Genomic DNA, 144,179 nt, shown 5'->3' on the forward strand with positions numbered 1-144,179 from the left:
AAAAAACATTGCACAGCTTTGCGACAGCTATAAAACTAAACTGTAATCGTGAGAGCAACATCAAAGCATTAAGACATTGACGGCTTTTGAAAAATACATTTTAAAGGAAGAAAAATAAATAAACAAAAAGGAGGTTGAGTCGTTTTTATCATCCCTCCTCTACTTCTGTGTAGCTGCTGAGTTTGGTTCTACTGGACCAAAGTCAGTACTTCATCACTCTTGCTCAAGAGCGTGGGACTCAAACTCGCAGCCCATCAGATCAACACAGCTATATTTTCAACCAAAACCAAGACACATTATAGATGGTGTTTCATGTACGTCATTTGAACTTTTCGTAATTCCATCCACAATTTCAATATGTATTATTTGGCTGAGCTCGGCAATGAAGTGGGTTACACTTCAGACGGTGGAACACTTGATTCTTTACTGTTAATAATGTGTAATTACAGTGTTGTTTGGAGGGAACTTTTGCTGACCAACCCAAGCGGAACAAGACACAAATCGGACCTGTACTATGAGTAGTTACCGGCTTATATTCTGCTAATATCCATTTGAGGAAGTTGTTTATTCATGGTAATATGCAGCGTGTTCCCTAATCTAAAGGGTAACCATCCTCTGCAGTATGTTTTCAGTATTGGCTTCCATTGGGATTGAATTTCAAGTAAAGGTTTGTCAGGTTTTCGTGTTGCCTGCAAAACAGCCTCAGTGTGAGTTTATTGACAAAATGCCTTGTTTGCCAAAGGGATAATGTGTTCATGAAATATTAATGAGTGAAATTAAACGATAAATATACAGATATCAAGCAGGATCAATGACGATTACGGTCAATCCCCGAAAATACGTCTTTCCACTTATCTGCTTCATCTCCATTTATCTGTCTGATTCCTCTGCTGAAGAGAAATTGATTGGTTTCTGTTTTGTTCATTTCGCACTGGATGCTTTTTGCCATCAGTGGAGCAGTTGCTCAGCTCTTAATAGACCAACAACGGTCCCTGCTGTCTTTCGCTGCACTCCTGGCAACATGAGGATCCAACTCCAGACGTTGCTCTTTTCATGAGACATCTACCTTGTTTTACCTCTTCTTCACTGAAGTGTACTTGTAGATACGATTAATTTCAGCAGTACGTTCAGCTAGCACCTCCACATAATCAGAACTCGCGTCTTCAACCGTAAACTCCTTTTCTTCCCACTTATTTTAAATACGAAAAAAGCAATACACTACGGCAGAGGTGGGCAATTCAATTTCCAAAAGGTCCACAGTAGAAACTGTTACAGTTGTGAGGCGCCATCGTGCCAAAAGAAAGACAGTGTTGAGTACAAAACATGATGGAAAAAATATTCTAAATACATACTTAAGTGACAAGGACAAGAAGATGAAATATAATTCAGGTTATTAAGTTGAAATATACCATGAAACTGACCTATTTCATTTTATATGCACTTATAGAATATAGATAAACTACAGACTAGATGTTCAAGATTAAAAAAGGAGTTTATTTCAAAATATATTTCCACTCTTCTTTGGTTGCATTTTGAGATAAGATAAGAGACTTCATTGATCTCACCAAGGAGAAATTCACCTTTACAAGACAGAAATAAGTAAAAATGATTAGCGCAAACAGGTAGTCATCATACAGATAGTCATCTCAACATATTTACAAATATACAAATGTGCAACATCGTGGTGCAACATGGGGTGGGTGCTAGGTACATTGTACAATATCAGACGGGGAGTATATGTGATGATGGTTGACCGGTAACTACTCAATATTAGCTGCACAGTCGAGTTGTGAAATCTGAAGAAAAACAAAAATGTCCAATGAAAAGAAGAAAACTTTTGTCTTAAAACAAGAACTTGCTATATTTACTGCTCGAAGTGGTGGTGGTGACAAAAAGAGAAAGAAAAAAAAAAGGCAGAAAAATTAGGACGTATTAGTTTTAGTCTGATATGAAACGGGCCGGAAACATGCAGGGATCGGACCGCATGTGGCCCACAAGCCGCACTTTGCCCAGGAATGCACTATGGGGTAGTTGCAAAAGGCAGCTATGTAACTGAAGTTTGCATTACTGCAGACGATATTCTGAGGACAGAATACTCGCTGCTAAGCCATTAGCACCACCAAAAACAGGCATGTATTCTCCCTCAAAGATACCGTTAATGTAAAAAAATAAACTACATTACAGCTTTTCTGCTCAGCTATTCTATCCGCAAGAAGCGGGGGACACGCATTGTATTTGTCAACAGGCACATCAGCACAGGAAGTCATCGATCACAAAGTTGTCATAATTCACACTGGGCTAAGTAAGACTTTCGCACCATAACCACGGCTTCACTTTCACTGCCTCCTTCATGCCTCTGTTCTCATTACATCTCCTCACAGGCTTGTTTCAGACTGACACTGGTTGTTGGCCATCTTTTATTCAGCAAGGTCTTTGTGGTCGACCGGGGACCAAAATAATTCTGGCTGCGATTGATATTATCTCTCGAGCGCTCATCTAAGACGCCAACCGCGTGCGAAAAAAAAAAAAAAAAAAACTCAGTCAAGAGCTGTCAAACACCATATGTTCCCCTGCCATGCCATCAGCCTCGCCTGATAAAATGACAGGTAATCGTTAAAAATTCCATTTGAACAAAGCCAGACAACATTCCACAATCTGCTACATGTCACAGCAGCAATTATGATCCAGCCGCACTGTGACAATATTTGCTTTAATTAGCTTTTTAAACCACCAACCGAGGACGACTTCATCTGCCTGAGTGGAAATCTAAAAAGTGACCAATTTATCATCTGAAGATGATTTCAATGGAGAACCAACCTGTCAAGTGTATGATGGAGGACGGCGGAGTTTGTCACGGTGAATAAGCGCCTGTCTTCTGAGACTCCGAATGGTTAAGTCAGGTTTGTCATGGTGGTTCCAGTAGTTAGCTGTGCATGCTAAACAATATTGAAATACAGCTTAATATTTTCCACAATGGGAACTTGAGTAGTCCTCAGCGGCCTGGGGGCCACAAGACTGGGGGCCCTCATGCGGTCGCAGAGGTCAGTAGAAATGTTTCGAACTTCATGACATCTGCCAAGATTTGCTCCTGTCTGTCTGCTCGCAAAATCACTCCAAAAGTTTGGAACAGATTTTAGAATGTTCAGCACAGCTAACAGGCCACACGCACCAAGACCACTGAAGACCGTCTCATCCAGATCCTGCACCAGTCGGCGACCTGCCCCACACACACCTGATGAAGCTGTGGGATTTGTGAGCAAATTCGGTTCGACCTCTGGTCCAATCGGACGCTATTTTACAGGTGTATTGTTTGAATATTTTTCTTAGTTTTGCCTCAGAAAATGGTCACTTGTTGTTGCTGTAAATGTTCATTCCTATGCCACAACAAGACCGATTTTTTTTCTTCATACCTCCTGTCCATGAGGTCTGATAGCCCCCCCCACAACAGCCGCAATACATTGTGGGACCCCTGAGGAAATCCACTGCTTACAGGCAGGTTTTCATATGTTCGTGGATTCGCGGACTGGATGTTCTGGCTCAACACCCCGGGGCTCCAAAACATCATGTCTACACGGCAACTATCTCCTCATATAGACAGCGTTCTCTTGAGTGAAGTCAATACATGTTGGAAAAAAAAATAAAGCAGATCCAGCTAAAACGAAGATCTTATATCGTTGGTTGCAGTATGGCAACTTGTTGTAGATTTAAAAAACAGAAATAAATAAGATTTTGATTCATTTAAAGGAGAAAACAGTGCTATATTTTATAAATGTAATATCATTGTAAACAGACCTCCACATCCATATGCAAACACTAGGGTGCTTCAGAGGATCCAGTTATTGAAGCCATGCTCTCTTCAGTGTTCCACTTTGCTATTCTGACACCACTTCATATGAATGCCACTCCTTCACTGTCCCTGGACATTTTAATGCCATGGATACAGGACAAACAATTCAAACCATGGCGAATAATTTAGACTCAATAAAATTAAAGCAGAAATAGAGGTACAATATGAATGGTATTGAGCAGAGAAGACCATTTCGAAAGGAACTTGTGCGACCAACTCCATACTGCATATTTTGAATCTTTACCGAATGTTACTACTGAATGTTACACTCACAAGGTCATTGCTGCTTCGTTTCTGACCTTCAGAGACGAGAAGGAGCACACACAAGTTTTATATTACTATACTATCAAGTTGAGAGACAGGTGACTGTCGTGTTAATAACAACAACAGACAACTCCTCCATCAGTACACAAGCAAAACATAGTAGGGCAGAAACTAACAATTATTTTAGTTGTTGATTTTTTTCGATTAGTCGACTAATCGCGATGACCTTTGTTTGGACCTACTTTGAATTTTTGTTTAATCTAAAGTAGCTTAAATCATCTCACCGTGATACTCTGACACCATACATTATTAAACAAGTTTATTAAAATAATGACACATAATCCAGGAACATGTGTTAACGCTGTGAAGCTTGAAGCATAAACCCGTTGATAGAGAGCTCCAGTTCTTTAAAACGGAGGTCTTTATTGGTCCTGGAGAAGAATTTAAAATCATCACTATTCACATATGTATCGCATATAAAATATCTGATCACCATCCACATCAAAGGGTCTTATTTGAATAATAATCTAAAACAATGTGTTCAGTGTAGCTCCCTAGTTCAGTTCTGGTTACTATTATGAGGAGACACCGAGGCCACTTCACTACATCACTGTAAAAAAAAAACTAATAGTGCAGATGTGACATGTGTGACATCATTAAAAAGCGACATGCTAGCTGTTAGCTCGCGGGTGTGTGGAGTCACAGACCAAACACGGAACACTCTTTCATCATTCTACTGTGGTGTCGAAGGGGTTTGCTCATACTTAAGACGCGTTATCTTCGCAGACAAAACAAAGCCACACTTTTGAACACGACGACCCTCCGTGACTGTGACTGAAGCGGTCAGTCGGAGGCGGTGACGCGGAGGCCAGTTGGAGTCGGACCTCAGTGATATTTTCTCACTGGTTTTCAATAACAACCACTTCTTGATGCCCATCCTGCGGCCCGCAACGAGACGCATCGATGCACAGATTTTGACATCGACACATTTTTGTTGTCGACGTTATTGATGACGTCAACTAATCATTGCAGCCCTAAAAAAAATAGTATGCTCCTTAGTTACTTGGTAATATTCTTGGGGATAAATGACTTATGAGTAACCAACAACTTTCACTGCTAAAAGGGTTTATGGTCCTAAATAAGGCTCTGGTCTTGTTTCAGCTCGTAAATGAGAGACAATGAGATGCTTCAAGTGCAACTTTAGGAGCGTCTAATGAAGCACAACTCTGAACAACTGGCTTTTTTTATTTGGTATGGTTCCCACCACGACACAACATATACCCTCAGAGAAAGTGTGTCTAAAACAGAGCCACTTTCTCTGATGGAGAGACACGGCAGGACGCAGAAGAGAACAACGACAAAGAGGCAGTTACTCTGACAGATGTTTCCACAGATGTACCTCTAAAGATGTCACTTTAGGTGCTAAAAAAAGGTGGCCATCAATAAACTGAACACACAACCTCACATCTTGGAAGTGAAAAAGTAAAGGTTTGTGAGGTTTTTAAAGGTAACGTTACAGCCTCAGATGAAGAGTTCATCTGTCCCAGAGGACAATTCCGTGTTTGCAGCCTACACAGTCCATATGTACATTCACAAGCAGACTAGAAACCGCTCAAGGCAAAAACAGTCAGTACTGAAGAACAAACGGGCAAAGACTTTCACCGGCTCGTGAATCATTCAGCTCCGAAGAGATTTCTCGATCGCCCTTGATTTATGTTGATATATGCAATAAAACAAACATTAGATGATTACTGTAGTTTTTGTACAGAGAGTTTGCACTTCCTTTACTCACATCAACAACACATATCTCTTATTCAGCTGGAAGAAGTCCATGAACCTTCAGCTTTCTTCTGCCGAAGGGTTCAAGAGTCATGTCTGCTGCGCGTCTCCAGGTAAATGTGTTCAACCGCAACATTTGCTTGTGACCTCCTTAATGAGAATCCTCCAAGCGTTTTGGGTTACCTAGAGGGCGACAGCGCCCTCATGCATTCCAATGTCTGTCCCATTTTATTAATGTCTCACTCCACTCTGAGCTGAGATTTCCCCTTCATCACGGCACAGATAAGCCCGGGGAGACGGTAATGGATTGTATAGACCTTTAATAAGACTACTTTCCCACTCTGAGTCTCTCCCGGTTGACTGAGCTCCTTACCCAATATACTTTTAATTCGCTACCATCACCATGACCATCAATACCAGTACGAACTGACCAAGCTCCAGTCCTCCCTAAACACCGCCCCCCTACGGAAGAGCCACTCTTACAAACCTCTCAGGACATTCTGAGCTTTCCAACTGACTTTCACCAAACTAGATACATAAGAAATATGCATCTAGAAGAAATGAACCTCTTTAGACTAGGGACGCTCCGATCAATAGGTCACCGATCATGATTTCAGCATCATCGGTGAATGCCGATCACTACCTGTCAATGCTGATCACATGTGACAGCCAGCCTCTGATGAAGCGCCGCTGGTTGTGACGCGTCCATTCGTCTCTACTCGCTGCTCACTCAGTAGTGGCATGTCTGCTGTGGAGGTTCTTTCAATCTGTCATGTAAAGTTTGCATTCTGTAGCACATGCACGGGAAAATGCTGTGCAGGGAAGCACCTTCAAATGAAACACGCCGTTTAAAACGCTAGCACTTGAAGGAGAACAGAGAGTTTTCTGGCCTCATGAAAGTGAGACCGCTGGTTCCTCAGCAGCAGGGTGTTAGCGCAGCTCACGCTTAGCAACACTCGCCGGTCCGAGAATAATATTCGGAATGCTAAAAAAATAATTATTAATTTCACAGAGCAAGATAAGCAGCCTTTCTCTGGTGTTGTCTGTCATTGCAAAGACATTTGTCATCGAAAAGCCCAATGAGCAGCAGAACCAGGTGCAAGTCATGTTCATCAAATTTACTAAAGAAAAAAATAGAAAAAAAAGACACTTAAGTGTTAAGTGTTGAGAAAAAAAAACTGAGTAAAATTCTGAATAAATTAAATATAATAAAACCCAGGTCTGAATATCATAAAATAAAAATAATATATTTTATTTAAACTAAAAAAAGAAGATGTAAGTGAAGTGTAAATGAAAGTATCATCATAAAATGTTCTAATTAATTTGCCAAACTGCTTCAACAGGTGCTTTTATGAACAGTTTTTACTGTTGGGGGGCGCCATCACTTTCTTTATCATTTTTTTCTTTTAAAGAACTTCTCCATAGTTGTTAACTATTACAGATTTGCAGCTGTCAAGTCCATTTAGTGACACACTGCCGCCACCATACGGGGCTAATGGATTGAAACTGTCTCGCGGCCCAGAGGTGTAAAACAAAAAAACCTCTAGCGTCCCTCTAGGGGGCGGGGCCCCGGGCCTATGGTTAAGAATCACTGTACTGCACTACTATTCACTATTGAATCCAACAGTGATGCTGCTTGCCGACGATTCACAGTGATGAAACCTCATCTTCCGCGCGAGAACAATCAGAACAGAACACTGAAAAGCAACCGAAGGATTCTGCTAAGCGTCGGCTGCCAAAAGCTTTGTTTACCGTCTTCGGTGAATTTCACGCTCCAGAGATGAAAGCTGCGTCTGAGAGCTGGAAGTCCAGGCTCAGCCCAGTGGATGTGGCTTAGCAGCAGCAGACTGAAGGAGGCGCCGCCGGACAGATCAGCTCGTCTCATTAGGACACAATAAAACTGCATGGCTCTGAATGAAACTGAAGTCTTCTTTTGCTCTCACGATTTCACACCTAAATCCCGTGTTTTAACTTTCTAACCTAAACAAATTTGACGTCTTTTTTTCTGCGCATCTTACGCATCCTGCGCTCAATTCAGCATACGCTCTCCTGACCTTGATCGATCGCATATATTTGAAAGCAGAGCCGTTCTAGTGAAGCCTTGACTCCTGCAGCGCCGAGGTTTGTGGAGACCAGAGTCGATGAACAGATGCAGCTGCAATCTCATTAAGGGAGGATATTGACGGACAAAAAAAAAAAAAAAACCCATCAGAATAGAAATCACATCTGATATTTACAGCCACCTGCGGCAGAAGTTAATAAGAAGTGAAATATTCACATTGATTTGTCAGAAACTCGATACAAAAATGACCCCAAGCACGATTTTGTGATCATATCTTATTATTCTCCATTGATTTCAACTCCCCAAAGATGCACAACTCTTTCTTTCTCTCAGCTTTCTGCTGAGCTGGTAAATAACAAACATACTTATTTCTGTTCGTTTTATTAAAGAGAAACAAGACGATAGTGACTTGAAGTGGGAAAAAAAGAGCACGAACACACGCTGACATGCTTCACTACAACTGAAACGTCTTGGTAAACCTTGAGGAAACCATCCCTGATAAATTTTTGCAGACTGAGCTTTGACTGCATCAAGAAATTCGTCACGACCTCTGGTTTTGCAACTCGAGATCTGCGTTTCAGTTTTCTACCAGAAGAGAATTCACTGAGGGCTGAGGAGGCAACGTATTTCAAACACTACTGCCATCTAGTGGCCAACTGAGGTAATACAAACGAGAAAATGTAACGTTAAACTTGTGACTCCATGTATCAATTAACCATGAAAAAAACTGCATACGTAAAGCAAGAAAGGTCATAGACTTAAATGTATACATTTATTCAATTGTATATCAACAGCAAGTGAACGTCTCATGACTAAGCATTTGTTTTTCGTTCGTTTGTACCTTCATATTACAAATGTTCTTGAACGAAAGGGGAAAAACCCGAGAGAACTTTGTTGTTTTAAGATACAGGGATTAACAACGATTATATGAAATATATTTGAGGTTTGGTTTTTAGTAACAAACCTTTGAAGAATGCTAATGACTCGACAAAAATAAGTCATATTGCGCTCACCTGTGCCGTCGAAGGTCTCAGAAGCGCTTGCTAGCTGCAGTTTCTTTTTTAGAATTATTGAGTCGTAATTCTCATGACAACCTCTCTACAATTTCGTATAAAACTCGTATATCAGAACACACAACGCTGATAATTGCATATGAAGTTTGCTGCTTCAATTTGGAAAAACGGAAGTGACGTCATATTGTGCGACGCAATCTCGCGAGCAAAACGCGTTGGGCAACTTTTTTTCCTCTTTTAAATAAGATTACACTTAAATGACAGTTTTTCCAATATTTTTTTGTTTTAGTTTGTGCCAAAAACGTCGAACAGATAATTTGGAGATTAATTATATATATAAACTTATGCCCTGTTCATTTGTGAACACAAAAATTAAGGTAAAATTTATATGAAATGAATTGTCATGAGGAATGACAGTTAAAAAGACCGCTATCTTAAGAACAGCATCGAAATCAATTTCATCCTTGTGTTAAATTTTCATCTCAAATCAATTAATATACCAAGATCTGAAAGACAACACAAGCTGAAGAGGTTGAATTTTATTTAGTCCACTTTTAAAATTTACATGTTTTGCCAGGATTAAAAAAAAAAAAAAAAACGATCACAAATCATTCACTTTGCAGTCCAAGTCACAAAGAGGAGGAAAAAGGACAAACTCGGCACATTTTTATTAAATGATACGCCTCAACCGAATAGACGCCACAATATGTACAGCAACTATTTTTGCAACATGCTTGGGTCGTACATGTGAGAGTTCACAGGTTAGTGAAGTAAAACACTTGACACCAGGGGGCAGTTATAGCTCAAAACTGTGTCCAAATAAATTAAAGTTGTGACGAAGGAGCTCTATGATGTGAAATGAACCGACCAATGCTTGTCAACCAGTGTCAGCTAACTAGCTTTAGCAAACGTTCATCGATAAAAAACACACCGTGGAACGCGGCGTCCACAGGAGAAATAAATTAGAAACGGATAGCTTTAGTATGAATTTAAAAAGAGTACCTCAATTCCTCTCTCACCATCTCTCACTACAACATTGATACCTTTGCATAACTTATAGAAAACCTGCCACGTTCTTTGAAAAACTCACAGTAATGCGTTCACTGAGCACAAGTCATGATACCAACTGAGACAGGTACAAGATTCCACCCTGCAGAATCCTCATACCAATGCTCTGGAAATCTATACAAATAGAAGGACACTTTACTAGTTTATGTACATAACACTTTTGTACAGTCTTCGCACTTCCATGACAACGGAGTGAAGCATCTCAACACGAGCAAACAGAAAGCTGAATCAGTATATTCAACTGAGTGACCCCAAAGCTGCGGGCACAAGGGTCTTTGCATGGAGGAGAGCGTTCCTCAACGATGATGTCTTTTTTTGCATTGTTGTCAGATGCGATCGGCTCAGTGATCAAACTGACCTGCGCGTCCACAGAAATGCATTCACTGGTAAAACCTCTTATTCAAGTGATTCGACTCAAATTTATCTCAGCGAAATGATCGTTGAAAGAAGAGAAACACGTCCGACGAGGGGGTCAGCGAGTGTGCACGTTTGATCGTACTGCCCAAGTTGGAACACAAGCCCAGTCCTTCCACTCCAGAGGTGGCGGAAGCTAAAGGCGGCTGATGGCTTCAGTGCTCCACTGTCCTCCTGGCCAAGTGGATCTGGACAGCAGGACCCTCTCAAGGCACAAGCCCCTCATTTACGCCAGTGTGGAAAAGGCCTAGTGGTTTTCAGTTTGGAGGGGTGAGAGGCATGAAGTATCACTTTGGTCCTTTTAACACAGTCTCTGTCTCGGTGGATTGTCGGCCGTCGCTCCAGGCCTCCCGGGTGCTCTTCAGGGCTTGTGTGCGCTGCTGGTCCACAACCACATAATCCACGCGCTCATCCGACGCAGCCAGGCCAGCTCCATTGGTCTGGAATTGAAAACAAAAATCCTGCTATACATATATATATATATACTCACGGTAAATGAGCTCTGCAAAGTGCACCTACCTTTCTAGGTGGGGTGGTCTTGCCAGAGTCAAGATCCAAATCCAGGTACTCCACCTGTTTGTCTCCTTTGGGTTTCACGACTGGGCTGCTTCCCCCATCCACAGTCATCGGCGCAGTGAGTTTAGAGCTCTACAGAAGTCAGGAGAAGGTGTGAACTCGTCGAAGGGCAGCACGGAGACAGACGTGCAAACAGGTTTGTCACAACAATACAATTTATAAAAAGTTGAATCGCCCTCAGTACAAAAACATTTAGCCAGTTTCGCCAGACTGCGCTTCACCAATCAGTTTTTATTGGCCTTAGAATTAAACTAAGACCACTGTAAAAACAATCGTAGAACTAAGCAGTGACAGTTGCAGGGGAGGAAGGAGATGAACTCCAGCACCTCGACACCCATGGCTTCATAAGACAAACATAAGTCACAGGGAGGGCCAAAGAGGAAACCCCGAGCCCGGCTAACCTCAATAGTGCGAAGGGGACAGCCAAGTGGAAATACTTTATCCTTAACTTTCCTCTTTCAATATTGTCAAAAGAGCTGGAAACAAACTTCATGTCAAGGCACTGAGTTCAGGGATGGGAAAACTTGCGATGAGATGAGACGGCCATTAGGTCCAAGTTATCTACTTTCAGAGGAAGAAAAGCAAGCGCTGTTTTTTGTTTGTCAGTTTTTTATGGCCAAAGATGATGTCATATAATGTAAATTAATAATTAATAATAATAAAATATTTTAATAATAATATAAACATAAAAATAATAACTGACATTATTTTTACTATCATCTTTAGCATGTTCGTATGTTATTAGACATACTTCTAAAACATTTAAATCAGCTTCATATGTGCACATGTTGACAGATATACACATATATTTCTTCCTACATCTCTAACACGTGTTTTCAAAATTAGAAAACATTCTGTTGGCCAACCAGACGTCGACACTTCTTTCAGGTTCATTCTTTTCCCGCGCCAGGGCTCGACTGAAGTCCTCTGGCGCCACCTAGTGGCGCGCCTCACACTGCTCATGAGGATGCAGCCCTTCTCTCAAAACGACAACTAAACCCAAAATTGTATTATTGTGACAACACTCAAAACACGGGCGACATCTTGGATGAATTAATCCTCTACTTCATGTATGGTGGTGTTATTGCTAATCGGAAAGGACTAAAGTGGAACAGTGTCGGTGCATTCAAACTGAGGTGACATGGAAAGAGGCAGCAGAGTTTTCACAAAAACACAATGACTGTTTAACCCTTAGACACTCTGACACGGCAGGTTACAGAGGCGACCCTGCTCACCTCCTCTACGGTGTCAAGTTCCTCCACCTCCCTCTTTACGGGGGTGATGGGGACAGTGCAGTAGAAGGACTCCTCTCTACACAAAAGTGTTGACAACAGAAGATAAAGGAGAACAGCAGATGGTTAGAGAACAAAACAGAAGGGAGGAGGTGAAGCTGGGGTCTCAGAGAAACCAGCTGGAAGGGAGGAAGAGATGGATGAAAACAAAGGTGGTGAGATGACAAAACTAAAGGAAGTCAATCCAGAACAGAATACCTGAAAACCGAAAGAAGGAAAGCAAGAAATAAAACAGCAGGAAGAGGAAGCCTGTGATGATGGTTGGAGAGAGGAGGAGTCCATCTGCAGCAGCGTGTCGCTTTTAAATATGCTGCCCCATCTTTACCTCCACAGGTGTAAACCGCACGCAAAGCACATCTCAAAAACCCCTTTACTGAAGTCAGAAGGAAGCATTGTGTTACATACTGGTTCGTCTGACTGGTTCTTCATATTAGTGACCATGGATACATAATTCTCATCACTGTCCTCGGAGTCAGTGCTGGAGGCTGTACTGTGCATTGACAGGGGCCTCGGCGGCATCGGGAACCTAGAGAAACTGAGCAGCATTCACAGTGTTTACCCACAAGATTCCACACACACAGAACAGCAAAACAGTTGAGCAGCGATCAGACTAACAGCATGGAGGGTTAGAGAGAGACTGTCTGGGTGGATGTCCTCTACTGGTGAGGGCATGTTCACATCGAAAGGCTCCAATCCCAAAGTCCCAAAAAGACATCACATTTGAAAACATATCTCTTTCCTTTCTACTTTGTGCTCTGTTTCAGAGGGTGACCTCACAACATCTGTACCAGTGGCAAACAAGTCGTACTACCCTTGGATGGGAAACGTGAATAATCTTCAGACTTTGAAATAAGGAATTAATATTGCTAAAAATGTATAGAAAGAATTTCACTCATTTTCAGGGTTTGGAATTGTCAATTATTAATGATTAAAAGCAAGTCAAAACAAGCTTGGCACCAAATGATGCAATTTCCCTGCAAATTGATGACTCATTTAATGTCATTAAAATGTCATATTAATAATCCATGACCTTTTGTTAAACATAATTTACATTAAAAACACTGAATACCTTGTGCATACATTTCATATTTTAAGCCTCTGCTATTTGTTGACTTTGATTCAGACAATGTTGAGAATTGAAAGATTGAAACTGTCAATAATTTAGTCAAGATTTTCCATGATCATATTTTAGATTGTTTCAAATATTAAGGGAATCCAAAAACAAAAAAAAGAGTCCAAGAGTTGAGCCCTGGTGCACCCCATGTCTAAGCATAAAGTCTGGTTTCTAAAGTCTGTTTACTTTAATTTTCCTGCATGTATGTATGATTGAACACTCTTGTTTCTGTCAGTCATCAGTTATTGATAATATCCACAGGCCCAAAACAGAAGTGTCAACCTAAAGAGGCGTCTTTAACGTAGAGAGCTGCCGTGGGTGGAGACTATCGGTTTTGAAACAGATCACAAAGTAGTCTGGACGTCGCCGTCGACAGCCGTCCGCAAACAGCTGCTTTCAACGATGTGAACACGCCCTGAATTGTTAGCAAACACAGCGGGACAGTTGTGGACTTACTCCCGAGCGAAGGACCGGGTGACAGGTGAGCGGACTGGCGTGCAAGGCTCCTCCCATTCTGGCACAGGTTTGATCTCCAGCGGAGCAGGTTTTCCTGAAGCCAAGTAAACACACACACAAACCACTGAGCAGACTGGACGGCCAGACAGGAAACACGTCAAAGCAAATGGGTTTGTCTGTGAATTTATGTTTGTTTTCAAACACCATTCGTATTAAAGCAAGAAAAACGTCTTGAATATAGTAAGGGGGCCATCTATCCTGTCTAGACATACAAACATTGGGCCACCAAAATTAATGACAGACTCGAGCAGATGCTCTTTATAAATCCTGTTTCTACTCTGGGCAGATGCCATATCATCAATTATTGCTACAAGTTTGTCCAATTTAAGGACAGAAAAAAATCTTTCTCCGAGAAAAAAACAAGAAAAAAAAGTTTGGGAAAAAAGGAATGTCAGTGGATTGAAAGAAAAAAAAAATGAATAGATTTGTGATCAGCTTCCTTTGACAGAGAATTCACTACCCACACACTAAAAACAACAAAACCCACAAATCACAACAGGCAAAGATGGAGGAAAGCGTTCAGAACAAAAGGTTGCACTCGAGAGTCGGATACATACCCTTACGCCGTCCTCTCTGGAATTCACCTACGGTTTGAGAATCGGTTCGCTCTAAACCGACACCTTTTGCTCTTATAATTTTAGGACTTTGACCTGATTAATGAAAGAAGACTTTACTTATTATATTAAAAAAACATATCACAAGGATTAAGGCCCAATTTAAAAGGAAGATCCAGCCATGCAAAGCCAAAAAGAAAATACGAAAAGACCCGGTTGATCACAGCATGCAGACCAAAGAAAAGTGATCGTCATGACAACCCTAGTGACGGCGGCGTGTCCGAAAGCTCAACCACACACCTGACACACAATTTATAAATCTTGTAGGCAAAAATAATATTTAAAATGCAGATGGTGCATTAATATAAAAAGAAGATTCTTAATCAGCGGACTTGTGTCTGATCAGGCTGATACCATGTGTCAGCTGACAGCTTGAGTGGTGGGAGCCGTCTGGCGTGCAACAGCGTCTAACAGCGCCACACGGAAGACTGCGGAGACGGCGATGATTTTTCTGCTCATTGAAGCAAGGCCATTTACTCAGCGCTAGATCGCAACTGTGCTGCCTATTAGGTCTCTTATCAAAGGGCTCTTTCAGCTGCGGGGAACAAAGGAGACGGAGGTGACCACTTGAGTTCGGTCACCCAATGGCACAGGGAACGGCAAACCTCCGAAACAGTCTGCGGGGCCTCTTGAGCGCGGGACAAAAGTGCTTTTGACAAGGAGCAAACTGAGGAATGTACATGAACGAAGGTGGTTCAGACACCAGTAACTAGTGCCAGGCCTGTAAAAAGACATCTAGCTAATTGGCCATTATTCATGCCCCATTTAGGATCATTTAGATAATTCATAACGTCTGTGGTTAATGTTCTGGAGCTAAAACAATAATAAAAAATGCTTCAATAATAAATGTACGCGCAAAGACAACGGGTCCAACTTATCTCATTCATCTCAACCTCCTCTATAGCTCATTCATCTGAACCTAGAATTCTGACAGATGAGGGATTAGTAAAGACATTGGTGTGTTAGACAATAGCCACAGGAAGCAGTGGATTAGTACAAGGCAAGCAACAGAACCGACATGTTAATAAAGTAATCCAGACTGCCAGAGGTTAGGAGCGAACCCTCACATCAGGACGAACGCCCTCACCTTTTCGATCCGGTTTAAGATTTCGGTCCACGGGTGGGGGCTGACAGTCGATGACCATTGGCCTGCGTGGGGGGGTCTTAGGGCTGGAGCGGAAGCCCATGTGTGCAGGTGGGGGGACTTGTTTTCCCAGCGAGGAGAACTCCATAGTGCTTGGAGTCATAGGCACGTAGTTGGCTTCGTGTATGGGCTCTGACAAGCTGCCTGAGTGATGGTGTGATGGGGAGTTTGCACTCATGGGTACGTAGTTCTGGTCGATCTCCTCTGTTGAGTGGCTGCCCAGTGGCATTATTCCCTTGTTTTTCTGGGATAATGGAACAGAAACATTTCATTCCAGTTGCAACTTTACTCTTTCAGAAAAAGATTCAACTGGAGGATCGTTCTCATCTTCCATCAAAAACAACTGAAATCAGAAGCGGAGCAAAAACTTACAAAGTAGCTGTTGAAACTTTCGTTGAAGTCGAAGGAGCAGCTTTTGTCTGAAGGAAAAGATCTAGGAACATCGTAACAGTCTTGCGATCCAAAATCTGCAAAAGAAGAAGGCTTTATTTTGCATGCATTGGAATGCTTTTTCAGTAAGTCAGTCATAATACCAGACTTCCTCATTCCATTTTATCATGAGCATCCGGCAAAGTCACATGAAAAATCTAAAATTTCGCACCCGAGACCCACTTCCCCCATCTCCAACACCGTCTCTCCTTTGTCCCAGTCACCTCCCTTACTTTGACTCCAAACTTCTCCACCTGCATGCTTAACTTTGTCTATACAGTATATGATTCTATAGTTTAAACCGTTAGGTTTTTTTTAAAGTGAGGCAAAGCTTATAAGAAATCATTAGACAATGTTTATGCAGTTCCATTTGGCACCACAAGAGGAAGCAGTGGCTAAAACAGACGCTGTAACTTGAAATGAACAGCTCTAACATCTACTTCTTTAAGGTGCTGCAACACAAGATCTGTCTGATGACGGTTGAACATTTTCTTTAAACACGCACCTATTCTATTAACCAACAGAAACATGCGTAATTAATATACAATAAACTTTTAGTTTAATCCCAAAACCAAGTAAAGTAAATTTTAAATGAATAATGTCATTAAACATGTTTTTCATTAGGATTATTGTACCTCAAAATATACATAAATTCTATGGTTAAATTATAATTTGTGTTGCATCTAAGTTTAATTCTTCTCTGAAATGTAAATAAGTAAAATTGTAAATTAAAAAAAATAAGAACAATATAGAGCATGGTGTGCAAATACCATTAGCGTGGAAGAATAAGTACAAAAAGTGAAACTCACTTGTTTTTTTTCTATGCTTTAATATTCAATATGATATAAGTTGAATATCTGCAATCTAAACTGTATTATGTAGGTATATGCAATTATTATATTCTGTAAATTAATTTGACTCTTGCTTCCAGACATCAAAACACAAAAACTTAGAGTACTCATCCTCAGAGTTAAATACAGCTAGCCCCTTCATGAGCAATAAACATTCAACATTTGCTTCGATAAAATTGAATGATTTGTGTGTATCATTTACCGTAATTGTTTTATTCCCAACTAGTCCTGTTGTCGTATAACAAAAACAAAGAAAACAGAAGGATACAAACCTCGGCAGATCCGTGAACAGTCCACAGTGCCGATAGTGTTGCTGCGCAAGGCTTTATTTCCGGCTCCTGTGGGCACACAGTAGTTCGTATCCGTCTCCGACACCGAACGAGGTACACAGTAATTGTCCGTAGGTGATCTCTCTGCGGGAGGAGGTGGGGGTCCTGAGGTGGAACTGAGCGACGGCTTGGGTGGTCTCGGAGGGGGGACGACATCTCCGCCGTCCTCCGTGCAACCAGTGGACGAGGAGAACGTGCGGGGGACCTGGTACGTGGAGTTTGCTCCTGGTGTCGGCGGGATGTCATAGCTGATGGACATGTTACGCATCTGCGTCTCCATGGAGGCCTTCCGCGAAGGTGTGTTGAAGACGTATAGGTCGGAAGAGTCTGCGCTTTCTTGATGGGCTGGCGGGGATGACGCCGATTTGGGCACCAGTACAGTGTCCTGAGAGTAGCTGCGAGGCAGGTGGTAGAGGCCATTGTCGGTAAACATGGAAGCGCCACGTGGTGGAGGCGAGTCGTAGATGGACGAAGCCGAGGCTGGTCCCTGGTGCTGAGGGAAGAAGCCGTTGTGCGATGTGTGTTTGGCTGATGACGTGGAGGAAGTGGGCGTGCGGTGAGAGGGGACGTTGTCGTTCAGGTCAGTCTCAGAGGAGGTAGATTTCGAACACTCACGACCTCTGTGGCAGAAAAAGCAAAATGCATGCATCAAATGAAGAGCGCATTACTAGGACGTCCACAAAAACATGCAGCATTGGTTTAACGTAACAGCAAATTCAGAAACCAACTTTTAAAACACAGACCACGTTCCAGATTGAATAGAATTCGTCTATATTACCCCAACTCCGAATGTTAGACACAAGACACGCTCAATTATGAGTAGTTGTTGCAGATACCAGATATCAATGTGGCCACTGACTGACGGTGCATTTTGGAACACAATGGCCACACAAATCAAGTCATCAACTGGACATCAGAAAGCACATTTTAAAGCCATGTGTTTTCATTGGGTTCAATATTTAAGTTAAAAAATTTTCAAGCCACTTCAAATGCTTAAGAAAAAAAAATGATGTAAACAACGAGCACAAACTCAAGTTAGCATAACGGATCATTAATAATAAACCGGCTTGTGTCACTGATAAGCTAATGTTGGTCAAACGTTTCAGTCATTAAAATATCGCCTCGGCAAAGCGAGGGGTGCGACCGGTGTCCAATCCCCACTGGTCGGTTTCCACCCAAACACTTCACACCAGCAGGCAGAGCCAGCTCCTCAGCTGGCCACTCACAGACAAGCTTGTGGGGAAACAATCTTGCTCTCACACTCCTCCAGGAGCAAGTACTCCTGGTCAGCTTCCAATGAAGAGTGAGGCTGCAATGAGCTGAACATCCCACAAGAAAAGAAGTTGAAAGGAGAAAAAAGGCGACACATCAAGAGTCACATCGAGGGGCCACTCACTACAAGTTGTGGCTTATTTATCAAATTATATTGCTTAATTACTACTGATATCTCAGTTAAGAAGAATCCAGTAAATGTAGAAATGGTAAATAAAAAAGAGAATAATGCAGAGTTAAGAATGAAAAAGAAAGAGGAGGAGAAGAACAAATATAGAAACAGAAATGAAAGATGAAGCTGACCTGTTTGGTTCAGGCTTTTTACTCTCACAGTTGACCAGCAACAAATAATCCTGTGGCTCTTCTGAACTGGACTGAGAGTCCAGATGACGCACGCTGACCGGCTGGTACGGAGGGGGCAGGCCGGACAAGACTCCTGCTGCGGGACCAACAATATTCCCAAGGGCAGGGTGAGGGGTCGTGTCCACCACCAAGCCTCCTATGGCTGACTGATGGGCCGCCTTTGCTGCTTCTGAAAGCATAAACACAGATCAAGATAACTTCAAATCATGCTTGATTTCTCGGTCCACTGCAGTCACATTTCTCACAGACAGACGTTAAAACAGTATACGAAAAAAGCACTTCAAATATTTAATTATAGAAAATGAGTTGGCTGCTCAGATCTGAATTAGGAGATAGAATCTCGGTAGATAACTGAGCTACTTTCAGAGGAGCTGAGAGTGTAGGAGGCTCTGATGAGTCCAAGGAAAAGAACTTTCCACTTCTCAAAGTGAATCAGCGACAATGCTTTAGTCGACTGTAAATAAGAGACGCATCAGCAGAGATGTAGCCTTGCACTAGTCATGGGAGTGGGTGTCGAGCTGTGGCGGTTAAGAGTGTCGTCAGATTCTCTCTGCAGCGCAACAATCAACAGTAAGGCTTGAATAGATACTTGAATTACACAAGGAGGGAGGAAGCAACCCTTGAGGGAACTTTGCCGAAGCTGGGGTGTGTGTGTGTGTGGGAACCAGCAACAACACTTCGATATTTTCTATAAAAAAAAAAAGAAAAAGAAAACCTTTCATGGATGACAGTCTACGTCAGGCCTTGAGTATATCAAAAACCTTAAAAGAAAGCTTAATAGAAGATAATAGTTGGAGGCTGGTGAAATAATTTGAGATGAAAATGACACTTCATTGTATTGTGCGAACACGCCGACACATCTGATTGTGGTACTTGAAATATTATTTATATTATAATAAATAGAAAAATGCTCAGAGGAGAGATGACATCACGACACAAAAAGCCGTCGCCCACCAACTTCACAGTCATTTATCAACTATTTGACCAGCAAGCAGTGTTTCATATTAGGCACATATTATGCTCAAGCCATCCAACGGTGAACCATAATCTTATCAAAAAAATCAGGTTAAAAGAAAGTGACTAAAGGAGCTTCGTAGGACCATTGACAGGTTGAGAGACACAGTGCAAGTTGATTGCTCTTTTGTGATGTTCAAAACTGTCATACTAAACCAGGAGCATCGTGTTATCAGCCGTCTCTTTTCCCTGAGCGAACATGAAAATTCAAACAGCAAAAGCGCTCATTTGAAGTTCTGATCCTCCCCGATAGTAAAAATGAAGCCTTTTCAAAACAACTAAATGCCGAAGTGCAGACAACCAGAGCCCATTGTTTTAACACATCAATATAACACAGATATCAGTGAAACAATTGGTGTCGGATGTGGGAGAGTTAGGATTCAGGAAAGGGTTACAGAACTCAGTTGCTTCCCAGATGATCATGGAAGCAGAAGAGGTAGAAACATGCTCTTCATCAGAGAAGCGAAATCCTACCTTCATCTGTGGGGTTGAAACCGCAGATATCGCAGATGCAGCGGACCCACTTATTCATCTCCTCTTCAGTGTCGGCCACCAGGTAAAAGACGCGGTCGATGGTCTTGATGTCGAATATGAAGCTGTGCTCCAAGTCCTTCTTGTTGAATGACAGCGCGGCATCCACCTGAGGGAACACCGGTTGTTCAGTAAATGTGCATAATACTAGCGAACAAATTTAAATAGAGAACTAGATGAGCCACTTTAAGAAAGCAGAAATGGAAAAAGCCGACAGAATCAAAAAGGATTTAGTAAAAACAACAAATACAAAATTTAAAGAGTAAAATAGGAAGTTATGGAATGGCAGGGTTGGATCACAGCTGTGCCACAGTAGCATCCCAGACGAAACAACGGTGACTGGACTGCAGACAAAATTTGTATTGTTGTGTGTGCGTAAGCAGCCTCTATGGCATTCATTTCATAATTCTTGTTAGTCTGGTCACTGACCGACACTCACACCACCTGCTTTTCATAACTGCTATTGCATATTACTTATATAATTGATGTATTTCTTATTATTATTTTCAGAATTCACTCACTATTTGAAGTACAGATTTCTTGCCGATATTCCTACTTAACTTATTGCTCAACAACTTGCACAACTGGTTCTATCCAATGTATTTTGCTTTCTTTGCCTCTGAATCAAGGTGCACTCCATGTCTTTCACTGTTGTTTGGGATTCAGACTTGTCATGGCGCGGACAGGACTGCGGTGGTCTCCACACCTACCTGCTCGCATAAGTTGAGGTCAATCACTCGGATGGGCTTCTTGGTGTGGTCATTCTTGTAATACTCCAGCACGTCTGGGTCGCCTGTGAGACGGCCGCTGCGAAGAACAAACCACCGCTTCTTCCATGCCTGCAGGGTGACAGAGAATTCAGACCAAAGGTCAGATGCGTGTTCTCACAGTGAATGCTCCATTCCTGACTGACCACAGACTGACGGATTGTTTTATTTTTGTAGTTTGGCCATCACTTCCAAATTCTCATGCGGCTACAGTGTTGAGAAAATTCATAGCGTTGCATGAAAAGGTACAAAATCCAGAGTAGAGATGACATGAACATAATCACCTAATCACACTCTAAATATCAGAGCATTACTTTTAGGAATGCTGTTTCTGTGCTGTGTTCGCTGGATTTAAGGCGGGTCACAAACAAAAAAAACATCCCATTTTGACATGACATTTTCTCATTGTGTCATTCCAAAACATCCCGAATGCTTTACAGCTGCTTTACAGTGAAACATGTCATAATCTAACTAACAAAAGAATAAAATACTTTTCAATAACATCATCGCTGATTATAAGAGATCAAATCCATCCGTAAATTAACTATGACAAATGACAATTATAAAAACGCCCCACCCAGAGATTATAGCTTGAATCCATCGTACATATATTGATACATAATAACCAGACACACATAAGTAGAAACACAACAGAAAGTGAGCCAGGCTGAAGAGCGTATCTTGAAGGCATCATGCATGAGTACAGAAACATGCTCAACAGAGCAGCCAAACAAAAACACAAGTTTAATATTTGAGGCAAACAACAACTATAGTGCAAAGGACTGTGGATACAAGCAGATGCTAACACGGGTAACGCATACTGCTAACAGGTGCTCTCCATCTCTCCTCTGTGGTCATGGACAACTTCCAATAAAACCACAAGCTTTTAGAGAAGGTGGGCTTGCAATTATTTATACAGCAAACACTTTTCAAATACCCTCACTGTCACCAACTTAACTCGCAGGAAACATGCAATTTGGAAAAGTGTACAACTGAACTTTTGCTTTAATCAACACTCATGGCAGCAGAATCGGGACCAAATTGAATTGGGACAAGAGCACATGGTCCCATCCCCAAAACACATGCATTTACAAACTGAACACTGATGTCTAACTGACAGGGAAAGATATTAAACAAAGTGTCTTTGTTGGCAAAAACACAGCCAGACTCCAGGTTCCAAATATTTCCTCAGCAAACAGACCACGGACGCCGAGTCGTAAAGGACAAACATGGGTTGAAATAACAGGAAAAGCTACATGCAACAGTCCCTCTCCACCTTTGCCAGACTACACAGCACAGGACCCTGGCTGTTACGTAACCACTCTCCAAGTTCCAAAGCAGATCCTGCAAGATGTTAACAGGAGGTCAGGACATTCTGAGGATTAATATAATGGCTTAAGTGAATGTGCAAAAATGCTATTGACGTGTCGGTGTTGTGTTGGTCAGACAAAGGCGGTGGGTGTGTGTGGAGGGAACATCTTTCTGCCACATGACAAAGCACTGAGGGGTCAAGTTACCCCGCAGGGAACAGAAGGGCCCGCAGCTTTGGTTACAGAGCGCCTGACCTGCTCATGGTGAGTGTTCACAACTGTGGTGTTGGAGCGACCGACCGCCATGAGATTAGACGAAGACATGAGGAGGAAAAACTTTTAGTCAGCTACTCAAACTTTTGATTACTGTGACGACTATATGAGCTGTCGTTACATTATTGAATCAAGTTGGTAATGAAGTTTAGGAGTGGAGATTGACTTCTTTGTCAGTCACGGCTTGCCTGGGTGAAACAGCAGTGACATTTGTAACCAGCGTTTAATATTTCATTTCAGAAAGAAAACAGCATCAAAGCAGCTGAAGTTGTGTGTGTGCACGTGTATGTGTGTGCGCGTGCATGAGAAGAGCATGGCTGACAAACAACGCACACTCAACGCAGCGTTTCTAAGAAATCACTGAAAACTTTTTCTCTTTTGAAGCCAAGGCCAACCATGAGTCACCTCAACTCCACGCTGCGCACCCCCACCTTCCATTACATACCTCCGTTGATGAATATCTGAAGATCATCAACACTCCAGCTCTGATTAGTGTGCGCTCTACTCCTCTTTGCCACAAAGCAACTTGAACATCGGCCTTGTGATCCTGAGTGGTCCAAGTCACACATGAGTTGCCGTTCGTTTCTATACCACCTTCAAAGTTGTGTTCACCGTGATGGACCGAGATGGCAAATGGTCCCTGGCATGGCAGCTGTCCACAGCACAAACTTTCAAACCCCCTCCCCGCTTTCACATCGTCATGGTGCTTGCTGATAGGGCGATACACAGGAAGAGACCCCCCTGTTGCCAACTCATATCGGTTATGGGGGCGCCAGACAGAGGGGGCATTGATGGCTTGATTGAGTCAAAAGTTGACGGTCAGGGTTGCCGACTGAGTCACACTACAAGAGGTCTCGCAGCTGGACCAAAAAAGAACGTGGCATTTACAAGAATTTCAAGGCAAATATCAAATGATCCCAAACTGGAGAGCGAAAACAAGACGACGTTTCAGTCTGAAACGGGGTCAAAAACAACACAGCGACTAATTCAACAGGAACCGACACACTTACATTTGAGAGCACAGTTGACATGAAATCTCACATGATCAAATGCATTTAAAGGAAGTGGATACCTCAAAACAAACACATAACGCATCATGGAGGTGGAACTTGAACACGTTTTTCCACTGTTATTTGTGGAAAAATCCGCTCGGACATATGAAGAGATGGACCACGTGAGGACGGCTTGGATTGGAGGCAGATTTGTTTCTCATGATTTAAAAACTTGTGTTTTTACAATCCTTCAAGCGTGAAAATCTTTGGATTCAAAAATGCTACCTCATGTCTAACTGAAAGCTCATGAAAGCAGACTTCAAAAGGCGTTCGCATGGTCACAAACAGCACGTATGGCAGGCCCGTCCATCTGCCTCCTGTGAGTGTGACCCACACACTATCTTGCTGACTCATCCAGACAAGGACAGCTCATCTGTTTTTGCTTTGCCACAGAAAAACAAAGCAAGGAGAGGAGCGGCACAAGGTGAGCGGAGGTTGACACCGACGACGGGATGATTTTTATTAAAGATGAGCCAGAACACATTTATGTACCTTAAGCAAACAAACAACATTAAAAGGACCAACAGAAACAGACAAAGGCCAGAAGATCTGAGATTAAAGTCCCATATTTACTTCACATAACATTTCACCCGGGCAGGAAATTAAATATAACATGAGCCTGTCACTTCTAACGTGTAGGGAAATAAATGGTTAGTCTCCAGAAACTACTGTCATTTAATTTATCGTCAATCCAACTTGTCAAAATGGTCATAAAAACGTACATAAAATATCCATAACCAAACTTCAATCTGGATTCTTTACAAATGATTAAAAAGCCCACGAAAAAAATACAGCAGCGATGCCGAAGCCAATATCTCTCTGACTGTGAAAAAGACAGTAAAAAAATCGGCAATATTTCCCCACTGTGCTTCCCTGAACATCTGTATTTGGAGACTCTGGGTGCACAGAACAAAAGCCATTTTAATAAGAGTGCTAAGAGCGTCAGAGTTTTTGGCAGTCACAGTCCTGATGACGAGGTCTGTAGAACAAGAGGGAGGGGAACGACAAAAGCTTCTCTATGCTTGGTTCCACGGCTTCTATAAATCATTCTTTGTTTGCAAGGCATGACTGGGAATCTTGCTAAACAGCTATTTTTACATCCTTGAGCACCAGAATGGGCAGTTAGCGTACAAGCACGAGCATGTGGCCATTAGCTAAGCAGTTTGAAGATATGTCAGCGATACGCCACCTTCTGGAGAGAAGTTCAGTTAGCTGCTCATTTGAAAAGATACTAACAATACGCTTGATTTGTGTCAAACTCCAGACTTGTAGCATTAGGTTCCCACATGGCATGACGCCAATTCCGACTTGATCCGAGATTATTCTTACATCTCTAAATACTTTATTTCATTTGCCTTGTGTTAAAGAGGGCACTGTTATTTTTTTCTACCATTGAGTGTAGACTATAATTTTCAAATTTATAGGATTTTAGCTAGAGGCCCAAAACTAGTTCAAATGTAGATTGAACAGGTTCAACCAAATTATTGCAAGCATAATATACTATTTTACTGCAATGTAGTGCAACACCACATTTTAATGGGTATAATTTCTCCTGGATTTCAGAGTATTCTTAGGTCCAGGGTTCAAATATACAATGTTATTCTCATTCATTTCCAACTGATATTGAAACACCATTTCACTTCAACTAAACAATTTATTTGCATCACAGTGTCAGGCCAAAGGCACCTAAACACACTGCTTTATGTTCATTATCAAAATACATGCAGTAAAGAAGATACACAGGTAAATATCTCTGATCATAAAAGACATACTCCAAGGTTAATCCACTGAGCTAATGCCAGAATACTTCTACCCTCTTCATTCAATGCAGTTCTAAAATTAAACATTACAGATCCCCCAAAATCATGAAAACAAAATCAGAAGTACAAGGCTGGTCTAAAAACGAAGGAATAAGTTTAAGTTTAAATGCAAAATTAGTCGGGAAACCCCACTAAAAATGAAGGCTCCACAGGAAATATACATCCACCTCCATCCTTCCTCTGAGGCGTAGTAAACATTGACGTACCTTGTTGTGTCTTTCCTCAATGAGGGTGCGTAAACATGAGAGATGTTGTTTACGCCTTCTGACTTTATCATGCTCTGCCGCATGTGCAGGGGGTCTGCCGTTTGTGACCTCTCCCTGCCCAACTTCCTCTTCCAGCTAATCAGGTTTCTGCTGGACCCACTATACATGCACGACTGACCAATCTGAGGTGATGATGGCAAACCAACTGCAACACTCTCCCTTTCAAATCTTATTGGAATTCCACCTCTTTGTGCATGGAGCTCAGCATCCATCTTTTTGCTCACGAGACTCTCTGACTGCGTTTCCCAGCTGCACTTAAATGAGGTCAAAGATTGCACAGTGCAAACGGCTTCCTCCGCCTTCTGCCACAGTAACATTTCCCCTGGCAGAGCAATGACCTTAAAATATTTTGGTTCCAGTCCCCGAGCCCTCCACTTGACTGAACCATTTATGATGACCACTTCAGACAATAATAGAAAAACGAGTCTTTCTTCCAGGTGGCTGCACTCAGTTCGGCCAGTGCAGGCCGAGTTTGAATATCACGGTTTATTACTAAACACGAGTCACAAAGGTTAGTTCTTTAATTAAAAAATGAAATAGTTGCAGATCTATCGAAAATCTTACTTGGGTTGTAGTTATTTTACACCCAAGTCCATTATTCTCCGGCTCAAGCCAATAGTCACACCTTCTAAGTCATCATAAGGAAGTCCAAAAAGAACAAAGTGCAACAGAAAAGTACAGAAAAACAACAAACTATCCAAATGAAATGTGAAAATATAAGACAAATGTATTTCATGGGGACCGAAATCCTCAGCAGTTAATTAGGCACAAGGCTGTGAGGCAACTTTAAACAGATGTTATTCACTGCAACTGGCTTGTGTACCGCACAACACAGTCTTTGCAATGACGTTCAGTAACTATTTTACATGACACAAACCACTCAGAGCAAATATTAATATATACAACCAAGGTAAAGTACAATACAAACCCCAAACTCTGGCTCGATGATCAGTGGATGCGGGAACACCACAATACAGCTGCGGTACAGACAACAGAATACAATTATTTTGGGCAACAAATTACTCACTGCCAAGAGTTGAGTTGTGACTTCATTACCACCCAAAATGTAGCAAGTATAAGGCCATTACACAAAGGCCAGATGAAAGGACATGAACTTCTCGCAACGTTTCACACAATACAACTTACTAACTTATTTTTTTATTTTTTTAATAATAACTATTTGCTAAATTAGACAGACACGTTGCCATGTTTGTCAACACACACACACACCGACTAGGTGACTAATCATCAAGGTAGCCTGTGACTCGAAGACGATCAAAGTAGTTAACTCGAAAACAAAAACAAAGGCCACAGAGCACAACCAATCAGAAGTGCTCATTTTAGTAGTTCAGCCCCAAACCATGGTGAATTTCATCAAAGTCATTAAAGGCGGATCCCAAATAATTTGATTAGTCGGAGCAAATAACAGAGCTTCAACTCTGCTGAATCTCAAAACAAAGATGGTTAAGACTGGAGGCTACTGAATTGACGAGCAGAGAAAAATGAATGAGCTGCAGAATACATAATGTGTCATTAGCTGGTCAACACATTTGCAAGCCTACCTTGAATAAATGGAGTTTGGATGATGGATCATTTATTTTAGAATTACGCTTCACAATAACAACCTATGATTTATGATTCGGCTGAGAAAACCAGAAGTTTTAGAAGGAGTGGTTCTGAAACGACATCATACCAGATACAAGTTCATTAGTTACAATGGCGAATAGACATTTGTGTTAACAGCCACCCAGTTGGATCATTAGAGTAGGAGTGTGTCCACAACAAAAAAAACCTCACAGCTGCTTCTTGTCAATTCCTCTACTATCACACAAGTGCACCCAAGCGAGAGAAAACAATTCTGTCCAGCAGAATACAAGAAGAAATCTTTGTTAAAGCAGCACATCCCTGCTCTGTGTGTCAGAGACCCGTCTTCCCACACAGGTCAGAACTATTCTCGATTTTGGAGCCAGCTATAAATACGCTGAGGCAGCATTTCAACTTTCATAAAACATATGCCGCCACGTGGAGGGTTTGCAACATCAACTCAGAAATGTTGAATTAATGGCAAAAGAATGATCATAAGATAAAGAGAAGTCAGCTGAGTGAAGACAGAAAAAAATGTACGCTGTGACTGGACGATATATTGGTTAAACTGTGTCTAGATTCCAGCTACTTGGGGCAAGACACGGGAGACATTCTGGACAGACTGGAAACACATATAGACTGACACTGACCACTCTAGAGCCATCATGTAACCCCTGTACGGTTCTGGGAAGTAACCAGAGTGTTGAATGAGAACCCAAAACCTTGAGAGGCTGCGGCACCATCCACTCACATGACTTGCTTATTTACCATAAATAATCAGTAGTTATGGTGTCTTAGCAAGAACCTTTGGAGACAGTCCAGGGTAAAATCAAACCAGACTTAACTGATGTGCTAATACGCTACTAATAAACATAGGAACGAGTAGTTAGCTTATGATATGTTATATTCCCTCCTCTTAAGTGTAATCATTGGACAAAATGGTACAGAGGAACAGCAACTTCTGTATGTTTTTTGGTAAATAACTACAATGCACCATCCACTCTTACACCGAGCAGCTGTTTTGAACGTCATGCTACTTTAAAAAGCTGTCCTAACAAAGGAGAGAGGGACCATGTTTAGTGACGAACACAAAAGTAAACCTTGGCTCTTCAGTTGCCTCTAATATTTACCAGCTTCACTTGTTGCAGTGCATTATGACACTTGTGTTTCATACTAAATAAGAAAGAAATAATCAAATCGTATGCCCACGTTTATGGTTCCTATTCAGAAATGGGTTTCAGTATGTAAAGAACGAAGAGTTTGACATAAATAGTTTGAAAACATTTGATTTGGACTTGTTCACCAACTGGCAAAAAAGCATTACCAGACAGGGAGATATTCCTAGTTAAAATGTTGTCAAATGTACCGCCATGTCAGGCTTTAGTAACGGAACGCATAACTTTTACAATAGAACTGTGCAGCATGACTCTTGCACAAGGCGGGTCGACGATAGTTTCTAATGAATCGAGTAAAGGATGCAGAATAAGTGGGGGCGGGTTAACTGTAGCGTGGATCACAGCCAGCCGCCATTTACAAAACGGTCAAGCCTAACACCCTGGCTGCTTACCAAAAACAGGACGAGCAGTTGTGCTAGCCAAATGGGCTTATAGTCAAGAATTTCAGCCAGAAATTTGAATTGTGATCGCACAAGTAAAGGGAAATTTCTGGCTGTTGCTAACCACCATCTCTCAACAGCATTGATCCAGCACCGTAGTGAACAAAACAAGACAGTTCCTTCGCCTCATCTTTGACCTGCTCGCCCCTCCAGGAGTTTACAATCTCACAGTCGCTTCGCTTTCATGTGCAGCTGCGAAATTCTCACCCAGTCAGGCGCTGCCTAACCCTCGACCCAAACCTCACCAGTGACTTTTTAAAGAACACAAGCACGCACCGTTACAATGCAAGGCCATGGATATAAAAACATGCAAGTGTTTTTCAAAGAGAAGGAATATTTGGGAATAGTTATTTTGATTATAACAATCCTTACCAATGGAGGTCAAAGAATGTTCTCTGGTAATCTCCAAGTTGGAAAGTCAAGCTTTTTTACCTCCCACTGTCCTCTCTACCTGCTCTGTACAACAATCCTTTGGACTTATTGGACTCGGCTACATCAGTATAACTTGCGGGGCGGGGACAGGAAGTCCCACTCAAGTAATGGTCCATATAGAAGCGTGGAGTAGAGTAGGGGTTGTAATTGGAGCGGGAAAGGTGGGGAGTGCAGCATAATATCAGGGGGTGAATAGCTGTTCGCAGACGTCTGATTATTTTATGGTCATTGCAGTGTTTTACAACCTATTAAACTAACACACGGTTCACTTCTTGGGTTCTGATCCAGAACAGCAAATGGATTGAAGTCAAAACAACTGATAATGATGAATTAATTCAGCTGTAGACATAAGTTTCAGTTATCACTCTGCAAATCCCGAGTTTGAACTACAAGAGGAAGGTTTCTGTAAATATTCTGTTGGTTAGAAATGTGACATCATGACAAGATCGTTTTAGCATAACTTCCAAAGCACAGAACATATTTTTTAACAAATTAATTTGTTTGCTGGCAATGATCAATATGTATATTTTATTAAAAGGACTAAGATGTGAACATTGTGGGCAGGACTTAATATGTCACATTTATGGAAAATAATTTCTTTTTTGTTTTCATTTATTTGGCAAAAACAGTATTATGTAATTGAATGACAGAAATTTTGACGTCCCAGCATGGATGCAAACCTATTCCAGAAATGTAGTTGTAGAGCAATGTCTACTTCTTTTTTGCATTAAAATGAAATTATTCTTTTTTAAATTTCTCTGTCAGCCAATCAGATTCTCTCTTATTTCTCACCTTTGTATTGAATGGCTGAATGAAATTATTTTCAATTTCAATATTATTAAGCCTACCACTCACACACTATCATCTAAGAGGTTACAAACTCCAAATAAAGTCCAAGCATAACAAACTACTTTCAGTTACAGTAGGCTGTGAAGCAATAGTGATATGTACCACACATCATTTCCATTTGTTTTCATTTCAGTCCGTCTGAACTCCAGCATCATCACACCTCGTTTTCTTTCCAGCCCAACTTCACTCAAGCTCAAAAAGTCAAGCATTAACCTCAAACCAGAGCAGGTTTAAACATTAACCCAGATTCACACCATGAATAACCGACTGGGAGCAGGATAGTAGCACTTATGTAGGAAACTACCAGTGCATCTGGCGCTAAACCTTTCAAGGAAGCAAGCAGCATAACACACACAAGGCAAAATAACATCCCTTTCTGGAGGTTTCCACTCCGTTAGCGGTTTTTATCTTCCTGGTCGTCTGTTCCCTGCAGACTCGGGGTTAGAAAATTTCCTGTTTTGCCTCCTGTTGTCACTGCGATTGTGTTTGGAGAGTCCGCGGAGCTTCAACTTTAACAGCAGACTGATTTCATCCAAACAGAGGGGGTATTAATTAAAGCAAAATGGACTCTCCAGTGAGGGTGAGCTTCAAAGGAGTTGAACCCGCCTCAATGTATGGGTGCATACATTTCTACTTAAAATGTATTTAGACTAACATCCTCCCACACTACAGTAACAAATACTGCACTGCACAAGCAACAGGTTGTGAGAGACAAAACTTCACCAACTCCAGTTGTACAAGTTTAGATAACGTGCTTTTAGAGTGCAACTATAGCAAATCTGCCCATCAACTAAAAGCTGAACAAGTCAAAAATGCAAAAATACAAAAAATATAAAAAGTAAAAATGGGGATTGAACCTCCCATATACACAGATGTTATCTATGAAAAATAATAATAATAAAAATAATAATTTTCCAGGACTTATTTTCATATTTAGCCTCATTTATTTCATTGTGGGTAGCTTTAAATTATTAAAAAAAAATATGAAACTATAAATATGCTGTCCATATTGCATAACAACTTCTGTGTAATGTATTTCTGGAGCACATTTCAAAGTGTTTCAAGTTGCAAATACTTTCCAGTATTCAGAACAAACAAACCAAATGCAACGTGGCAACTGCATATCCGACGGGTCAACGTAAAAGATTCGGCAGGTCCTTACCTGGATCGGAAGAGCCGGCGCTGAGCATTGACAAAACAGTTTGTCCAAAAGGAAGGTGAAGGAGCTGCTGACTAGTTTGTTTGTTGAGTGAGTGTGGTCACTTTCCTGCCTTACCCAGCTGACTTCCCTCCCTCCTCTGTCCTCGCTGAAGTCTGCAACACCCCGCTCGAATAACCCCTGACCCACAGGAAGTAGACACAATGGACTGAAAATAACATACCATCTCCCCCTGGTAACAAATGCCAAGTGAAGCCCTCCCAAACACTCCCTCTTTGCAACGCGTGGTTCTCCACCACGACTAAAGCAGCTGCCTGAGATTGAGATGATAGGTGCTGCCGACCAAAAATATCAACCACTACAACAGAAGCTACGGCCAGATGCTTTGCATCGGCACTCCCACTTTGAAATCCCTGTTTAGCAGCGCACATGAAAAGGTGGGGGCTTCATGTAACACAGCTCTGACACACTGGAACGGATTTAAACTGTTAAACTGAGTGATTATTGACCATGGACTCTTGTTTGGTGCCACACATTGATTTGATGGGTGATGGCATAATGAGAAGAGGAAGAATGAGAGGGAAACATGAAGGTTCATAAAAATATAGTCAACTGGGAGAGGCGCCACCGTCAGGTAACAGTAGTTATCCTGCATGGAAATGGTTTGACCCAAGTATCTCGATAACCATTTCATGGCACCTGTTATTATACACACACACATGTATTTCCGTATTGTTCCATCAACATGTCTTTTTGCCCCTGTTAATTTGGCTCTTTGAAGCACACAAATATTGTGTCTGCTCACTCTTCTATGTCAGATCATTATTTGAAGATTATTTTAACTTTATTGGGTGAATGCAACAGTGAATATTCACACAAAATGCAGGACATAAAGTGTGCAAGCCTCAACCAATTACAAGGCAATCAGTAGCTAGCAGCTGTGTAATTCAATGAGAACAATGAAAATGATTCCAAATCACATTTAGTGGCCAGTGAGAGGCTTCCTTATATAACTGGATTAGCTGCCTTCTTCCTACAGTCCATCCACAATGATAACAGGGGCAGATAAGGGGATATGGACACCAACATGTGTTGCAGCCAAGTCACTAGGCCAGACGTTAAAAGGAACACCACTAAAACAACAAAACAAGCACGCAAACATTCATAGTTTTCTACAAAAAATACTTAATATATAATTATAAAGTTTGTTCTTCAAACCCTTGTCTTGGCTCAAAGCTCAGTGTCGACATGAGCTCCTGGCTCATGTAAAAAAGACACATGACTATATTGTTTCACAATTTCATATATATATATATATATATATATATATATGAAATTGAATAATATATAATTATAAAGTTTGTTCTTCAAACCCTTGTCTTGGCTCATAGCTCAGTGTCAACATGAGCCCCTGGCTCATGCAAAAAAAAAATAAAAAAAAATAAAAAAAATGATGCCTATCATAAACAAAGAGCACGACAAGCAAGACAACAAAAAAGTATTATGTCTTAACTGTATTTACTGTCCTGTTCCTCCTAGCACAGGCTCAGACTTGTTGCTTGGCTTATAAGGACACACCTCCGATTTCAGCCAGTCCCCTGAAACTGGTCCACGCCTCCACATTCAGGTGATACTGCTTCACTTTCGATGGAGAGGGAATGTGCGCAGCAAGAACGCATACCGAGGAGCGCAAAGGATTCACAGAGAGAAAGGAATTCGTGGAATCCCGCGTCACCTTCGCCACCAATGAGGCAAAGCTTACGTCAGCATTTGAAAACGATTTTCCCCCTTTCATCTGTGTATGTTGACTTCAATGGGTGTGTCTCTGCATGCCTGTCTATTTTGTCCAACACCTTGCACTTAACATACTTTTATACTGCACAGAGCATGCGTCGCTTTTCCTGGATCAAGTATGTCTAGCAATTTTTTTAAACAATGATTCGACCTGAGAGTAATTATGAATGTTGAAACATCCAACAAAGAGTCCACAACCAACGATAAGTGCATGAAACCCACACATAGTGGTTCAAGCACGTGCTATTTTTAACAACTGGGAACACAAACCCAACGGGGAACCCCCTGCCCCTCAAAATGTCCCTGACTCAGCTGCATGATGCGTGGGAAGAAAACACTTGGAGTACATACACGAACAACCAAATATAATGAGAGAAAAAGCATCATGTGAGTCCTGTCCAAACATCCTGAAAGAAACCTACAGGTATAATTTTGGGGGGGCAGGTGTTGAAGTAGCTAATAGTTTAAGAACTAAGAAAAATTGGGGTTCCGGAAGAAGTTTTCTCTTGAAGGGAAACGACTTGGCCACGAATAGGGGTACAACAGATATGAAGAAATAAATTTGGGGATAATTTCTGACTGAAATATTGGTAATATGCTATTGAACAGCAGCACACCTGTGTTACCCAAGAATGAGTTTTTGTTGGGACAAGAAAGAAGCACCAGTGGAATCTCAGTTGGGCAACATCACTCCAGTACAGGACGTTTTGTAAGTCCAAGCTGGTCTCTGGTTAAACTCCCACAGCGCATACTTCCAGTTTTGTCTCGTCATTTCTGTTATCCAGATAAGCAGATGTGAGAACGTTAAATATGAAGTCCCTGTCTGACCTTCCTTTCTGTGACCCCCCCCCCACAGCGGTTTCTACTCCGTCCAGTGTTGCTCACCAGCGTCTGCTGTCGCATTGAGTCACATGCGCTTGGCGAAGCTACATTGGTAGAATTCAACACATTCCTTTGGAATGGCTGCGTTGGTTCACATTATCAAGCTGCTTCTCGACCACGAACACATTTCCATCCCTCAGACGGAGTTGGGCCAAGTTAACACGCTGTCGCAAGGGCTGTGCAGTGTTGACCAATGATGCAACAACAGCCGAGAGTCACAAGTTATGCTGTTGTTCATCCAAGAATAGGGTATGCAAAGCAAGAGCCCAGTCAATGTGCCCCCTAATGGCCAAAAGGGAGACAGCAAACACAAATCTATTTTTTTACAGCTCGACAAACCCGAAAAAAAAAAAAAACAACCTACCATTCAGACAAACTCTAATGCAACTGAAAGGGTTAGAGTCTCACATGCAAATATGGTCAGAAAACAATGGTACAATAGTGAAGAAAAAAATGTAGCTTGACAAGCACATAGTGTCAAAAGGTTCTCCACAGCGCAGTTGAGCGTAGGGGGCACGTACACTGGGATTTGGAACCCAACACTGGGATTTTACCAGTGATAGTCACCCTTTACCCCTAAGCAGAAAGGAAGCCCTGGTGAGAACGCTGTACAAGCCAAAAAAGCAGTTGCTTCTCAAGCCCTGGATGCTTTGATACTCCTTTTCTAAACCTCACCAGTAGCTCACCAGTGGGACACAATATTAGAGAAATAACATCCCTATATTGCAATAGAAAAAGAAAAGAAAATATTGATATTTCATGTATCATGACCAGATAAAAAGCCATTAGCCAATATTTAACAATCACTTCCTCAGAAGTGCTATGAAGTCCACCCAGAGAAAAATCAGGAACTGGCAAAGTGGATCCTTAACCCTGATTGGAATATCTCTTCCTTAAAAGAGAAGTTTTCTTAAATTGAAAGTTAAGCCATAGAACCAAACCAACCTGGTGCTGTTTAAAGACTCGGTCGTCGCAGAACAAGTGTCCCAGTTGTTGCGTCAGAAAACGAATAATCCACAGCTTCTTCTGAGACACCTAAAAGTTGCTCACCAAAAGAAAAAACACGTCCATGTGGCATGTCTGCTTACAATCTGGAGGCAGGTGAACACCGCTCAAACGTCGGCTGCGTCTGTGTCTCACTCGGTCTGTGTCTCACTCGGTCTGTGTTTCTATGAGCCACGTCCTCTGGCTGAAGGCCAGGCCAAAGATATCAGCCAGCGCCATAGCAACTCTAATGCAATCAGGGGCAGTGTCCACACTCGGCCCACTGGTGGATTGTAAGTGGTGGTTCCATTTTTCTCCGTCCACCACAGCCACAGTCTAAACAGCAATCCGCACTGAGAGACTGGGTCAATCACCATCAGCGTGTTTGAGGGTCAAACAGGAAAATATTGAAGGAGACCATAATCATTTCAGGTCTGACTTGCAGCAAGTTGTGAAATGTTGGGACTGACCTGTGTAATTTCCCATCTAGTTGTCAGGCTGACACCCGGACAACCCCCTCGCCGACATGAGTCTGGGTCGACAAACAGGCACACATGTTGCTGCACATAAAGAAGGGCAGCAGAAAATACCATGAAAGCAGCAGGCTATATTAAGGAGCAGCAGACACGCCGGCTGGGGTCCAATCACACGGCAGCTCTTGACTGGCGTGCCAGATGCATTTTTGTTCGCGCATTTGCGGCATGACAGGTGAACCTTCTGAGTTAAATGTAAACCCACGCAGTTGCACATATTTGTACCATCGAGAGCACAAAAAAGGCTGTCACTTTTGGACACTCTGAGCAAAGCTGTCTCAACTGATCAACTGTCAACGTCCCCACTGCGAGTAGAGATAAATGACCGGCAGTGGGTATCATGGGAGTTGTCGATGTTGGGCATGGTATGCATTGATATTAATGTGGGTGCAATGTCACACGCGCTCACTACTTCCTGTTTGTGTTTGAATATTGGTTACTTTGGTTGGAGAGACTCTGAAACCCCGCAACCTATCTCTCCCACTTGTGATTTGATGGTAATACTGTGCACAATTCTAACTCAGATCAGTGTTCTCGAGAGCCAAACTGCAGCATCTCCAAGCTCTTTTTGGGGTCCCGTAGCACCTTCCCTCGGAATACAGAGGTCTGCTTTTAGTGGTCGTTTTTGGCCCCATCTGCCAACAGATACCACTTGCACTTTCAATTCAATCGTATTTGTTGCAGCTCTTGTTGGCTCCATTCTGCAACAACGTGTTGGCCACCAATTTGAGAAACTGAAAAGATGACTGGTGAGGAGGCAGGGTGGCATTGGTAACATTAGGAGATGAAAATTAAAAACAAAAACCAATGAGCTGTAGAATCAAACTAGTGACCAAGTCTGTACGTGACATTTAAGAGTGTATCAGTGCAATGGTGTCATAAAATAGGAAAAATAATGTTGGTTTGGGCATAAACTTCCAAATAGATGACTCATCACAATATGACTGTATAGGGATATATATACATATATATTGTTTTTTGCACACTGGAGTTATGTTATTGATAAGCGACTGATTCCTGAATGTGAAATGTAACTGAAAGTCTGTTTTCATGCACATAATATTGTACTGCATTATCTGATACCCCTCTTAAAATGATGACTCTTATTACAATATATTGCTAAACTTACAGTACCACTTCAGTATCACGGTGCGTATCAAATCCCAAGGTACCTGCCAATACACAGCCCTACTCAATCGGTGCGGACATATTCGCCATGCACCAGGTGAATAAAAATAACATTGGGCCAAGAATGTTCCAGATGTTTTTGGGAATTTACAGCTGTGAGCATCCACACTTCTCTCAGCCTCATTCTATTTATAGTAATAATGTTTTGGCAAAAAACTCAAAGAGAAAATCAGTGGGAGAGTATTGGACCCCTCCTCTCCAGTCACCATCTGGTAGCCATCAGTGCCTCACACAGGAAGGGGCGGCTGCGCCTTTTTGGGGCGCCAGGGAGCAGCTCCTCTTTCCTCCCAGGGCTAAGGAAACAACAGTCATCTACTGCACTCCTGTGTGGTGCAATACAGTACAGCATGGCCCATCCCAACATAAGCTGAACTCCCAGCAGCTCTGGTTCGGTCTCACACCCCAGCAGAGCACAGAGCGAGCTTACATTCCTTTCGACTGCGGCTGCCAAGAGGAGCTGGGAAAGAGTGAAAGCGGGAGAAGAACAGAGAGCTGCTCTCACTGCAAGCAGACTAATGGTGCTGCTTAAAAAGGCACTCCATTCACTTCCATCCCATCAGCTTTCCCTCCACTCCGCTCGACGATAGAGCAATCGATTGTGGCACATTACAAAACGCACAATATATTTATAACCACTGAAGCACGCCGTTTGCCTTCAATAACAAAAACCGGGAACAGGAACTGATATTTCAATTTTATCGCAGACCAACTGAGAACCTTCCAACACGTGGCATCTTCAGGCCTCAAAATGCGGCCCAATGTCTTCAAAATAGTTGTGTTGCCGATATACCTCTTGTTTTCTTTCATTAATAATAACATATTTCCATCCAATCAAATTAATAGGCACGTTCTTTGGCATTAGTAAGAACTAGATGCACACTCAAGACTATGACTTGGTAACTTATATTAGTTTTGCACCAAGCAGAAAAACACTCCTCTGGATAAGGCTTGTGTACGAACATCCATTTCTGAACCACCAAGAAAAGCAATTGTAGTCGAACCGACGTTAATAATTGATGCTTATTTGTTTGTAATGGAGGATAAATAATTAATGGCACATGCAATTCATTTTCTAGCTGTGGCAGATGACACAAAGCGATGAGCAGCCAGTGGAGTGTCGTGGCGTCCGTGCAGTTGAGTCACGGTCCAATGGTTTCCCTTTGTTGGCCTAAGAGGCTAATGCTACACAAGTGCCCCTCTGTTGCATCAAGTTCAGCTTGTGGCTTGTTTGTTTCTTATGACAAGGTTAAGAATGTGTTTCACTTGCTAAGCCGATTTACCCAACTTCCTGCTTAATTGGGTGCCGCTCTGATCGGAGGAGACCTTAATTGATCGATGGCATTCAACGAGCCAAGGTGTCCCCTGGATGACACGAACAGTTGAGAGTGGTCCTAGAGAGGTCAACAGTTTCATTCTTCCTTCCTGCCCTGGAGTCCAGTGCTCATGGAAGCCTGGACCAACTGTACAAGAAATGCTTCCAGTTTCCAGTCAGTACATGCCGATGTACTACAGGGATTACACTGGTCACACTGGCTATAAATAGAAAAACAAAGGAAAAAAGGGAACTTTTGTAACATTGTTTACCCACCTAAGCATTTCTATAATACTAAGAAGGCATTTGGCATATTTTTTTTCCCCCTGAATTAGGTAAGATGGGAAATTACCATGTTCCAAGTTAAAATCCAATTTACCAGAACACGCTGGATGACCACAAATTCAACTGAAAACAGTGAATCATATCATTTTAGTGCATCGTATTACATTCGCGACACTGCCTGAATGATGTCATGAAAAACAACATGCCTTTTGCTTTAATGGGTGAGCCACAAATATTCAATATCGAAATGAGAAGTCACTTAAAAACAACAGTTCAATGACAGTGACCCAAATACAAGTCCTGGTTTCATCACTTCAAGCAAAACTGGGCTGATTTATGACATTGATGAACTAGTTCTGACATGGAGTAAGAGGTGCTGGGAACAATGACAAGAATCAGTTTTCAACAAGCAACATGTAGGTCCCTTATTTGCTATGCAAGCCGACGCTGTTATGGAGTTTTCAGGTCAATAACTGTCTTGTGAACGAGGCTCCATGATGCTTATATGGGTGGTCCAACTGGAAATAATAAGCTCCATTTGAAATTGACCACTGCATTGTTAGAGAATGGTGCCGTTTATGATCAATAGAGAAAGCTATAAGAATAAGCTGTCATAATTCTTCCCAAAAATATTTCTACAAAAAGGTCTGGTACTGTACTGTACCATTTTGTTTTCTTGATCCAGCCGTCTATTTTGAAATACTCAGCAACCACAGCGTAATGAAAGACATATTTCACAATACTGATGACATAATCGACATCAAATAAATCATTTCATTAATCAAAACCGCAAGACGCAAGTTCCCAGACTTGTGAAAAAGCGGCAAGTAGGAGTGCAGTTTCTTTTCTACCTTTGAGCTCTACCAATCAGTGCAAGCGTGTCAAGGTCAAAGTTCACCCACAGCTATTATTTTGCTGCGTTTCGAACAGAGGCGTGCACCATGTTATCTTTTTAATTCTTTATAACTGAATAATAGATTTAAGACTGAACAACATCATAATATTATGAGGCTTGTCACATATAAATAGCGTCTGAATCATAACATGGATTGACAGACAGCATCCTCGCTTCACTGCGATGGATGATTGATGGCATCTTAGAAATATTATTCCTCTCCACTGAGTGTTGCTCACCTACAGATGAGCTGGATGAACTCAACACCTACAGCTGCCTACATGAATTCTGCTTCATCTGGAAGATGCCACTGCTTTTATCAGCAGAAAGAGAAAACTAGACCATTTCATGCTATCATGCAAACTTTATTACACACCACTGAGATGCTAAAACAGTACGGTAATTGCTTATGTATGGAACATAGCACAAAAGATGTCCCACTCCTGCAGCATAACAGACGTGGCGTCAACTGTAACAACATGACAACTCCCGCTGTGCACCCCTTTTTAAAGATGAGGGTTTCACGTCATCATGCTGGCAGCTGTGTATATATCGCCTGCAAAGAAAAAAGAAACTACACACCAAACTAGAGGGAGCCCTTAAAATTAGGGCTGTGTATTGGGTAGAATATGGTGATACGAGACACATCCGAATACAGGAACCGCAATGCAATATAGCAATTGTAACTATAACAGTGTAATAGTTACTCACAAAAAAATCCGACACAGAAAACTTACAGGAATAAATCTGTACTAAAACGGGTTTAGTGTTACCAACCCAGTCCAGTTATACCTTCAGATTGAACGATCCTGCTGTCTATTACAGGGATCTGATAGAGGGAAGTCGAATGACAGACGCTTTGATACAACTGAATTGATCTATTAAATGTCAATAACAGAACAAAAATATCGAAAACGTAAACCCCCAAGGAATGCCATGTTTGATCACATCGATAGAGTACATCACAAAAGATTCTCTTCTTTGTGTCAGTTTAACATTTTCAGTTGCATTTCTACCAGTGACCTAGTAAGCAGTAGGAATCCAGAGCGCCTGTTGGAGAGGTTCCACCCTGCCTGCACTCTCATCTTTACCCCAAATACACATGATATACCATACCCCACACTTGAACTGTTTTCACTACATCTTCCTCCTGCCTTCTGTCATATTTTTCATCTCTCCATCTGAACAATCTAAACGGGGGCACATGCTAGGCTGTTTTACTGAAACTGAACTGTTGGACCGAAGGAGAAAATTTAAACAAAGATATAAATAGGTTAATTAGTGAAGCATCAGGAATCTTTAGTCATGCTCCACTGCAAATATAATGCTGTGTTGCTGTCAGTGTTCAAGCAGCCATGTGAGAGCGGAGACAAGGACACACCAGGCAGTACAGCACTGAAGAGTTATGCAGCAGTTACGCACAGAATGCACGCTATGGTAAAAACAACAACTCGACTAAATGAAGAAAGAAATGGATTCATTGTGAGACTGGTTGGACTAAAAATAAGATGCATGTGGTTCGACTAAAAATGAAAACAGGATGGTTTCTTCTAGCAGTAGACGCAGTGAAAACATTCTTTGGGGTGCATCCACAGCCAGTTTCTAGGCCAAAACTATTTTTTGAGACACCAACTGAAATAAATACTATCAGCACTGTGCACTCCTGAATCACCTGGTTATGATGCTGCCGAGACGCGATTCAATGTGACGCCCAAAATCAATGCTTTACTCGTCATTAATATTCATCAATCTTGTGTGACTTGTGGGACCAAGGTTATTAGTAGGTTATTAGCATTAGCCTAGGGTATTAGCAATCACGGCTCAGGTCATTTTCAGCTTTTTTTCCCTTCACAGTCTTGTCAGACTTGCAGTGACTAGAAAGGGCAAGATTTGGAATGATGTGTATCAGCAGGACATGTGGAGAGGATGGAGGTTTAGGGAGGAACGTTTGGGGAGGCCAGATGGTTTGGACACATGGAGAATAGAGAAATGTTGGAATCATTGAGGTTCATGGATGCAGTAAAGGAGGACATGAAGAGGACTGCTGTGACTCGGTAGGATGACCAATATAGGTCAAAGTGGAGGAGGATGACTCTTAGGGGCTACCCCGGACGAGAAATGCCAAAATAGAAAAAAAAACAGTGGGCAAGAAGAGAAGTATCCATCTGAAATGTGGTGACTTGTTACCGATAAAAGTTTACGGATACACTTCTTAAGAACCACAGGGACAGCCTTCAAATGAAACCACCCATTTTTCTGATGTTTTGTAAGACTCATCCAGCATAAATAAACAATTGTGTTAATGGATATTTATACGGTGCGTCACAATGCATCATTGAAAAGAAAATACATTTAATAACAATGTAGGTCAAGGCAGCTAAGCTTGAGCAGAACTGTCCCCGCCTCGATTTATTTCTCAAGGAGAACAGAAAATGTTTGGGTCCGCTTTTGTAAGTTCATATAAAGTGACAGATAATTCTGAGCACTCGGGCACCTTCTCTCAGTTTCATTCATCATCTCAACTACCAACAATTCAACCCCAAAATAAGACTGACAGAGCACAGTCTGCGACGCCACATACGAACAGGACAAGGTTCTTCACCATACACTACACATATGTTATCTGAAAATATTCAAATGGCTGACAAGGTCAGTATTTGGTGTTAGCAAGGTGTCGTCTTAAATTAGGTTGATCTGGTGAGGACGGTGTTTGTAACTACTAGTGTGATCTAGATGACATAGAGAGCAACATTTGGGGAAGTGATTCCTCCTGTGATGAAAATTGAATGTGATGAGGTGGAAGTTTGATGAGTCAGGCAAAATTCGCAAAAAGAAACTGTGCCAATCGCGCAGCGGTTCCACTGGTGAACAGTATCCGCAACGAATAATTGAGAAGTCTAAATGCTGCCGTCCTCGAGCGGCCATGTCTGTTCAATAACTTTGTTCGGCCAACTGCTTGATTGAGTTTGACACCGCCGTCCAGGGGTGTCAAACCAGATCATGCAAGGGGCCAATATTTTTGCCTTACAAAGAATGTCGGCATCCCGTTGCTAGGTAAAAAGCAGTTCGAAGCATTTCAATTATTGAAGGCTCAACACATTAATTGTCCACCTCTACCACTGACTCATGACATCTGGACTTCTTTTTTTAAGCGCGTTCATCTTATACCAAATTTCCCTTTACCTACAACAATTTTTATGAATTTCTATAATGTCCAGTTGCTAGAACAGTATTCTCCGTTGGTCACGACGTCAACATGTTTTATTGGTGATCTAGTTTATAGCGCAATTTAAACAAATTCCTTTTGAATTTAAAGTGTAATCTTGTAATCTGTGGAGGAATACAGATACTGTGTAGATTATTTCAGTACCAAGTGCAGTAAACAGTATGTTCTTCAAATTGCGAGTCATAGTTCTGATTTGAGTCATGTAACCCTAGTCGGAATGAAATGTGATTTATGACATGAATGGAAGAAGAAAAATACTAAGATCACACCAGAAGTAATTCAATTAACTCCGCCTAATCTCTCTCCCAGACAATGTCATTTGCTCGGGTCAATAGATTATTCTGAAACGTCACTGTGCAGTGGAAGCACAAACAACTCAGATGAACAGGAACTATAGCATCCAGGTAACCACATTCCTGGTGATAAGGGTTTGTGACGCTTGTGTGTGACCCGTGAGGTGACCGCTGGGATCACGCAGCCAGTGACCAGCCATACATTAATGGACCCGATAATCGATGTACCGCGTTATTGACCCAGTTTCAAGAGGCGATGCATCACGCTCCTCCATCAAACCGCACGCTTCAAGTCAAAAACAAAACACTTTTATCGCGGCTTCCGACGAAAACACTTGACTGATTCCGGATCAGTTTGGGATGTGAGGCCCACACATGTATCCTCAGCTACCTCCGTGTGCCGTCTCCACCGGGTGTTTTTCTCCATGTGTGTCACAGTGCAGTCGATAAGAGTGTCATAATAATGTTATAAAGTCCACTTACGTAACGTCTCAACTTTTTTTCTGGAGGAGACTTTCTCAGCCACCCCGAACACACCACATCCCCGCCGCTCATATCGGCTCCTGTTTTCCACTCCTTCGCCCGAATACGAGTGGCTTCCTTCACTCCAGCTGTCGGCTTTCTGCACCTGAAACACAAAGAAGCTACTTTTAATGGGGACCTCGAAGGCCGGGCGTGTGTTTTTCGAGACGGAATTACCTCCTCCTTCGAGTGTAGTCGCCTCGGAGCGAGGCGAGGCGGCTCCACGAAAATTCCCCAACCAGACTTCCAAGAGTTGTTGACAAATAAACAAGGATATCCTGAGGTTGAGGAACACAAAGCCGCCCCCCAAAAAAGTGCAAAGACTTGAGCTTTTCTTTGCACGAAACCGGCGGAGAGGCGCCACAACAACAGTCCGAAGCTTGGCAAAGTCGAGTTTTTTTTGTCGTTGCGCGTGACGGTTAACGCCGAAATCCAGTGGAAGTGATCCCGGCTGCACTCGGACGGCAGAAACAACCCGCGATAAGAAGCCACATGTTCTTCTTCCCCTCAACCTCTGAAACAAGTCGTCTCTAATCTACCAGTTTAACCCCATGTTTCCTTTATTGTGATTGACAGCGGCTCCGTCTTTGCCCGAACTCACCCTTCTCGGGAACATGGCAGGAGCAAGTTGGACGCACTTAAAGCGACAAGGACCGGAAATACATTCCATACAAATTTCATATCGTGACCGTTTCACGTAATCCGTTTTTTTCATATTAAAATTACTCAACACCACAACGACTTCCAAAACCAAATGTATTATTTCGTGGTTTCGGGTGGCGGCACCAAAAGAAATGCATTATAATTATCTTATTAATGAAATAATTCCCGATGTTTCTGACTGTAGTAAACTATTCCCATGTATTTCTAATCGGTTCTGGATCATTAATGGAGTTCAGTGAGGGAACAATTCGTTTATGTTTGAGTCAAGGTTGCTTTATTTTGAAAAATTAAAAGGAAGTGCTGAATCAGCGTCCACGAGCTCTTGACGAGTACTACAAAGGACGAGCAGGGAGGAGGTGGAGTGAACAGGAAAAACATGGGACTTGTAGTTCCAAAGTCCTCCACGACCGGTCTCCAACAAGATAGGAAGTCGAATACAGACGTGAATATTTCATTTAATAAAGGTTGCGGTGTTATTTAACATTTAATGGAAACGATTTCCAACTTTTAGAGTGATGTTGCATCAACTTAATCTTTAAATATTATTTAAATTTGTGTCGGTTTGATCATGAAAGTTATATTTGATAAATCACAGCGGCAGTAGCTTTCATTTTAAAACACACGGTTCTTGTCTGATCTGGTGACTCTGTGTCCAGTGGTTTAATAGCTGTGTCAGTGGAATTCAGCAGGAATGCTATTGTGATGGGACTCAACCCCCACCGCCCCAAGAATGCGTCCTTTGGGGGTGTTTCCAGTCCTTGCTTGATGAACATTGGTGGTGATGAGTGAAACACGAGTGGAAAACCACAGAAAATTAATTTATGTGTCAGGAATATCATATCAGATCTAGAAGATATGATTAATGACATCTATTTAATACATAAAAAGCGATGCACGCTGCATTTAATGAATTAAAAGAATGCAAAGGAAAAGCGTAATAACACTAGAAATACGATTAGAAAATTATTAAAACATCCAAATAAGGAAAAAAAATGCCTTTATATGGTCAGAGGAGCTGATTCCAGCGATATAGGGTGATAGATGGGGGGCGCAAATCTTGACAGCTGAAAGTCATAGCTTTATATTGAGAGAGTGAGGAAACCCTTGTGCCCAGAGGAAACCCACGCAAGCACAGGAACAACACACTTTTACCCTGTTGAGACCCCATTTTAAGGCACCTAAAAGCCAGTTTGTGGGGGGAGCTCATCTATTCTGAAACAATTTTAGACAATAATTTTCCGATTTAAAAAAGTGACTTGACTTCCTCATCTTAAGCACTGAAAATATCCCAGTCGAAAGCAGCACAATGCCACACAATTAAACCTTTAAAAAATATAAATGAACCACAAACAATCCCACATTTCTGCATAAATGACACAAAATGACACCAGTTCCAGTGTACTTGCAACACCACCCGTCATGTGCGCTCCTGCCTCTGCTCTTTCTTGGTATTGGCAATAATAATATTTCACTTCCTGTTTTACTCTGCGCAACATGAGGATATGCACGACAATTTACCACAAAATCTTTATTTAAAATCACATAAAAAAATGTAACTTCCCAGTACAATTGTATCATTAGCATCCAGCTGCACTCTCAAGCGAGCAGCTGTAAATATCAAGTATTTACAACAGCTGGTTAATTTAAATCAATGTTGTACACACCAAGAATGAAACATGAAATGATAAGGTGGCTTTGGTTGCTGGTATGATCACTCAAGAAATGAAAAGTGAGCCCTATAGTACCAGCAAAGTGAAATAAAGTAAACAGGATCTTGGAAATAACACAATTGAAAGGCACATTTAAAGACGCAAAAGTGCCCAGAACAAGAAAAAAAAAAAACTGCTCAGATGATGAAAAAAAAAATCCCATTTGTTTTCAAATCTTTTAGATCAGAGCAGCATAAATGATTCACAAGGTGATATTTACACTGGCAGAGAATGACATTCCAAATAAATTACACAGCAAATCAGGAGAGAAGTAAAAGTCTGCATGCACGCTGGAAAAGATGGTCTCGGGAGCGCAATGGTCAGATGTTTGATCCGTCTGGGAAAAGTGCAACTTCATGTTTGCATATGTCCTCCGACCTCAGCTCAGCAGATCCACGTTGGGAACGAACAAACAAACACGAACAATCTTTAATAAATAAACACTTGTCTTCAGGGCTCAACAGTAACATGTTTTTTTTTGGATTTACATTTTAGCTCTGTGGCTTAGGCATCTGACCCTCTTGAATGTGTTCAAAACAAAGGAAGAATTACTTCAATATAAATGATAGTTTTCACCAGCAGCACCTTGTTATGACTTTTAAATTTGTTAAATGTTCAGAACTTTTTATTACCAACAAGATTACTATATCAACACCTATTTACTTTGCAATCAAACATGAACTTGAATTAAATCAGATGAAGTTGCTTATTAATTTGCGATTGTTTAACATGTATTATTAATTACACCTCACAGATCTTTTTTTTGTTTCAAAGCCTACCATTAATCTGCAAATGCAACATTCCTCCAAACACATATGATGATATGAGTCACCTAAACATGTAGCACATAGATGACTAGATTCAAAAGAAATAACTCAATAACGATCCAAAATGAACCAGGGAGAAAACCCCAAAACTGAAGACCTGGTCCTGGACTGTGACCCAATACAAAGGCTCCTTACATGAGGCTGTTGGTGTGTCAACGTTGCGACCCTTCAGGCGTTTAACTGCAGCATGGCGACATTTATCTCTTTAGAAAACCAGTCTACTCATGGAGTTGAAGCCCCCTCCTCCGCCGCCGCCTCCTCCAGATGGGCCGCAACTCCCCGGTGGATTATTGTCATCTGAACCATTTGGCCGAAATGAACAGGAGGACGTCGCCTGGAGAGCCTGGGTGCGAGCGTTCAGCTCCTGCTCCTGCAACAGAGAAGACTCACAATCTAAAGCTGATCCACCTGCAACTGTAGGCGCAGCCACACTAGACCATTAGGAAATATCAGTACAACAAACGTGGTATTACAACAGCTCCCCCTAGAGGTGGCTACTATAAAACGCGCAGTCTCGTAAACGTTACACAAGTCCATGACTGAGGCATTTCACTCATGAACAGGCCATTGTTTCTGCGACCTGACTGACCTGTGAAGACCATCTGAATATACCGAGTACAACACGTGTGAAAGGAGTATGTAAACGGAGCACAGATGGCTTCGAATGGGTTCAATTTTAAAAAGGTGAAAGCCTTCATCGCTGACTTTCACTTTGTGCAGGGATCTGGAGTGTGCCATGTTAAAACTCAAACTTTTTACAAAGTATGCCACACCTGGTTGGAGGAATGAAGGTGTGTACCGCTTACCTGTAAATACTGTTTGTTGTCTTTGATGATAGCGTCCAGTAACTCTTTCTGCAGAGGAGGCTCAACAGTTAGTCTTGACCCGTAATCGGTCAGGCCCTTGCTCACGCTCTGGCCTGGCGGCTCCTGTTTCCTGTACATTAGCACGTATGCTGTGTCCTTGGGAAAGCGATTGGTAATGTTCTGAACAGACTGGAAGGATGTGAACGACACTCGGCTGTCATTAAACAACAGCCAATCCTTGGCCTCCTGGCCACAGTTTTGACGCGAGTCGTGCAGGTTTGGAATCAAAAGCGCAGAGCACTCCGCGGGTCCGTTCCCCGGCTCCTCTCCCTGGGCCACGTAGCTAACCGGATGCTGGGTCCCGTCAGCTCCGTTGATGTTATGGCCGTAGGAGTAATAGTGGCCGCTCTCGGACGACACGCCTGAGTGCATGACCACTGAGCTGAGGACATATGGCACTGAGAGCACGGACAGCCCTGCGTGGTTCATCTGTTCCGCTCCATCTAACCTTTCGCTTTCGTCGTCTTCTTTCTGTGAGGGCTTCAGCTTTTTGGCCAAATTCTCGGTGTCCTCCGGGGGGTCGACCTGCAGCAGAGAGGATGTGGGCGGCGGGCGGAGTGAGGGCAAAGCGGGGTCATGCACAGGAAGTCTCATTAACGTCGGGATGGTGATGTTGTCGAGAATCTTCCTGCGCACGTGACATTTGGCATCGTAGGAGAAGCGCAGCAGCGTGAGGATCAGGTACTCGGGCGCGGACACCACTTTGATGGTCTTCTCTGCCCGCTGCAGGGAGCTGCACTTGTCACAGAAATAAGCGTTCTCCTCGTCGAGGATCTCCGGAGCGAGGAAATAGTTCACGAGGTCCGGGACTGAGACGGGAGGTTCACTTGACGGCAGCACAGACTGGACATTACTCGTCAGAACTTTCGCTGACCCAGGCTCAAGTATTTCACTCCCACCGTTGACAGATCCCTGGCACCTCACTTTGGACTCCTCAGACGGCCGATCCGCCGGGAGGGCGGTGGTGGACGGGCAAAAGGCCAGAGAGAGATCTGTAAACGGCTCCTCTTTTTCAGACACACTGTTGCAATGTGTGCAGCGGATTCCAGTCACAAGCCTCCCGCCAAACGTCCTCTCTATCAGAGTCCTGCTCTCGGATTTCAGCTCCACAGCTGAAGATGACTCGTCACTTTCCTCAATAGCAGTCTGATCTACCGGTTCGTCACCATTTGCATGAGCCGGCGCGTCGTCTTTCAGCTTGGACGAACCCAGAATCTGTAGTGTTTTTTCCTCTTCGTGCAACCTTCGAGAACAGATTAAATTATTATTAAATTAATAAATTCAAAGTTGTCCACAGAACCCAAGAAACTGGTGACAAAATAAAAGAAGTATTTATGGTGTAATTGAAGTTGACACCTCAACAATGGCCCAGGAGTATCGTACATTTAACCATCACTAACCAGCGAGTTATCTTGTTTCACATTTGGAATCCATTTTTACACAATATGGAAGTCTACTGCTGATCTGATGGAGGGTCCTCAGTTGGTGCACAAATAGGACATGACAAAAATGGGGCATAATATCAATGATGTGGCTGAATACTTCATTTCAAACTCACAATTCTGGGGTGCCAAGCTCCAACTCTGCTCTTATTTTCTAACCACAGAATAGTCGACAAAACGTTATGAATGATGAATGTAAGTGTAAGAACTGACGACGAACGGACGCTCTACCTGTCAAGTAGAAAGCGGAGGTATTCGGAGCAGTCCTGCTGAGATCCAGCGTTGAACCACGGCGGTCGGGAAGATTCCAGAAAGCTTTTAGGCGCGTATGCCGCCCTCTGTTGGACAGAGTGAGAACGACAAAGCCAAAATGAAACCTGTCCATCACTACGCTTGTATTGACGTCATTAAAAAGCGACCTGAGTGTGTGCAAGAAAGGCGAACAGCAGCTGGAGCTTTTTCATGAGCGTGTTGGAGCCATTCAGGTTCAGCGACAAAACATGTCGTCGAAAACTGAGGGAGGAAAATGAATTAAGACGTGTTCCTGGTGTGATTTACAAATGATCACGTGACTCACTCTGTGGCCATGAAGAGGATCTGGATGATGCTATTCATGTAGCAGGTGTTGCCCAGGTTGACAAGTCCCGTCTTCCCAGTCTCAGACTTCCCAGCTTGCTTCAGGACACCCGGGGCGAAAGAGTTGGACTGAGACGTCCAGGCACTTTGATTTAAGACTAACTTTATCTTGTCTTCCTCGGGTTTAGGAAGATCCTGGTGAGACAAAGAAAACAACTTATTAAAATGCACATCGCTGCAGAAGGTCAGTTAGACATCAGGTGCGTTTTTTACCTTGATGGCCTCGAGAATGTTGTCATACAAGTCCGGGAAACCTGAGTACTGGTACATCATGCAGTGAATGAGTTCAGTAAATTGCAGTAAAAAAGTCTGGCTGGTGGGGAGTCCGTCTGTCCTCAGAGACTGGACAAGAGGCACCACATGAGGGACAACCTGTGCAACAAAAACAAGGGAAAAACCAACACTCAGTGAGGGAGATAAAGTTCAGGAAAATTTGAATGTTTTTGTTCTATAAAAGCATCAAAAGCATGTATTTTCCGCATGATTCAACCACAGTGTAGTGGACAAAATAAGTGGCAACATTACAACTGAGCTCAGGTCAAGACATCAGTATAATAATGTTATTATAAATGGTGATAAAGAACTGCCTACTTATCAGATGAAAACTGTCACATTAGAGCCATAATATTTAATGATGATTATGACGTCTCAGCACACTTGGTGTCAACCCAGATAAACTATTGTCTCTGGAGGAACCACAACAAAACATAGTAAGCTCAAAATGGCGTGTGATTTTCGTGATCTATCCATCATGCGAATTGTCAGAAAACAATGACATACTAACCAAATGGAATGCCTCTGGAGAATGCTGGAAACTTAGAAGCATGTGAGAGAGCACTGCTAGCGCCCCCTGTCGCACAATTGGGTACCACAGACGAGTAAACACCTGCAACAAACAAAAGCAACTTCATCTTTATTTTCCTGCACATTACAGATGAGCATGTTTCACAAGTTTGATCAAATGCTACACAAAAGTCCTTTTATTTTCTTGCGCTTACATAAATTCTAAATTAAAATACAGTAATTTAGATCTCATTCAATGAAAGAAGAAGAAGAAAATACTACCGATAATGCACAGACTTCAGTCCTTTGTCCACAAATAAATAATACTAAATATGTGTTACATAATAAGACTTTCTCCTGTTAAACTCTGAAACATCATTTTATTTTTCAAATTATCGGCAGTGGACGTTTCCTCAATTAAAACAGGGACCGCTCACCATTTCAATTTTCAGCAGCGTAACATCGATGAGGATTGTAAACTTCTGAACAGCAGCCAGACCCTTTAGCAAAGCGATGACCCAGCAGTCAACATGTTGGGCTAGAGGCCAGGAGAGCCAGTCGATCATCCTGAAGAGGGACAGGATTTTTCAGGGTCAAAAATCACCAAACCAAAAATACATAAGAGCAAGGGTGCACGTCTACCTGCAGAGTGCCTTTGTCATGCTCGCATCCTTTACATTCTGGTCTGTGGTGAGACTCTTGATCAGAACGGTGATCATCTGAGACGGTATGTGCTGCACCAGGCTGGCCAAAGCAATGGACGGGTCGAAGGAGGGATCTGCAGGACAACAAGAAGTTGAACTGAACCTTTAATCTGCATCAGAAACTTCATTTGGACATTCAATTTATAATTACAGATATATTTTTTACATTGTCAAATAGCACCGTTGTAATGACTAGTTAAATCCCATGGTTGAGGAAAGAGATGTTTTCATAGGATAACTGTAACAACACAGAGACCTCCTTCAACCAAGAGATCCAAATGAATCGGTTAGAAACTCATTCTCCTCTGAGGCCATGGATCACAGTACAGAACTGATGGTACTCCTTTTACGTTTGGAAACAATTGCTTATGTGGAGCTGTTTCATAGTTCTAGTACTGTTCTCAAGTAAAGGAACAGTGGAATGACTGATTTCAGGATCTAATGAGGACTTAGTTCTTTTCATTGCAACTGACGCAAAATGATCAATTTCATGACCACTAATCCATTTTGGCTGCCATGAATGATGATGGACATAGACTGAGTATGAGACCATTAAAGGTCTTTTAGCATCTTTCAAACAGTGACACAGACACTCATACGTCAATCAACAAAGAGAACTCTTTCAGTTTGTTTGGGCTTCCCTTTAGGACATCACCCTTGGACACATTACTGCCGCTGACCCTTTAAGATAAATGACAGTTTGAAGTGACAAAGTGGAACGTACAAGAATATGTGGCTAATGCTTTTGGATTCTGAACATACATTAAAGAAGTCTTCAAAATGTTTGACTACAGTAATACAATAATGTTATTGTCAACGGTTAATACACGGGGTGGGACTTCAGATGTCCTTTATCAGTCCCACAAAGGGGAAATTGAACTATTTGAGGTCAATAACTTTTGAGGTTAATAAACAGAAAAAAAAATCAAACAAATCACATATTGGGCTGCAAGAACTAGTCGATATTGTCAACTATAATCGGCTGTTAAATGAGTTGCAGACAGGTTCATGAGTAGAGTAATTGTGACGTCATTGCGGTCTTCATAGTAAGATGAAGCTACAGGACCATTTGCGACCCAAAATGGGGCGGTTGGTGTCCAAAAAGGACACTAACCGTTGACACCCCATTTTGAGCTACTATGCTGCAAGGTGCAAAATTCAATTATAAAGTTTTGAAAAAAAAAAAACTCTATTCAAGTGTTTACAAATATTTGCTCATACTTTATTTTTTAAATTACTATATATAACATCACAATAAGGCGTGACATATGCCAACTAGTCAACTAATCATTAAAGCACATGTAAAATTTGTTTCACAAGGAACACACCAATTCCAGCGGAATTGGGTTGCTCAAAATGTTACGAGGTCGAATACACGCCTATGGGGAGTGTCTTGAGAAATATACATCACTGCTATAGTTGTACACAGACCTCAATTCATGTAGACCAAATGTCTCTTACCTGTGGAGGAAATTATTGCGAAAACCTCTTGCAAAGAGGGCAGCAGTGTAGCTGGCTCTGCTTTCCAGATGTTCTGAAGCAAGGTGCTCACTTTAGTCACTTGGCTCACATACTCTCGGAGTTCTTGCTCTTGACTGGCCAGGCAGTGGAAGTTACTGATGGTCCTCACCAGCTGCTGGCAGAACAAAACGCCAGACTTGTCTCGTGGGATGCACTGCAAAAAGTCCGACAGCATGGTGCTGAGCCGCGCACAGAAGGCCGCATCAGGTCGCTCGCACACCAGACGGAGCACCTCCACTTGAATGGAGCTAAAGAGCTCCAACACTGAAGGGCAGCTCATGAGCAATCGCAGGCAGCAGTGAATAAAATCGATTATTGCCGGGTTTTTGCGATCCAGCGCCCCATAGCCCTGCTGCAGGAGACCCACAACAAAGTCTCTGTTGAAGTACAGCTCAAACTCTGGCCGGTGATATCGGGCATACGCGTCCAAGACTTGGAGGCCGACCTGCTTCTGAAAAGCATCTTCACCGATCAGGATGAGGCGAGTGGTGAGGGTGAACAAAGCCTGGCACTGCTCCTCAGACACAGCTTTCTCTGCTGCTTCCACCACCTTCTTCACAATGGCCTTCTTCACTGGGACGGTGTGGCTGGAGCTGATAAGTCCCTCCAAAATCTTGTCCATTGTGACAGGCTGAGGACGACAAGTCGGAGTATGAGAAAAATAGAATGAAGTTAAAACAACAAGGACATTCTCAGTTCACATTTCGTTTGCTTCCAACACACATGTTTACAACTGAACAGAAAGTTTTAATTACTATTGTGTCATTATTGATCAAACAATACAGTTTAACACACAACTAATGTTATCTCAAAACGTAGCATTTCCATTGCCACGAGAAAAAAAAATCCGCTGAGAGAGAAAGGTTGACCGGGATTTCGGAATATTCCCTCAACGACTTTATTGTCTCTTGAAAATTTAGAACAGAGCAATAGCTTTCCGTTCCGTGTAAGAATCTTTCACTTTGAAGTGTCAGTGTCGAGTCTTGCTCGCTTGACTGACTTCCTCTCGTGTCATGTTTACATTATATGCTAACGCTGTCTTCGAACATCGGTGACTAGCAACACTGTTAGCCGCTGCCTCGGCATCAACGGCCGGATGCTTTATCACACCGCAGCGTCTACGAGAAAAGAGTTAGCTTATAGTTGTATTTCTTTGTGGCAACACGTGGCGTTATTCAGTGATTTTTTTATCTGGAAAATTGCGGACAAAGCCGCAGCACGGGCCCGTCATTAGCCGAGTGGCTCACGGTGCCACTGACATTGCATAAATAAAATGCTACGTTTTACTGCAGTGAACGATCGACTCTCAGCGTTAAAGTCAGTCTTACCCACAACGAGCATGTCAACAAGCTCCAGTCTTTATATTCCCGGCTGTCTACTGATATATCACTAGTTACAAGCGACTCGATAGTATTATTATGGTTCCTCGACCATTCTAGATCAGCTGATCCACCGCCCGACGACGTCATTCCACCGGTCCTCATAGGGACGCCTTTGCAGCGCCTGATTTCCTCATGTTCAACGAAAGTCGGTAAAATAGTCGTGGAAAAATTGAAAACATATATTTAAAATACAATAACGTATTGTTGTTGTTTTTTAATACATTCAACTGACTAGTTTCTCACGTCACGTTCTGACGTATTGATGACGCGTTGATAGCCTTGACGTGCCACCGGAAAACTCGAATAACCAATAGTGATGCTTGGCAGAGTTGTGAAACTCCATGAATAGATATAAAACTTCATGTTTAAAAAAAAAAAAAAAAAAGCTTTAAACCGCAGGAACAGCACATGTTACACGATAATAGGGCTCAACTATTTGGATGGTGGATTTGTTATTGGTTGGAATAAGAGTAATATGTGTCTGTTTTTAGTTTAAAGTTCTAAAGTTATGAAGTCGAATACCAAGATAAATATACGAATTTATTTGGACATTTTGGGGTGTGGAACAGTTTATTTTAAAGATTAATTTTAGTTTTATCTTTTTTTTTCTTCGATCTTTCTTCTTTATTGAATATGTATTTCTTAACTAAGATTGTAATAAGGAACTTAAACGTGTTTTCTTTTGAAACACTATTGTAAATTGGCTACTACTACTATTAATAACAATAATAATAAAGTATTACGAATTATATTTGTGTGTACACGTATATGTGTATTTGCTGTATTGCTCACCTGGCTTCATCGATTTATTTATTTATCTATTTATTTTATTGGATCCTGAATCCGATTAATATAAATGGTTGGTGCTTCATTTTAGTATTCCAGTACGTGGGAAATTAAATAAGAACCTTTGGACTCTTGAGTTTGTGCGCAACCGCTCAAACCCCGTTTTTCCGAAAGTCCTTGAAAGCATCACCAGCAACTCTCGCGATTGCTTAGGCCGGTCGAGGCACGCTGTGAGAACGCGGGTAATAGCGCCAACCGGTGTCTTTCCACAACAGTATCCCCAACTACAGCGGGAAACTTTGGCCGCCTGGTAACACAGGATACTCCGGGACATTTAGCGACGGGAATTTGTTCTTAACAGAACCTTACTAAAGATGTCCGAGAGCCCGAATGGCGCGGAGCAGCGGGAAGAGCAGACGGAACTTGAAGAAGCCGGAGGAGCTGAGGTGAGACGGTTTGAAACAGGCATTGTCTCCGCTCATCCTCGCCATAGGCCCCCGGAAAGAGAACAGCACGACCGAGCTGGTCTTTCCCCACCTAAAAACCCCTTAAGCGAGCATCGAGTGTTGACTTTCACTTTGTTGTTCCCGTGAGCTAGTTAGCCACCGGTTAGCTTCATTCACCCGGGACCGTGAAGCAGCAACGAGGCCAGCGTGTTTCGTAAGCCCTCGTACATTTTGTATTGCCTCGTTTTCCGCCGCATCACCATCATCATCCCCACCAAAACTAGTGCCACTTCTCACGCCCATTTAACGACTGCGTCCATTGTATGTAATGCCGCGTTAATAACACTTGTACGGAGGCGAGGAGTGGAGCGGTTCGGCAGCCGTCCCGTCCGGACTCACTCTTTTATTCATCCTCGCCCTCGTTATTTAAATCCCCAGCCGTTTAGCTGGTTTTAACAGCTCCAGTCATGGTGGATGTTTTTGATGCGTCCTCACCGCCCGCTGCGTCACAAAGCAGTGGCGCTTCGCTGAACTCTTTGTTTTCAACGGGTCTGCTGCTTCGGCTGAGGCGCTTACTTAAACTTCAGCTGACACGAGCAAGAGTCTGTCCATGTTGCTGGGTTCCGCTCTAGGTCTCGGCTATTCAAACAACTTGGCAGGGGTTTAGGATCTTTCTAGCAAGCTGTAAAGTTCAAAACAAACCACCGCGTTTTGCAGAGCCATGCAAGACATGAGGGCGGTAAAGAGACAGCTGCTGGACATGTCGGATAGTTGCTTGAAAGTGACGCTTCTTACCAATATGATCTACTTTTTTAGGAGAAGTCTGATTCGTCTGATGCTGGAAAAGAGTCCTCCTCAGATACTGGGGCTGATGGCCAGGATGCATCCCCATCATCCTCCACTAAAACTACCTCTGCAGGTTACGAAGAGAAAGTGGTAAGCATTTTACTGCATTAGTATTGTTTAGTTGTCCGAGCCGCTCATCGATGATCACATCTTGGTGTGTGTTTAGCAAACCGACCGGACCAACCGATTTGAGTACCTGCTGAAGCAAACAGAGCTGTTCGCTCATTTCATCCAACCAGCCGCTCAAAAGACCCCGACCTCTCCGCTCAAGATGAAGCCAGGGCGCCCCCGCATCAAGAAGGATGAGAAGCAGAACCTGTTGTCAGCTGGAGAGTGAGTACTGTTTCTTTAAATGACTTTTTTTGAAATATTAATTGTTTAAAGCGTGAAGGCTCATTTGGATATTACATTGAACTGGCCACAATGTTGAGTAAAAATTGAAACATCTGAAGTGTTGTGAACATAACATTGCTTGAACAGTGCTGTACATTTTTGAGGAAGGAACAAGTCAGTATTATATTCTATGAAGTTGTCTGTCCACATTTGTTGTTGCCTTTGTACAAGGAGGGAAAGGACGAGAGAGCGTTTAAAAATCTTTAAAGACACTGATTAGAAATTCTTACGGATACATGGTGTAGCAGACAACACAAATGGGGTGATGGACATTAAAGAAGCATTAGTAAATATAAGTGAAGAATTCTGCAACATTTTAAAGCCGCTGAGTGACTTTAGGGCCTTTGCTTTATTTGCATGCCGTCACAACTTATCATCCTAACTGACAAATATATAGTGTTGACTGTTGTTGCTTCAAAGCAACTTGGTTTAGAGTGAGCTGAGGGCAATAGCTGTCCTGGGAAAGTGTTGGACGCTGATCAGGCTTAAAACATGATTAAATGCTTGGAGTCATTTTGCCTTCATCTGTTGCACAGCAATCGGCATCGTCGCACAGAGCAGGAGGAAGATGAAGAGCTTTTGAACGAGAGTACAAAAACGACCAATGTCTGCACTCGTTTTGATGAATCTCCATCTTGTAAGTATTTGTATTAAAAAAAATGAATCTGGAGGCCAAGAGCTGATAGATCCTGTTTTATGCAGATGTCAAAACGGGGAAGATGAGAGACTATCAGATCCGTGGGCTGAACTGGCTCATTTCCTTGTATGAAAATGGAATCAACGGCATCCTCGCTGATGAAATGGTCAGTGCTGCATCTCAGCGGAACAATAACAAAGGCTGTAGCATGGCTTTCTCCGTAATAACTCCTCTGCCGACGTCGATTCCCAGGGTTTAGGAAAGACACTCCAGACCATTTCCTTACTCGGTTACATGAAGCACTACAGAAACATCCCGGGTCCTCACATGGTCCTCGTTCCAAAGTCCACCCTCTACAACTGGATGAACGAGTTCAAGCGCTGGGTGCCCTCTCTTCGGGCCGTCTGTCTGATCGGAGACAGAGACCAGAGGGTGAGTTCTTGAATTTTAACCAGCAGTTTTTTATTCAGTATTTTGTTGTGATTTTTTTCCCCGCTTTAATATGTCTTGTCAAATTTTTGTTTCATTGAAATGTCTTCCAATATCTGAAGTTAAAACTGACCTCCCACCCATTTGTTTTATTTGGCTTCAGTGAACTTAAAAATAAACTACATGAAAGCATGGTCGTTTTTACACACCAAGAACAGCTTCTGTGGTCTCTTTGAACACTGGTCTGAAAAGCTTTGTTCCCCTGCTAGTTACTAAATGTACCATTAAACAAGTAATGTGTTTGCCTTCAGACTGCACTGATCAGAGACGTGCTCCTGCCCGGAGAGTGGGACGTGTGCGTCACCTCTTATGAGATGCTCATCATCGAGAAGGCTGTCTTCAAGAAATTCAACTGGCGGTACTTGGTGATCGACGAAGCCCACAGGATCAAGAATGAGAAGTCCAAGGTCAGACCTGAATTATCAAGCGTTTGTTTTGCTGTCTTCCATTTCATTTCTGCGTGATTTACAAGCTTTTCTGTCGTGACTCCTACAGCTGTCTGAAATCGTTAGAGAATTTAAGACTACAAATCGCCTCCTCCTGACTGGAACGCCCCTGCAGAACAACCTCCACGAGCTGTGGGCTCTCCTCAACTTCCTTCTACCTGATGTGTTCAACTCTTCAGAGGTGAGAATCATTGGCAGTAGATGTTTTCTGCCATTTGTTCGAGATATAAATGTACAATTCTGACACAATTTCGATCTGGCTTTCCTTTCTAGGACTTTGACTCTTGGTTTGACACAAACAACTGTTTGGGGGACCAAAAGTTGGTGGAACGTCTACATACAGTAAGTCAAAAATGACTCAACCATATCAAATTCCGTCCTAAAAGTGTGAAACAAAAAATGTTTTTGTCACTTCTCTGTTCATGGGTTTTGCATTTTGGATCAAAAAATCAATAATTATGACTCCTTCTGTAGGTGCTGCGTCCCTTCTTGCTCCGTCGTATCAAAGCCGATGTAGAGAAAACGCTTCTTCCAAAGAAAGAGATCAAGATGTATGTGGGTCTCAGTAAAATGCAACGAGAATGGTGAGTATTTTATTGGATCATTTTCATTGGTTAGCTGTGATGTTAGTTCTTACCATGTGCTGCACTCTCAGGTACACAAAGATTCTGATGAAAGACATTGACATCCTGAACTCGGCTGGAAAAATGGACAAAATGCGATTGCTCAACGTTCTCATGCAGCTGAGGAAGTGTTGCAACCACCCGTACCTGTTTGACGGAGCGGAACCCGGCCCCCCGTACACCACCGACCTCCACTTGGTGGTCAACAGTGGCAAAATGGTGGTTCTTGACAAGCTCCTGCCAAAAATGAAGGAGCAGGGTACGGGGAAAATTTCACAGTTGCCTAAACCTTGAGGCCAAATATTGAGTGTAAATGTAAAATCTTCTTTTGCAGGTTCTCGAGTCCTCATCTTCAGTCAGATGACCAGGGTGCTGGACATATTGGAGGACTACTGCATGTGGAGGAACTATGGTTATTGTCGCCTGGATGGTCAGACACCACATGAGGAGAGACAGGTGAAGCGTAGAATTAAGACTGAAGTTCACCTGACAGTTTTGAAAAGTTTGATTTACCTGTTATTTGCTTTTTAGATTTCGATCAATGCGTACAACGAGCCCAACAGCAGCAAGTTCATCTTCATGCTGAGCACCCGAGCTGGCGGTCTGGGTATCAATCTGGCCACGGCTGATGTGGTCATCCTCTACGACTCGGACTGGAACCCTCAAGTCGATCTTCAGGCGATGGTAGGTCGAACTTGGTGCCTCAGAAGAAAGACGTTTTTGCTGGAGCTTTACATGTAAACACGATCTCCTCAGGATCGAGCTCACAGGATCGGACAGCAGAAGCAGGTCAGAGTGTTCCGCTTCATCACTGAAAACACAGTGGAGGAGAGGATTGTGGAACGAGCCGAAATGAAGCTGCGTCTGGATTCCATTGTCATCCAGCAAGGTATTTCGCTTCACCTCCGTAAATATACCCCTTGAATGAATTCAATAAAAAGTATGTAATAAATTCATGTTTCATATTTGTTGAACAGGGCGGCTCGTGGATCCGAGTGCAAACAAACTCGGAAAAGACGAGATGTTGTCCATCATCCGCCACGGCGCCACTCACGTCTTTGCTTCCAAAGAAAGTGAGATCACAGATGATGACATCGATGCCATCCTGGAGAGAGGAGAACGCAAGGTGGGGAAGAAGTGGTGAGTGGCTCCTGTAGCAAGGCCTGAAGTGACCTGTGTCTTGTTTTCCGTCAGACGATGGAGATGAAGGAGAAGCTGTCAAACTTGGGCGAGAGCTCTCTGAGGAACTTCACCATGGACACAGAAAACAGCAGTGTCTACACCTTTGAGGGAGAGGACTATAGAGAGAAGAAGAAGGTAGAGATCGAGAGACACCTGAACATCAAATCCCAGCCTTTCTTGAAGTTCATGTCAAAACATCTCTGCTTGTGCTCAGGTCATTACCAACTGGATTGAACCACCCAAGAGAGAAAGGAAAGCAAACTATGCAGTGGATGCTTATTTCAGAGAAGCTCTTCGAGTCAGCGAGCCGAAAGCACCAAAGGTCAGCTCGACTCACACCTGACATGAATGACACCTGTCTGTCTGCACTCGCCCTGAATCTCACCCTTCTGACTCGACTTTCACAGGCTCCTCGCCCTCCAAAGCAGCCCAACGTTCAAGACTTCCAGTTTTTCCCGCCACGGCTTTTTGAGCTGCTCGAGAAAGAAATTCTTTTCTACCGGAAAACTATTGGCTATAAGGTGTGAGAGGATTTTCTTTTTTAAATCGCAAAAACCCACCTAACAATTTCTTTTTTTATTTATGCACAGGTGCCGCGTAATCCTGACATGCCGAACTCGGCCCAGGTCCAGAAGGAGGAGCAGGCCAAAATCGATGAGGCTGAAGCCCTGAGTGAGGAGGAGTTGGAGGAGAAGGAGAACCTTCTTCAACAGGTGACAGCCTTGTTACCTCAAGTGTTTTTTTTCCCACCCAGATCTTCAATGTTCTGTTTCAATGTCAGGGGTTCACTATTTGGAACAAACGAGACTTCAACCAGTTCATCAAAGCCAACGAGAAGTGGGGAAGAGACGACATCGAGAACATCGCCCGAGAGGTGGAAGGGAAAACCCCAGAAGAAGTGATGGAGTATTCTGGTAACCTCACCACTTCTGTTCATATTAGACTTGTACTTTATGAAAAGTAGTCATTCGTTGGTGCTTATTTTAAAGCAGGCATTTATAGTGTTTTATCGCGTTTCTCTTCAGCTGTGTTCTGGGAGCGCTGCAATGAGCTGCAAGACATTGAGAAGATCATGGCTCAGATTGAGAGGGGCGAGGCCAGAATCCAGAGGAGGATCAGTATCAAGAAGGCGCTGGATTCCAAGGTTCGTAAGTCTGGACTTCTTTGTAAGGATGTGTCAGGAGTGTCAACTGAGCCGGGTCTTGTCTTTCAGATCGGGCGCTACAAGGCTCCGTTCCATCAGCTGCGCATCTCCTACGGCACCAACAAGGGGAAGAACTACACGGAGGAGGAGGACCGGTTCCTCATCTGCATGCTGCACAAGCTCGGCTTCGACAAGGAGAGCGTGTACGACGAGCTGCGTCAGTGTATCCGCAACTCGCCACAGTTCCGCTTCGACTGGTTCCTCAAGTCCAGGACAGCCATGGTGAATACACCCGAGATTTATTTGTTCACTTAGTCGCCAGTTCTTATGGTGCCAGAGGGTCAGTGAAAATATAAATATATAAACACAAGGATGACAAGTAATGAATCATTGTAATTACGTAGACAAAATAAACAAAATAACAATGGACAAAACATTAAAATATGATATATAAAGGCACTTTTTTCTATGTATTTTATGGACTAAAACTGAAGTGAGAATTCAACAAATGTTTAAAATAAACGTGATAGCTGACAGAAACATGATCAGTTGAGCAAATGGGTTTCAGCAATGGTCTTACATGTTGCTATTTGTTGGTCACATCATCTCAGTCATACAGTAAATTGGTGACATTTTTTCAATTCTGCTCTTTGAAATGTATCAAAAACTTGTGTGTAGGAGCTTCAACGGCGTTGCAACACCCTGATCACACTGATTGAAAGAGAAAACATGGAGCTGGAAGAGAGAGAAAAGGCTGAGAAGAAGAAAAGAGGTCCAAAATCGGGCTCGGTAAGTGAGCAAGACTTTCGCTTTCACCCGAAGGCTCCACCAGAGGGCAGCAAAAGCATGCGGTTCAAGGACAAGCGTCAACTTCTTAAATCGTATTAAAATAGATGTAACCCACATAAACAATTCAAAACATGCTGCCGACCCCAGGCATGGTCACGATCTCCATCAACCTCTCGTCCAGTGCTGTCTGAAGTTGTGCCCTCACACACTCTTTCTTCTGCTGCAGGCTCAGAAGCGAAAGTCAGAGGGAACCCCAGACGGTCGCGGCCGCAGGAAAAAGCTCAAGTTGTGAGGCCGGAAATCCACCGTAGCTCCAGCCAGTTGGTAACATTAGAATCTTAGCACCTGTGATCGTCGTGCTGGCTGTGATGCTCCTTGTATAAACCGCTAATGGACTGACGTGGTTGTATTAGTATTTTCTTTCTGCCAGTCGTTTTTTAATAGTACTTGATTGAAATGTAAGTATTTATGCCTTTTCATTGTCAGACATTCCTTTGCTTTTAGCATCATGCACCCCTTTGAAGAAAACATTTGATGTCTACTTGATGTCTAGAATTTGTTTGGTTTGGTTTGAACAACATCAATAAAAGTCGCCCCCTTTTTTAAAAAAAACAAACAAACATGATTTTTCAGTTGACTTTGTGTTCAGCTCCGTCTATTTCACACCTGATGTGTTCACCTCAAGAAACCCAACGCCTTGCAGTGATTCTGTATTGAAAAATGTTTTAATTGCATTTTCAGTTAACAAAAAATAACTACTTACTGCACCTTTTTAAATAAAACATTCACAAAATGAACATTTATCATTGGCAATGAACCGCAATTTTAACATCACAAAGCGTAACAGACTAAAAAGCCATCAATGTGTACGTGAAAATATATATATTGTCGCCCATTTATATCCATCAACAAACCAGAGACATCAGTACATTTTCAAGTTTCACCAGGGTGTGATAATTTCCATATTTCCTTTTGCACATTTTGCCATCCGTACCGCAGTGAAAGTCATGGTCAGCTTCAGCTTGACGTTTACATTCCCTTTTCTCTGACATTAATAATACTCAACAGTGGGCCGCTTTAATTCCAACCTGCTCATTCATTAAGGTCATCTTCAAATAACATTCATACATTTTTCTGGACACAAAACAGAATGAGTTAAAAAAAAAAGTTGGTAAACTAGGAAAGTATTTCCTCATGTTTCTGCGATGAAACTTGTCATGTATCATCCAATATTGGAAAAGTAATATTTTACAACCATTGAAGCAGGTTCGCACTCAGCAGCCTCCTGGTCAGAGGCTGTTGTGTCGAGGACCTGCAGGCACAGACAATTTGCTGTTTTCGGATTTGGCCGTTTTCAGTGCTACACGTGTTGGGAAACGAAGGCACAGCAGTGAACGAGACTATTTGAGTCTTCCAAAGTGTTTCGGAGCGTTAGACGATTAGACTTCGGAGCTGTCTGAGCTGTTCCACTTGCGGTCCGATCCGGTGCTGTAGGCCGAACAGGACGACGTTGTGTATGGAGGGAACTGGCTCTTGTTCTCCTTTCTTTTACGCCGCGCAAACAAGAGAACAGCGATGGCGGTCAAGCAGATGAAGAGGATCAGACCAGCAATACCCACTAACAAGGGCAGAGTCGAGCTGTCCGCTGAGTCTCTGCTGGAGCTCTCCAGCAGAGGGCGCTCCAAGTATGCGTCACGGCCCGGATATAGCGGCTGGCGCTGACTGACCACCAGGCGGTCGGCGCGGTCCAGAGCGATGTGTTGGATGTTGGTGCCTCTGTTGTTCTCCACGCCAATGTCCTGGGCCAGAGCAGGGTTGGAGAGGCTGGGGGCGGCTCGGCGGTGGCGCCCGGGGGCCACATCGGTGATTTGAGGTTCCTCAACGCTGGAGATGCTGTGGTACTCGATGCTGCGCTTGCCGATGTTACGGTTGGCGTTTTCTCTGGAGCGGACAGTGTAGATGGTGTGGATGAACCACTCTCGGCCTGCAGCGACCTGGAACGCAGAAAATCCGTCACCCGTTCTTGTAGGCTTTTCAATGCAACGCTCATCACTAAGTAGCCCATTCCTGCCTCTGATGCTTGAGTGTCACTCAAACATCTATGCACCACCGTACAGTCCGATGTCTCATGTACCCATCGGCGAAATAACCGATCAGACATAGACTATCTCTTGGTGTCACTTGCTACGATACCTGGAGGACGCAAATGATTGCTATTCACAAGCTCTCAAAATTGTAGTCGACGGCGACAGCAGCCATTGTTGTTGGTAAGCGCTAACAAAACAAAACTGAGCCCATGGATAAATGAATACGTGCAAGCATTTCTCTGCTCCCAACGGAGAAGATAATGTAGAGAACGTTGTCGCCTCCATATGCTAGAAAGACGATCATTCGTCTCCAGTCTTTGGAAACTGTCCCGTAGTTCATCACTCTGTACTTCAACGTCATAACTCTGCTGTTGTCAAAACAATGAATGAAACAGCGTAATGTTGCAGTATTGCCCACATCCCTTCCCTACTGTCCTCAGTGGGGACACCTGGACTGCTTGGCGGAAACAGTGCGTCAGAATTCTTAAGCCTATGTTGAGGAACTTAGAAGGTACCTGGAAGAGCGGGGAGGATGAAAAGGCAAACCCATCTGATCCCGGCTGTCTGACCAGAGGAAGCGCCCCGGCTGTATCCTGAGCCAGTGTGGCCTTAAAATTGACATCACCGAAGGACGAGGCCTGGGTCTCTGGTTGGGCCTTGTCCTGCATGACGACATTATTTTAGAATGGATTCCACCTGACGGCTAAGAAACAGGTGCAGACTTTCTCACCAAAATCTTGAATCTATAAAGCAGCGACGAGGAGTCTGCCAGGCAGCCGTACTCTTTGTTCGTGGGGTTATATTTGGGGACGTAGCCATCCGCCCCGGTGCATAGGAAGACCTTCTCAATGCTGCAGCTGAATGAGTCGCCCAGGTTCTGAACCGGGTCCACCATCACTCGGCCATAGATGGTCGAGCCTGAGGCAGTAAAACCATGAGTCTTCTCATCTCATGCCTTGTTGGAGTCGGTGGGTGTGCGGTACCTTCTGTGAAAGCAGCATCAGAACCTTCTCCAAAGCCCATAGAACCGTCCGATAGCCACAGCTCTCTCTTGGACAGCAGGAACATCTGAGTGTTGAGGCTGAACTCTGCCGCCACCGGGTCGCTCACCTAATGATTCACCGACATTTTGATGAAGTTCAGAAAACACTAGAAGAGTCAGGTGTAACCGCCGACCTGCTGGAAGCGAATGTCCATATCGAACGTAAGTGGCTCTCTGGGGTGGCACACCGGGGGGATGCTGAACTCCCCATTGGGGGAGGCGATGCATGGCACCATCTTCACCGTGTAGGTCCCTGAGTAGTCCCGCACCTAGACACAGCAAGATAGGTTGGTTCTGTCTGCAGTCGTGGGTGTGTTTGAAGGGACTCACAGCAAAGTCGGACACGAAGCTCCACTGCTGCATGGGCTGGTTGTATGTGGGCTCAGTCCTGACCAGAGCCAGAGTGAAGGTCAAGCCGGGGTGGTCAGCGCAGATCACCATGGAGGACATGCTGGTTCCTGAAGACAGACGTGAATATGAGGTTGCTCGAGGAAGCTACCGAGCAACGTAGCTTCAAGTCTCCCACCTGGATGACTCATCACAAACTGCCCTCTGAAGCGAGCCTCGGTCTTAAAGTTGACCACCAGGCGACCCTCCTCGTTGATTCGCATGCTAGTTGGATACATGGATCCTGCAGACCAAACAGAAAGTTACAAAAAGTCCTCTCTTCTAAAGTCACCGCCAGCGCTAGCGCACCTTGCAGCTCCGACTCCGGCGGGCTGCCGATGCCGTCCTGCCACAGAATTGCTGTGTCGTACACAAACGTGAGTTTGAGCTCAGACTGCAGGTCGAAGTGCTGCCAGCCGCCCACAGCCACCGGAGAGTGGAAAACGTAGGACACGTAGAGGGGAACCCGCAGGGTGACGTAGGACTGCACCAGATTCAGCACCTAGATTTCACAGCAACAACGTGGAAAATGCCTCTAAGATAATGGTTTTCAGAGGTCAGGTAGACGTCCAGTCAGAGACTCAGAGTGGAGCTGAAGGACATACATGGAAGGTCCAGCTTGGAGGGGATAGTTTGACACCCAAAAGAACAGTAACGCTCTGCGAGCTCGTCTTCAGACCCACCTGCCCGTCGGTGCCGATGGAGCCTCCACACTCGTTCAGGAGCTCCGACATGTCATAGTAGCTGGTAAACTCCCAAAGACAAGCCTCCAAGTTGAGGTTCCTGTAGAAGCGTAGCGAGTTGGAGGATCTCATGACGGTGCTGTACTGATACGCCGACGTCTCGCCGATGATCTCCGGGTTCTTGGTGGCGTCTGTGATGAAGCCGTGGCCGGTTTGGATCTCATTGAAGTCCAGTAAGTTGGAGCAGCGGTGGTTGCCCACACGGGTTCCGTCCGGGCTCAGCGTGAGCTCAAAGTTGGACAAAGGCCTGGTGGAGATGACCGGGAGCATGCCTGCGTCCCAGGACATGATTAGGATTTCCTGCTGTGGGTTTGACACCAAAGAACCGTTGTTGTTTACCGTCCATGTGGGGCATGTTGACGGTCAGTTTGATGAGGTTGGGGAAGTCCGGGTCGTCGGGGCCAGTGTAGCGGATCTTCGCGGAGAACGGCTCCGCTCCGACGGTTCCAGGGATACGTGGCTGACACATACCTGCAGTAATGTCCCACGGTTTTATTTTCGACCAGAAAATCGAATTTGAAATAGAAAAAAAAAACCTCCTTTTAGCTCACCCTCCTCCTTGCTGATGATGACGACGGGACTGGACAGCTCCAGACCTGCATCTCCATTGGCGTTGAAGGCGCGAGCTGCGCACTGGATTCTAGATCCAGCCTGGAAGTAGATGGAGTCCAGCGTGATGGACTTGGTGTTGGTGAAGAAGGTGTTGGTGTCCACCTCCCTCATGGGACTGGTGACGCCGTCGGAGCCGGTCGGGGCGCTGACACTCCAGCGGTACTGGGTGAGGGTGTCGTTGATGTTCTCCGCCGTGCAGATGGAACCGGTTTTGTCAAAGTCGTGGTATTTGGGGTTACAAGCCTGCGAGAAAGCATCGATGTTACGGAAACGGAGGAGACACTTCAGTGCTATGTAAGGCCCTGCTTCATCATCTTGAAATATTATAGAGTATTCATATTTCAGGCTTATTAAAAAACACATTTATTTATATATTAACAAGCAATGAGGTGAGATTTTATTGCAATTTTTTACACCGCACGCGAGTGTCCAGAGATCAGGCATGAGGTTGCCCAAAGAAATTCAAATATCGTTTGAGAGAATATTTTTCACACGAAAAAAAAAACAAAAAAATCATGATTAATAACGCAATTAAAATGTTTCAAATTATTATTTTTTTAATTTAAATACTTTTATATAGGAGAAACATTTTTTTTTCAATAAAAGTGATTATAACATTATAACTAATAAAACAACAACACAATCGTGATGACAATACACAACATTAATAGCAGTCGAATATTACAGTTCAAAATAATATTTCATATTTAATTTATTCTGGTATTTATTGTCCAGTTGAGTTACTGAATAGTTTTTTGATGGAGACTCTGAATCTTGGAGTGTATATGAGTTTCACAGCGATGTCCGACTCACCGTCACACACACAACAGGGTAGCCGTTGGCTGGGTTGGGATTCTCTTTGGCCTTCGCCGTGTCGTCGTACATGAGCAGCGAAACCACGTGAGGCACCGCCGGGAACGTGACATCAGCGACGCTGTCCATCTCCTCGATATAGACGATGGCCTTGTTCATCTGCGAGAAATGTGGATTTATGTCCTGCATCCCCATATTCATCCGACAAAAATACACCCCGTCGTCTATTCCTGACCTCTGAGGTGTACGTGCCTGATGCGCAGTGTTCGGGTTGAATGTCACGCTCCTGTTTTTAGGGGCACCTACTATGTGACCCTGCTGGGACATTCCCCTCAACTTCTCATTCCAAAAGTAAAAGCTTTTTATAAAGACGGTGCGGCTCAGGCGCGCTGACAGCAGTGCCAGCTGCTGTCGGCTATTTTCACTGCCATTGACACCACATGGTCCACGCTCACGTTTGGAGATGCTGTCCAGGAGCAGTGGCCATGGCCGATGTTGGGGTTGGACCTGATGGCGCTCGGTCGACTACGATTCCTCTGGCTAAACCATATTTATGCCTAAACCAACCATATTGATGATCAGGCATCTTGTAATATGAGGAAGGATTTTGTGTTTTTGTCCAGTTCAACTGGGTTTTCACACACTTCCCTGGAGTAAAGGTGGCTTTTATTGAACGTTGGAAGGCTGTTGAGTCATTGTGCCACATTTTAAAAATACAGTTAATAAGTTAAGAGTTTTGAGCAGCAATCGAGATTCACATCATGAACCAGAATTGAATTATTTTTTTAAGAAAATAACTAAAAACACGCCAAGGAAAAACACTTTTTTTCAAGGTCATTCATTTTTTAAAAATGTATTCTTATGTATAAAAATGTTATTTTTATTGTTATTTTTTAATGTACGGCCTAAAGTGAAACACAATTTCAAAAAGAGCTCTTTATCCTTGGAACTTTGGACTTGTTTGAAGTTTCATAAGGTCGTCCTTAAACCTCTTAAACCTCTAAATCAAGACCTGTAAGACTGCGTTTCTTACCTGAATTTCAGCAATCATGTTGTCATCCGGCTTCATGTGCACAGTGAAGGCCTCCCTCATCTCTCTCTGGCCGTCGTACAGGATCTCGATCTCCACGAAATGTTCCTTTTCGCCTTCCTTGAACTCCACATCTGAAACACAAAGTGAGGCGCGTGAGGGTCTCTTCACTCTCCAGAAAGTCAATACATGTCTCTCTGTATTGACTGAAATGTACTTTTCATTGGTAAAAATGGCAGCAGACTCACAGAATAAATATTAATACTTATTAATACTACAAAACTACTTAACAGAACCAGTACCCCACACTCAAACGCCTAAGAAAAACATTTTCAAACTGAAAAAAAACCCAAATGAAGACGTGGAGGAGCCGTACAGAGGCGGCTTCTCACCTTCAGAGAGAGGGTTGTAGTCTTCTCCCGAGGTGGCAGAGCCATCTTTGGTGTGAACCCTCACCACTGACACCTGCGACGTGTCTCCCATCCGTAAGATCGGGATCTTCACGACAGCGACGTCTCCTTTCACCTGCGGCTCACGCACGCTGTACTTGATCTCAGAGAAACGGATGACGGGCTCTGAGACAAGAGGGCGAGAAGTCAGAGGGTCACAGAGCAGAACTGGAAATGTACCCTATAGATGAAAGGATTGCCCATTTAGAACATACTGTCTTTCTTGTCGGTGATGGTGATCAGGGTTTCCTTCTGCTCTCCGATCGACGCTCCATATGGAGACTTGCTTTTTGGAGTTCCCAGTACCAGACGAAGTTCCTCATCCTCTTCGTGAACGGAGTCGTCCATCAGACTGACCACACACGGCTTCTCGGTCTCACCTATGGCGCAGTGTCCGTGGTCAGCCTCAGTGTCAATAGAAATCAATAAAAAAAGGCTTTTTACCCGGCAGGAAAGTGACGATGGAGGCGTCTGTGTTGGGCCTCTCGCTGTAGTCCATCATCACCTGCGCGGAACCTTGGCGCGTGTAGCAGCGCACGGTGGATCTAAGGCTGATGTCGCCGCTGCGATAAATAATGGCTTCTATTTCGCCATCAGCTTCATCCACCTTGTAGCTGCCCTCTTTAAACTGGACCTTTGGCACTGTGGAAATGTGGTTACAAGTGGGTTACAAACGTAGCTCAGACGCTACAGACTGCGGCGCCTCTCACCATCTGTGACGGTGTCGTTGATGGTGATGGTGGTTTTGCTTGGTTCCCCCAGCACTGCGCTCATGGGCATCCTCAGCACGAGGTCGAATGTCTCAGGCCCCTCCAGCTCTGGCTGACCCAGGTCATCCAGGATGGTCACCCTAAAAGTCTGCATGGTCACACCTGGGGCAAAGTCCAGGTTGCGACTGATGCCGACATAATCCAGACCAGCTGGTGGGAAAAAAAGGACATTAATAACATTCAGAAACTCTGAGGTGACAGAGTTTTGGAAGCCATCAAACCTTCTGCAGAGACGGGTTCACTCTTCCTGGAGCGAACGGTGACGGTCGCTGTCTTGGACAGGTCGGTTCCTGTCCTCCAGACCTTCACCTCCACATAGCCAGAGCTCTCGTCGACAACATACTCAGGTTCTCCAAAATACAAAGATGGCTCTGGGAAAGAATGAGAGCACAATGAGTGTTGTTCTTCTGCAAGAACCATCAGGAACCTCTTCTGGGAAACCTGTTATTGGATCAGACCACTTGGGCTGACTGCCTCTCCCCAAGTGTTTTGGGTAACTTCCGATGGGCACTGAGCAAGTAACAAATCATTTAAGGTGACCTCCATACAACAAATCACAAAACTAATCCGGAGATAAGATATACTACTGTTACAAGGCCCACCTAGCTATGTGCCACAAGGACCCTGGCTATCGCCGTTTCAAGAGCTACCCAAACCTTCTCTGCCTGAATGGTCTTGTCTATGCAGTAAAAACAGCGACCAACAGTTTACGACTGAGATTCCGTTTAGAGTTTCATTATTACTGCGCTCAGAGTTCACTCTACAGCGCCCCCGGTCACATACAGATGGCCATCAAGTGACCTGTTTGGGTGTAAAACAACAACACAACAAACTTTTTGTGGAACCAGTTCTAGTATTGATAGGCAAGGGTTATGCGGCCCGCTCTCGGTTTTTGAACGTCCCAGACTTTGAACAAATCGAACGAAAATTTCAAAATTTTTTTGCTTCTGATTTCGAACGCCCCCGAAAAAAGTCGGAGAAAACATAACGTGCGCTTGTCATTGTGTATAACGCAGCCTCTGTATGCAGACGTGTCCCGTTAGCTACATTTACTGACTGTTTTCTCTTCATATTGAGGTGTAAAACCTTTCCTGTCTCCGCACTGGACCGTGGTAGAGTGTCACAGGGGAGGTGCTGGAGCGCTCACTCCAGGGTTTGATGTCCTGTTGTGGGCTGGAGCTGGGACAGGGATGAGGCGAGTCTGGGACAGAGCGTGACTTGGTTTATGACTTTGTCACAGCCAAACTGCACAGAAGCGCACATTCAGAGCTGGACACGCACCGGGCACCTCTTCACTTCTGGAGAGACGTCACTCACTCGGCAACCCCTCCCACATGCAGCGGCCACACACATAGAGGAACAGCCACCTGCAGCACACACTCTACATTCACTCCTACATTCACCTCCTTGTGGGAATCTACCATCAGTTCCCTTTAAGCTCACACACATTTGGCATAAAAGGGCAGCCACCGATCCAATCCTCTTCTCCTTCACCCCTCTGTGAGCCGGACTTATCTGTAGCCAGACATCTGCGTCTGAACTCAGTGCCAAGGGGCCTGAGCACACACCTGAGGAATCAGAGCGGTGTTTGTGTGTGTGGGCTCGGAGGCTGACGGATGTTCCCAGCGTTTCTCTGATCTGATAAAGCGGCTATGAAGGAGCAGCAGAGTCTGACAGGAGCTACTTAGATTCCTGAGGAAGCATTGTCGATTCATCTGTCGTCGCTTTCGTATTAGGCACGGTTTTAGCTAATTCTGGAGTTCAGGGGTCTCTGAAGTCAGAAAGGTTGGCCGGTCTCCAGAAGTGGTCAGGAAATCCTCATGACTCACTTGAAGAGACAACGCATCAGAGAAAGTTAGCTTCAGAAAGTCACAACCGACCATGCAAATGACGACAGGTGCAGAGTCAAATATGTGGGACATGCGTCGTGACATTTTAACAAGCTATTTAGCGGCCGGGTGGTGAGCGTGTGTGGATGTGTGGACCCCAAATATCAGCGGGAGAAACTCAAACTCATTCACAAAAGACGCTTGAGAATCCGCACCTCAGGTTTACACAGCAGATACTGGATCCACGCGGGTTAACAGACGCACACAATGAGCTGGATTTATTAGGGGTGTTACCAGGGACCCACCAAGAAGTACAATAGACGTTTACACTCCTGGCGTGTCTGGGAATGCAGGGTGCTTATTTATCCATAAACACCATATACATTGCTGCTATCTATAAGAAAAACAATGCTGAAAAACGTGATAAGACATATAAGATGGTGACAAGCAAAGCACTGCATGGCATGAAAAGTCATTTGTCATGATGTATTTTCCCCTTTCTCAAGCTGGAAAATGTGGTCTAGCTTCGAGCCAAGTGAAGGGGGGAAAACATGCCAGTCATGTGGGCTCCCTTCACAATGGAGCCCCTCTCTCCACCACCTGCCTTTTGGTCTCCACTGACAAAAGGATGTCCTCTGTTTCCCCTCGGCTCCTCTGAATACCGATGAGGACGGCGCTCACTCAAGGAGAAGTTTTCACCGCCTTCATCAGTCAAGCGGTCGACAGCGGAACATGGCGTTCAGCGAGGCGGTGACTTTCCCTCTCAACACCTGTTTGCCGCTTCATGTTACTCTGTGTGGACGAAGCTCAGCCAGGGACAATAGCGAGGAATCAAAATAGTACGAAGATTTAAGAGGTTTTTGTTGTGGCTGACGTTGATGGATTACAGGCCATAGACGGGATAGAAAGGTGACCAGACTTTTCATCCCGTCACATGGTGGTTTCACTTGGATTTGTAAGCCTATGACAGTTTTAGAAGATTCATTTTTCACGACAGTGACAGGGTTTGGGTTCACCATCGCACTTGGTCTTCGGGATCAGAGTCCACATTCACATCGTAACTGCCTTGTATTCGGCGTCTGAATATTTTAGAGGTTGTGTTGTGGACTCACCGTCATCGCTGTCTGGCAGGATGGTGACCTTGGCAGTGGGGAAGCTGGTGCCCACTTGACCGCCCATGGCCATGCTGAGCGTCACGTTGAAGCTCTCCTCCTCCTCGTACAGGGAGTCGTCAATGATGATGATGCGGCAGAGTTTCTCACGTTCGTCTTTGTCGAAGCGCAGCACACTTGTGTGGTCCTCGGGTCGGGTGATGTAATCCGAGTAGGACAGGACCGTGCTGGGTACGGTGCCAGTGGCTGTGGCTAAGGGGTTAGCGGATAACAAAGAGGGTTAGGAAATCAACAGCGATTCATATTGACTGAATCATGTCGATATCTCACCTTGGTGAGTAGAACATACAACCATGAGCTCCTGACTGGCATCACCAGACCGACGCACCGGCACCAGCAGCTCCCCGACATCCTCCTCAATCTTGTACTCGGCTTGAGGAATGAACACGGTGGACTCTGTTTTCAGGCAAAAGAAGCAAGGATTAATCGCCTTCGACAGAATAATTTGTGTTCATATTCTACAAAGAGTCTATGTTACCATCTCCGGGGTCCACAATCTCCACTGTTGCAATGTCAGGGAATTCAAGCACGGCCATGACTGGGTCCGAAAGTTGGATCTCAAAGGTCTCAGAGGCTTCGAACTCCTGATCCGTGAAGATCTTCACCTTCCAGGTTGCGGTGGTTTGGCCGGGGTTGAATTGGACCTGCTTCTGGGATTTGCCACGGAAGTCTTTGTCGACCTTCGCAGTCCCATCTTTGGTGGCAATACCTGCATGAAGGAGATGCAGAAGTTTGGCCTGGTGCAATTGTGAAAGAACATGTGAGTGGTCAACCTCTCACTTCCTCCACTGCTTGTTCTAATGTACGACCTAGCGCTGCGCTTGGTTAAAGGCGCAGTTGAAACATTGCCTTAATCACATGAGTGTCTTTGTCTCACAGCTCATACTTTCCATCCAGCCAGTTTAGGTCCTTTATTGATCCCAAGATCAGACATTATGATCCAGTTTCAGGCCTAGTGTCATGGTCCTGGAATTCTACCCCTTTCATTCACCAAATATTCCCCTGAATGTTTGTGTTTGTTAGCTTATCTTAAGCACAAGCATCTTCATAGACCGCCACATCATTGTATTCATAAATCTGTACTGAAATCTATATCAAGTCAACCGGGCGCATGAAATTCTCGGTGGTCCGAATTTGGCTCCTGGGCCTTGAGTTTGACACCTGGTTTAACGCCTTTGTTTTAATAATATGTGGTCAGACATTGACAACACTATGAGATTGACTTACTGACAAAGGAGGTCTCTCCCAAGTATCCTCGCCGTTTGAGCGTCACCTCTAAGAACTTGGCGTCCTCGTCCACCAGGTAATATTCCCTCTCCAAGGAGATCCAAGCCCAGTTGAGCCTGAAAGGCTGAGGCTGAAGTTTGTTTCCACCTGCAGAGATATATCCAATTGTTATTGCATACATTCAAGAAACAATTCACTTCTTTCAAACCCATCACAAAAAACACCTACGGCTAATCCGTAAACTATATGTCCAGTCCCTAATCCCAGCTATCTCATGACTTATTTAATCCTCCAAACTAAAGCTCTGAGATCTCTTCTGGTCACTAACTCTGCCGAGCGGCTCAGAGATGTTTCATGTCCGACAATCTGTTTTTTTCCCCCTCTCTCTCTCTCTTTAAATGGCAGCCCAACACTGCTTCAGTTAGAGGATCTCAGTGACCCTCAACTTTTGATGTGAAGTGGGTCATGGTCAGTGGGTTCTTCAGATCAGGGAGGCAAGAGAGGGCAGTCTCTCTTTAGTCCTGCATCACTGGACACGGAGACAGCCGCCCCGTTGACCTGCTTTGAACAGTGGTCAACAGGACTTTCAGTTACTCACAGATATTAATGGTACTTTTAACTGAACTGGGCTTTTTTTTCAGTAGTGTGTGTGTTTTCCTGGACACACACCAAACCAGCGTTGTGTCTGTTGTGCTCCATTGACAGTCAAAGGCAGAGGGCTTTATGCTTCATGGCAGAATGAAAACACTGGGCTCCTAAGGATAGTAAGGGGGGGGCAACTTCCTCCAACTTATATGTCCACACGATGCAGCACAGGGAGTATTGCAGTGATCCTTTACGTGGTCATTTGAATCGTCCGTCAAATGATATGTAGTGCGTTACAGAGTCTAAAAACTCTAAAAGTACTCAGTCAGTCAGTGACCACCATCCTAAATGTTCCCAGTCAAAGTGAGATTTTCACTCAATATTATTGCCCTACATTTATTTAATCTGTAAAATTAAATACCATTTTTCGAGCTCAATAGGATGATAGGGGAAGTTGAAGTCGCTTGTGTCGCAAAAATAGACATCAACCCTCCTAATAACAACTGGAAGTGCAAGATCACAAACGTCTGATGGCATCCGCAGAAGGAAGGCGGAGTCTTGGACAGAGGAAGCAGCGGCGTCTTCAGCCTCTGAGCTGCTGCCTCTCTGTACAGACAGCACTTGTTAAATCACGGTCGTCTGGCCTCAGGGTGGTGATTTCATGTCCACTGGAGAAACACTTCCCTTGTTATTATGAGCGAGAATTAGTGCCCTTCAGGTAGTTTAATATTTGTCTGAAGATTATTTAGAAAGACGAGGAGAAAAAAAAGCCCCAAACTGGCCGTGAGATCTTTATAAATATTGACAACACCAGCTTTGTTAGCCAAAATATTTGGTCTCTAGTTGGTCTCTGGTCGCACCGCCACGAAGGTCAATACATTTAAGTAATTTTTAGATAAAAAATGTCTGTAATTGACCTGTAGTGTCATGTCTTTAGTGAACTGTAGATATCCGCCGGACTCCAGTTCACAGATTAGCATCAGTGATTCTTCCTCCGCCACGATCGGGTTTCCGGCCGGTGCGTCTAAAAATACTGGCAACATGTATCCTGACACAGTGTCATGTCTGTTTCTGTACATTGAGACTTGTGCCGAACAAGCAGTGTGACTGAAAACAAGGAGATAAGAGGAGCTGATTCATCTTCTCTGCCCCAGATAAAGTAATCCAACCCAGTCGCAGACACAAAGACAAAGCCAAGAAAGTCTTAAGACGGCGGTCGTGGCTGCTACGTTTGTGCTGCGGCAAGTGTGTTATGGCTGAATGGGTCTGGTATGTGGCGGAGCTGGGACTGTAGTTATCATCACGAATAACCAAGGAATGATGGGGGAGAAAAAGAGCCGAGTCAGCGGAGGCGTGTTTCACTCACTGGAACTTCTGCTTTTGGATTCTTTAACTACAAATGGAAGAGCTCAGCGGTGATGTCTTTCAACCTGAGAGTCGTACAGGAGTCGACCTTTAGTGTCATAAAGAATGAAGTGTGATCTCATTTTTATCAGCATCTCATACTAAAGGGAAGCAATAGTTTGTGTGGTTGCTTCTTGTTTTTCTTTCAGCCAAGTTGGATCAAACGGCATGTAGCAGGGTGACAGTTTTAGTCCCCTTAACCTCCCCCTTGCTGTCAGCTTTGTTCACTCATGGGAGGAACAACTGAGAGCGGGCCACTGGCCGGGTGGGTGGGCCAGATCTGCTGGGCCACCACCCACTAGTCGAAGAGAAAAGGAAGTGTTGGCTCCCTTTTTTCCTCCCTAACTTCATCATCCGAACCTTGAATTAGCCGCCGAGCGTCGCCTCCTCCGTGCGCAGGGCACCCTTCCTTCTGTGGGACCTATTTACCCCACAGCGCCGCTGAATGCACCATACATAGATGCGAGGATTGTGTGTCGCTGGCACGGAAGGCCGACGTGTTGCCTTGGCGTTCACCGGCGTGATGCAAGACGCGGCAACCTTCTATGAATATCCACATCAAGTGACACACATTCCCATTATTGCCTTTCCTCATTAATCTTCCTGCCCATCTAAATATGGGGCAGTTCCGCGCAGCTATGATCGACAGTGCCACTCCAATGTTGTTGGCTGCACCGAGGGCCCATTTCGCTTTAGAGGCTTATTTACAGGGGACATGGTGTGAAGCAGAGATTCTAAACCACAGGGTTCTTACGTGGGCCGCGAGCGGCTCCTAGAGGGACGCTAGAAGTTTTCTTGTTTTACACCTTTCGGCCGCGAGACGCTCAGTTTTACCACATTAGCCACGTATGGTGGCAGTAGTGAGTCACTGAATTGACTTGACAGCTGCAAATCTGTGATAGTTACCAACTATGGAGAAGTTCATGAGAAGAAACAGCAAACACTGTTCATGAAAACACCTTTTGAAGCAGTTTTCAAATTTTATGGCTATAGTTTCATTCACACTTTACGTGTATCTTCTTTGGAATTTAAATAAAATATATTATTTTATGATATTTAATACATATTTACTTTATTCAGAATTGTATTCAATTTCCTCATCAAGTGTATTTTTTTCTTTAGTACATTTGATCAACATGACTTGCGCCTGGTTCTGCTGCTGGTTGGACTTTTCTATGACAAATAAATATCTTTGCGATGATCACATGGATTCATGTTATTTCACAAGGTTTCAGTTTGTCTTGTGTATGTAGATTAAATATAGTTATTGATCTCAAATGAAGAGCAATGAATCAGTTCTATTGCCTGAATGGGCCCCGGGTCCATTTGTCCTGAGAGAGCTGGGCCCCCAGATCAAACAGGTTCTGGACCCCTGGTGTAACTGACATGTTGCTGTGAACGAATGTGGTGTAGTTGCTATACTAGTTGCACTGAAAGCTAAGCCAAAACAACACGATGCAATGTAGCTTAACTGAAGGTGAAAGTAAAGAGCTAATGGACAGGGGTGTCAGAACCTGAGCACAGGTAGAGAGGAGGTTTGTTGAAACCTAAAATGATGAGTCACAACAAGATTAAAAAGAGGAGAAGCGAGAGGTGCCAGACAGGGTGCGAAAGGCCTGAAGCTGGTCTCTTCCTGGGGGGCACGCACCCTGGCACCAAGGCCTATAAATCTCCTTCTGATGTCGACACGGGTGAAATGTAAGAACCACAAACACCGCGAGGAAGTCTGGGCGTGATGCGCCTGTCTGCCTCTGCCAAACGTCCGACCGCGAATATCGTCTCTTCTAGAGCCGCATGACTATTCCTTCAGCCTTTAAGGTTTTTGCGTTTGCAGGAGAGATTGGCTTGTATTTCCGCAGAGCAGGGCTCAGTTTGACGGAGGGCTTTGAAAGCAGATAGCCTTCCCTCTCACGTACGCCCACCTGTCTGTTTGGGATACCACGTCCCCTCAGGCTCTGCCGTGTCTATGGACTTGGAGTCTGGAGTCTCGGAGGAAGTGCATTCCTCTCCCCGCTCTCCCCCACGATCACATAACACACGAGGGCGATGATCCGGCTTCACAGCCAGGAGGAGAACGTTAACGCTGTAGACCAAGTCAAGCCGCGATAAAGGCTTTTCCGCTTTCTTTTAAAAACGTTCACGATTACTTCAGTTCAGTGTCCTCCAGTGTCCTGTTGCATGAGTCTCAGATCCATGTTTAAATGTAGCCTCCAGAAACTATTCCGTTTCGTATGACTGAAAACACATGAAACTCATTTGCAGTTGAAAATAAAGAAGTTGCACTGAACTGATGCCTCTTCCGTCCATGTTGTTGTCGGCAACCTATTGTAAAGTCGTGAGCAACTGCGCCAGCCTCTTCTTGACACCATCACTATGTCCCTGACACCGAACAGGCCAGTAGGTATCAATACAAGTACGTGACGCATCTACGCCCGCACTTGCGCTGACAAAGCAGACCCATCTCCTCCCTGCCTGTGGCTCACTGACAGCACAACAAAGATATCGGCCGAGTCATGTACCTGCTTGTAAACGCAACTATTTACGGCTCAAGTGTTGGAGAATGGCTGCAGGGAGTTGGCTGACCTGGTCATTTGCTGACACTTTATTGCTTTCCTAATGGACATTCTTTCACTGACAGAGAGAGTCACGTTTTGGGGGCCACTAAAGCTACAAGATTTGGGTAAATGCAGTTTTATAGAGGCGAGTTAAGATCGTGGAGGAGATGCTTTGTTTGGCCAGGATGCACTGATAATCTCCTCTGACAAGATTTGTTTTACAGGGGACAATGTTTGTCTTGTTTTGTTCAGGGGAAATAACAATATTTTTCATGCAGTTCACATTATTGCAGTGTTTCTCAATTATTTTCTATTGCGCCCCCCTGAGGAAGAAAAATGTTTCGCGCCCCCAACTCTCCTCCGCCTCTGTAAATAGTATCATTTGTCTATTAAATTATTATAAGTTCACCTGTATCCTTGTTAACATTAAAGAAAAGAAAAACAAAAGTAATATATATCAACTTACAATGAAGAATAGCTTTATTAACATTGTTTTTGTCTGTTATAGAAAAGACTTAAAGTGCATCAATTTGCCTGAAATTAACAAAACATATTATGAGTAGAAGTGAAATTACGCTTCAATTCTAGTTCAGCAAAAAAGGTATGTTCAGTGGTTACATGTATTATAGCCCCCAGCATTAAAGACACCAATTTTAATTCAAGCTCTACATAAAGGGCCATAAAGGTGTTGTCCCTTTGCATTTAAAACATTGCAACACAACTGCTTCTCTCCCAAATGTTTCTCGAGACCAGTCGGTCCACAGCGTGTGAACCCAAATGTCCACTATGACCCCTGAGTAAAACACTTGTTACACAGTTACGACGGGCTCATTTCAGCTGTGGTGACCACACACACCACACACACCACACACCACAAGCATGCGGACACATGCACTGTGTGAAGCATTGGTTTGGCTGCCTTTGGAGCCCAATATCAGTCGAATGCAACACAATATAATTCACATATATATATATATATATATATATATATATATATATATATATATATATATATATATATATATATATATATATATATATATATATATATATTTTTTTTTTTTATTTTTTATTTTTTTGCACAGAGAAAATTCTGTGACTTACTGAAACACACATCCAAAGCAGCTTTGCGTCTTACTTTTCAATGTTGACAATGAATGGTGTAAAGCAATTCTGCTCCCCCAGAAAATGTGTGTGAGTGATTTAAAAATATGGGAAGTAAGTTGGGAAGCCTCAGCAGGTCTTTTTACAACCGTCACAGGCAGAAAATCAGCAATAAAATCCAAGGAATCCACAATGAAAGCCAGAGAACTGGGTTAGAATCTATGATAATCTGCTGAAGAATCTCTCTTTCACCAACAGTCCACCGACTGAGATTCACCGACAGATAAGCCGGCCATTAGCGCTCATCCCCACACAAGCCCCTTCATGTCCGAGATGCCTCCACTTCCCCACAAGGCTGACCCCTGCAACACTTCACTTCACATTTATCTGTGACTCCATCTCCGTCCTGTTGCTGCTTTGTGTTTGCTTGTGTTTCTTTCAACGGCATGTATGATGTTTGTGTCGTGTAGGAAGATCTGTACGTTTGAACCCTGAACTCACCAAAACGGATGGCTTAACATGAGGTGGCCTGGGCGAGATAGAAGGCAAACAGAAGGGATTCGAGATATTTGAAGTTTCTCTTCGGGCAGTTTAAGGATCCGCACAGAAAAAAACCTCAACAACTGAAACTTTTACTGACATTGCTTGAGAAAAAGAGGGTTTCATCTCAAAGGTCGAACACATGGAGAATGTTTCCTTTCAGACTCATTCAGTGTTTAGCCCACACCCCTCCTACTTTTAACTTGAAGCTGTCACCCTTTCAGCAGGCTGCCGTGTCAGTCATGGCCTACTGCCTTAAGTCTTTGTGATGCAAACACCCCGAGATTGACAGAGAAAAAGTCTAGAATCAAGGAGGGCATTAGAGGACAGATCATATCTGAGAGAACGCGTTGAATCGTGCTCCTATATCTATGTGTTTCATGGCATAAAAAGGCACTCACCGCTGTCTTCCACGGTGAAGTGGAAGATGTCGCTAGTTGCGTTGCTAGTGTCCTTCAGCACGTAGCAGATCTTCATCTCATTGATATCGGCTGTTGGCGGGGACAGAAGTTTTAATGGACGTTGACTTTACAGCGATGGATTGAGAAGAAGAAGGTTGTGTGCAGAAGCTTTCTTACCTTGTGTGAAGGTCTTGATGCTGTCGTTGCCCAAGGCGTTGTTGATGATGATGCCATGCCGGGGCGGCTGGGACACGGTGTACTTCAGGACCCTCTGTGGACTGTCACGGTCCTCTGACCGCAGGGCCTTGTTCGTGATCACAAAGCCGAGGTGACCCGTTTGCAGGACCTTCAACGACGCCGCGGCTTTATTGACGACGATCTGCGGCACGCCGTTGTCCACCGTGTTGATGTGAATTGTCATCATTTGGGGTTTGCGTGTCTCATAAACGGTGTTGGGGAAAACGTAGAAATCGTTGTGAGTGCCGTCTGTCACCGTGAAAGAGAAGCTGTCTTCGTTGGTCTCAGTGCCGTCGTGTTTGTAGCTGATGAGGTTGTCGTTCAGGTCCTGCTTGGTGAACGTGGTGATCGGTTGCGACTTGTTAAAAACGAGCTGACCGTGCACCGGGACCTGCGTCACGATGAAACGCAACAGGTTGTCCGGTGTGTCGCGGTCTTCCGCCGACAGCTCGAATGGCGTGATGAGCTTGGTCTCCCCCTCCTCCACGGCCAGTCTGCTTATTGTCAGGACGGGTTTCTTATTGTCCACATCAGTGATGGACACTCGGAAGGTACGGAAGACTGGATTGTAGCCGTCTGTTACCTCAAACTCAAAGCTGTCCATTTTCATCTCGTCGTCGGAGGTGTGGATGTAATAGATCTTGTTCCCAGCGAGCTGCAGTTGGGTGAAGGTGGAAATGGGGACGCCGGGGAAGTCGGTGCTTTCGAGATGGCCCCTGCTGGGTGCTCGTGTGATGCTGAAGCTGAGGAACTCATCTGGACTGTTGATGTCACTGGTGCTGAGCAGATCTGTGGTCAACGTCACCTTCCCTCCTTCTTTCAGGGTCACCCCTTTGTTCACCACGTCTGGGAAAACCATATCGATGCTTCCGATGTTTATGTAAAAGTATCGATCGATGAGAGGGTTGATTCCATCTGTGACGTCGAACTTCAGCAAGTCCCGGATTCCCTCCTGGCCGGTGTGGACGTATTGGATCAGCTGATTGTCCACTTCGTCCTGTGTGAAGTTCATTCCCAGGCTGATGTTTCCGACGACGTTGCCGAGCTTGCTGAGGCGCTGCAGGTAGCCCTGGCCCGGGCCGTAGCGGACAACATACGTCAGAGCTTTGTCTTCAGAGTCCAGATCTGTTGCCTTCAGGATCTTGTTGCCGATGACTTTAGTCTCACCGATCTCAACGTCCAGACCATCGTTGATAGTCATTCTTGGTGTTTCGTCGTCAACAGGAATGACCATAATAAGGACAGTTTTTTCAACCTTGTGCTTACCGTCCGACACCCTGACTTCAAAACTGTCCTCCTCCGTCTCCGAATCGTCGTGCTCGTAGACGATATTTGACCCCTCCTTTATCTCCTCCAAGTCGAAGCTGTCAACAGGGATGGTGCCTGTGCTCAACTGCTGCACGATCGTGCCGTGTTTCGGGTGTTTGATGATCTCAAAGTGGAGCTCATCCAGAGGAATGTCAGCATCAGCAGCATTCAGAATCGGTGTATCAATGACCAGACTCATGCCCTCCATGACCACAAACTCCCGGACATAGATCTCTGGCTTTTCATCATTGGCTGGAATGATGACGATTGGGAAGAAGTGGCGTTTGGAAAAGTTGATGCCATCGGAGCAACGGAAGGTGAAGCGGTCCTCCACAGGTTCCACGCCTTTGTGGATACTTTGGACGTAATATATGTGGCCGAGTGCGATGTCTTTGATATCAAAGGCAGTGATGGCCGTGCCTGCTCTGGATTTCTCCGAGCCTGCAGCTGGAGATATGTTCTCCACATAACCAGAGGTCGGTTGGACAATAATAGTGCATTGGATGTCTTCATTGTCCGTGTCGATGTCTTCTGCTTGAATGTGGTCGAGGGTAATGACGTTCTTCTCCCCTTCAACGACAACAAACTGTTCCCCAACGCTAACAATCGGTGGAATACTGTCCACCGGGAGAATTGTTACATGGACCGTGACCCCTTGGACCTTGTTCCCACCCACCACCCACTGCTCCGACATATCAGTCAGAGTCAGGTTGAAGGAGTCGCTTTCTTTCACCGGCCCGATCTCACCAGACGTATGCGCGTACACCACAGCTCCGTTAATGATGTCCTCCTGGGTGAATCTCTCGGTGGGAGCGCCGTTGAGCAAGATTTCGCCCAGTTTAGGAGCTTCTTCTACAATGAACGTGAGCCTCAGGTCGTCCGTGTCTTCATCCTGACCTTGGATGACATTGCTGGTGATTTCTGTCGCGCCGTTCTCAAGAACGTCAAGAGAGGCGCCAAGAAGCCCGTCTGGAAGCACGATAGTCGGCGTCTCGTCGTCAACGGGATCAATTGCGATCTTGATATGTATGGGCACCTCGTGAAACCCGTCACTGACATCGATTCTGATGACATCACTTTGTGACTCTTTGCCGTTGTGGATGTAACTTACGTGGCCACTCGCGAGGTCCTCCAGCACAAAGGTTTCGCCATTTGACATGTCAACGCCCAAATATTGGAGGTGTCCAAACTGAGGCGTCTGGGTGATCGTGAAGATGATATTTTCACCGTCAGTGTCTGTGTCTGTGGCGTACAGGTCCTTCTTACTGAGGACGTAAGCGTTTCTCTCCATCACAGTGAACCCTGTGTTTGTGATGAGAGGGGGCTTGTTGTCGACCGGCTGCAGGAAGATCGTAAACAACCCATCCACTGTGTTACCGGCAGTGTCTTCCACAACAAATGTGAACTGAGCTACCTTAGGGGTGATGCCCAGTTCTTGGTTTGGAGGCTTGTAGGCCACCTTGTGGTGGTTCACCTGAGCCTGCGTGAACTCTGTGATTACGATATCAGGGTTGTCCGTCAGCACGACGTCACCCAAGGGCGCTGGGTTGTTGTCGTCTATATCAGTTGGAGGCTTTGTGATGGTGTACTTTAAATCCCTATCGTCCGAATCCAGATCAGTGTAACACAAAAATTTCTTCTGGAAGTACGTCAGCTCGTATTCCTGCACGGTCATGTGGAGGGTCGTGCCTGGAAGGAGCTCTGGGGAAATATCATCGACAGGTTGGATTTTAACAGTTAAGGTGTGTTCGCCCGATTGATTCGGGGGATCGTTGTTGTCCTGCACGCGGAACACAAACAGGTCTGTCACTGTGGTCGTGCTGTGAGGCCCGATGTGGCGATAAAACAGCTTTCCATCGAGGATATCCTGCTGAAACCACTCCGTCACCACCTGCTCGAACATCTCGTCCGTCTCACTGAACTTCCACAGCGAGGGGTCTGCGGGGGGCTCCACCTGCCTCAGCAGCAGCTCCCCTACACTGGAGTACGGCGGCTCCAAAATAAACTTGATGGTCGAGTCTTCTGAATCGATGTCGGTGGCGCTCAGAATGAACGGGGAGATCTGCATGACCTCGTTTTTGAACAGCACCATGCCGGTGTTGGCGTTGATAATCGGAGGCTCGTCGTCAGTGGGCGCAATCGTGATGGGAAATAAGAACTCCACCTCGTTACTCCCGTCGCTCATTCGGAAAATAATGTTGTCGCTGTAGGTGTCGCTGCCGTCGTGCTGGTACACGACGACTCCAGCGTCTAATTCGGCCGGTGTGAAGAACTTCTTCCTGGAGCCCAGAATGGTCAACTCGCCGTGTTTCAAGCCGTCAATGACGGTGATCCTCACATCTTCAAGGTTGTCTTCATCACTTATCTCTAGATTCTGCCCACTGGAGAGAGGTCTGGACTGCCCCTCGAACAATAGCTGCCCCGTGTTTTTGGTCGCCACCGGTGCCAAGGTATTCATCGGCTTCACCACAATCATAAACGCAAAGGGATCCGACACAGCGCCGTCCGAGTCTACAATTTCAAACTCAAGCTGGAAAATTCTCTCCGTCTCTGAATCCTCTGACGGCGGCTTGTACGCTATTTTCAGATCCTTGATGTCCCTCTGGTAGAAGGAGGTGATGGGCAGGTTCTGATCATCTGTGCTGATGATGTAACCCTGCTGTGGACCCAGAGCCGAGGTTATGTTAAAGATCAAATCGTCTGGGTGGGTCTCCACGTCCTCGGCGGCCAGCATGTCCGTCGTAATGGCCGTCATCACAAACTGATCCACCTCCATCATCATCATAGATACGAAGCTGGGTTTGGGAGCCGTGTTCTCCGCACCTTCTCTGATCCTGACCATCATCTGAAAATGCTCCTGCATGATCGTGTTGCCCTCAGTATCCTGCAGCTCAACCATCATCGGAATATAGTCTCTGTTGGGCGACTCGGTGCTAGCCGTGTGTTTGTATCGGATGCCTTGCTTCACAAATTCATCACAGTCAACCATGTGTCCCCTGCCGGGACCGTTTAGAAGAACACCGTACCTGGGAAGACCGCCGGCTCCGACGAGAGTGGTCATCTTACACTGAGTGACCCCGTCCTCGAAGGAAAACTCCAGGGCCTTTCTGTCGATCGGGTTGCTGTCGCCGTTGAGCTTCTCGACGTTCAAAGGCATATTCCTGGTCAAGATCTCCAGCTGCTGGAAAACCACCTCCACCTCCAGCATGAAGGGAACGATGACTGTGTCTGTCTGAGAGTCATAACGGAGCTGCAGCTTCACGCGGTCCTTGTTTGGGCTCCGGGATCCAAAATGAGTGTATTTCACTTCATCCAGTCCAAAGGAGCATGGGAACTTTTTCGGAGTCAGCGCCCCGGGTTTCTGGGCCAACGGGTCGTTGTCCAGAACCGTGATGTGGCAGCGGTCGCCAGGCTGGATGTCGATCACTAGGTCATTCACGGGGTCCAGAAAAACCGACCTCCCAAGTGGAACCCTGATTCCATTGTTGGCAAGGATGATGTTGTCTTCATTCAGTCCGGACCTGTGGTGGTAGAGGTGAACGGGGTCAAAGGGCTCTGCCTCTGCAAGTGTGGAGAAGAGAGCAACGGCTACAAGGCATCTCAGAAGTGCCTCACAACTTTGCAGACAACCAGCCATCTCCACTGCTAGTTGCCTCGCAGTCAGATGCAGACCGGACAGCGGCGGGTGCCTCTCCCTGCTGGTGGTGACGCGGAAAAGAATGGGTGCTCCTCTGTGTCTGGCAGTGTTTGCATGAGCACAGCAGACACACAAGTGAGGAGGAGGCTGCAGGACTGAGCAGGTAATAATGAAACGCTACACTGTGTCTGACGCTGACTCCTCCCTCTGTCAGCGCAGGGAGGGAGCCTCCTGCCCCCATGGCTAAATTAAGAACGACCATTGGACAGCACCGGGAAAGCGCTCCCCCAACCAGCACTTAACCTCAGGAACCAACCTAAAACAAACTCCTGTGAGGGCAGTCCAGAAACACCCGAGCACAACTCACTTTTTTCCACCCTGTCTCATGCATTTTAAGATAAAATGAGTAAACTGATTCACCTTTTCACTGCTCTCATTTTCTTATATATTATTTAAAAACATATTTTCAAAACAATTCAGAGCACAGAATTACTCATGAATTTTAGACCTAAATATATTTAATAAAAGCTAGTATAAGTCCACCACATTTTTTTTAGATTATGTTTTTTTTAATTCCACATCATACAAAAAAAAAACCCTGTCCCAGTTCAATGGTTCAAGGATAGAAAAGGAGCAGAAAGATGAGTATTTTATGGTTAAATACAGACAGCAGGTGTAAGATCTCATCTATTGTGAATGTATTATTATATTGGAATTGGACAGTGAAAGTGAATGAGGCGCTGTTGCTGTTTTAAAAATATATTTAGCTGAACAAAATGAGGCAAAGGAGAGGTGACTCTAATCTTCCCAAATCCTCAGCGTTACGGTCTTGAGTCAGTAAAGCTCCGAGGTTGTCACAGTGGGACGCAGTGGCACCAGTGCAGCCACACAGAGAGACAATGACCCGCATCTGCTGGTCGCACAGGTGGACACACACACACACACAAACACAAATGCAGACAACAGCAAGTCTTCAGAAATCTTCTGTGGTGCAGTAGGACAAAACTGAGTTTGTGGTGAAGTGGAGAACTTTATTACATTGAATTCAGAGTGTATATTTAAATGGGTTTAAAAAAAAGAAAAAAACCTTCTTAACTTCAATAAAGAAGGTGTGTGATTTTATTTTTTCAAGTCCACATGAGATGTAAACAGGAAGTCGGGCTGCTCTGCGATGAGGTGAGAATGTGAGCATGTGTACTCAAGATAGTGCACAAGGTCAAGTTCAGATAAAAATACCTGCTGCCCTTGTATGGACCACGGTTTGAGTGGAGGCTGACACTTGATGATGTGATCTGCATTTTCACACATTTCTTTCACTCTCGGCAACTCTCTCTGAACGTGGGAGATGACCTCCATGAGCTGCGAGGGATTAGAATCCAGGAGAAAATTCACATTCACTTATGTTCTTTTTTTTTTTTAAGGAATTATGGGACGTATAGGAGGCGACAGCTGGTGTGAGTGGCCCCTCAACCGCAACAACATTGGTCCGTCCACCGGATTCAGATGGAAAATCCGAAGCACAAAAATGTGGGTTTTTTTTGTCGTATTAAGTTTTCCTGAAAACTTCTTTTAACAGTCATTTTGTGACCGATGAACTGCAGAATAGGGAAACGAAAGATTCCCCTTCTCTTTTCTGAGTCTGTGGGCCGAGGACCCCAGTTGCTCCGGTCACTTTCCGTCGACTTAAATGTCAGAGCCATGGTTCCTCATCCAATGCGCTTGAATTGATTCGCTGGTCATAATTATTTTCCTCTGTTTATTGACGTGTTAATGCCGCTGCACCCTCCGGCACCGTTCCAGCCAAACCTGGGCCAAATAGCCGAGATGCCGCCTGCGTTCCGCATCACGCTTTTCATTGCATCCTTTAAATAAAACTCCCCCTCCTGAAATAAAGAAGGCCAGGCATCACACTGAGCAACTATAGAACAAACAGGGATTTCCATTGCATTGCCATCATAGCGCAGAGGTTTGGGGCTGAAGATGATAGAGAACGATGCCACAAGGAAACAATTTGATGAAGGATGAATCAGAAAACATCAGCTGTCGCGCAACAGCGAACCCTCATCGAGTCATTCGTCCGTCAGTTTATACAAAGGGGACATAACGCTGGGTAATGGGCGTCTTCAGTCAGCAGAGATGCTGGTTCAAGGCCAGGCTTTGATGGCCAGGATCAAGTCTTTATCCGGGGTCAGCTCACGATGACAGCCGGCGGTAATGACCCCATGATAGATGAACAACAAAAGCCCGAGAGGAACTTATCGCCGGATCACTAACCGCCACCCAGGGGGGCGATTTCGTTTCGTCTTATCTAGAATGAGGAAGAAAACCGCTCCATTGCCGCAGTGGTCCAGGAAGCATTTGTTTCCTCTCAAGTGAGAACAGTTTCGTGGTCCTCAAAAGGTCGAGGCACTTTGGAAATCTGGCATTTGGTTTGTCTCTCTGTCTGTTCCCAAAATAACCAAGAACAGAACGGCGGAATTCCAAAACATTTTCAGGACAAGGAGCAGATATGGTGTTCTGGATTGACATCTGGATCCAGGAAGGTTTTGAGGGATCCATCACTGTCTTAGCTCCTTTTTCTTCGCTATGAATGGCTGTTGTGCGAGCAAGCTTTGGAAGGCTGCTGCCCTCTGCTGGGCCATTGAGATGAAATGCCTTGCGAAATGCGTTTCTCTCTCCACCATTATGAGGGACCTGCCTCATCGTTCATCTGTGTACGTTGGTTTGCCGCCATCTTTGATTTGGGCTAATGAACCATGTCTCCCTCTGTCTTTTTTTCTTGTCAGCTGCTTATGAATTGTGTTGAAGGACTGCATCCTCCTCTAGAGACTGGAGCTACTCGAACAGGGGTTCTGAACCTTTTGGATTTTGGGGCCCACCTTTCCCAGCACAAATAGGCCCGGGGCCCCTTTAATAGAAGGGATTCATTCCTATTTCATTTGAGATTACTAACCATATTTAATCTACTTAAACCTAAACAACACAAAACCTTGTGAATTGACATGAAACCATGTGATCACCGTAAAGATATTTATTGTCGAAAAGTCCATCCAGCAACAGAAGCAGAACAATAAAAACACTAACAATAAAAATACACTTGATGCAAACTGAATAAAATTCTGAATAAAAATAAATATAATAAAACCATGTCTAAATATCATAAAAAAATAACTGGCGCCACTTTCTTTATCATTTTTTTCTCTTCAAGAACATCTCCATAGTTGGTAACTATCACAGATTTGCTGCTGTCAAGTCAATTCAGTGACTCACTACTGCCACCATACGTGGCTCATGTGTTAAAACTGAGCGTCTCGCAGCTCAGGAAAACGGAAAAAACGGCCCTCTAGGAGGCGCTCGCGGCCCAAGCAAGGGCCCCAGCCCTATGTTTAAGAATCACTGAACTAGAAGATTCCCTCGCTCTCACCAGAACACCTTCCTCACCAGGCAGCTTCACTCCACCTCAACTCAGTCTCCCACTAAGTTCCTGGATCCAAATGCCAATCTGGGACAAAAGCCGAAAATGATCTCCCAATTTTAAAGAATCCTTTAAACAAATTTCCAAGATCCAGACTGGATCACTCCCAAAATGGAACCATTCGTTCCTTGTCCCATTTATTAGCTAAATATCTATTCCATCACAGACCATCATTTTTCAAGTCATTTTGAACACAGTCAAACCAACCCTGTTGCAGAACCATGACATCCCGGCTTGATGTGTGTCGACTGCAAAATTTAAAAAAACTGTGCCCCCTGCGCTCATTTTAAAGTTCAACACAATCACAAAAATATTCCAGCGATATTTAGACGTCCCTCGTGCGAAGGCATGCGCTGGCTCAAACAAAGACGCGACAGCTGGACGTGTGACACGCCAAAGAAAGAAGAAAGGCCACCGTGGCATTTATGTCAAGTTTCAAAAGCGTCAGCGTCAGAGATGTAGTGGCGCTGGGCCGCGCCCCCTCGATAAACTCCCGCTCTCCTCAGAATAGCTGAGGGAGATGGCACCAAGCGCTAGCATGCTAATTATCCGGCCTGTTGTAAATATACACAGCATATAAATAGAGGAGACCTGAGACTTTTGGATCCAGTTCCGAGCAGGAACGGATTTGTGCTGCACTTGGTGCTTTTGCGTCGGGGTGTCCATGCCTGCGGTCAGGTTGGGGGACGCATGAGGACCAGGGCGAGGGAATCATTTCACCTGCTTAGCGGTGGATTAAACTCGGGGCTGGGATACTGACTCCCGCCATGAAGGAAGTGGAAGAGCATAGTAACAAGCTGGATATAGCAGCTCCTCACGTCAAATCGCTGAAACACCTTTTGGCGCCAACACACCCTTTGATGCCGTGTCACTTTCACTGAAGGAGTCGTCCATCCATGACAATACTGTTGTTACGGCAGAAAGCGAACCATCTTCGCGCCATGGCGACCCGCGGTCTAAATAGAGGGCGCTGCCTTCTGACCCAAGCTGCTGGCCGCCAGGGGCTTTCTGCTCCTTTAGCACCATCCCTTTAATCTGAACCTGCGCTCATGAGGGTTGTGCGTCGGCGAGCATCAAACGCCGGACCGAAATAAACCCTGTTTCCTTTTTGGAGCAGGAGGACGAGTGCAGTATTTGAGTTCTTGACTGATGACCCCAATATTTAATTTTTTGTGTGTGTGTAACCCAAAGATAATGGTCTGAACTTAAATTTTATTACTACAAAAGCAACTAACTGCCATTACGAATAATAATAGTAATAACAAGAATAATATTGTGATGACATCATTACAGCTTTTTCAGCGATGAACATCAGATGTGTTGAAATATTAAGTTATTTCATATATTTTTTGTATTTATTTTACATTTAGTTAGTTTCGAGTTTTCCCCCTAAATCAGTTTTTTTTCGTTTTAATTTTATCTTTTTTTAAAAAAAATCCATCTAAGACTTTATATGGCAACTTTCCATTATTATGATTATTATTTATATTTTAATTCTTAGTAGTAGTAGTCATGTTTATTTTTCATTTTTAACTTCCTTCCTCCTTTGAGGCAGTGTGTATTTCCTTATATATATTCACATTTGTGTGTGTATTTATTTTGTTATAGCCATATAGAAAAGTGTATTTATGCCAATTTAAACATGTCTGTTGTAACCTTTTCTTTTCTCTATTTTTATTTCTTTATTAACCTCATTATGACACTCCTGTCATCCCGTGCTATTTTACCAAATATTGTATTCTATTTTATCATGTTCTCTTTCCACAAATTGTTTGCAGATCTCAACATGTATTTATGATGTTAAATTTTCCCCATATGTGATAAAAGTCATTTATTTTATGAGTTAAGGCTTAAAAAAACGATATTAAAATAGTTGTAGCAGTTAACTTATCCTACTATAATACATGAAATAATCCTATAACTCATTTCAGTTTATGTGAAACCCATTTGAACAACAATCTCTGAGGCGACGGCCTGGTATCAAGTGGCTGCTCTGCCACCTGAGGTGCAGCTCTGGCTGTTGAGCAGTGATCAGCATCAGTAGTTTCAGGGGCAGAAACAAGGACCTGGGATGAATCGGAATAAACGTGTCGCTACCTGAGTCCATGTGACATAACTGCACTGCAGTCGATCAGGTCTGCACAGATCAATAACAACAATGCTTCCTTTCCCACATTCATGTGTGGCGCATCACCTGTTTTTTTCAACCTGAAACTTCTGCTTCGGCTGAGTTTATGCGACCTTTGCCATGACCTTTCAACTCCAGGGAAGAACATCTGTTTGAGGGTAAGGACAGCTGACGTGATCCTACCTCGCTTCTCTTGATGTGATTTATGCTCCGGCGTGGAGCGTCTGCTAACCTGCCGGGGCCCGGGGCCCCAGGTGACGCTGGCATTGATGCTCAATGACGATAATAGTTTTAGAGCCCCGCTGAACCGGGCCTTGCTGCGAGTATAACACAGGCTGTGAAGCAGAGAGGCGAGCGCCTGGTTCAGGTTGCGCTTAAGACTTCATATTGATCTCTGATAACAATCTGTGGTGGCTGGTGACAGACCCGGCATTCTTCAGAGGATTTGAACTGGGGCTCAGATCCTCTGTGTTCCGTCCAATCCAGTAGCCTGACGCGATGCCACCGGGGGAGAGAGCGAGTCAATACTGCTTATTGACAAATGTCTTTACAGCTACAATTAGACAGAAACAGAAGGAGTCGAGGAGAAAGTGTGGGGTGATTGATGGCGCCTGTCGTAGAATCCAGAGGATTTAGACTCGGCAGATTTATGATGGTTCCTGGAAGAGGTTGTGAGACTTCTTATTACAGATTAGAAATGTAGATGACAACGTGCTAAGCTGTAAACGTCCTCCAGACGTCAAAGAGGAAGCCTCGCTCTCTCTTTCCCGCAAGAAATTTGGAAAAATCCCAGTTCAGCAAGTTGGTCTTTGCTCACGCAACATCAGAACCAACTGTGGTTTAAGTTTGAGACGGTTGGATGGATGAAGTCCAAGACCAGGGAGCTGAGATCGGATCTTGTTCACGAGTGAAGAAAGGACGATCTGTCGTGGAGCTCAGCCCAATCTACTGGTCACAAACCTCAGGAAAGTGAAAACAAGCCACAGTTTTTATGTGTGAAAAGCTTGTCACCCAGGAGAGACTCGGCGTAGATCTGCTGCTCCTGTTCACCTGGAGAATACCTTTATTCTAGCTCCAACTTTGTGTGAGGTCCAGGTTGACATACAAAATAGTCATAATAAGGACACAAAAAAGTAGCTGAGTCGTGAGTTTTTGACATGGCTCTACATTCACCACCAGTTAAAGTGGATTCGCTTTAAAGATTGGAAAGATCAGATGTCCTTTGTTTGTCCCACAGTGTAGTAGTGTTTTTTTTTTCTTTTCTTTTTTAACTTGAGATTTCCTTTCTCCTTTGAGGCAGTGTGTATTTCATTATATACCTTAACATAATTTTGTCATAGCCATATAGAAACAGTGTATTTATGTCATTTTAAACATGTTTCAATGTGGATTTTGACATTTTATTTTCTTCGATTTTCATTTCTTTATCAACCTCATTATGACACGCTTGTCATTTTGTACTATTTTACCAAATATTTTCTCTTTCCAGAATTTTTTTTTCCAGATCTTAACATGCATTTATGTTGTTGAATTTTCCATATATGTAATAAAATCCATTTATTTAATGAATGAAGACGTAAAAAAAAAAAGGAAACTGAAAACAACAAGCCACAAGTTTTATGTGTGAAAAGCTTGTCATCCAGGAGAGACTCGGCGTAGATCTGCTGCTCCTGTTCACCTGGAGAATACCTTTATTCTAGCTCCAACTTTCTGTGAGGTCCAGGTTGACGTACAAAATCGTAAAAAAGCAGCTTGGCAGGGCTCTACATTCACTACTAAGTGGATTCTCTTGAGAGCGAGTTAGCAACAAAAGGTCGCAAACTGTATCTGCAAGAACTGACGGAAGATCAAAGGACCCGTACAACACCAGGGTTCTGTTCTAACATTACTGAGAAGTTTAAAGAAGTTTAGTCCTCGGTAAGAATAGGAGGCAGCGCCGCAGGAGGTCGACACTTTCAGATCCAGTTTCCGCTGCTACTGTGCTCGCCGGACTCCACACACATTCCTGGTTCTGACCAGTTGGCAGAGCTGTTGACACAATTCACCTGCTGATCTGTGACCCGGTCATAGCTCAGATTCCTCAGGCGGCGCTGCACTGTCAAAACTTCAGTGGAGGTTTTGTGTCAGCTCCATTGTAATAAATGTGACATTCAAAAATTAACGTGAAAATCTAAATGAATTTTAGACGCAGACATTCGGTCAGTTTGAAACCAATGTCCTCCACAGACTTGATTCATAGCCTTTGATCTCTAAAGTCCAAAAATAACCGCCAAAGTGGCCGATTTCACTTCCTGCTTCGGAGTGACAGATTGAGAAATGCCCGGCATGTGACGACTGCCAGCTCCAGATGTCCTTCACTGCGCCTGTGCTCCACGCTTCTTCTTCTTTGTGCAGAACGCCGTGAACCACACAAACTCTGGAAGGCTCTAAAATGTTTTACAGGTCCAGTCAAAGGCAAGTACAAAGAGAGAGTACAGCAATAAGGACTCCTGCTGTAAAATCTGCCGATGTGTCAATGGTGAACTGTGTGACCTCGTGCAAACTGTGACTTGTCTTCCAGTAAAACGCTGCCACTGAGAGGGTAAAGGTCAAATTCTTTAATGGAGATAAACATTGACATCGTAGTTTGGGGGTTTTATTGTGATCTGTGGTCGCTTCAGTGCTGCGGTGACGGCTCCCGTCACTTTTATTCAACTCTCAGTTCAGTTACATCAACGCCTTGTTTCTTATTGTTAATGTGTCGTTCAAGCAACACCTCCGGTCTTGTTCTCATACGGACCACACAGGAGTCCACGGGCCGTAGGTTTCCATTTTTTTGGTTTATTTATTTTTAATGCTGTGACAGTGAAATTTTAATATGACGCAACAACATATATTTTTCTCGCTTAATACTCAGGACTGGGACTGTTGTGAATAATACTAATACTACTACTACTACTACTAATAATAATAATAATAATAATAATATATGCTTTTTAAGTAATTAAGTTCACCATATAATAAAAGCATTTTGCTGTAATTTTTAAAATCTCAACATGACATTCTAAAAATGAGCTGAATTGATTATGTATTGTATTTGTTTTTTTAATCGAAATATGGTGATTTTTTTTATTTAAGTAGTGACTCATGACCCATTATTGACATTCCTTAAACATTTAATTTGATATTTGTAATTGTTATTTTACTTACATGTAGACCAAGAGAAAAAAAAAGAAAGAATAGATGTCCTTTATTTTCCTCACAGTGAGGAAATTCTGCTATAAAAACAACAAAAAGAGAGGAAAATGCAAATTCACAGCGAAAATCTACAATTAAATTAAATTAAATTAAATTAAATTAGGGGCAGACAAAACTATTAATCTCAAGTTCTCATAAAAGTTGTACTATAATAGCCATGTAAAAATAAATAAATAAATCTGATTTAAAAAAATAAAATCACCTCACTTCAGCAAGATGCTTCAATAATTTGATATATTTTAAATTATAAAAAACACAAATTAAATGTATGTTTAGAAATGAATTCATAACATCTGTATATATTTTTACATACATTTTAATGTTTCATGTTAAATTGTGTTTTTAGAATTAAAAAAATATTCATAATACATTTCTGAAAATTATAGAAGCATTTTGTTGAAAATTAAAACGTTAGAGAGAAAAAAAAAAAAGAAAGAATCTTTCGGTGTCAGGTGAAGTTGTCTGCCGATGATGCATCACGAACACTTCTGCCGGGACTTGCTCCAGGAAGAGCCAAGAATGCACCAGAGTTGACTCTGACATTGAGGCCACATGATTCTCTGCGCAGTCACCTCGTGGTCTTTCATTAGGACGATGCGGCGGTTGACCCGCAGAGGAGGTCGGAGGCAGGTCAAGACACGGAGAGGAGACGTGAGTCATGAAGAAGAGAGGTTCTTATAAAAAGTGTTCATGCTCCACATGAAGAGAAAAGGCCTCGAATGATGAGACTAGTAACAGCTGAAGATCATTGACTTGAGTTTGATTCTTTATGAAGTAAAAAAATGTATTCTATCCATAAAAAGCACACCTGTCTTCTCGATCCCTGGTGTCAGCAGCAAAAAAAACCCCTGAAACGTGCTGAAAGTCGCACCAGCTCATCTAAAAACTGCTGAGTCAGCAGACGCTCGCCTTTTAATAAGGACCTTCGTGACAACTGCGTCCTACCTTTTATTCATTTCTCGGCCAAACTGTGATGGTTTGCGGTTGGAAGCGGCGGCAGAACCAGCCTCCGCCAGCTGCTCCCTTCCTGTAGTGGGCGGGGCGACAGTTGTAAAGCTGCCCAGGTGTAACGGGTGGCCACATCAAACCGCAGGACGTTTTCTCAGCCCTCACCCAGGTGACGTCCAGCACCTCGCGACGCAGGAAGCTCCTCCAGAGTGGAATCTGTTTTGAAATCCGTTCTATTTCAACCACATTCACGCCTCCCCGTTTCTCCCCTCCCGCTGTGAAACATCCATCCCAGCCGACGCAGACAGTTTCCTCCGACATTGTGCCATTAAAACATGAAAGCCGGGCCTGGACTGGAAAATAACACCCTGCCACTGCAGGCTGAGTTTACGAGCGCTCCGCTCACATCCATTATTTCAGGGCGCGGGATGATGAACAGCGTTTCAACGTCTGTTTCCAGACTGTCCATCACTGGCCAAACCAGGTGGGACCGAGTGGAGAGTTCACTTTTTCCTTCCACTGCGTTTGAAACAAGCTGGATAGGACGGTTCAGATCCCTAAGGCTGGCTGGTTGAAAGTGAGTCATCTGTCTGCTCATCCAGGGAAGACTTGGGAAAAGTGTTGAAGCGCCAGTCGCGACGCTCGACACCTCTGTTTTACTGGAGCGACCCGTCCAAGGTAATAACAGATGAACAGATATTGGTCAATAGCTCAGGGTCAAGCTGGAAAAGTACAGCGCGAGCACAGCACTGCCAAATTGAAAGGCAGCGGGACGAGGGAAAATGACCCATTAGGTGTTGTTAAAGTCTTGTCAGGGAAGGTCGGGTGACTCCAAACAGACGTGGGTTTACGGCATCATCAAGTCAGGTCCACCAGTATGTGAAACTATTTCTTCCTTTGGCGGGAAAAAGACTCCAAACAAGCGATCTGGGCGAGGTTATCTCTATATAAGGTCAATAAAATAAGCCACAGAAGGACAGAGTCAAACTTCAATTCTGTGTACATACAGAGAAATGCATCATGGGAAAGAAAACAGATGGAGAGGCAGAATGGACAACAAACAAAAACACTGTGACAAACAAACTGAATAGCTAAAATGTTTGTTTTTTTTAGCAAGACTCTTGACTTCATGTGGGATGCGGCCAACGTTAAGCTCGGTCCTCACTCTGCGCTGTTGAGGGGGATTTCTGAAAAGATAAGGTTGAGTTTTTAGGACATGAAAGGATGGAATGCCTGCCTTCATGAGAGCACAAACAAACCTAGTTCCAACTGTCCAACCAGGTGGGTTGTTGGTTGGTTCCTGTTTAACAACATCTTATGCAGAGTAACCCGGATTCATGACTAGTTAAACTGCTTCGTGACTGACTCATAACTGGTTCAAGGTCACCGTGTTCAAGCTGTTCATCGGAAGGTCCATTTACACACAACATCACATATGGATCTGGATTATTGAAAAATATAAGAAAAATAATACAATTCATCGCTGAAGAAATTACAATGAAGAATCTTTGGCACGTTTTTCTGTTTCTGCTCTTAAATCTGCATTTTATAGCACATTATTTCTATGCTCTTTTGTATAGCTTTTTGCTCTTTATAATATTTATTTTTCATTTTATTGTGATGTTGTGTACAGAGCATGTTACAAACATAATTTCCATTGGGATTAATAAAGTTTTCTGATTGTGATTCTATCATTTTGTCCGTATTTTCTACACGTTTCCACAAAGCTTACGGGCCAAACAGAGCAGTACCACTCGAAACCTGGGGGGGCAGTGTTGCTGTTACTACATGATCCGTCATTCTAATGAGAAATGAAGAGGACATAACAATGGCGGAAATTCTCCGTCCTTCAGTCGCGATATATTGAACGTCCTCACGCCTCCTACAACGCCTCTTGTGCAAGATGTACATGATCAATACTCTTCCACAGTCGCCATGTTGCTTTTGGAGTTCATCACTGTCATAAATCTTGACTCAGGGCTGCTCCCCCTGGAGGACATATTCGTGAACAGCAATACCAATGGAAAGAACACGTGGAAGCATGTGCTCAGCGACGCTAACACGGTTTGAAACGGTACAATTTTGTCCGTAAAGGGAGGATGAACGGACCCTAAGGTGTCAGGGACTGAGTGAGTGAGCGGGTGCCAACCTTCCGTCGCTGTGTCGTCTGTCGCCTCCTTCACAGCCTCGTCTGCAGTTTTGTCGGGAACTTGCTCATGGTCTTTTACGTCCGTCTCCGGCTCCACAGGTGCAGTCGGGCTGTGCTCAGCGGCTTCTGGTACTGGCTTGTCTTCAGAGGTTTCTGCCGCAGGAGCTGCAGACTCGGGACTCTGATCATCGGCGGCTTTATCAGCCTCAGCTGTGAAGGGCAATTCAGAGAAAAGGTTCTGAGCCTCACCACTCTCAAAATAGTGACCCTTTATCACACTCACTGAAGGAAGTAAAGTAGTGCTGGGAAACAGGTAACTGCCCAGTTATAACCACAAACATCGAAGTGTCCCACTGAAAACATGCTAGTTTTACTGTTACCACACGAGGGAGTTAACAATGGCTACTAGTCGTCCTCGGTTTAACAGGACAAACAACGATGTACAGGTTTGTACCATCCGGCTGTTTTTTACTGAGATTTACTGGCCGTTCCTCTGAAGCGCCTGCAGACTCTCTGCCTTCTCTCAGGCTTCAGAGGGGATCACCTTGTTGATAATGAGGCGTCTGATGACTGACCAGTCCCTAATGGGCCACGACCGCGCAGCTGTCGGCCGCTGTGGGAAAGTAGAGCGGCCCCGTCATTATCTGACCCCGGGGCTGGGTGAAGGGGAAAGCTCAGAGCTCCGCTGCAGCCAGCTCCAGATGGCTCCTCAGGCTTCATTCCAACCTTCAGAAAATCATCGTTTGTTTCCACTTTATGAGGGACGACGACGACGCGGCCTTATCTCAAGTCGACCTCTGACCTTGTCCGGTAGCGCCGCATTCTTCACAGTATTGAGGCCAGAAATATGATCTTTGTTTTTGGGGAAGTTACTGTCACAAGGGCAAAAACTTGACATCAAAGTCGAGTGGGGTGGCACATGTGAACAAAAACAATGTTAATAAAGTTATTCTGCATTGAAAGTAAATCTATATTACCTTCTTGCTCCGCATGTATTCATAGAACTGAAGTTACGTTCAGTAACTATTATTTTTTTTCTTTTCTTTAACGTTAACAAGGATACAGTGCTATGCAGAGGTGTACTCATCGTAACTTTATAGACAAATAATGCTATTTACAGAGGCGGCGCAGAGTTGCGGGGCTGCAAAATGTTTACTTTTCCAGGGTGGGGACGCAATAGAGAATAATCTAGAAGCACTGGTTTACAGTTAAGATGGTAATAAGGTATTTAAAAAACGTTTCTTCACTTCTAATGACGTTTTTCCAACATTGTCAAAGTTAAGAATATTTAAACATTGATAGTTATTTTTTATGTTGTACACCCATAAATTGAGACGTCAAAATAGCAACAACAACATTAATAATTCTGGTGAAAGAAGAAGTCGATTGTTGAGGCAACAGAAGGAAGGAGTTTTTTTTTTGCGTAATCCCTGATGCAACACCTCCGATGAACCGAAGCGACGTGCTTTCATTTTACGTCATCCTGAAACTGGAATGAATCACAACGGACAGAAGTCGTGCGCTGACTCAGAATTGTCTCTCCAGTTATCGATGGCCATCTTCTACCAAGCCCAGAAGTCCACTTCCTGTGAGGGGAAGTGGCGTTTTCAACAGCTTCAAAAGTGTCCATGCCGTGGGCTCGGAGGCAAGCCTGGACCTGACCTTTGACCTCTGACTGCTCAAGACCCCAGAAGCACTTGAGGAAGAGTCAACATCACTTGGCGGAGTAAAATTCAGTAATGGTCTTTTAAGCTGAAATAATGAAGCTAAACTGGAACTCTTAACACTGGGACATGACAAAAGCAGGATGAAGACTTGAGTCGACACTTAAAGGGATGGAGGGAGGCCTTTAGAGACTCAGAGCAGAGCCTCAGCTCCATTAAAGTCTGGATTCAATGAAAATCCAAACTGTGCCTAGCAAAGTACAACTTTCATTGAGGTTCAAATACAAGAAAAGAATGCTTCCTGAGACTGGAGAAGAAATGCTTTTAGCTGACCATAACAGAGTAATACTGGGATTTTACGGTGACAAAAACATTGTGTCCGTTGATATTACAAATTAAAAAAAAAACAAATTAGCGTAAGAGTGGTCACAACCGCCACTTCCTTTTCATGTGTTGAGCTGATCTTATGAAACAGGAAGCATGACAGCACACATCTTGCCTGCCAAATTGTTTTTCACGCCACGTCCCTTTATCAGATGTCCTCTTGACGCGATGAAGGAAAACAGAGTAGCGCCACCAACCTTGCTTGTCCTTCTGCACCTCAGGGTCTGACGGTGGGGGCTCCTCCTGGAGGCGTCCAGGACTTTGAAATGTGCTCAGACCTGTGAGGAGCAGCTTGGAGTTAGTGTTTGTCATCCTGTGAGGCTACTGTGTCCTGCACTTGTCTTCATCTGAAGGCCCTTCCACGTGGACCGCAGCCTCCCTGTGTGTTTGTGGACTCGTCTTGGCAGAATAATGCGGCAGTTGTTGGGCTTGCTCTGGTCTCAGTGTCATCCAAGTCATGGTTTCTTTAATAACAGTTCTCGCATGATGAAAAACACAGTCTGGGTTCTTAGTCTTGGATGTCTTCCATCTTTGTCTGTGTCTACTCTTTGTTTTGATCTGTCTTTTTTTATCTTTCTTTTTCTTTCACACTCGCGTTTGTGTTTGTATTTGTCTCTCTATTGTTTCAAGCAGATTTGTCTTGTTATCGCATTCACGATATTGTTCTCCTGCGCGCCATTTTCTTTATGCGACTTCAGCCGCGTTTCTAAACTGCGATTGTGGCCAAACGGTGGGGCTCAAAAACATGAAAGTCACCACTTTTGGAGTCAGACTCTCTCGTAAAATGAGCTCAGAATTTCCGAATTTCTGTGAGCGTCTCGAATGCGCGGTGACTGCGACATTCACCTCCTTGAAAATGCATTGGAGCTGCTGCTTGAAAATCACTGCAAAGTTTTTCGCGATTTTCGACATACGGCCGTTTGTTCGGGTGGGTAAGTCACTCGGCCGTCTGAGGCATGATGATCAGTTTGTGTGTGTGTGTGTCTTTTGTGCGTGTCAACTGAGCTAGAGATGCCGTTCATTGCTTTAAACGTAGACAAACTTAGTCGTTTTCAACTCGCCATCCTGGCAAAACGGTGGACTGTAGACAGTTTTTCGCGATTTTCGACATACGGCCGTTTGTTCGGGTGGGTAAGTCACTCGGCCGTCTGAGGCATGATGATCAGTTTGTGTGTGTGTGTGTCTGTGTGTGTCTTTTGTGCGTGTCAATTGAGCTGGAGACGCCGTTCATTGCTTTAAACGTAGACAAACTTAGTCGTTTTCAACTCGCCACCCTGGCAAAACGGTGGACTGCAGACACAGTTTTTCGCGATTTTCAACATACGGCCGTTTATTCGGGTGGGTAAGTCACTCGGCCGTCTGAGGCATGATGATCAGTTTGTGTGTGTGTGTGTCTGTGTGCGTCTTTTGTGCGTGTCAATTGAGCTAGAGACGCCGTTCATTGCTTTAAACGTAGACCGCATGTGCACGGCAGTGGCGCATGGTGCATTCACAATGCTGTTTATTCATAAACAGCAGCGTCTAGTTCTTACTGTGGTCTTCTTGTTGTCTGGTCTTGGTCTTGTCCTGTCCAGTTTTTACCTTGTCCTAGACCTGGCCTTCTTCTGTTCATGTCCTAGTCCTGCCTTTGTCTTGTCCTTAACTATGTTTTCTCTTTGTCTTGGTTTAGGTCTTCATCTTCTTTTCTCACTTCTCTCTTTGCATTTTTTTAACCTTGGTCTTTTTGCCTTGCTCTTGTCTTCATCTCTTTCTGTTCTTGTCTTTGTTCTGATCTTAACTAGTTCTACTGTTGTCTCGGCTGTGTTTTGTGTTCAGCCCTGGCTTCACCTCAACCCCTACAAGTCATCTTGACCGAGCCTTGACCAGTGACTGGAGGGCAGAAGAAGGACGTGCCTGTCATGAAGCAGGTGCCCGCACATGACAACTGTCCCTGCTCTTCACTACATGAGATTCATGGGATGGGGAAATGAAACCATGGCTTGAGCTGCAAGTCAAGATTTTGTCGGCTTATAGCAGTGTTTTTCAACCGGTGCACACATCCACACTATCTGGAAATAGCGGTGGGCTATATGATGACATTAACTCATGAACAACTAGAATGTGTTGATGATCTACCAACATGAGGAGATGACGTGGATTCGCTCACATTCGTTCTATACACTACAGATCTATGCTGATTCGTCCATCACTCGCTCACACACAGCGAAGAAGCTGGTCAAATGCGCAGCTCCCAGTTGTTTTTAAACCTGATGTGCCTCTAACTTGACCACACACCTTCACGACAGAATGATGGAGTGTTGCTTGTTGGACCCACGACACCAAAGACAGAGAGAGAAAGAATAATAGCTGATATGTAACAAGCTCAGGCAAAGAATGTTCTATATTTGCCTGGAAATTCTCTAAACCAGAATAAATTCATGCAAAAGACATTGTGATAAAATCGACGCGGTTATTTAAAATAAATAAATAAATAAATCCCAATATACGAGACCTATTTTGCCATATTTCCAACCCCTTTCCGGAGACATTATTAAACAAATACATTGTCTGAAATTAGTTTCTGCGAATAACTTGCCAAAATAGTCGACAGTCAGTGGCTACATTTATTCGAGGTTCGGTTGATGGTGAGCCTCAGGGTTTGTTTCTATGAACCAAGTGTGTTGTGGCCTAAAAAAAGGTTGTGAAACACTGGTTTGATGAACCATAAAAATGCCTGACCATTCAGAGTCGCCACCTCATCGAGTGGCTCGTGCTCCATGGTGCTGAGTGGGATGTCTGCTTGGTCGGCCGCTGCCGAGACGTTGATGGAATATTGCTGTCAAGAAAGAATTTGGCGTCCGGTTACAGGTAAACATCACCCTGGATATTTGAGGAATAAACACAAGTGTTTTGTTTTTTTTAGAGCACGTTGATTTCAGCGGACAATGTTCCTGACTGAAGTTTAGAACTGTTGTTTCCGTCTTGACCCTGGACAACAATATTTCCTGTTCCAGTACAGAGTGGGAACTCAGTCTTGAGCTCGAGTACTCTTTGTCTAGCCTCGAAAAGTGGTCCTCAAGAAGATCCACCTTATAAATCCATAAATAATGTGTTTTTGTAGTGTAATAATAGTGTAATAGTAATAGTGTGTTTTTTTTGGCAGCACCCCACACCCATCTCACTCATCCACCCTCCCCCCTGCCGCTTCTCATTTTTATCTTCCTGTGAATTCTTCTTCTTTTTATATATATATATATATAGTTGATTATGAGTCAACAGGACCGACCTGTCCTCGCTTTCTTGTGACGCAGCAGGCGACTCCGACCAAAAGCGTCACCACCAGAATCACGATTAAGATGATGATACCTGAGATTTTGAAACAAATAGAGTTGAAGCAGGGTGAAGGGGGGTCACACACGTGTCAGGGACTGACCTGTCCTGTCGTCAGATTCTTCGGGGGCAGGTGGATCTGGAACTGGTGGAAGTAACACAGTAATTTAAACCTGACTGGCAAAAGGGTCAGAAGTATTTCAGGTTACTTTTCTCCGTGGTTGCTGTGGTGATGACTGGACCGAGGGTGGCTGGTTTCGGAGTCCCCGGTGTTGTCACCCAGGGTGCTCGAGGTGTTCTGGTGCCGGGAGTCACTGGTGAGGTAACAGTCAAAAATGAGTCACCTTCACCAACACAACAGCGTCCTGTCACAGTCTGACCCCTGGGTGTGTTGGAGGGACCCGCTGTGGCGCTGGTGCTGGTCTCATTGGTAGGAACCCAAGTGTAGTTCACTACCTCAGTGGAGTTGAGAAGACTGGAGAGAGTCGTGTTGGCTGACGCCGCTACAGCGGCGTTCAACACAAAAACCACACCTGAAGGCAAAAGTGACAAAAAAGTCAAGCAGGTGTGGCCAGACCGTAACACACCTCAGGAATCACCGAAAAGTCTCACCCAGGGTGCAGAAGAAGCGGACCGCCGGTGGCATCCTGCGATCGGATGAAGACGGAATCCAGCCGTTATTTTTGAGCTCGGCCGCCAAAAGCGCGTGTGGTTTCTCAGAAAGAAAGTGAAAAAGAGGATCACCGACAGACTCCGCTGCCAAAAATGGTTTAATGGTGTAACAGGAAGTGCATTTGTTACTTCAGTGTTCGCAAGAAAGAATGGTTTGCTTAATCACCCCTCTGACATTTGAGGAAGAATTTCACTGCAGGCCACTCTTCATCATTCCGAAAGCTCAAGACGGAAATAGAAAGCCAGATGAAATCCGTATTCATGGACTAAGTACTACTGCGACAAACGTACCTGAAGTGCAGCTGGCAGGTGCCTGCAGGAAAAATACTTCACATTTAGATGGAAACATTAGAAAAGTACTTTAAAAAAAACCTGTGTGAGCAAAGCAGGATATGATCTAATTTCTGTCTTTTTTTAAGCAGCAAAATAGCGTGTGAGCTCCAGTTTGGCAAACCACAGAGCTGGTGGTGAAAGAGTTGATCTTTGTCTGAGTAAGTTTCCGACAGTATTCGGGTGGGTGTGCGGTATCGTGCACACTCGCTTGCAGTGATTGTAGCGAGCGACCAAGTACTTTTAGCCGACCTCAGTCCGTACACCTAAATATATTCAGGAGTTTAGGGCCTCTCGGTCCCCCCCGCCTAATGTGTTCGAGGGCAATGACGCCATCGGGTGGTCAGTCTCTTCATCGTCGTCCTGGATTGACGCCCTCCACTGTGCAACTGAAATGACGTCACAAGTTTATATTATTAAAGTATGCAGCTATGGGTTTGACATCTAACTTCTACACTAAGAATTAGATATGTGTGAATTTTGTTTCCACCTTTGAAGAGGTTAAAAACAACAACAACAACAATAATAAAATAATAATAATAATGTATTGTATTTAGTTAATTTTGTCGCTTTTATTATATTTAATTCATTATAATTACGTTTTTTTATTATTTTAAATTTAATTTAAATAATAGAATTAATTAAAGATTAAAAGAAATACTTCGTAATCACAAGCCTATAGCGCATATTCTGGTCAAATAGATGTTAAATAGAGCAGAAATATTTTTGAAAGATAGTGCTCGTAACTGACATAATCGAGGACCTAACGATTTTTAACAAATATTTCAATATCCCCTCAAATATTTGAAGTCAACGGAATCACATCTGAGTCCACGTCCAGTTCGTGTGGCAGCGCTACTCTCATTTCGTCACTAGATGTCGCTGTCAGTTAGTATATGGAATCTCCTGTAAGCGGTAAACTCAGAACGGCGGAGCAACAGTAACACAAAGCCTATTAACATGACACTTAACAGGACAGAAAGGAAGGTATTGAATGACACAAAGTCACCAGTGAAACATGAAAGATGCAAATAAGCCATGTATGTAAATTAAAATCAGTCGATGTATGACTTAAGACGTGAATTTAAACAGCCTGAAAGGTAATTTTTTGCTTTTATCTTTTCGATTTTGATCCAGCTTTGCAGTGAAAACATCATTCATTCATTGCAATGAATGCGTAAATAAGCTTAGTTCAGTTGAGAAGTTTTCAAAACTAGTACTGGCATCACCTTAACATGGTGAGATGATGACAAACATTACCCAAATATTCTACAGTCCTGTATAGTATTGTACAGTGTAGTATTGCAAGGAGAAATTGGATTGATTTAAAAAGCATTTTTGTCCCTCCCTCACTGATATACCTCACTCTTGGATCGGCTTCCGACTGAGAACAACATTTGTCAGTGTGGAAATTCTGCCGTGAACACAAAGAAATAACAACAGAAATGCTCCTGGATTGTTCGCCTGAATGAAGTGCCATGTGTGTTCGAGTTCATCTCCCGAGTCTCTCAAAGTTTCGAGGCCCAGGAGCGTGTTTCCGTCCCGAAGACAGATGCCCATCTGGCCTTCACGGCGACACCTATCACCTATCAAGACGAGGAGACCCAGCGGATGATCTCATCACGGCCGCGCAGAGTGTGTTCCTCTATGTGTTTGAGAGGCGAGAGAGCTGGACCACCCACACGGAGGATTCAGAGGCACAGGATTCACAGCCCATTCTGTTGACCTGCCACACCACCCCGGCTCTGGGCAAGGCCCTCCCCAATTGTTCCGCCTGCTAATATGTGGACAAGGGGGAGCGAGGGGGAGCAATAAACAGTGGGCCGAGCCGCTCTCCTCCAGCATACAAAGGGGATGAATTGTGTCGGGACTGGAGCACTTTGAGAGTGGCCCTGCCATGGGGCCTGAATGAAACATCTGTGGAGGCTGAGCCCGAGGGAGAAAACGCTATTTTGCTGCTCAAGCACAGTGACAACCTGTTTTCTCTCTCTCTTCCCCGCTGTCCCGAAGACACACCACCGCGCTTGTCTGACTGTGAGTGGCCTTGTAAGGCCTTACATAGTGCACATTCACTTTTGCCAAAACACAAAGATCAGTTGAGACTCATGCCAAGAAAAGTCCATTCCCCTTCTGAAAGAATGATTGGGGAGCCGCACAAAGGGTGCAGGGTGAGCTGGGTTACCTGTGGAAACAGCAGACGCCTCTGCCATCAATCGGAAAGATGCGCCATCATAACCTCACCATCCTAAAGATTTCCGGATTGTTTCCAGTCAAAATGGAAAACTAAGTTGGACCTCAAACCCTTGTGTGCGTTTCCTTCATAGGTCCCAGTCCAGGACCGACGTCGGGCCCCCTTCACTCTTGCCGACTCGCTCCCACGGCGACTGACTAACCCTGTCCTGCGACGTGGATCAGTCTTCATGGATCAAAGTCTCCACCCAGGTAGAGAAGGCAGGGAGATGAAAGAAGGCCAGCTGGGGTCCGTTCCTCAACATGAGTCTGATGGATGCAGCATGGAAGCGATGAAGACTCATAACCTCAGTACTAAATGTTGCAAGGCCATCCATCACCATCAGCTCCAAACCCCCCCCCCCTCCACCGACCACCATGAGAACCCCCCACTTTCCCAGAAAAAAAAAACGGAGGCCACTGAGACATTTCAGTTTAATTGAAGGGGAAACAAAGATCCATGCTCACTTCCTGGTCACCCATTTTCTTTAATCAATTTCCTCTCTTCGGTCCCTATATCATCTGTAATTACTTTTCTTTTCCCGCCCCTCGTGGGCTGCTCCTCAAGAACACACACACACACACAGACAGAGCAGAACTTATTGCTGACCCCCTACCGCAGGCAGGCAATACCTTTGGCATCAATACCCATTTCCCCCCTCGAGCTCCTCCGCCCTGAACAATGGAGAAGGCCCACTGGCTCCAGAACCCCACCAAGCAACCCCTGACCCTCACCACCTCCTCCAGTAAACCTCTCCACACACACACACACTCATTCAGAGAGGGCGAGATTTGAAGTATGCAGCAGTAACTTACATTCATTTCCTTTAAACTCACCCTAACCTCCACACTGAAAACAAGACCACAAACACTGATTGATGTTTCCCAGCAAAGGATTCCTAGCACCCTCACCCGGGCACATGAGCTCAGACCACCTGTATTTGGGCACCAGTGAATTGGAGGCAGCGGAGAGGAGGGGAGATTTGTGGGAGTTGGACAACACTGAATGCCAGATCAGCTTGTAATCTTCTGGGGTTTAACTGAGGGGACTTCTTGTGTTCAGAGGTCAAAAAGCCAGAACACTCGTTCAGCTCGGGGTCCTCTGATCCATATGCTATAGTAGCAACATATAGTGGCAAACCCTGCACTCAAAAAAAAAAGAAAAACCTCCTTCAAAGAGTCCAGAAATGTCAATAAAGAACATTCAACCCAACTATCCTCAAGCTTGACTTTCACTGCCGTTCCCAGAGGACGTGCTTAGCTAAGTCAAGAGGAAGGTGGAAACATCATCTCTGCAGTGCTGAGCTCATTTCGGAACACGGTTTACAGGCGAGATGAAAATGCCCCTCCAAATTATACGCATTTATTAGACTGCACTTTTCCTATGACCACCCAGAGAATATGTGCCACCCACACGCTGTCGAGTGGCTTTATCACCCACTTCTAATAAACAACGGTTCAAGCACTTCTACCTCGTGGGAAGGTGAAGTGGAACGTGGGGAAGATGTTAAAACAGCTTGACAACGTAAAATAGAAGAATGTAATTGGCAAATGTCGTAAAAAAAAAATCACGCATGTCGTCTCCCTGGTCTTCTTCAATATCCAAGGATTTTACATTAGGACCGAGGTCACCCGCGCCACGGGCACCTGGCAGCCCACGGGCCGCTAAAAATAAAAATAAAAATAAATAAAATGTAGTCATAATTTTCATGAGATAACCATCTTATTTTTATCATTATTTTTTTTTTATCACATATTATTTATCATCCATTGTTTATCGTGGCGTCAGAAGTGTGTACTGAACCTATACACACAGCTTGTGGTTGACAGAAGGTTGGTGACCCCTGCGTTCGGATGAAAAAATGCCGAATTGACTTTCCTCTTTAAATTGCGACGTGATTCTTCAGAGAATCAAGTTATGTTTTGAACTACTGAACTACCTGAGACTTGGCATTCCGAACTTAAAACTTGTCATGTCAGCGCAGCAAGGAGCTCCCAAGTTTGGCTCAAACATGAACAAATCGCCAGAAACAGTAAGTGTTTTGATGAAACGGTAGATGACTCGAGATAGTCGAGTCAGCTCTAGTCCGTCTGCATGTGGCCCTTGATAAACCATCTATCATATGCAGCAGACAGACTCCAGTTCCTTGAAAGACTCAAAGAATTTCATGTGTCCACTGCGTTTTTCATCTCTTCAAACGTGGTCTTCGAAATACAATATGGCCGCTGCCCATGATACAAAACATGCTGGAGCACAATATCAATGCGTCACAGTAGGAAAAAAAAGCCTGTCTAAATGTTCTATCTAGAGGAGTGTGCCCAAGTACACAAGTGTTGGGTGGACAACCCATCCTCACTACCATGGCGTACTAAATTAACGTTGGGAAAGTGGACTATTGCGTCCCATTCTGACACCAAAGCTCCGATTTTTTTTAGTTTTTTTTATGTACCGCACTGCCTACGGCGACAATATAGGATGCAAAACGTCCACTTTCCCAATGTCGACACATTACGCAAAGGGAGTGAGGACGGACTGGAAGCCAATGGAACAACAAACATTTGCACCCTGACCTTCAACCTGACCTTCAGAGTAGATGAGTTGATACACACCAGCATCTGCAGTGTAGCTTTCATTTGACACACCATGTTTGTTTGTATACAGTGAGCAAGCCCTTTGTCTTCTTTTGGAGAGGCCAGTATGATGCGCTATACCCGGACAGGCCCTTGGAGTCGGCATGTGAAAATGAAACAACGCACCACGCGAGGGAAGAGAAATCACGATTCTTCACTGCTTGAGTCTGAGTTTTTGGAATCAGAACCCACTTGTTTGATGTGGATCTGCTTATGTGTGAGCGTGAATAACAGGACAAGGTCACTCTTCTGGCGTGTGACTTTGTAAAGTATCTGCTGGAGTCATGTAAAAAAAAAAAAGATAGGATTGATCAGGAGGTGGGAGGTAAGGAGGCGGCTCACTCAGACAGTGTGCTGACACAGCGGTGCCCACACACAGACCTGAGTGATGGAGGCTCTTGCTCTTCATCAGGTCCATCAGTGGAGCAGGCCTGGAGGCTGTGGGCTTGGATGTCCTTCTTCAGTCTCTGGCCTGCTCCAGTAACTCCTGATCCAATGCAGCGGGAAGGAGAGAGCGGAGGGAACCAAAAAAACATGTAAATGAGAGGCTCTGACCTCATTGTCATTTACTGTAAGAGGCATTACAGAGTCTCCAGGTCATTAGCCCGACCATCAAGTGAGAGGCGCTGCGGATGCTGGAGGTCACCCCCGACGTCACCTAGCGGATGTGTGGTACATGTCATCGCTGGATCTCAGCAGGGACGGCGGTGGTTCAGCAAAGGTTTGTTGCTGCGATCACACAGGGGCCCATCTGTGATTGAACAAGCCTGTGGATGTCAGCGCATGTGTGTTATGTACATCTGCTACCTTGTTTCCAACCCTACACCCACCACAGGCAAAGCCACAGAAGGTGCACAGATGTGCCGCCGGCTAGGAGCAGAGGTAGGTCTCGCGTTCACAAGTGATAGGTCTCCTACGCCATATGGCAGTAATAGAAGAATCTGAGATCACTTCCATTCTGAAGTGTACGGAGGAGTAAAAAAGACAGACTGCATCACCAGTAATGATAGCGGCGGCGATTATGACCCACGAAACACAGATGTTTATTAGGGCCGATACGTGAAGAATGTCATAGAGCGTTGGCCACAAACAAGTCAGACACAAGTCAAGACTAAATAAACAAGTGAAGACAGTTCAGAAATGTCTCAGGTTGAGAGGAGTCAGCAAACACGAGAAAAATCTAATTTGCTCACAGACGTCGTACCAAACGTCCAGTTCGACTTTAAAGGAGAACGTCATGGCATTCTGAACTGTTAAAGTGATAAACAAAACAAGAGTCCAAAAACCACTTGAATGCATATTTTGCATCGACTAAACAAACAGTTGGGGAAAATATAGAGACAAAAACAGGCTTCAAAGTAACCGTTGGGGGAGAAACTCAGAGGCGATGAGGAGAGTGCGGGTAGGGTGGAACAGCTGTAAAAAACAGATGAAGAATGTTGCCAGGTAAAAGAAGATGTGGCTCCAGGGTGCAGTAGAGGATGACATGCAGGTTTAGCCAGGGAGGGTGGGCAAGATGGAGGCTGAAATACAAGAAGATCAGACAGAAAACTGTCTCTACTCTCAAAGTCTATGGTACAGATGCTGTTTGAAAGTGATCAAATGATCCTGCACTTTATGCAGAATGGCATGACATGTTCATAACCTTTTTTATTGCATACATTACCCATTAAAACACAGCAACAGCGCCATCACAGTGTCCACCCATTGTCCTAGTTTTGGACTACAATAAAAAAAGAGACATGGACCTTTGATTTCTGTGATGGGGTCACTATATTCTTGGAGCACTTACTGGTTCCAAGTGTCCGAAAAGGCGAGGTTCTCCTGTTGACTGAGGTTTGTAAAACAGATATCTGTCACGACCCCTCCACCTTTCTTTTATTTTGTGCAGTCTTTTCTGGTTTCCTCTTTGTTCCTCTCTCTCTTGACGGAGTAAGAAGTGGATGGCGGATGCTGCACATTGTGTTCATCCCAAGCTAAGTGTATACTGATCGTTCTCCTGCTACTAGTGGATTATTTTGTTTACTTCATTTACTAATTCTTGTTCTGACTTCCTGTTCCTCGTGCCTGACCTGTCGAGTGAATATCGCCCCGGTTTTCTCCGTCCCAATTGTGTTCCTACTTCCTATATGATGGTAGCAACAAGCCAGGTAACGTGGTAGTCGGACAGTCTGACGCAGGTTGCACGTGCTTGCCCGTTCTTTGACTTCCGATCTGTGTCACCCACTTTGTCGACCGTCACCTGACGGCTTGGGGCCAGACCGCTAGCCATCATACGATGTTGATGTTGAGTAAAACACGGTTAAAAGTTTGCACATTTTTTAGTTTAAAAACTGAGCTGGTCCACTTGGCTTTTCATCGACAAGCTTCCTGCCATTCTCCTCCTAGACATAGTTTCCAAACATCAAAAATAGAAGCATTTCAGGAGAAGTGTAGCATCTCCACCTTTGAGAACTGAGGCTCCGAAACGTAATGCTGTCGGTGAAAATATGGGGGGAAAACTGACCCCAAAACACATAACCTCCACTCCTGAAATGGATGACCACCAAACAAAACATTGGATATTTAACTTTAAAGTCCTTCTTTTTTTCTTCACTAAAAAATTGTCCGAGCTTCAACAACTACTGTACTGCTCCGAATCCACGCTGCCAACTCTTAACAGTAAAATTATCTCACTTCCTAATAACAGCAAAACCCTTTCTCCACCTCATAAAACGTGTTCATCCCATCATAAGGCTGCCCGTAAAAATACTTGATGGAACGCTCCCTTTTAGGCGATTCCTCAGTGCAGCCTTGTAAATCACTGTTGCATGATGGGACGGGACCAAACTCACCAGCCCAGTGGATCAAATGGGAGCAAGAGGGGCGTCCGGCGGCGCCTCGGCGACTTTCATCTCCTCTGATAAGTGCCATACCTAATCAGGTTAAAGCAGCACATGCCGCGGAGGGAGAGGTTGTTCCGGCCTGAACGTAACGTATCTGTTCCGCTCTCATGCGTCACATTCCTTGAGCTAATTAGGAGTAAATAACTGACCCAAGAGAGAGAATGTCCACACTAGTCCAAAGCCGGTGTGGTCTCTCTCTCTCTCCCCCTCGGCCCAACTCGCTTCCCTCTCACCCTCATCTTGCACACGGACGACAAAAAACATAGGGGAGTTTCATTCTTCCTCCTGAGGTTCCCTCGCCGGCGTTAGGCCCCATCATTACTGACAGGCACTCGCTTGTTCTCATAGCAGATTATCTACTGCCAATGACCCGCGGGTCACCGCACCGCGCTCGCTGTCACTTTCTCGCTTGGCTCTGCTTTTGTTTTCTGCCTGCCTGACTTCATACCAACGATAGAAGGTGAGGTGCTGGCGCTTGAAAGAGACGCACCAAGCGCCACGCAGATATTCATCTCCTCACATCTCTCCTGATGGTAATTGGTGTGTAGCGGCCATAGAATATAGGGCCCCAAACTGACCTGCAACCATTATAAGGGCATCCATATCGTAAAAATGATCGCAGCGGTTATGTTCCGCCAGAATTCTGATGTCATCAGGAAGCTGTGGGAGTCAATATAAGGGTAGAACTATAACAGTTGGCCCTTTTAATAACAATGATGCAGTCATTTTTTTGTCTTGTATATGGTTGAAATGACAGAGTGAAAATATATGCTTTTAAGAGATGCATCCATTTTAGAAGTGAGGACAAAAGGCGAAACAATAAGGTGCATTTCTTCTTCCGAAAGATCTCGCAACAGCTCCGCAGCATTGATTCGCGAACTGTTTTTTTTTGTTGTTGCAGCAAGACAGTTTGACCCCCATCCAGTCATCTGGTGCGGCCTGGTCAGAATAACTGGCGGGTGTTTTTACAGTGTCATTTTTGTTCGGCAAGCATCTCATCATTTGGGGGAGAGGAGGGTGCAACAGGCACAATATCATATCCTACCTTTAAAGCACCACTTCTCCATCAACGCTCTGAAATGTTGCATAAAGTCCATTATAAACTGAAGAAGAACATGATATTTACACAGCATATATATAGTACATATTAATTACTGTGCCTATCAGTGTTTCAAATATTCCTCTTTCAACTTCAACTCACATTTCCATGTATCTTAGTGGGACAGTTCCATGGTGAGAAGAGTCAGACAGGGATCTTCGCCGGAGACGACCAAAGCTGGTTTGATTCCCGGTAGAAAGTGTCATGTTCTCTTGTGCTTTTATTTTGTTATTTCCTGTGTTCTTGTGTCGTTTCCGTCTCTTTCTTCAGCTTCACAGCAGCGCAGCTGGATCCCATTCTGCTGATCAGACGCCACTAATTTCTACACTTGGGTTCCAGCCTGCGCTGCCAGATGGTTGCTAGGTGTCCTCACGCTAAACTCTCTCTTGAACCTCCGTTCTCTCGTTCTCCTCTTGTATATTTCAAAATTTGATGCGTGCTTGGTCTTCTTTCTGCCGCCTCCTTCATTTGTTCTCCTTGCTCAGTTTTCTGTTTCTTGCTTCTCGCTATTTGTGTGTGAGTTCTTTGTATAACTCACCTTTTGCTTTCCTCTCGTCATAGTTATCTTGTGTGTATCTTGTGTGTGAACGTGTGTATGTGTGTGTGTATGTGTGTGTGTGTGTGTGTGTGTGTGTGTGTGTGTGTGTAGAACCACCACCAAGGGGTTTCTGTTATTTGGGCCTCGTGATTTAATTTCCGAGTGCGTTCATGTTGCGGCCGTTAGTTAAGCTAAAACTATAACTCGCCTCTTTTCTGTTTCAGGTCTTTCCCCTGACCTTGAGTGTATTTCCCGTTCCGTGCTCTGGTATCGGCGCGCTCGCTTCAGCGTTCCTGTTCGTCTTTTGTGTCTGACTTCACACTACCAAAAGACACCAGCTACACTCACTCTGTGACTGTGTGAAGGTGTGTCTGGTTGCTGACTGGGATCACCAGACCAGTGTCAGGTGATGATGTGATCCACCCATATTGATGCATGTCTCCTGATGTTTTACCAACCAGAGGTTGGCATTTTTTTTTTTTTTCAGCTTTCATTTAGTCCAATGCAGGGACAACACAGCTTCAAATTCTATTCCCAGTGTGAGTGAGTGTGACTCCCCTCGTGCTCTCCTTCACTGGCCTAGTTTTTTGAAAGGTCTTTGGCAATGTCTCTCTCACAGTTGCTGGAACTATACAGTGAGACACGGCGGTTCCATCTGTGTTCACATGAGTTCGACCTCCTATTCTATAAGGTCCGCCCCTTTAATGATCCTCATGTTCCTGTCAGGAAAACGGGAACGTAGCTTTGGCATTAACGTCTATAAACCTCAAAACAAGCCCTGTCATTGTCAGCGTCCTGTCATCATCCATTTGTTTAAGATTCCCCACTCCACACTGGGACAGTTCAATCACAACAGTCCCTGGTCATTTGTCCCCTCCGCAGTTCATGTATTTATAACTGTGCAAACAGACTGACTTCAGGTCTCATCAGCTGACGTATGCAGCATACCACACACAGAGCAGCAGGAAGCCACTCCGTGTCAGGCACTTGGAGGTATTTACATTATGTTTCAGTGAGAGGAAGGTGCTCCAGAGACACATCATCATTCTGACCTGTGGTCCTGACCTGCCTTCAAGTGGATCTTCCTGCCGGCGTCCACATGTGGCAGAGCCCAGTGCGGTCGAGGGAAACATTATCCAGAGTTTGGCAGGAAGCAGCAAGCTTCGGATTGAACTGCAGCGGGACGACACGCGGGGAAGACAGTTGGTCTGCGAGTGAGCGTGGGCTGGGGATGTTTGTGTGCATTAGCAGATCGTCATGAAAACATGTCGGACCTCCCGTTCCTGCACATTTTTCTTATCCTATAGCAGTGCTTTAGCGCCTCATTAGCTAGCAGTTGTCTAGTCTAGTCTTCTGTCTAGTCACCCCCATATAAAAAATTAAAAACAAAAGAAAAACGGAACAACATCTCAGTTTCATATCGGAAAGATACGGAGCCCCTAAGGGGACATGATCAAAAAAAAAAAAAAAAAGAAGTTTTGTGAGATCTCGCAAAGTTGAGACAGAGTTCTGTTTTTTGGGAGTTGTTGAGGAGAGCGAGGAGCTGCAATTGTTTCTGTTTTCTGGAGACCACTACACAGTGTTTAAGTGAAATAAAAGAAGGAACAAAACTGCGGAACGGCTGTTTTTGTCTAGTACCATCAGACGCTACAATACTTTTGCAACATCTCACAACATTCAAATGTATTAATTCTGCTGCGAGAAGTAGAGGAGTCATGGAGGATGACCAAAACCAGGCATGGGACAAAGCGCGGACTGTATCTCCTCATATTTTAGTCCAATTTCGAAATAAAACTCAATGAAACTTTCCCATGGATGCTGACTTGCCATTGTTATGGTTGTTTGATCCAGAGGTAGTTATGACATCACTTCAAACTAGTATTGCGAAATCGCGCATAAAGTATTGCGAAATTTCCCCTCAGGGACTCCGTAGAAAGACTCCAACAAGACGGACACAATTTGCCGACAGTGGCACAAGAAACATGTCGGAGTAGAATCACACTGCAGCGCCAGGGCACCCCGTCATTACCATGTTAAACGTGAACAAAATAAACATCTGAAACGTTTGCACTCACCAAGCGCTAACCCTGCGGTAGCCGCTCGATTGGAAGTGGCGAACTTCCTCCGCCTGGTTATCTCGCCGGTGTATATGCCGGGGAACTGCAGGGGCGGAGAACAGCGTGATACACGCTGGAATGTCACCAAACATCTGTGGTTTCATTGCTGCGAAGCTAGTTGTAAATATGCTCATGTTGCAGCAATCTCAACAATCCCCATCTGGCCTTCAGGTGCCGATCGCTGCACATGGTGTCGCTCTGACTTCGAACAGAACGTATTGGCTACCACCCTCAAGTGGACCGTTGCGGCCACTGTCGACGTGGAAGTCAACTTTCTGTGGTGAATGTTGATGGGGATGTTTCCTCTGTGACATTCTGGAAAAATGGCTGACAACTGGATGAGGTTACGCAGCGGTGAAGATCGCAATTCATTCAAACGTCTGAAGCGACTTGATGTGTATAGTACAGTTACACCCCGTTTATTGTGGGTGTTACGCTCTGGGAAAAGTTGTTATCGGTGACAATAGGAACAGCATGCTAGCGTAAGCTACATGAATAGCCTATGCTGTACAAAAATAAACCCTATTATCATAAAGTATTCGATGGATAATAACAATAATGATGAAGCTGCGTTCCAGTCACCTCGGAGGTTGGAAGTCCGAGCTGGGAATAACATCACAACCAAGTTCAGCGAGTTCTACTGATCCAGATGGCGACGTACTCGAAGGCTATTCTCAAGCGAGCGTTGCCCCAACATAAGCAACTTCTTGATAAACACGTGAAAAGGAAAAGCCGCCGGATGAAGAGGAAATACAAATTGCGGAATGTGTTTGTTTATGTTGTTTCATTGAGTCTAAACGTCTATGTCCTGTTTACGTTCGAGGAGGCCATCTTGGATTGCAAGGTGTGACACTGAACATGGAACAATACTGACACTGTTACACTTGCTGCAACTAGAGTGACTTAGGAGGCACAACACTAAAGGTGCACACGTACTGTCTGAACGGATGCGGCGAGGCAAGGCAGGGCAAAATACAAATGCATGCCATAAAAGCCTGCAACACACTGCGTCCACGGAAGGAGACTGAGGGATTACTGTACCTCACGTAGTCATGAGCTTCTCTCACGGCGCCAAAAGATCATGACCACAACAGGTACTAGATATACCAAGGGACATGGGGCATCCCGCTTTTTCCAAAAATATAAAACAGTGAATTTGTTAACATCATGAAAAAGTGTTTTTGAAGACTTAAAATATACAATAAAAATAATCAATGGTGGGATCTGGAACCCCTACGATGATAGAGCTTTAAAAAAATAAAATCATATTTACTGTAGTAGATTCAGAACCGGAGTAACCAACTTCACATTTTCTCCCGATTTCGAAAAAAAAAAAAAAAAAGCAATCTCAAACGCAGCGTTTGTATCCAGCAGAAACCAGTCCCCATTTGAATTTATGAGGTTTTTGAAGACCACATGTGCGTGATATGACAGGCATCTTCGCCCGGGTGGCTTCGAGTGTTTTTTTAAATCCCTTATTGAAGTCACATTTAATCTCTGAGGCTAATTAACACGCTGATCAGAAACCATATTTATTCCCCATGTGGTCAACCACGGCAGTCTTTCCACTGTGAAGTGTTTTCAGAGTAAAAACAACAACGTAAATGATTCCAGATTGTATGTTCGCAGCCCCACTTGCTCCTCAAATCTTGCTTTCAGATGAGCAGAAGTAACAACTGTTTCTGGATGAGCGTGCAGCACAGCAAGAACCTACTTCCACAGTCCGTACAGACCACTTACAGACACACACTCCAGTGAACCGTTTCTGTCCAGTCAAGAGCACAGAGTTTTGAAAAACTGGCCCTAGTTTTGGCCGTTGTCTCCCCACTCCTCGGTCTCCGTCTTGACTCAAGTCTTTCCCATCCTAGTCTTGGTCGTGTCTCAGTCTTGTTGGGTTTTCTCTTGTACATCCCTGGCACAGAACAAGAAACTGACAAAAGTCTCTGAAAAAAGTATTGATAATGTACCTCATACACAAAAGAGTAAACGGAGGCAGTGGACATTAAATACAAATAACATCCGACCTGCTCGACTTACGTCCACCTGTACTTACGACCGCGGCCAGCAGATGCTTTTAAAAAAATTGTTTTTATTGTGTCTGGCACCGCAGCACGTAGCAGCCCGGCATCGTGTGCAACAGTTACGGCAGCACAGTATCCCAGCACCTCACTCTCACACAGCCATCTACCACTACAGTAGTACCTTTAAATGGTATTCGACTTTCTTTCAATCCGACTTACGACCTGTTAGTCGGAACCGATCCCGTAAGTCGGATGTTAATTGTATATCGCAACTGGAGGATGGAGAATTTCCCCTATCGTTATGTCTTCTTATGTCTTGAGATGCATCTCTCCTAACAGCAACACTGCCCCCCATGGTGTCCGGTGGTATCCGAAAGTTTTGTGGAAACATGCAGAAATATGGACGAAATCAACTCAGAGCACGGGCAGAAAGCCCTTTCAGTGTCCAGATCTGTACGTAACGTTGAGCATAAATGGGCATTACGGTGGTTTTCAAACTGTGACGGTCTCTTTTGCTCAAAAATCCAAGGTGTGAACATGAGCAAAGGGTTTTGTAGTAGCTTAGCCGGAAAACGTCAGTGACAAGTACATACATTTTCAACTTAGCATGTGGGGAAAAGACATCTTGACAATGACACTGGTTTTCTGCCGGGTCAACAGCGTTCAATGGAGAATTGTTTTGTAGATTTTGTTGCTCTCAAATAACACAGCTACACGTATTGCTTCCAACTGTCCAAAGAGAGTACTGAGGAATGGTATACTATTGAGGACTTGTGAGTCTGCACTGTGACAACCCCTGAATGGCAGAAGACAATCCGCAGGTCCAGATCACGGTCCAATATAAGGATGAAGGTAATCGGAATGTGCGCTGGGGTTCACCCGAGGAACACCTGTGCTGAATCAAAGAGGGCGTCGACCTGAGCGAGAAATGGCAGCCACGCAGACCTGATATGTCCAGTCGAGTTTATGTGAAAACTGCAGATACCGAAACATGTGTTTCGCACAAACATGCCTGAGTAGGAGCCAGGAGGAAGCCATGGCCGCATTGTTGTAGTCACGCAGCGCGATCAAGTGCGGAGCCCAGCGGAGGAGGAAGAGGGCTTCTTGGCTAGCGGTGTGTGACAGGGGATATTAGAGAACTGGCACAGGGTCAGCTCACTGACACCGCTTGACTTTCAGCCACAGATACGGGTCAGTGGACACTGGAGTTGTGCGGGGTCACCGCCCTGCTGTGCGCGTGGGTGTGACTGTCACTGAGTCCTCTTGTTCACACTGTATATGTGTCTTGTATCCACACCACCGGAGTCCTCTTCGACTCAGGTGGTCCTCAGCGAAGAGATGAAAAGTGTGTTCAGTCAGCGAGCAGGTAACCTAAACCTTCACACCCCTGTGGCTGCAGCTGCCGGGTCTCCTTCTCCTGGAACCGCAGCTTCTTATACACGTCTTTGTCCCTCATCTTACGGAACATATCACATATCTCTTTATTAATTCTTGCATAACGTTTAGTGTTGGGAATTTAACAAGTTGATTATGATTAATTTATTACAACATTATTACGATAAAGTAATTACACCAACAAAGTAATGTAAGAGTTTGCTCTCCAGACAACAGGGAACCTTTGTCAGTGCAGGAGTTCCTGCTCCACTGATCCCACTGATGCACAAGACATGTGGCAGCTAGGATGAGAACAACAACAACAAACATGGAGGAATCCCTGAACAAAAGCAAACAAAAGCATCTGTTTGCTTTTGTTCAGGGAGGTTTTTCACTGCACAATGGCCAGAGTTTCCACTGCTCTGAATGGACTTGAAATTCTTATAACATTGAAATTCTTATACAACTGTTTTCAAGACATTAAAAGAGCTTTAGTTTGAATAAAAACTTGAATATAGCCACCATTGTGATTTATTGTGCTACTGTCAAACTGATGCAAAATAATAAACTACATTCATTCAAATTGAAAAATGTGGCTTCTTGTGGCAAATATTCTTCTACCATTAAACTCAGATTCATTGAGATTAAATCAGCACAAATTCGAGATGAAAAGAATAATATATTTTTTTACTCCCCCCCTCCAACCCCTCATAAAGTTTAATAAAAAACAAGCATCATTTTAATGCTGGAGCGAGAGTCAGAGGTCGGACGTCCAGGTCCACTGAAGCGCTCATGTTTCAACAGTATAACTCTATCAGTGGTGTGGAGGAGGAGTGAGACTTCCACAGCGTGTAATAATGGCCTGTCATTTCTCATCAACATTCTTGACAATGCATGACCCAGACTGGAGCCAGAACACACACACACACACACACACACAGAGCGGCGGAATGCATCACCTGGTTCAACCGCGTCACCATTACCAGGGGATCCCTTGTGCGTCCGGCCGTACTGTACCGAACACACAAAAGATCAATGATCTCATGTCGTAGTTTTCGTCAGGGGCGAAAGGTCAAGCGCAGTGGGAAAGGATGCCTCCGCTGTTCAGACCCCCAAACTGGCTGTTAGCCCCCTTCTCAAATGAGATCCCAGGTCTAATCAGAGACAGCTTGGCGTTGTGGGTGGAAAGTGGCCACAAACCTCACGTCCCAGTGACTGGTCGGGAGAGGCCCCCCTGCTCTGTCGACTGGCTCAGGATGGAGCGGTGTGCGAGGCGTTTTCAGTGACCACACACTGGAAAATGAGAGCGAGACCACACAACAAAGACGGATTTCCAACATGGCCCTAAAAGTGATTTCGACATGAAAAGGCACGGTAATGAAAAACCAGAAGGGTCAGGACAGTGTTTTGATCAACTAGTGACTGACTATCCCAATGATGACTCGATGAGAATTGGTAAACACTCACACGCGTCCGACTATAGTGCTGTCAATAGTAAGTAGAAAGAAAAAATATATATGTACACTGTTGTTTGCTGTTATTTTTTATAGCTCAAAATGAGGTTTGCAAGGAATGTTGAGCAAATGTTGCTTCTTACTTGAGTCTCCAATCCAATAGTCACAGAGTTTTGGGTCACGATGGTCCCACCTGGTGGCCGACACATTAAACAGTCGATTATTGTGGTTATATATGTGCCCTGACTGTGCTCAACATGTAGTGTGTTCACGCTGTACTCGACACATCTTGCCATCTAAATATCATGTGACCTCAGGAAACCTAACCAGCTTATTTGTTTATAGAGACGTAACTGTTATGTTCTGTCTGTTTCTCGTGCTTTTATTTTATCGTTTTCTGCCTGGTTTTGTGTTTCCTTTTCCTTCCTTTCCTCCAGCTTCCAAAGTGACACGGCTGGCAGCCATCAGAAAATCAAGCTTTCCTGGATTTTCAAAACCTTGCTGCCATCTCATGTCGCCAGATGGTTGCTTCGCGTCCTCACGCTAAACTCCTTCACTCTTGTTGAACTAAATTCTGTGCCTTCTGGACGCTTTCTCAGTTTCTCCAGTTTTCAACCTGTCATTTCCAAAAGTCAACAGAGCTGTGCAACTGCATGACACTGCACCGCTACTTCAAATCGACAAGGATTCTATGTCTTGCGTAGCGACACACATTGAGTTGGAGTGGAGCTGGAGAGACAGGGAAGCAGCGCGCGAAGAATGACGTGAATACGGAACAATTTCAAAATAAAACACCATGAGTGTGAAAGAGCAATGGAAACATTACGTCAAAACTGGCGCGCAAGGAACGTGATCTTTCCTTGACATGGGTCACGAGATGTTCATTTTGTTCATTTGTATGACACAAACATTATAAAGACAACGTAAGAAAAGAAAGAGCCTGGGTTGAAATTGAAACCGAACTGAACTGAAACAAACACAGAGTTCAGATGGGACAAATTCATTCACTGTGGGGATCCGCTCTCGATCTGCGAGGTATAGACAATTCTTGCGTGATCTCGCGGAAAACCACCGCTCCTAGTGGTTGTAACGCTGCAGTATGATGCTGTAACCGCTGGAGCTCCCCCTGGAAAATTGGGGTAAAATGGCAGAACTAACTGAAACTAATCATATAAATATAATCTTAGACTTTTTTTGAGTGGCAGAATTCTTCCGAACCACAGAGGATTGCAGGCTCAACAGTGTATTCGCATTATAATTGACCAAGGGGAATGTAACAATGACACACACAGGTTTTTGCGACAATCCAACAGGGCCAGTGTGAGTCCAGGCCCAACAGTTGGTTCCTGAAAGCATAATTCTTGAGTGCTAGTGGTTGTTTTTTTTAAAATTTTATAGGCTCAAATACTGCCAAACCTTCTGCTCCACACATCTCTGAAAGTTAGCAAAACACATTGACCCCAATTGATCCTGCCGTGCTTTCTTGCTCTCTGTTTTGCTCCAACCGTGACCAACCGTCTTTGACAGAAACAAGCCCTCAAATGTTGCTCAGATTGAAGATACAGGTGTCCAGCATCTGCTTGTGTAAAGTCGAGCCATATTTCAGGCGCCATATTGGCCGACTGGCAGGTGGCAACTTTGGTGCCAAAAGGGTTCAACACGCATCTCTTTGGAACAGTGGCTTGTTTCTGTCGATCACCTCTGCCACGGTGGTGTTAGTCTAATTTAAGTGCCCACTTTAAGTTCAGCGATAAATCCTACTGAATCCTTTGATCCCACTGACATTTCCTCCGCCACTATATCCTGAATAAAACGTGTCTTTTTAAATTACTGTTGAGGTTAAACTCCGGTTTGCAGCTGGTCTAACGTTGGCCATCTCACTGCCATTCATACGGTTCACTGCTTTTCTTCACAGCATTTCAGCAACTGGAATTTATTAAGTATCAAAATATTGATCGGCAGCGAATCCGTCCCACTGATGTGTCCAACCAATAAACACTAAGCTTTCAAACCATTCCTGTTTCTCAGTCAGTGTGAATTTTGAAAAACAACCAGCGGATTCTGTTAAATTTATGGATGCATGACTGTAACGCTCATAAAAGCAGATTCTGCTTGGCAACAGATTGTGAAGCGAAACGTCATTCAAACCACAATTTCGAAGCTCTTTCTGTTGAGGAACAGAGAAGTTCATATAAGCAACATCTGTCTCCATAGCGGAGTTATTAAGTGCTCATTACAGCTGTTCAAACAGTGGATGGTCAACTGACCCGTGCGCTGAGAAAACACCGCCATCATCTCCGGCGGGCTGCGCTAAAATAATGTGAGAAGAAGCATAACATTTGTCGTCACTTAGAGATGGATTTGCGGAGGAGTCGTGGAAGAAGGAAAAGAGGACGGAGCACTGAAGACAGAGGAGCATTTGCAGTAACACGGCGAGCCTTTCTGGGGACGTCCAGAGTTCACAGATGTCACGGGCCAAGACAAGCAACCGCACGTCTTCCGTTCGGTGACTAATCGGGATTCTTGCAATTAGCGAAAAAGGAAAAGCAACACAGTGAACCACACACTGCGAGTCGATGTCAGGAAAGACAGGTGCCAAGTCAAAGAGAGCGTGTCTGGCGGGGCAGGTGGGATTATGGAGTTGACCGAGTCCTGCCAAAGAAAAACAGGCCAACGTTTTTGAAGTGGAGTAATTCAACTTATTAAAATGTATGTTCTGTTTTGGTCCCACAGCATGCATGTTAAAAATAATGGAAAAAAAAACAGCTTTCAAAAAGGGACAATGTGCAGTAGTGGATGTCTTATATAGGGGGCCACCCTTTCCCTAGTTGGGTGGAGAGTATATACAAGCTCTTTCAAGGCATAGGTTATCCCTTATAAGGGATGTACTCATAGAACTGGGGTTACCTCCAGGTTACTATTATTTTTCACTCTAGAATAAAAAGGCTGAAAACCAAAATGCTTTACTTTCATTTTTAGATTATATTACATTACATTACATTAGACTAGACTGCCTTCAATCTTCCCACAATGCAGAAATTTTGGTTGTTGCAGCAGCTCACAAACATGAAAGAAATTAGAGACAAAGATTAAACATTACAAAGCAACATGATCAGTGTAGAAACGAAGAACGCTGTAGAAAAAGAAAAAAATAACAGAAATACAACATACTTAAAATATGTTACTATATATATATATATATATATATATATATATATATATATATATATATATATATATATATATATATATATATATATATATATATATATATATATATAGGTATTTTCTGTAGTATTTTCTTATAGCATATACTATAAAAATAAATAAAAATGTAAAGAAAATACTACAAAAAATATGCCAATACAAAATGGCCAACAATGAACAGCGAGTCCACTCAGAGTCCATCATTGAGCAACCTGACAGCAGCAGGCTGGAAGGAACAACAGAATATTTCTTGTTGAAACACCAGTCGTAAACGTTGCACCTGTTTCGCAAGCAACTTTGACAGCATTAACATTGTTCCCACTTTATTTTTAGCCACCAAACCAGTTCTGAAAATGACAGAAAACGTCAATTTTTAAAAAGCACATTCTAGTCATAAAACCAAAAGTAAAACACATTAAGTTACATAATTGTTTGAATATTTATGGACTATAGCATCTGTATAATAATTGCAAAAAAAGAAAGAAAGAGATGAAATTACTGATTCCTTCCTCTAAAAAAAAATAAAAAATCATGAATTTCATTGTTAGATTACTTTTATAAGAGTAAAATGATAGAATGTTTATATATGTATATATAATTTCGAATTTTAAACTATGATATTGACAATGTTCAAAACAAAAAATATATATCTCATTGATATTTTGCTATAAAATCATTAATACCTGAAGAAGGAGACAAGATTATTAAAATAATATTTAGTTTTAAAATGCAAGAAATGAACGACAGTTGAAGCAGTTGGGTGACTAAATAATGCCATGTTTCATGCAGTAGACAGTGAACCCAAACGGACTCTTCATTTGTCTTCATTGGCCGCGTATGTTCTCGTGAATAGTAGGGAAACCAGCAGGACGCCCAAGGAACGCAGAAATGTTTGTGTACTGTACATGTTGTGTACTGTACATGTTTGCTTGTCAGGGACAGGGCTGAGGATCACGGCAGCACCTGGCTGGATATGAGTCGTCCGGCTGGTGGGGATCAGGCTGGTTGGGCTCATCATACCAGACAGGGTGAGCACAAGCATTTCCTCGAGCTCGAGGCGTGTGCGGAGGTTCTGCTGGGTGGATGTATTACTCACTGAGGCCCGAGCCCAACGTCGACCGCGACACACCCACAGAGCCATGACCGATTGCGTAATCTCTCTTGTGGACTACAGCTTGGTTGATATACATTCAGTCAGCCAACGCACAGACGCTGACGTCACCTGGAGCTAATACCTGGATGGGATTTTGTTCATTCTAATCTACAGAAGTTATAGAGTTTGGAGTCTGAATCTCACTTCAGTGCAGAGGTTCTAACTTCTCATTCAGAAAGTTTTCTTTCTCTCACTGAGAGTTCTGGAGAGCCACAAACTACCGAGACTGTGGGACGAGTGAAATGTCATAATAGGCTGTAACCCGACCTTGGACGCACCTGAGCCTTTCTTTCGATTTGGAAAGACAGAGTGACTGACAGACTTTTTTCAAAAAGAGCACAAGACAGAAACCCCATCTGAAAAACCAACGTTCTGTTCTGGATCTGGTTCCTGCAGTAGATCTGACAAGTCATTTCTTTTAAGGTAAAAAAAAAAAAAAAAGGGCCCCACATTTTTTCCAAATATATTTTTTTCGTCCCTCAAAGCGTATGCTATCCGCTCCATTTGAAACAATTGAACCAGTCCTTGTATGCAGTTTGTGATGCTTGGTCTTGTGGTCCTTTTCCATGTCAACGCAATGCACTTTTTCCACTTGTAAAATACACAGTTTGATAAAAATAGATTCATGCTTCTTGTACTTCATATGCATAAATTCTCCGAAGACACAGCAAAGGGCCACATTCAATGCTAATATTTAACATCTATTGCATACATCAGGGATGTTTGGATTGAACCTATGTATTTATTGAGAGATTTTTGAATCAGTATCATTTGTGGTGCACAGAAAGGTCATCTGGCCACCGTCCATCTGAATGTTCCAGGCACATGCTGCTGAAGAGATGATATCTCCACTCAGACTTCACAGGAATCCCTCGGTCGCAGCTTGCTGAAGAGGCCAGGGAATTTTTGGACGCGTTTCTACGACAACACATTGGAAGAGCAGATGGGTTTTAACTGGGGGTAAAGTTTTGTGCACTTGTAATGTTACAGAAATAGACCTGGTTATAATGAAACAGACCAAGAACAAGACTTTGAGTGGTCGTTGCGGAATGAAGGGGAAATACCACTATTACATTATATGATTGTGTTATACTATATATATGAGAAACATCGGTCAAATTAACAGAAACTTGAGTTGGATTCTGGCTACTGGTGTAGTGAAGGACAGCTGGAGTGATCTATATTTATAGTATAGTTCTACCCGCTGGTCACCTGTGGTGTTTACACATGTCCCGAATATTTGCGGGGGAAAAGGAAGTGGACGGTCGCATCCCTCCGCTCGTGAATTCGGCAGCAGAATCCACCGCAGCGTGGCGATTCTTGTCTCCGAGTCAAGAATGTTCACAAATCCCTGCGAATGACATCATCTCGTTCTGGGCGCCGCAGCCAACAAGACAGAGAGAAGTCCCGTCCAAATCCAAGCCGTCTTAAGCCAAAAGATTTGGACACCGGCTGAGAGAAATGTGCCAAGCTCCAACCTCGCTGCATTGTTTTATCTGATTCTTGAAAGCTGCTTACATCATTCTCCGCGTCCACGTTTCGGTAATGCTTCAGAAAGCTGGCAGCGCGACAGGAGGATGAGGTGGGGAACAACAATGCGTAGAAAGCGGGATAATAGTCGGTCAACTTTTGGTTTCATCCTCACTGCTAATCCCTGTATTTTCCTTGCTGGTAAGTGGCTGTATTAACTCAGGCCGGTCAGCGGAGCTCTCCTTTCAACCCCCCCACACCCGCCTCACGTCCCACCAATGAGCCAGTGGGGGGGCTCAGAGTTCCATGCAGACCAAGCCATAGCAGACATTTTTGTGGTGAAATCATTAAACCCACGTGCAGCTCTCCCTCTGTGGTCACTGGGGGTCGTGCTCCTCTGCCTTTAGCTGAATAAATCATAAAGTTTGCTAGAAGACCACACAAGAAGCAGGCCCATCTCCTCTATGCAGCCAGCGTCAAACACATGCACACACACCGAGCATTTTCTTTTTTTGGTTAGTACACAGTTTCTGCAGTGAAACAAAAGACTCAGGAGAAGTAAAAGGACCAGACGGACAAAACAGAGAGCAAAACCACTCAATATTAGGACTTTTCCAAACAGAAATAAGAACAAAAAAGACAGGTTGGCTCCAGCTTTCATTCCAGTTATGTAGTGACTAATAATCACCAGCAATATTACAAATATCCCTCTGAAGTTCTGGGGCGCTGGAGTCTTTGAGCGAAGGACCGGGGTCCATCAAAGTGGAACTGGGTTTCTCTCTGGAGGTCGCCGAGAATTCTCCTCAGTAATAGTCTTCTCGCAGTGAGGTATTCAAGTGGACGTGCTGAAGACAGTTATTTCAAGGTCGACCGGGGAATGCCTTTGAATTCCCCCCCTGAAGGGCTGGAGTGGGTTTCTGGAGAGAGGGTCGTCTGGGCCTCTCTGCTTTGGATGATCCCCCCATAACCCTGCCTCGTATTAGCCGAAGACAATTCATGGATCGATGCACCGAAGTTTTGTCATCACTTGTGCGGTGAAGAGATCAAACCAACGCTCTAGCTGCTCTGTCTTCCTAAGGCTCCCGTCTGTGTCGATTACAGTGGAACCTCGGTTTTCGATTGTCCCGGTCTTCGAACAAATCAGAGTTTGCAAAAAAATTTCGAGATTTTTTTGCTTCAGATTTCGAACGAAAATCCAGAACTCGAACGCCCCCGAAAAAAGCCAGAAAAAACATAATGTGGGCGGCCCAACCAGCTGACCCACGAGGCGCTTTGTTATTGTGTATAACGCAGCCTCTGTATGCAGACGTGTCCCGCTAGCTACATTTACTGACTGTTTTCTCTTCATATTGAGGTGTAAAACCTTTCCTGTCTCCACACTGGACCGTGGTAGAGTGTCACAGGGGAGGTGCTGGAGCCACACTCCAGGGTTTGATGTCCTGTTGTGGGCTGGAGCTGGAACAGGGATGACAGAGCGTGACTTGGTTTATGACTTTGTCACAGCCAAACTGCACAGAAGCGCACATTCAGAGCTGGACACGCACCGGGCACCTCTTCACTTCTGGAGAGACCTCACTCACTCGGCAACCCCTCCCACATGCAGCGGCCACACACATAGAGGAACAGCCACCTGCAGCAGACACTCGACATTCACCCCTACAAAAGACTATTTTAAGGCTTGGAACGCATTATTGCTTTTTCCATTCATTGTAATGGGAAAAATCGTTTCAGATTTCGAACAAATCGCCTCTCAAACGGCCGTCTGGAACGGATTGTGGTGGAGAACCGAGGTACCACCGTGTTTAAGACACCCAGGTATCTGAAGCTTCCCATCAAAGCTCATCCCCTATGAGCGCAATCGGCACGTCACATCTCTCACCTTGAGATTTATGGAGGCGCCCATTATCATTCCAAACACTTCACACTCACTGGAGCAGATGAGCTGAGCAGTGAGGCGGTCCTCGGGTGACCCAGCCTCACACCCTTATCTCTGCAGACCAACACTTCCTCATACACACGAGTTAGAGAAGTAACTCTTGCATAACAATGTCGTACCATTTCCTACATTCAAACCTGACAAATTCTGTTATTAGTCATCACTTTATCATTTTGGATATTGTATTAACGGTGCTATTGGATTCATTTTGGTCACGCTAATCCTAAAAATCCCAGATTTTTCCAGACCTACTTGCTTGTTCCCACTAGCCATTGCACAACAAGATAACCAGGTTAAGTTTGTAGGTGTGTTAGCTTTGTTGTAGCATTAGCAGAGCATTAGCCTGGTTGCTAAATAGCATTAGCACACATGTCACGGATATTAAAATGGTAAAACAGAAAAAAGGGAAGAAAAAAAAGCGTTTTTTTAATCCACAAAAGAATCATCAAACAAACAGCATTACCTTTCTTGTTTGAAAACCAATTTGAGAGAGGAGCGCAGCATAAGGGTTTGTAAATAGCGTCTGACAGTCAGTGTGATGCATTGAATGTTGCAGACTATGAGGAGCAACCTCACCTGAAACGCTACATGAGAAGTACAATGTTTTTAATTCATTGACACGCTGAGGCGTGCGCGTCAACGTGCAACGCTGAAGGCTGCCGATGTTGTCAGTAAAGGACGCAGTTTCCCAACATCCATATATTGCTCAATGGGAGTGAGGAAGACTGTTTTTAAAGGACCTTAATGGCACGACTGAAGTCAACAGTTCCCATTTGCTTCAAAAGGCCTGGGGGAAAAAAGGCACAGGAGTTTTGTGAGCTGACCCTGGACCACTATAAAGGGAGGAGATCCTCTCTCGCTGACCTCACCAGACTGATCCTTCAGACTGGTGCTGGCTTCAGCGAGAGGAAGTGCTTTCCTGTCTGAGGCTCACATTCTGTCTGGGCAACAAGGGAACAGCATCCCACGGAGGGTGTGTACATGTTCGTGACACACAGCGGGTTCTAAACGGATCAGATTGAACAACCCTCTCTGGATTATTTCTTGTGTGGTGTTGACCCTAGATTTGATCCAGAGACAACCCAAACCACCAATCACTTCAAGTATAACCCACCTACACAGATGGACTAAAAAGAACTTTAGCTGTTTCGCAGGACACATGTAGATGGCAACATGTAAACATTACAGCGTCAACTCAAACTGTGATAGAGGGTCAAGATTAAGCTCACTTGATCTATTACAACAACCTTTTGTCAACCGCAAGTTACTCCAAGGGAACTGTGTGACCCAAAAGAACAAAATCAAACATAATAAGATGGTTATTACATTATTATTATTTTTTTAATGGACCATTGACGACTCCCTTGGTCTCTGTGGCCCGTGGACACCATGTTGGTGACCCCTGCATTGCACCCCTGCTTTGTTCAGCGCATCACAGCTATGTATGGTATATCCTGGTTCATTTTGACGTGAGGTTCCATTGTCATGGCGCGGTCATTTCCACGGACTCATCCTGCTATTTGTTCGCCTGGATGATTTCTCGACACTGAAGCGTCAACAAGATAATCTCAGTATTGACTATCCTTCTTCAGTTCATGCGTGAGCGAAACAAGGATGACCAAAGTCCAAAGATGTCAGGTAAACCTTCTGCATCCTCCAAATGTTCCAAGGAAGGTGCTTACAATTGCAGAGACAATAATCCTCATGTAACGGAATGGAGAGTAACAGTTTTGTAGAGAGGGGTGAAGGTGTTCAAGGCTACAAACAAGCCCACAGTTTTCTTTTCCGTGGCATCAGTTTCTGGAGTGTTCCTCCTGAGATAATCCAGGATTTTTTTTTTTTTGGAAATATCAGCTTTTATTACAGCCAAGGGTTAAATGTTTGAAGGTAAGGGTTTGTCTGACAGGAAGTAGGGATGTTCTTTGACAGGCAGGATTAACCCCCCTGCTGTTGGAATCTCACATGCACAAGATAATGAAGGCCTGTTTAAAAAAAAATGCATGTTGTTTTCAGTGTGAAAGGAGCATTTTGTACCTACCCATAGGCATCAGTTTAGGAGGGAGGCACTTTTCACTTTCACTGTTTGCCACACACAGATCCTGTAAGCCATTGTGACCCTATAGAACATTCCAACACTCCTGAATGCCCGGTCAACTCAAGACAGTAGCACAAGTAGCTGGCTCTACGGTGGCCTGATGGGGACAAAAAAGTAAGTGAAGAAGGATCAATATTCACTGTACAGTTAAAAAAATATTTTTCACTTAATACATGTAATAATGCAGGTGCTTTATTAGTAGCTTAATCTAAAGTTAAACCTATCATATCCCTGCCCCCATTTCTAGAAACTGACTGAAACTGACGCCCTTGAATCTACCAACTGGACTACTGTACATTTAAAGATTATTCAGCTTGACATTCTCCTGTATGTGATTTTACACAGAATCAATTCATACACCAGATCATTTGTCAGTTCAATACTTGCTGCACTACGTCTGTACTAACTTGCATAGTAAAATCCCAGCACTCACTAGGATGATCACGTGACCAACTACTGCTCACTTCTTGCAAGCTCACTTTGAGATCCAGACAATAATAAGTAAGTGCCATTTATGACCAAGTGAGAGAAAACGTATCTTGAACACAGAAATTACGTCGCATTAAGTAGTTACGCTACGCTCATAAATGACAGCGTCTTGCTGTTTGTTCTCATGTTTCACCACCATTTTAAGTGAACGTGAAGAGCAGTCATTACATATGTTGCGCTCACACCGCCGCGCCACCAACAAACCCACCCACATTAAAGTCATCTGCGAACCTTCCCGACCGTCGCGTCATGGTATTTGTGCTGACTTTCACCGACTTCAAAATCCAGGCGTCAACATTTCCAAAAAGCTCAAGTGATTCTGACAGTGCGCTCCGCTCAGCGGGCGGCTCTCTCTTCACCGTCGCGGGGGCCTCTTCACCTGAGTGAAATGTGGGGGTCGTCACGCATGTCAAGGCGAGAAATCCAAACGGCAGAGCGGCCTGAGGAAAGATGAGGAGGTGAGGGTGGCCGGTGAAACTCTAGACTCGCCGTTAACGGAGGCCATCGCACCTCCCGACCCCGAGGCACACATTTCGGAGTGAACTTTGGCCCTCGGGCCACACCAGTGGCGCTCGGTACCTCCTCCGGTCAAACACACAAACACACTCTCGGGCCGCTGCATGCAGATTGTATCAGTGTCAGCATGTGGGGGCGTCCTGCTCCTAGGGGCATGTCTCTTCGGAGGGCAAGATCAGATCGCCCTGTGAAATGTTAATGTGGAACAAAATGGAGGCACAATACATGGAACCCCTCTAGAATCATTTGGCATGAGGCCCAAAGGTCACTTGGCTCCGGTCTCACACACATCTAGACCACAATCTTGCATAAGCATATGCATCTGCAGAGGTATTTTAAAGACTGTCAATTGCCCAGGCAATTCTGCTTTTTGCTTATCAAACGCCTTGAAGCCAGGGATCTGGAAGTGCCTCGCTTTTAGTTTATCTGTCCCGTAATTGCACATTGTAAAAGACTCTCATAGGGATACTTAAAATCCCCAGTGGCCAATGGAGCCATCTGGCCCTCACAGAGATCTGGGAGGGAAGTTGTGCTGGAGATCAGAGGGAAAGAACTCTGATAATGGATACTTAACCTCACATGAAATTGGCTAGTTCTGCCGCATTCCGAACATTGTCTCAAGTACCTGTCATTGCATGTTTGGCAACCTCACAAACGTTGTCAATCTTTTCCGTGCCGAGAGGTGGACGGAACCTCGGAGTTGGCTTTAGTCTGGCGGTGGCGAGCACGCAAGCTCGCCCCGCCGTGTATGAGCGCTTCATTGGAACAGACGTTTTGGCAACTTGTTAAATCACTGCAGGTGGACGTGTTGGAAGCCAAGTCATTGTGCAAAGAGAACTTGACTTCACACACCTGCTGTATCCCGCACAAGCATGAGGTATAAATAACACCACACTGTTTTCAATCCTTGCTGTTTATCGATGACGGCTCTGGGGAATTTGAGCCGATAAATAAAGCACTTGTTCACTGAAACGTCTACAACTGCATATTGTTCAAAATTCCAAATCTGAGTGCAGGACGATATTGTTATGGTCAGCATAGATCTACGGCTGGAGTAGGTGGCTTACATTTAGACGGCAGCAAGGGCTCATTCTGATTTCTGCTGTTTGCTTTACCCATAATGCCTTGGCCGCTTTCCAAGAAACTAAAATCATAATTCCCCGAATGGCTTTGGCACTGGGCGAGATTTCTTGACCCTGTTTGTTGACCTCGCTGTTGTTATAGTAAAGTAAGCAAAGGTTAGTCTGGAGCAGACGTGTCCAGCGTTTGGCCCGGGGGGCGTTAGCGCCCCCTTGATTTTACCCTCACAAGACGGTATATGTGGCTCAGAAGAGAGTGTAAAATACACACAATGGTACCTCATGTTCCGAATATGCTCATTCTCTGTTTAAAGTTCATTTTAAAGTGAAACTTTTTAGAAAACGCCATGCTTAAAATGCACAAAAAGCTGCTTTGATGGGGCATGTTTCATACTTGCTGTATAGAAAACCATTTAATGAATGGTGGAGTCCAGTGCATTTAACTTATATTATACATTACATTACATTATTATACATACAAAAATACCGTATTTGTTCCCATGTATCTGGCCGCAGTAAATCTAGGCCCCTCATTGTAAAGGTTTGGATTCGCTTCATCCATTAGAAACAAGCAGGAGCCGATCACACTGGTTTTTATTTCTATTTATTGATTTACTTTAGACAGCCGATCGACAAAACGTAGTTGCAACCATTCCTTTGAATTTAAATGTGTGCTCTGTGACCCCAGTTGAAGAGTTACCCCTCAATTACCGCAGGGGTTAAAGCCAATTTGAAAACAAACATTTTTATACGTCTATATCCTTAAAGAAACCACATCCAGTTGCTGTCCATTTCCGTGACAAGTAAAGGAGTTTCACGGTTTCTGCAGCTTTCACCACTGTGTAGTTTGTGTTCCGGGAGGCTGAGATACAGCCAATCACTGCTCAGTATACTGGACAGCGTTTGTTGGCCAATGTCTGCCACACTTTTATTCATTTTTTTTCAACATGAAAATGCATAAATTGACTCTAAAAAAACCCATTAACAATATAGGTTTGCCTTCAACAGTCTCATTCTTCTGAACTGAAAAAGTCACTCGCAGTGTTGCAGCGAATAACAGCACATGAATATTGAAACCAGCGTCATCTTCATAGCACAAATGTGCGGTGATAGAGTCAAGAGAATGCAATTTATTAGGGAAGGCTTCAGACCATTTCCTCTTTTGACACCACCTCTAGACACTTCCTGTCTTCGCCATCAGCCTCCGGACTGTTTGAGCTGTCGGGTCGTAACATTCATGATGGCTTGTTGCTTCCCTTTCAATTTGGTCTCAACACCAAAGGGCCACAGCTCTCCACTTAAAAGTAGATATGTAGTTGTTGAAGTTCAACAAAAGAACAAAGTTTTTTCACACTTGTGGTTGGACTTGACGCAGTGGCGCATCTTTCCACGATTTCTGCATCATTAAAACTGTTAGTGAAGCCCCCCCTCCCCTTAGAACAAGAGGTCCCGGGAGGACAGTGACCCGTTGCAGGGCACCCCTTCATTAAACAGATCCCTCTCTATGCTGCTGTTTACAACGGCCCCTAATAATCCATGTCTGGTGCAATTCACCAGAGCTACCATACGTCAACATCGTCCTGGTTGTTTGCAGGGTTTTAAACAACTGATAGGGTGCACTGGACCTGCCATGTAAACTTTATGAAACACATTTAGCAGAACTGTAATTATTTACTGAACCACCGCATGGGAATATTTTCACATGCCGCTCCCGAGTCGACTCTGTTGCACGTGGGCTAATATTTATTCGGGATAACTCTTTTACAAGTTGGTTGTTATGATTGGGAAGAGTATGAAATGAGGGATTTCTACCACGGGGGAACAATGCCGAATTGTTTGGACGTCATTTACGTTTGGACCTGGTTCCTGCACGTCAACGTTTCACCTCCAGTGTTTAGTGCCGCAACGGTCTAATGGAAGGTTCTGCAAAATGAAGTCCACCTTTCCTCGGAGCAGGCGTGGCAAGAGCGGGTGGGGAGAGGGGTTGTTAGTGAGATGTGTGGGGGGTTATTTTTGTGAGCACCCCTACAATGCTCCACCTGTGCCTCAGCCGTACCCAAGAGGACCACCCACTTAGGGAGAGCGAGGGCAGTCCAGAATCCCTATAACCTCTTTGGGTGGGCAATAAGGCCTTGCACTGAAGTAGAATGTTTCAGACAACTGAATGACTCAAGAGGAACAATTTTCTACAAATGCTATCACACCACCAGCGGAGAATAACAAGCACTGGCTCGAATTAAATAGAGGCTATACATCAGAGGAGCCCCACAGTGTGCGCCTGTGTGTCCGTGCTGCTGTGTGTGTGCGTGTGCAGGGAAGCCATACCTCTGAGATACGGCCAAGACCTTTGCTACATTTCCATCACAAATCACAAACAAAGTATACCCTCCAGTCTGCCGGTGTGTTGTAACTTTCAAGGTGAATTTCATGCACATCATTGTCAGCGTGAGGCAGCCAACTCCAAATGAGATGCAGGCCTCCACGGGACACGGGAAAGGTCAAGAAGACGGCCGGCTGTTTCTGACAGTTCCGAGCCTGTTTGCTTCTCCGTGGATTCCTTTAATTCCCCAAATATTCCGCTGGTTTCAATTAGTGCTATCAGCACCGGTGTAAAGCCTTGGAGGGAAGTTAGTGGTTAAACCCCTGAAAATCTATGCCACTATGGTGATGTGTGCTCCTATTTATCAGCCATTTTATCTGACATCTTTAATATAGATATATATTTTTAAGTTCCGTAGCAGCATGAACATCTTTTGGGGGGAAGGAGTTCAGTGGGACCAACCTGGAGCACCTACCCAGACATCCTGACTGTGGTTTTATTTTGAACGTCTCCTCAACAGCCAGGCTTCTGTGGAGAGTACGAACACGCTGTGGAGGAACACTTTTCACCACCATGGCTGAGGGTACTTGGACTCATCTACATGGGGCAGGAAGGTGAAGTTCCTTAAGAGTGGGTTAGCTGTTCTTATATTGAGAACCAAGGTGCTGTATTTGGATTTGGATTGGACAGTTGCTCCCCTTTCTTGTCCCATATAAGCTGAGAGACAACCTCCACCCCACCTGATCGAGGTAGCATCATGGGGAGTACGTCAGACCAGCAACTGTAACATCAACATTTTATTTTTCATTTGCACTAAGCATTATATCAACTTTATATTACCATAAAAAAACAGTAATGACTTTGTTATTTACCTCAAAGTGGCAATGTGATCAGGAGTCTATGCCTATCTGCTAGGAAAAAAAACGTATTTTAATGCTATTTTCAGGAGTTTTTTTTTCAACAACCACTTGATGTCGTTGACAATAACTGACTTTTAAATTAGTCACCAACGGTTTCTTCCATTGACAAGACGTGACGTTAGCACAATCCGGAGAAACGTCTCAGGCTCAAGGACTTGTGGGATGACCATGCTGACCATCCAAAATGTTTCAAAACAACACTTCACACTATCCAAGCTATCTACATATAGTATGTATATTGTCCTTGATAGTTAATGTCAACAACTGTACAAGTCGACTTCAGCTTTAGTGCACGTCCTATGCCTTCTGGTTGGCTAGCTGCAAAGATAGTTGGTGACAAGTCCAGTATCATCCAACCACAAGGGAATGAAACGCCCTGATGGAATGGAACGCTCCTGATCCTGGTTTCAACATCGAGGTTACGTCCGAAAGTGATGTTAGATTGTGCCTGCACCAAATGTGTCACCTGTGGAACGTATCTGGGTGATGACGTCACATCTGGAATGGATTTTTAATGCAGTTTCATGAGTGAATTCAACTTCATATTGAGGTTTAGTTTGCACTTTCTACCACAAGCGAAACATGTAAAACACCAAAATGGGATCTTTGTCAAGCCCCTTCGCAATATTACCATCTGCATCCACTGACATTTTGAAGGATTTGTCTCTGTTTTGGTTTCAACAAGTTCCGGAAAGCTACTGCCACCTTCTGTCCCAGTAGTATCAAATGACACAGACAAAATGAATTTAGGGCCAATAGCGGTGTGCAATGAGTAGAAATTATTCATTCATTTCATTTTTGTCTACTTTACCAGAAGTTCTACTCTCCATCCTTTGAGACTTTCATGAAAGAGATTGTGCTTGCCAACCCTCCTCTAGCTGGTCGGTTTGGCTTGAACTGAAGATGTTACAATGTTGGTCTTAGGAAGCGCTTCACTGTTCACAGGCCAACCAGTGCAGAGCCCATTATTAAGCCTTTAAAAGCAAACAATATGAACTCTGGGATCAGCTCTGGGGTTATAACTACGCTTGTAAAACGACATATCCCTCCCTCACTGACGCCGTACAATTACAAAAGCAGAGGTGATGGAGACTGTGGCTTAATTTAACCGGTACATACAGTGATGTTGAGTTGCAGAGATGAGCGGCTGGTTGTGTTTGCTTGGGTCTATCTTTGCTCTGCGTGTGTGTGTGTGTGTGAGAGAGAGAGAGCAAGTGATTGATGGCAGAGGAAAGAGGTGAAGGCCTCCTCCCCGGTGGTCTGGCTGGGCTCTTAGCCACCGTGCAATGACCGCTGCTGCTATCCCTGACCCACATCACCACATCATTGACACTAAACCGACCGCCAATCGTCTGTTGGCCCGTTGCCTTTGGCAGGGTCCGACCCTGGAACTGTTTAGATTGTCACCTTGCCTCGTAACAGAGGCCGAATGAAAATGAAGAGGAACACTGTATCCACAAACGCCAGCCGTTATTGTCCGGTCGATCCCGGGCTGGTACTCGCTGAAGGCTGCCGTCCTGCGGCGCACGTGTTAAGTGGCAAACACAGGCGGGATAAAACAGCTCAGGAACACTATCCCATGTTCAAATAAACAGAGGTGTGTGGGGTCTGACGGACAAACACACATTCATTAGCCGTCTTGGAGCTGTGAAGTCAACACACACACATACACACAGATCCGATTCTGGCACATCTTTTTGTCAGACAATCTTCCAATTCAAGGGCTTTTCTGACCCTTTACATCTTGTAATAGTCCCATGGTGTTTACCAAAAACCCTGACTGATGGATTGCATTGTTTGGCCTCTGGCGGCCATAATTGGTGCGGTTGTATAGGTTAAAGCTCGGGATATATTCCGCAGACCCCGAACCTGCCATGCGTGGCCTCGGGGTCAATAACACTCATATCAGTTGTGGGCCCCCTAAATGTTAAAAGGGTCAGGGGAGAGCATCCCTGGCTGGGTAATGACATTAGTCGCTGGCGATGGCTTCGCAGTCACACCCCCCTCTGTCTCCGTCCTGCTGAAACAGAGACACACGCAGGGCCACGCGAGCCTTCCAACCTTCCACCCAATAAATATTTAGCCAAGACTCAACGCAAGGACACACAGATAGTCCAAACAACCTGCCGAGCAATTATACTGCGCGCCACACTCCCTCCTCTGTTTCCAAAGACTTATCCTTATTATATAGTTTAGAAAAGAGCGTTTCAGTGGTTCACAACCCACTCCACCTGCGTCATGTTTTCTGTTGTTTCCAGATTAATCTAAACAACCTGCCTTTATCAGCCATGACTGAAATGAAATCTGGATATAGAAGTTCCCTTTGATCTCATCCGGTTCCCATAGAGTAATCTGCCGGCCCAGATTTGGCCCACCGGCCGAGAGTTTGACAATTTAAAATGTGCATTAACATTCGACTTCGATCAAGAAATCACACTGAAAAATGAGTTTTTTTAAAGGAATATTTACAACAGTGTCCACCAATAGATAGAATAAAGGCATTGAATACCCAGAAATATCTCAAGTAGACTTAACTTTGAGATTAAATATCTAATCCGAGCGCTTTGAGGCGAACTGCTGCATTTCCGTACGAGTCTCTAACTTTAAACATGGTCTTAACCATGATGGATGTGAAGCATATTATCAGCGTCTTTGTACTTCTGAAGCCGTGTGAGTATATTTGAAGTCCTTGGTGGTCCACTGCTGCTATCAGGATCAGGAATGCAGCACAGTGAGCAACGCACCCGAAAAAAGGTCTGCTGTTTCTCTTGACAATTAGCGCATGATAAGCTCTTTACTCTCATTTTTGCATTGTTGACCAAAATCGTTCCCACCAGAAAGTACAAACACGCTGCTCGTGCTTATGGTCACTGGCTTTCATCTGGGATGGTGAACTGAAGCAAGCGTCGGGGTCACTGTGCGCAACATGGAGGACATCTGCGGGTTGACGGAAGACAAACTGTTCGAGTGTCGCAGTGAGGCGGCCTGTCTGCCAGGATGTCATCGGACAGAGGGTGAGAAATGGGAGAGGAACATACAGTGGCAGATAGGCCAGCGACCCCATCTGTCAGGGATGAACCCTGCTGAGAGAGGTCTCAGCCCGGCCACTCAACTACTCCGTCACACTCCAAGTGTTTACTTGCACTTGGTCTTCTTGGCTGGAGAGGAATTCAGAAGTCAAGATCTTTGATGAGCTTTGAGAAATATGATTCACTAAAACAAATAGATAGTTGACTAGCCACTGACTGCCTTAACTAGACGTTGACTAGTTACGGGTTGACGCATACGCCAACATTTGTGATTGTTGTGTTTCGGCTAGAATATAAAAGTTATGAATACAAATGTGCATAAATTGTCATAAACAATTTCATAGTATATTTTATATACACACTTCATATTTGAATTTAGATTGCTCAAATTATTGGTGTGAACAGTGAGTAACTTTGATGTGTCCTTTGATGTGTCTTTGGCGAAGTGGCATTTAAAAGTTTCCAGACAACATTAAAGTATGACACAAATATATCACAAATATTATAATGGAAAAAACATACAAAAATATGTTTCGTGTTTCAAAAGATGTGGCTGCATTATACAGACGTGCACAGACAAAGAAAACTTCAAACTTTCCTTAGCACTTAGAAGAACGTTAGCTTAGCATTATTACTATCATATCAGAATCAGAATTAGAAAACTTTATTAATCCCGTAACATGCTCTATACCCAACATATCTCAATAAAATTGAAATAATATTATGAAGCACAAAAAGCAATACAAAAGAAAATACAAAAGATAGAACAAAAATATATAAAAAGAAATATATATATACAGAAGAATTAAAGTTTCAAGTATTATCACAATTTGAAAGAGTAAGTGACCATCGCCATGCTATGAAGCAAGATGCAGCTTGCTGCCTACCACCAAGTTGTCGATCAAGCTAAAATGCTAGTAAATAGATAACTTTTTCAACAGAACCAGATGGAAATGCTCGGACCTTTGAGATACTATTCTGTCTTGTTCACGTCTTTACACCTGTCCACTTCCTCTTGCCTTTTAACTTTTCCTGAGTGGAGACTTCCTGTTTGATTTTCTTCAAAATAAGAGTCATTATGGCAAGAATCTTTATTTGAGTTCCATCTGGTGTTCAGATGCTATCAAAGTTGACTGTTATTTTTTGGCATCAGTTTGAGGAGGTTCAGCAGGTGGACAAGAAGTACGTCCAAAGTACCAAAACAGAATGTAAACATAGTTCCCTCTGCGAACATGGGCATCAGTTTTTGAGTGAGTCAAAGCTGCAATGATTCCATGATGTCCAAAATAGAGACCACGGTCTGACACAGCACTGCTCCTAATGGAAGCCTTGAGGCCACGCCGAGGAAAACCCCATGTGACTTGCACAGATTTGTGTGTGAGCAACTGTGGCTCATTCTATTAAATTGTTAGCTGCAAGATTATAAATAGTTAGGTAGGTGGAAACACACCTGGGCTCAAATCATAAAACAGGGTTTATTCCAAATCAAGCAAGATGACGAACAGTGGCGGCGTCATTTTCAGGCTATTTAGCCACAATCACATACCTTCCATGGCTGTAATGACCCAACAATATAGAAGGTTTTATTGTCAAAACTGGGCCTTGAGAATGGAACTTTCTGATGATTCCTTGTATTTTGAAGTGATACCAGTAAGAAAGTGGAAGCATTCCAGGATGGTTGGAAATCAAACAAGCATGTGTTTCATAAAAACATTGTTAAATATTTTATAAACCGTAAACCTTGTACAGTGGTACCTCGGTTCTGGACCAAAATCCGTTCCAGACGGCCGTTCGAGAAGCGATTTGTTCGAAATCTGAATTAATTTTTCACATTACAATGAATGGATAAAGAAAGAATGCGTTCCCAGCCTTAAAATAGTCTTTTGTAGGAGTGAATGTAGAGTGTCTGCTGCAGGTGCGCTGTTCCTCTATGTGTGTGGCCGCTGCATGTGGGAGGGGTTGCCGAGTGAGTGAGGTCTCTCCAGAAGTGAAGAGGTGCCCGGTGCGTGTCCAGCTCTGAATGTGCGCTTCTGTGCAGTTTGGCTGTGACAAAGTCATAAACCAAGTCACGCTCTGTCCCAGACTCGCCTCATCCCTGTCCCAGCTCCAGCCCACAACAGGACATCAAACCCTGGAGTGAGCGCTCCAGCACCTCCCCTGTGACACTCTACCACGGTGTAATTGTAATTCTTGCGATCAGTCTTGAATATTTTTTAACTTCTAGCACTCCTTTCAGAGTGTTCCGTCTCACCAGATAAAAAGATTCCGCAAGGTAAACCCAGGTACAGACTTATGGATCTTGAGAGACCCCATATATAGAGTTTAGAACAAATCTAGTGTGGATGTTTTGCCTGCATTGTACCTCGATTATGTCAACACAACCACACACAATCACATAATATGATATTAATAAAGCCAAGGTAATCTGGTGTTGCAATTTTTGGTCTTCAAGAAATATCCTGGATCCAGAACACTATAAAAACATAATCTTCAGATCCTTGTACCGAAAATTGAACTGAAATCTGGACTTGACCATTTGAGTTATACATTGAGTATTTGATAATCGCAGCTAAAAATAGTAAATAAAAGAGGAAATGAAATGGCACCATGAAGTGTGACACACGTGGGAGTGTAGATCAGGACAGTGTGTCAGGCTGAACCGTGCACACACCTCCAGGCGGGCGGCTCCTCCTGCCTCGTCCTTTCCTGCTGTAAAATCATCCCATTGCAGAGACATTGTGCAACCCAGGATTTCGCAATTGACCACAAGTCTGGCCAGCGCTGTAATGTCCGTATTTGAAAGACGCTGCGCAGAACTAATCTGTCTAACCAATCCTCCCCCCCAGACTCATGTTGAGGACCACCTTGAGAGCCAATTTTCCAAATAATGCAAGAACAAGACTTTCCGTTCGCTCAACCTAAATGGGAGCAGAATTGAATAATCTCTACGGTGTGTCTGCTCTGCTGGAGCGTAACCGTCCGGCGCTGTTCCCTCTGAGGGACTGTGTAAATATGAACCAAATTATATGAACACCCAAATTAATACGCTAAGTCTCTGGAGAGTTGGCGGAAAAGGAAGTGCAAAAATCACTGAATGGATAATAGCCTGCAGGTTTACACACAGTAGGTGTATGACAAAGGTGCTTTGTTGGCGGATGTGAGCTACTGACATTAACCCATTCTTAACCTAGGAATACATGAATGAATGAAAAATTTAGAGTGATAAACAAGACATGTTCCCACTCAAAAGCTGCAAATGTATGACTACTCACACCCAAAGCGTCAAATGGCGACCCGCTTCTAGCGACTTTAGCGCACTAGGTTGACGCCTTCACCGTTGCATGTTGACACATTAGGCTTTCAACTGAAGCACAGGTTCCGCTGTCCGCAGCATATCCTGACGCAGTGGGTAGCGCAGGAAGACAACAGTTAGAGTTTATTTTGACTCTGTGTCACTTGGTATATAAGGCACCTCAAGCTACCTTGCGCTCACTTCAACAGCACCGTCAGTGAAGGGGATTTCCACATACTGTATATGCCAAATGACAGCTACAGTTAGTCTCCCCTCAACACGGAAGGCTGACTTCGGCATCAGCATAGGATTCAAAAGTCCCAGGACTATAGTTTGACGCCTTGGAAGCGAGTACAAGTTGCTGAGGGTGGTGGCCAAAATGTGAAGTGAGGCACCCCATATTGCCAGACCTAAGAAGGAGTTAAACAAGTTGTGCAAAGCCCCTGTACCCTTGTGTATCCTGGGAATCTACTATATGTGCAGGAGTGCGTCCACGTCTCACTATCTTCCTGCCGGTAGTGATGATATCAGATCAGGCAGTTGTGATAGGGTAAAAAAAAGTCAACATAATGAATAACTGAATCTTAAAATAGAGAATTTGATACCACTTTCTATGACATACAAACCATTTATATTGGCAAAACACAATATTTCTCATTTGCCAAGCATGGTCTGGTCTGACAATGCATCGTGATTGGCTTACGTTTCCGCTTTTTATTTGCCATCACACAAAAATTTTAATCTCTCTCTCGAAGACAATTAATACATTCTCATTCTAGCAGCTGGACCAACGTCAGCCGGAGGAGTGTGAGCGCTCCTGTGCATGTAGTCCACTAATGGATAGCTGGTGTGCAGTGTCCTTACCAGGTCCAAAACTGCATTGCTCCGTCTCAAATCGAAGTTCAATCTTCAGGGTGTTGAATCGATTTGACCAGGTGAGTACTAGATTCTCTTGTCACTGCAGCACAACTCAAGTTAAAAGGCGGGCGGGGTTACTATGGGTACATGAAATGCTAAAAGTTCTTGTGTCTGAGATCCTTTCGGACTAGGTCATACGTAGAAAGGCATCAATATTCCTCTGGAATGGATGGTGAAGACAAAAAAACTCAACAAATACAGCGACACATCACTTTGCCTCCTACCCTTAAAAGGGGAATAAGGGGAATGCATGTCAAATATTTGTCTCATCTTCTATATTAAAGCTTGATTTTAATGTGTTTGCAGAATACATCTATAATAGCAGGTGTTTTCACTGCCAAAGGCACGTAAACATACATGGCCTTATACACACACCAGATGCCATCAGATGACTCCATGCCCTACCTGATGAGTGGAGATGAAGCCAAGCAACAACAGATGGGATGAGGGCGGCGGGGTACCAGGCCTCAACACATGCAGGGAGGGGAGCACAAGGAGCGCGTCAACATTCGAAGACCACCATCATCGCTGCCCACAACATTCACAACCACACTTCCTGCTTCTTTTCCAACCGAATGTAATATGATGAAGTCGTCCTCCACCGTTCAACGAGCCAAATATGGTACTCATTCAGGATCTGATGAGCGCAGTCAGGACTGAAGATAGAACACTGCGTTTATGACCAGCGGTACCCAGAAGTGTTTGTCACGCGGGACTTTGAAGCATACCGATAGATTTTTAAGAGGAAATCTGATCAAATTTGTGTCAGTTTAGTCTGATCCAGGGCCACAGGTTTCCACGCCAACTTCGAACCACACGTTCAGGTTTATTTGACTCCTCGAGTGAATCTGATAAATGTCGTACATCATGATAAACCTCTGTCTTTATGTCGCGTACATCATTCCTAAGATGTAGTTTTTTCCTCCAGCCATCTGGAGAGGCATCTCCGGGAATAAATGACTGACCCTAAATTTCCCGCAAAGAGCCATGCAAGTCAGAGCTGCTGTATTTATCTCCCCGGAGAAATCCATCAGGCAGTGAGTAAATGGTTACAAAACACTTTGTCTTCCCGACTTGGACAAGGCAGTTTTCTGCCACCAAGCCTGGGTGGCTTTACTTACTCATGCCATGTGTACACTGCAGTCAAACAAGGCCCGAGGACACGCCAGGGTGGTATGGGAGCAAGAGGAGTGAGGAAAGGAAAGGTGAGGTGGAGCAGTGTGGTTATTGCAGCCAGTGATTTAGGGGCTGTTGATTTCGGGCAGGCGGCCCAGACTTCATCATCGACTCACTGTGGATGATGCTGCGTAAGTCACTACACTTAAAATGTCC

General features: G+C 44.1%; 5 protein-coding genes across 17 annotated transcripts; 1 reads left to right on the forward strand and 4 right to left on the reverse strand.

The window, feature by feature from the left end:
• Positions 1-9,489: 9,489 nt before the first annotated feature.
• On the reverse strand, positions 9,490-44,155 carry gab1 (GRB2-associated binding protein 1). 9 transcript variants are annotated; one of them, XM_053855786.1, is made up of 13 exons: positions 43,711-44,155; positions 43,495-43,639; positions 21,203-21,331; positions 20,436-20,601; positions 18,888-19,116; positions 17,256-17,932; positions 16,076-16,170; positions 15,647-15,947; positions 14,503-14,595; positions 13,886-13,979; positions 12,721-12,850; positions 10,967-11,095; positions 9,490-10,887 (listed from the first exon to the last, which is right to left on the reverse strand). In XM_053855786.1, exons 2-13 carry the CDS (start codon positions 43,564-43,566, stop codon positions 10,735-10,737), a joined length of 2,268 nt encoding a protein of 755 aa, XP_053711761.1. In that variant the 5' UTR covers positions 43,567-43,639; positions 43,711-44,155; the 3' UTR covers positions 9,490-10,734. The 9 variants fall into 9 exon arrangements, 8 of the variants coding, with proteins under 8 accessions (XP_053711761.1, XP_053711762.1, XP_053711760.1 ...); XM_053855787.1 differs by lacking the exons at positions 12,721-12,850; positions 43,495-43,639; positions 43,711-44,155 and adding exons at positions 12,259-12,334; positions 26,909-26,957; positions 27,037-27,235; XM_053855785.1 differs by lacking the exons at positions 43,495-43,639; positions 43,711-44,155 and adding exons at positions 26,909-26,957; positions 27,037-27,232.
• Positions 44,156-45,719: 1,564 nt separating this feature from the next.
• Positions 45,720-55,793, reverse strand: usp38 (ubiquitin specific peptidase 38). Of its 5 annotated transcripts, XM_053855630.1 has the most exons (12): positions 54,013-54,247; positions 53,130-53,315; positions 52,625-52,796; positions 51,102-51,237; positions 50,897-51,026; positions 50,461-50,562; positions 49,890-50,048; positions 49,618-49,811; positions 49,460-49,553; positions 49,272-49,378; positions 47,539-48,841; positions 45,720-47,102 (listed from the first exon to the last, which is right to left on the reverse strand). In XM_053855630.1, exons 1-12 carry the CDS (start codon positions 54,166-54,168, stop codon positions 46,938-46,940), a joined length of 2,904 nt encoding a protein of 967 aa, XP_053711605.1. In that variant the 5' UTR covers positions 54,169-54,247; the 3' UTR covers positions 45,720-46,937. The 5 variants fall into 5 exon arrangements, with proteins under 5 accessions (XP_053711605.1, XP_053711603.1, XP_053711602.1 ...); XM_053855628.1 differs by lacking the exon at positions 54,013-54,247 and adding an exon at positions 55,698-55,793 and having other exon boundaries at positions 52,625-53,315; XM_053855627.1 differs by lacking the exon at positions 54,013-54,247 and adding an exon at positions 55,527-55,691 and having other exon boundaries at positions 52,625-53,315.
• smarca5 (SWI/SNF related, matrix associated, actin dependent regulator of chromatin, subfamily a, member 5) lies at positions 55,045-62,480 on the forward strand. Its single transcript, XM_053855631.1, has 24 exons — positions 55,045-55,298; positions 56,115-56,234; positions 56,311-56,477; positions 57,074-57,174; positions 57,240-57,340; positions 57,427-57,606; positions 57,915-58,070; positions 58,159-58,290; positions 58,383-58,451; positions 58,584-58,693; positions 58,765-58,991; positions 59,067-59,188; positions 59,264-59,416; positions 59,489-59,621; positions 59,710-59,858; positions 59,927-60,049; positions 60,129-60,236; positions 60,322-60,435; positions 60,505-60,627; positions 60,696-60,828; positions 60,940-61,058; positions 61,128-61,340; positions 61,737-61,847; positions 62,074-62,480. The coding sequence occupies exons 1-24, from the start codon at positions 55,227-55,229 to the stop codon at positions 62,137-62,139; spliced, it is 3,102 nt and encodes a 1,033-aa protein (XP_053711606.1). The 5' UTR covers positions 55,045-55,226; the 3' UTR covers positions 62,140-62,480.
• Positions 62,481-62,663: 183 nt separating this feature from the next.
• On the reverse strand, positions 62,664-85,779 carry frem3 (Fras1 related extracellular matrix 3). Its single transcript, XM_053855624.1, has 24 exons — positions 80,775-85,779; positions 80,598-80,687; positions 74,009-74,155; positions 73,260-73,490; positions 73,052-73,177; positions 72,722-72,973; positions 70,002-70,151; positions 69,721-69,930; positions 69,455-69,652; positions 69,226-69,390; positions 68,954-69,136; positions 68,565-68,695; positions 67,532-67,690; positions 66,658-66,961; positions 66,446-66,577; positions 66,047-66,378; positions 65,673-65,865; positions 65,503-65,607; positions 65,307-65,434; positions 65,111-65,245; positions 64,918-65,044; positions 64,665-64,852; positions 64,450-64,596; positions 62,664-63,841 (listed from the first exon to the last, which is right to left on the reverse strand). Exons 1-24 carry the CDS (start codon positions 85,777-85,779, stop codon positions 63,287-63,289), a joined length of 9,393 nt encoding a protein of 3,130 aa, XP_053711599.1. The 3' UTR covers positions 62,664-63,286.
• Positions 85,780-96,542: 10,763 nt separating this feature from the next.
• Positions 96,543-104,050, reverse strand: LOC128754426 (uncharacterized). The gene is made up of 9 exons (XM_053857034.1): positions 103,686-104,050; positions 103,454-103,606; positions 103,283-103,387; positions 103,177-103,218; positions 103,030-103,109; positions 102,483-102,579; positions 99,962-100,042; positions 97,717-97,926; positions 96,543-96,754 (listed from the first exon to the last, which is right to left on the reverse strand). Exons 1-9 carry the CDS (start codon positions 103,717-103,719, stop codon positions 96,729-96,731), a joined length of 828 nt encoding a protein of 275 aa, XP_053713009.1. The 5' UTR covers positions 103,720-104,050; the 3' UTR covers positions 96,543-96,728.
• Positions 104,051-144,179: the final 40,129 nt, after the last annotated feature.

This window comes from Synchiropus splendidus, chromosome 2 (assembly GCF_027744825.2).
Source record: "Synchiropus splendidus isolate RoL2022-P1 chromosome 2, RoL_Sspl_1.0, whole genome shotgun sequence".
In the NCBI taxonomy this organism is placed as follows: domain Eukaryota; kingdom Metazoa; phylum Chordata; class Actinopteri; order Syngnathiformes; family Callionymidae; genus Synchiropus; species Synchiropus splendidus.

Excerpts from the sequence above, each read along its gene's own strand:
- gab1 (XM_053855785.1), bottom strand. The coding sequence starts at position 27,065 with ATGGCCTTATACTTGCTACATTTTGGGTG. Across the intron at positions 17,933-18,887 it reads AAAAAGCCTGAACCAAACAG|AGGTCGTGAGTGTTCGAAAT; the intron begins GTCAGCTTCATC and ends TTTCTGCCACAG. Across the intron at positions 16,171-17,255 it reads CTGTTCACGGATCTGCCGAG|ATTTTGGATCGCAAGACTGT; the intron begins GTTTGTATCCTT and ends CTTCTTTTGCAG.
- frem3 (XM_053855624.1), bottom strand. The coding sequence starts at position 85,779 with ATGGCTGGTTGTCTGCAAAGTTGTGAGGCACTTCTGAGATGCCTTGTA. Across the intron at positions 69,391-69,454 it reads CATCGTCACTTTCCTGCCGG|GTGAGACCGAGAAGCCGTGT; the intron begins GTAAAAAGCCTT and ends ACTGCGCCATAG. Across the intron at positions 66,379-66,445 it reads CAACATGCCCCACATGGACG|GCATGCTCCCGGTCATCTCC; the intron begins GTAAACAACAAC and ends CCTGGGACGCAG.
- usp38 (XM_053855625.1), bottom strand. The coding sequence starts at position 54,168 with ATGAGGACCGGTGGAATGACGTCGTCGGGCGGTGGATCAGCTGATCTA. Across the intron at positions 53,316-54,012 it reads TGTTGACATGCTCGTTGTGG|CCTGTCACAATGGACAAGAT; the intron begins GTAAGACTGACT and ends TGTCGTCCTCAG. Across the intron at positions 51,238-52,624 it reads CGCAATAATTTCCTCCACAG|ATCCCTCCTTCGACCCGTCC; the intron begins GTAAGAGACATT and ends GTTGTCCTGCAG.
- LOC128754426 (XM_053857034.1), bottom strand. The coding sequence starts at position 103,719 with ATGCCACCGGCGGTCCGCTTCTTCTGCACCCTGG. Across the intron at positions 103,110-103,176 it reads AGAATCTGACGACAGGACAG|GTATCATCATCTTAATCGTG; the intron begins GTCAGTCCCTGA and ends TCAAAATCTCAG. Across the intron at positions 97,927-99,961 it reads GGTGCAGAAGGACAAGCAAG|CTGAGGCTGATAAAGCCGCC; the intron begins GTTGGTGGCGCT and ends TGCCCTTCACAG.
- smarca5 (XM_053855631.1), top strand. The coding sequence starts at position 55,227 with ATGTCCGAGAGCCCGAATGGCGCGGAGCAGCGGGAAGAGCAGACGGAA. Across the intron at positions 60,237-60,321 it reads GCGAGCCGAAAGCACCAAAG|GCTCCTCGCCCTCCAAAGCA; the intron begins GTCAGCTCGACT and ends CGACTTTCACAG. Across the intron at positions 60,436-60,504 it reads GGAAAACTATTGGCTATAAG|GTGCCGCGTAATCCTGACAT; the intron begins GTGTGAGAGGAT and ends ATTTATGCACAG.